At 37.4% G+C, this 112,295-nt stretch overlaps 3 protein-coding genes across 7 annotated transcripts; 2 read left to right on the top strand and 1 right to left on the bottom strand.

Moving 5' to 3' along the window:
- Positions 1-270: 270 nt before the first annotated feature.
- On the bottom strand, positions 271-7,310 carry samm50l (sorting and assembly machinery component 50 homolog, like). 2 transcript variants are annotated; one of them, XM_026227232.1, is made up of 15 exons: positions 7,155-7,310; positions 6,855-6,965; positions 6,393-6,494; positions 6,012-6,099; positions 5,531-5,637; positions 4,570-4,700; positions 4,373-4,460; positions 3,613-3,741; positions 3,448-3,519; positions 3,200-3,286; positions 2,973-3,043; positions 2,180-2,247; positions 1,925-2,071; positions 1,286-1,427; positions 271-973 (listed from the first exon to the last, which is right to left on the bottom strand). In XM_026227232.1, exons 1-15 carry the CDS (start codon positions 7,173-7,175, stop codon positions 928-930), a joined length of 1,410 nt encoding a protein of 469 aa, XP_026083017.1. In that variant the 5' UTR covers positions 7,176-7,310; the 3' UTR covers positions 271-927. The 2 variants fall into 2 exon arrangements, with proteins under 2 accessions (XP_026083017.1, XP_026083023.1); XM_026227238.1 differs by having other exon boundaries at positions 7,129-7,264.
- Positions 7,311-8,502: 1,192 nt separating this feature from the next.
- scube1 (signal peptide, CUB domain, EGF-like 1) lies at positions 8,503-76,891 on the top strand. Of its 4 annotated transcripts, none has more exons than XM_026227214.1 (23): positions 8,503-8,701; positions 10,310-10,432; positions 16,055-16,180; positions 30,924-31,058; positions 41,193-41,318; positions 42,170-42,286; positions 49,127-49,216; positions 54,849-54,965; positions 62,882-63,004; positions 65,452-65,568; positions 65,655-65,777; positions 65,861-65,980; positions 67,920-68,030; positions 70,197-70,313; positions 71,064-71,222; positions 71,339-71,542; positions 71,648-71,809; positions 72,623-72,790; positions 72,880-73,041; positions 73,127-73,324; positions 73,408-73,560; positions 74,274-74,353; positions 74,441-76,891. In XM_026227214.1, exons 1-23 carry the CDS (start codon positions 8,614-8,616, stop codon positions 74,591-74,593), a joined length of 3,072 nt encoding a protein of 1,023 aa, XP_026082999.1. In that variant the 5' UTR covers positions 8,503-8,613; the 3' UTR covers positions 74,594-76,891. The 4 variants fall into 4 exon arrangements, with proteins under 4 accessions (XP_026082999.1, XP_026082993.1, XP_026083010.1 ...); XM_026227208.1 differs by having other exon boundaries at positions 71,061-71,222; XM_026227225.1 differs by lacking the exon at positions 49,127-49,216 and having other exon boundaries at positions 8,504-8,701.
- A 658-nt stretch (positions 76,892-77,549) lies between these two features.
- On the top strand, positions 77,550-111,471 carry mpped1 (metallophosphoesterase domain containing 1). Its single transcript, XM_026227201.1, has 7 exons — positions 77,550-78,054; positions 79,136-79,519; positions 80,236-80,417; positions 90,383-90,608; positions 107,135-107,250; positions 108,446-108,559; positions 109,813-111,471. Exons 2-7 carry the CDS (start codon positions 79,353-79,355, stop codon positions 109,929-109,931), a joined length of 924 nt encoding a protein of 307 aa, XP_026082986.1. The 5' UTR covers positions 77,550-78,054; positions 79,136-79,352; the 3' UTR covers positions 109,932-111,471.
- Positions 111,472-112,295: the final 824 nt, after the last annotated feature.

The raw sequence follows: 112,295 nt of genomic DNA, 5'->3' as shown, positions 1-112,295 counted from the left end.
CTGTTCATGATCTTCCAGTTACCTTTGACAGACAGAAAACAGCTCTAATGTGTGTGTTTTGCCACTCGAGAGTCTAAAATTACAGTTATTTTTTAAACAAGATGAAAATATAGTTCAATATGAGCTACTGACATTTTTGTTTTTCAATCTCATATATTTTATCCTTCATTCTGTATGGTCCTGTAATTCTCTTTCGATTAGTGATTCATGTACACCATTCCCATGTAAACATTTTTTTTTTAAATGATCACAAAATAAGAAACAAATACATCAGGGAACCAAATAGTTTATTTTGGTGCACAATAAATTTTAAGTTCACACAATAATAAAAAGTGTCCTAATTATAAAGCACTGCTGATGGATCTCACAAAGGAGACTTATGGCTGGAAGAAACTCGACTCACTAATCATTCAGTGAGGTCCTAGTTTGGCATTAGAGGAGAAAACTGACTGAAACATTAAACAAAAAGATTTAAAAGGAAAAAAGTTGCTTTGTTCAAGTCAAATAGCTACAGGATAAATGCATCATTTAATAATCCATTCTTCATTCTCATTATTCATCCAAGGGTTTCATCGCAATAGCAGGGGCTACTTAAATTATAGCACATATTTGAGCGGACGGAGGTGTGGGTTTGAATTAAAACTCTGGTTTATCAGCTTGATCATGAATATTCTCTAATGCTCTCCTCATTGGAAAAAACTAACTATTTCAGCACCTGCAGTCTCCTTGCAGACTGGATATGGTTATATTGTCCTTGACTAAACCCTGGACTCTTATTCAAACAGTGAGAGGTATGCAGGAAAACTAAGTATTTTTTCTCTTACAGGTACAAAAACGAAGTGCATTCTCAAGAGTGTGCATGCAGGAGGGATCCCTCACAGTTCAAAATCCAAAAATTGCTAACAGTAGGAAAGCAGTTTTACAAGCTCACAGGAAACGGATGCCTGCTCCAAACTGCACACCATCACATATCCTGTCAAGGAACAAAAAATCATATAGGATTCAAATCCTTGGTTACATTGCTTTGCAAAGAGGTAGCTATTAAAGGTTGAAGAATTTTTAAAACTCGATTCAATTTGACAGAGAACCAATCGAAAAAGTCAATCGAAAGCAGATCAAACAGTTTTTTTGTCAAGGCTATCATTGTAAATTCAAAACATCAGACTAAAAAGGTAGAAAATTAGTGGTTTGGCTAAACAAAAGAGCTTATCATTAATAATTCAAAACTGCCTTTATTTGGCCAGTGATTCAGTATGAATGTGGTTGAGTGGATGTGTATGTGTACCTGTCTCCGCTTTGAACACCCATGGGGAAGCAGTAATTGAGTTCAAGCCTAGCAATGTTTCCCAGTCGCAGAATTATTCCTGCGCCGTAAGACCATCGGATACACTCCGCTAGCTTCTGCAGATGTGCATGTGGACCCTCTCCTGCACAAACACGATGCATACGGTCAAGCTTAAACTACTGTAAATCGAAGAACAGGGTGATTTAAACAAATAGTTTTCATAATACTCAGCCAACAGTAGTCTCGAAATCGAAAGAGTCATACTAAGGTTTCACTGCAACAACGGCATCCCCATGTGGACAAAAGGCTTCGTTGCATATATACAGTCAAGAACTAGAGACTAGTGTGATTTTAGTATCAAAAGACATTATTTTAGTTTTTTTATTTTCCATTTTAATTGAAGTTAAAATTTCTGTTATTTTGTTTTATCTTCTATCTTAATGTATATAATTTTTCATGTATTTTTTGTTTTACTGATTGAAATTTATTATAAAGTTAAACTAAAATGAGAAATTGCATGATTTAATTTGGTTTAATACATTTTTCAAGTAACGGGATTTTAGTTTTAAATAACAACAAACTGCATTTCCTTTTTTTTCTAGACTAACAAATGACAAGTTTTGGATAATGACTACTGACCGTAGTTGAGGTTGCAAAGGTTTCCAGCATTAAGGAAGAAGTGTGTTCTGAAGAGGTCAGCCAGGCCGCGTTTGTTTGAGCGGAAGGGGAGGGGCGTATACAGGTGAAGCCCACCGGCCCAATACGCTTCCCCACCCAGATAATCACCTGATCAGGTAAGATTTCAAATTAGAAACAAACATTAAGAAAACTATCATTAAGAGAAAAAAAAATGACAAAGAAATAGTACATTGAAATTTTTTAGTACACCTTTACCTTCACTCTGAGGGCCTATACTGTACATGCCAAAACCTCTCACACTGGTTGGGCCGCCCAGGTAGAACCTGGCATAAAAACACATCCACAATGCAATTTGTAAAATGCTATAAACATGTTCAGGCTGGTTCACGTTTTTCTGAGAAGGGGAGGATTTAAGGGATGAGAGCATCTAATTCACGTCTAAATTAGCAAAATTGCTTACATGTCTTCAGTGAATGGCTTTTTATTTGAGCAGAGAGTGATTTTGTCATTAATATCATCATTCTTTAGAACCGTGCTGATACAAGATGGCTTATATTAAACCAAATAATCCGTTACCTAATTTCATATTCCCAGTCAAAAATGATGTGGCTTTTAAAAAATTGCTTATAAATCTCACAGTATAACAAAATCTTGGAATTAATTTTATTTTCTTTCAATTAGCACAGATTTTTAACTGACTTGTCTTAGATTTCTGGGATCTAAATTGATGCACCTTGGTTTTTTAGTAAAAAAAAAAATAAAAACATAAAAATTCATTTAAAAACAGGAACACCACAAGTGTAAGAAGATGGGGAAAGTATAAAATATGTTTAAAACATTTCTGAGAAGTTGCTGTACCTCGTGTAATCTAAATAAGTTTTAATCTTACTTAATAATAACACTAACTAACATTTTCTGGGTCAAACTGACTAGAACACAACATGAGACATATGAGATAACATGAGATAATTATAAGTGTGTGTATCTTTATAAAACTTAAAAAAAAACAATAAAGCATCCACTGAAAAGCAAACAAACAAATGCACACCTGTCAGCAATGGAGGTCGGCTGACCCCCAAGAGGATAGATCATCCCTCCCCATAAAGATGCAGATAACACCTATAAGAGAAAATCAATACACTTACTTAATATTAATCTCCAAATACCACAAATGTCCTTTAAACCACCTGCTGTCTTTAAAGGCAGTTAAAGCATGACAGACAATGCCAAAACCAGAAAAATCTCTAACATCATGCATTAATCAAGACCACTCACCGACCCCCAGATAAATTCTTTGTTAAGCTGCAGCTCAACGTCTTCTTTGAGAAAACTGGCATCTCCACCGGTGTATCCTGCCAGCTCCTAAACCAACAGAGCGACCACAGGTATTGTTTAACAGTGATGCTAAACCTTCTCCAGACAGTTTAAATCAATGATGGACATCGAGAGGCAAAAGTGATGGTGAGCGAAGGAATACAAAACAGCTACTGATATGTTCTGGGCTGATGTTCAAGTCAACACACCTGGCTGATCCGCAGTAAGGCACCTCTTCGAGGCAAGATAGCAGAGTTTCTGGTGTCTATTATCATGGTGTGCTAGCGTGAGACAAGAAATCAGTCAAATCAGTCATTAGTGCAAAACCAGGCAGCCAAAGCACTTGGTGATTAAGGCAGCGTGGAGCATCTTACGGAAAGAGCGGATTTAAGAGTGTGGCCACTCTCCTCTCTCACAGCAAAGGAGGCGCTGCGGGCCAGACATCCCAGTTCACGCCACACGCCCTCCCATTTCAGAGTGTGATCCGTCATCCACAGAGGGAACTGCAAAACACATATTGCATTATATCTTTAATTACTGAAGAAACAGTTCACCCAAAAATTTCCTGAAAATGTACTCATCCTCAGCAGGCCATCCAAGATTTGGAGAAATTTTGCATTATCTCACTTTCTCACCAATGGATCCTCTGCAGTGAATGGGTGCCGTCAGAATGAGAGTCCAAACAGCTGATGAAAACATCACAATAATCCACACAACTCGGTTCCGATAATTCCGATAATTAAAATCCGATAAGGACAACAGGGAAATTACTTTTTCATTGATGCAATAATGCTTAGAAAGCAGTATTATGGATTAAGCACTTGTAATCTGGCCTGAAGCGAAGGTTTAAAGTTAAACGTTTTGTTTCTTACAAACCGCTTTTCACTTCCCAAGATGTTAACTGATGGACTGGAGTCGTGTGGAATACTTATGGATTATTGTGAAGTTTTTATCAGCTGTTTGGACTCTCATTCTGACGGCACCCATTCACTGCAGAGGATCCACTGGTGAGCAAGTGATGTAATGCTAAATTAATCCAAATAAGTTGTGACCAAAAACTAAATCATCTACATCTTTGATGGCCTGAGGGTGAGTAAAATTTCAGCAACTTTTTACTTTTTGTTCATTTCTTACATTGAGCTCTGTAGAAACTCCCCTGTCCGTCTCTTTAAGAGAGCTCCACGGGAACTGCCCGGTGACTTTGTAGAGGTTTAGAGTGAAGCTACACAAAGCAAAGACGTCAAGTTGTTAAATATCTATTCAACATCACTCTTATTTTTATAGTTCAAAAGTGAACACACTTCACATAATTCTGTTTATAGAAATCATACTTGCGTTCATAAAAGCCCGTCTGTGGTTTAAACAAGGACAGGCCATATGATGTCTCCTTAGTTCCATAGGAGAACTGAAAGGTGAGCTTCTCTCCACGTCCTAACATATTTGGAAGTTTAATGCCCAAAACCTTCAGAGGAACGAACACACAAATGCAGTTACACAAATTGACACATTATGTAGAAACTACACACAAAAACTGAGAGTGGATGATAATAAAACAATACTCCATACTGACTGAAAATGTTATTAGAAATATTATTAATATCGGTATTATTATTATTCATAATAAATATTCTATTTATTAATTTTTTTTAATAGTCTGAATGGAGATCTCATTTGAGAGTAACTGTGTCTTAACCAGAGCGTTTTTAGTATTATTTATATATAATACATATTTTAAATGAGCTCTTATTCTTATATGTGACCATGGACCACAAAACCAGTCATAAGTAGCATGGGTATATTTGTAGAAATAGCAAAAAAATTATTTTATGCCAAAAATCATTAGGATATTGAGTAAAGATCATGTTCCATGAAGATATTTTGTGAATTTCCTACCGTAAATATAAAAAAACTTAATGTTTGAGTAGTATGCATTGCTTAGAACTTCATTTGGACAACTTTAAAGGTGATTTTCTCAATATTTTGATTTTTTTGCACCCTCAGATTCCAGATTTTAAAATAGTTGCATCTCAGCCAAATTTTGTCCCATCATAAAAAACCATACATCAATGGGAAGCATACTTATTCAGACTTCAGATGATGTATAAAGCTCAATTTCTAAAAATCAACCCTTATGACTGGTTTTGTGCTCCAGGGTCACATATTTCCAGCTTTCATTTTTATTTCAGTTTTAGTAATTTTAGCACTGCAACTTAAAGTTATTTTAGTTAGTTGGCAAGGCAACATAGCAAGGGTAGGATGCAAAGCAATATATGTGTGTATTATGGTTCTTACCATACTCCCTTCATTGTTTCCAACCATGGTATTATAACTGCCAGTAAGTCGTTTAAGCTCAGTCACCTCAAATGTAACATCGAGTCCATTTGGCAGCGCATCTGCTCCTAAAGAGGACATCAAAGAGACATTGTACAATGAACACAATAGCTGAATTTTAAGGCATAGTGGACTCCTCTATGAAGTTAACAGAAAAATCCTGCAAATATATTTATTATGAGCACGGGTTGAATTTCTAAACTTGTCTCTCCTATATACAGTATTTGCTACATATCTAATACTGACAATAAAAAGGCTGACCTTTAGACCTATTGCTCTTCTTTATGAGTATGTAAATGAACTGATGTAGGTTAGCATGCTGAAAGTCAGGGCTAGACAGCCTGTCTGACGGGAATGCAACAACTCAGTCCAGAAAAACTGGAAACTTTCCACTGGACGGTCTATAACTGAATCGAGCATGAAGATGTTTTGGATGTAATACCTTCTGAAATGTCAATCACCACCTCCACATCTCTGAATATTCCTAGACGGAGCAACCTCTGTCTGGCCTCGTGGGATTTTCTCATCACCTGTGGAAACACTGAGCTTGTTACCTCATTTCATAATTAGTGATCGAGCAATATGTTTTTTTTTTGTTGCTGTTTTTTTTTTAATGGCTGGTATCTTTAGCTAATATAATGCTTATATGTTTCATACAATTAAATCACATACGTAAGATGTGCTTATTGAGTGTTTTACATTTACATTTAGCAGATACTTTTATTTGAAGGGAAGTTATATCCAATGGATGATTTGGGTCTATCACCGCTCATATTAACTTAACCAGACCAGACAAACACTTGGACCTTGACAGCTCACTTACTTCAACCAGGTTCCTGGCAGTGAAGACATCAGAGATTTCATAGCCCAAGTAATCCTCTTTAGTTCTGCCCAGCCCTTCAATGTTGACATTCTGGACAACAACCTAAAAGAGAACAATCATGAGACTGCAGATTTTGGACATGGTACCACAGTAATACCATGTTTTTGGACATGTACCATAGTATTATTGTAAATACTTGATGCAAATACAGTACTACTGTATACTGGAAAATACTATCGTATTATTACCATCAGATACTATCACTGTTTTATTGTGCTTTATTTTAGGTTGGTATAGACTGATATAAAAATTGTTATATTCATGTTCACCAAATTCATGCACTATGAATTCTAACATGGCATGATGACTGCAGTACATATCCAAAAAGCATGACAGCTAAAAGTATAGTATAAAAGTATAAAGATTTTAAAAATACCTCAGTACGAGTTTAACACAACTTACATCTTTATTTTCTAAAACCTCTTGTTTAGTTTCTTGTACCGCCTCCATCACTTCCAAATCATCTGGGTTCACGCCCAAGTCTCGCCCATGCATGGGGTAAGAATCCATACTCTACAAAACAAACATGACCAGTTTGGGATTTTGCACATATACAGTCAAATCCAGTGGCACTTCCAAAAAAAAAAGCATTGGACAGCTTTCTGTAACAATACAACACGGAAAGCAAGCAATACACCTGAACACAAGAGGTCACAGACAAACAAGTATATTTCACCCCGAGTCTTTAGGTAAACGTTTTACCCGTGCGTGCACAGTCCCCATTTCTAGTGTAATAATATCCTAAACGTATTGAGGCCGCTCAGCTGACCGTGGGAATGTAAAATATCGCACTATAATAAAGCAGTGAACCCAGCCCCCTTGAAGGAGGACGCCATGACACGCAACTGCTAGGCGAAACTGGACGTCGATTGGCTAGAATGATGTGACGTCGCACACAGTGGGCGTGTTCTTGTTCTGTGCGCCGTTTGCGTGCCTTTGCGTTGCGCGCTTTCAAATGTGGAACACTTAAAATTGGAGTGCGTTTTACTGACCATAGACATATTTTATGGTGCATATATCAGATAGCCACAACTAGGAGGACTAACGTTACGAAAGTTTGTTTTGTAAACTTACTATCAAAGAAAGCTGTTTTGCTGATACCTTTTTAGTGTCCTACCTATGAATATGCTAAGCATTCGGTACTGTTGTATTTACATGGCTTTTATGGTCATGGAAAAATTGAATATTTCACGGATTTAAATTTGTGATTTACAGGCCGGGAAAAATAATGTAATTAGTGTAATCTTATCATTAAAAAAACAAAAATCTAATCAGTTGTACATTCTCTCAAAGTCAGAGAAATTAGAATTTTTTTGTTTTAGTTTTTCTATTAAATCTAGAAACTGTTCATTTTAAATGCAAAATGCAGTCTCTATACAATTATATTTTAAAACCATCACCATTATTAATAATACATTATCAGGCACAGTACTCTTTGTAATGATGTCATTCCATTTCTCCGGGAGAGGGCAGTATATCATCTTTAGTGTTTGGTATTTTTATTGATTAACATGACTTTTAACAAGTCGCTACTTTTAGAGAAGCAAGTTGGGAATTTTTATTTATTTATTTATTTTTAAGCTAAATCTACAACTATCATGCTATGATGATTAGATTAATCCAACTGAGAAGCCCTTCCAGTTTTTTTTTTTTTTTTTTAATATGTCAGTTCAACATTTTATTGCAAACGATTACTGGGGAATGCTTTAGATATCAGGAACGTTTGTATTTGCTGTTACACATTATTTATTGCTCCACTCAGTTTTACAGCAAGCTGTCAGTCACAATTGCGCAATTTATTAAATGTGAATTATTACAAAATCTACATTTTATATAATGACATCATGTGTGTATAAAGTTATCTATTTCCTTAATATAGACTACTTATTTATGTTTTAACGTATTTTATTGCTTAATGTGTATCGATAATCTATCTATCTATCTATCTATCTATCTATCTATCTATCTAGGCACTCTCTCTCTCTCTCTCTCTCTCTGCCCCCTTCCTTCCACCTCCCATCTCCTCCTCAAATGTGCGCAAACCAATCAGCAGGCGTCTCGAGGCTCGGGCTCTCGTGCTGTTTCTGCCAGCAGCAGCAGAAACGCTTCTTATCAAAGAAACGCACAACTGGAGAAGTCCATTCACTCAGAGCCTCTAACCATGGGTCCTGCCTGCTTCTCTTGGGACGTCTGTTTGTTTTTCCTCCTCATAAATACTTTGGATGTCATGGGAAATGTTGGAGTCGCAGGTAAGTGCCCCCCCCATACCTTTCACATCATTTATTTGGTGAAACTACTAATACATGATATAGGATGTAAGTCAGTGGTTGCATGACTCTGCAAATGATTTCCATGTAATTGCATTACATTCTTTAATCTATTATTAAACCTGAAATGGCATTCATCTAGAACAATCATTAAGTCAAACTTTGTATGACTACATACTTTTGTCTTTTCATTAAATAAATAAAGTAGACTATATGCGTATGTGAACGCGCCCGTCTTGTTTTACGCGTGTTATTCCTTAAGGAGAGCTTTTGCCGGGGTCTCTTCGGACTCCCTTGGGGTCTATAGGAGCATGAGCCGCCCTGATGGGGTTGGTTCGGGGGCTTATCGACCCCTCACTCCTCCACTATCATCAATACGCATTGTGTCTCTCCATAATGAATGCCTTGAAAAGTCAATAAAGAGACAAACGATAAAAACAGATCGTCGGTTCTTTTTAACCACGACACTACTTGATTTAATGGTGTTTTATATTTACATCTGTGTATTTTAAGTCGAACGCATGCGTTTTGAAATAAACAGCGAGATGAATTGCCTAACTCATCTCCAAATGAGTTTGACGATTGCGCATAGACGACTTTTAGCTTTTTATGTATTGCAGCTTTTCAAATAGACATTATTTTATGACATTAAGTGCCGAAATGCACAAAGAGTACTCTGATTTTCTCTCTCCGTGGTTTGGATGTTGGATAAAAAGAGCGCAACATTGCGCAAAAGGTGCTCCGTTTGCGTACAGTTTAAAGAAACACTTAATTTAGTTCATACAAATGATAAAAAGCCAGAGGAGAGGTTGAAGGACCAGTGGTGTTGTACTGTTAAGGTTACACATCAATACCCAACCAAACCACCTCATTTACCTCTTCAAAAGTACACTTTCTCTTAAATTAGCTTTCCAGGAGTCTGCTTATTCATACATTCATTTCTTTATTCACTTCTGTATTTAGAGCTTGAATAAGCATAATTTCTGCTTTTTAGGTGAATCAATATATCACTTTATTGGACACTCTGTTGGTTTTTCTTGGCTGAAAAACTAAACGTCTTCTTTCTGGACTGCTTTTGTCCTGTCTGAGTAGATTTGGTTATTTTTGCTCTGTTCTGTTTTCTTCAACTTCACCTGTCTAAACCAGCAATAAGATCCTCAGAAGAAAAAGCCAACTACTTTCACATCAGTGACAAAGAGTAAAGTACCACACCCCAAACTCCCTGTCAGAGATACGTAAAAACATCGATTTTTCATAAAAGACAATGTATATTGAATTCAGTTTGACTAGTTTCTCTTTAGGTACATTGATGTGCTACACTTGGATGGATTTAGGTGTTTCTGGAACTCATTCTTGCTCTTCTGTTTGAACGTGTTTGGTTTGCAAAAAATAGATATTAACAAAAAGATATAAAAGCTTTTATCGAATTTAAATAGAAAGGTTGTCATGTATTTAGAAACGGACATCAGCTGACTGGAAATCTTCAGCTATCTATTAGACCAAAAAAGTGTCACTTTCTGTCTAATGTGACACTGTAATCTTTTCACAATTGCATTTAGCTAAATCTTTGCCCATGTGATTACTCCACAGATGCTGATGAGTGCTCCGAATCCACAGACGACTGTCACATCGATGCTCTCTGCCAAAACACTCCAAAGTCCTTCAAGTGCATCTGCAAGACTGGTTACAAGGGAGATGGCAAGCACTGCGAAGGTGAGGCAGACAGATCTCTCGCCCTCTGTTTTGCTCATTCCATCCCCTGTCCGCCTGTCTGTCACACACACTCTCAGTCAGGTCATCCAGCTGTTCTCTAGCTCCTGCTGTGGGTCTTAATTAGTGAGGAGGAAGTGCAATGTGAGGGTGAGAGGTGCTGGGAGGGTAAAACCTGCTCCAGTCTTTACACTTCCCTCTCCCATTCTGCTTGAGAGCACAGCACAGCTGGAGCCAACATACACACGGTCAGAGCGGATCACAGTCACACACTCACTGAAACACTCGCAGATAAATGAACATCATGTAATTTCTTTACACACTCACATAGATCTATTAAACAGGTATAGTGGACATGCATACTCTGATAAATGTCGGAGGAAAGTGCTGAAAAGGTCTGTACCTGTGCTCATATTTGCCAAGATGCCAATCTCAGAGACCTCTCTCCCCGTTTCACTCACATGTGTGGAGCTTGTGTTTCAGAAAAAGCATGAAGTGTGCTCTCGACCTATTATGACACCCGACACCCATTCGTAACTGCATTAATGAATTAGGTGGATGTGAAATGGCATTGCACCAGACTGCTCCACGGTTAGCGCTTAATACTCCTGTCTGAGGCCAGACAGCGTGGGCTAGAACAGCATCTTTTTATTTCTCTAAGGATACATTGGGGATGTTCTGGACTTTACAGAAGCCTTTTCCTCCCACCTTTAAACCGCAGTGTACGGTTGCAGGGCAATGAGGCTGTCAGTTACGCTGAATCCAACCGGGCCGCTTCGCTCTTAGCATGTTAACTATGCGTGCATGTGTGCGTCTCCTCTCAGTTTTGGCTCTTATGCTGTCTGAGCGGACATTCCGTCCACAGTGTAATGTGGTGTATTGTGGGAAGTGGGGGGGCTGTTTTGTCTGAAGCAAAAAGCCCATTAACACACCCCATACCCACCCTTTAATTAAAGCCCTGCATGTTTGGCTTTGAAGAAAATTAAGAAAACACTTTCTAACACTCTAATGCAGTCATGTTGTCTGTCTACACATCAGTGCGTTTGTAGCTAGTAAAGTCTGTTGAGCATGAGGAGATTCATAACCAATAAATGTAACTTTAAACTGTTACAGATACAGAGAAAAAAATCTGTAATTAAATCACAGTTACTTATGAAAATATTAATGATTGCATCTGAATATTGTCTGTAAAAAGCTTTATATATGTTTCATATGAATAATTGTTTTATGTGCATGATGCATTCTGCCATTTAAAGGCCTTTTAGTAAAAAATGCTATTCTGATGCTTTTGATTGGTTCTCGATATCTCAGCCTGTTCTCATATTTACCAAGATGCAACCCAGAGTAAAATTGTATTGCTTGGAGGTTCCTCTTTTAAAGGTGATCTCAGATACATTTAATTTATGTATGACCATTGTCTCAGATCTTTCTCCTGAAACACCTCAATTGCAGACAATTCATTAGAAAAAAGAAAAATCTCCTTAAAGGAATCGTTCACCTAATGTTTGCTGAAAATGTGCTTGCATTCAGGCCATCTAATATTTAGATGAGTTTGCTTCTTTTGAAAACAAACGTTTTAAATATGGATTTGTTTCTTACAAACATGCAGGTTATCGCTTCATGATCTTTAAATTGATGAACTGAACTCATGTGGATTATTTGTGTATTATTATGATGTTTTTATCAGCTGTTTGGACTCTCATTCTGACGGCACCCATTCACTGCAGACAGTCCATTAGGTGAGCAAGTGATTTAATGTTAAATTTCTCCAAATCTGGTCCGATGGACAAACAAATTAAGACTGTGTAAGTTTTCAGTAAATTTAAATTTTCGGATTTGTACTATAAGATCAATCTTTTTGTTTTTGGTCATTCCAAATAAATAGTGCTTTCCCTTACGAAAGGAAAATATATTTACCGATATATTTCTTAAAATATATTGTGATATATTGTAATATATAATTTTCCCTTTTTATTTTCTAAAATATGATATATTTGAATAAATTTAATAATATATTGATGATACATATATTATATAATATATTGCAAAATATACAAATGATTGCCGCTTTCAATATATTGCAATATATTGGAAAAAATAAATATTAAATCCCATATATAAGAATATATGCCTAATATATTACATGATATTTTCCAGTATACTGCAATATATTTTTGTTTCGTAAGGGTTAGATGGTGAGAAGTACATGGACAACAAAAACAGGTTTTTGAGCTGTTTCGAGGTGCATCTGCTTGTAATTGTGAGTTTGTAACTGCAGCTTCTCTGTATTATCGTGAATGATGCTGTGGCTGACACTGCTGAAAGATTTGGATTCGGATTGTGCCAGAAACAAAGCCGATGAAACAGAAAAATGTGTGAGCCGATGAAACGGGAAGAGAGGAATGTGTATTTGCTTGTTTCTGTCAGTGTAAGGTTAAGTGATGTGTGAGCTGTGATTTGTAAACCTGCTTTACATTATGTAGCTGATGTTTTTTGAGGGCTGGTGGACATATATACGCATGCTTTAAAATGCTTCTGATGGTGTTTCCTACAGCTGATGCTATAATGCAATTAAAATGCTCTTACAGCAGAAGTGTGTCTATTTTTCAGAGTTAAAATACTTTTTCCTGTCTAGCTTAATATGCAGAGACTATAAGCAGCCATTTGTAGGTTGATTCCCCTAAAAAATGTAAACGCTGTGGCTCTGTGGCGCTATCAAAACATTGCTATGTTTGTTTGAGCATCCCGACCAGCATGACACAGCAGCACTGGCTCAACCAATGGCTTGAGTTGGGGGTGTGGCTATCAGAAATTAAAAGCATTACACGCTTTCAATACTTTAAAGTCAAAGTAGAGAATTATATAACATGCAGTGACATAGTTGTGACACAAAGCTTCATTCCACCCCCTTTTGGGCTTTATTGATTATGCAAATTGATTAATTAATGAGATTCATCAGGGGGCGGAGCTCACAAGGGAATCCACACAGATCACAAATCCCCCATGATGCAAGGGTTTATTTGCAGGGGTGGAGAGATTAAACAAAGCCTTAACATGACTCAGCATTAGGTCAGTGAGTTTACCTGGGAGAGAACTGTCTTGTCTGCCTTTTTTTTTTCTCTCTCTCTTTTTCCCTCCATTCCTTTTTTATCTCTGTGTGTGAAAGAGGTCAGGTAATTGTCGCCTCTGAAGAAGTGCCCTAGTCTCTGAGTCGGTGTGTGTGTGTAGTTGTGCTTCTAAGTGTGTGTTCATATGTTTCAATGAGAAAATGTTAGAAAAGGGGATGGGGGGTGGTGAGGAGGAGACAGATAAATGTAATGAGAGATGGAGGTGTCGACCCATTACTAGGCCATTGTCTGCCTGGTGTCTGCGGACTCGTCACAGAGCTCCCGATGCTCTGATTGGCTGTTTGAGTGTGCCCACCCTTCATCCCTGACCCTCCCCTCACAGGACACATCAGTCTCTTTGCTGCTTTATGTGCCACCACACACACTAAAAAGCTTAAAATGTAGTTGACATGAAATTTCAAGCCGTGTCATGTGGAGTGACATGATATAATTCATCTAAAACTTTTTTTGATCAGCATTTTAAATTCTTTTGTAAGTATTATTATACTCTACTATTTGGTCAGTAACATATTTTAAAGAAATGGATACTTTTATTCAGCAAGGATTAAACTAACAGTAAAGACATTTATAATTATATATAGTTATTTTGAACTTTACATTCATAAAATAATCCTGAAAAAACTGTATTGTAGTTTCCACAAAAATATTAAGCAGCACAACTGTTATACTACACTACTCAACATTTATACTAATAAGAGACAGCACTTTAATAAATGAATTATGAAACTTTGGAAGATGGCTTCAAAAATCTAAGAGGTTGCATGCTTCGGTTTAGTGACGTTTTACACTTCATTACTGCTTTCTGCTCATTTACCTGCACTAAACACCAGTAGTGGAAACTTTGCAGAAACACACATTATCCAGGCGTCATCATTTGTCTCTGTCCTAGTCAATCAAAAAGTTTTTTTTTTTTTGCTGAACCCTCAATTTTGGTGCTCTCTGCATGGCACGTTTTTCAGCAGTTAGGATTTGGACGTGTTGTGTTGGGCCGAGGGGTGTTGAGGTTTTGCCTCCCGCGGGCTCCACCCCTGCTGAGGTGTTAGCGGAGGTGCTTAATTTGCTCGATGGGATGTTGAGCATAAACACTTCTCCTTCGATTAGAGATCTGTGCGTGCTGACAGCGGAAACCTCAGCAAGCATCAACCCAAACTGTCGGCTCACTGCCGGGTCAAATCAACAACAGCGCAGAAACAGGAAGTATGTCAGCTTGAAGCTAACTAGCCGTCCACCTCTTTAACAAGCCCGTCCCCCTCACACCTTCACTGACACACTATATACACCCTGTTAGCTTTGCAACGGCTGCAACACACACCTAAAAATATTATCACCTCAAATCAAACTCGTTTTCTTACTGTTCTTGGATGGTTTGCCTTTATAATGCTACTGACGGATACATTGAGTCTCAATTACTAATAATTGTGTGGATTATTTCATGAAAATGTTTATATGAGACCCACTTTATTGTTTTAAAGTGGCCTTTCATATGGTGAGATCTAAACTTTAACCTTTGAATCTGTCATTCTTCCATATTATTTACCTTCAGGGGTCTCCCTCCGTCCATCTGTCTCTCTTTTCTCTAATTTGACCCCTTCCTGCAGATGCAGTGGTTTTCATGTTCACTAGATAAAACGGTAGTGAAACATGAACTTTTTGTTTGCTCCAGAGTGTTTATGGATGTTTTCATGATGAGTTGGCTCCATGCTTGTCTACTGTGATGGCCCTTTTCTTCACAGTAAGCCAAAACCGACACTCTTTGATAGAAAAGAGAAACAAACAGTGAATAAAATGCTAGTGAAGTATTTATGCCTCTATAATTTTGGTGTATATCTGCATGTGTGTGTGATTTGTGTTTGTGGCATGAGTATGTGCGCTAGAAAGTGTTCACTCAATATTTTACTGTCTGGATAGATTTTTAGTTTTGAGGAGATGTAGAGAAAGAAAACCGAGACATTCTTAAACGCAGTTCTCACTGTCCTCATAGCCGCAGTTGCACAATGTGGCTTGTGTGTTTTTTTGTGGGAAATAACGTGGATATTTTTAGTTTGTGCTGTATGTCTCCAAGAGCACAAGCCAGGTTTATTAAATCAAACACTCCAAGGTAGCGCAAAACACAAAGCAGATACCAACGATCATCGTCTGGCAGAGAACAGTCACTTGCTGTCTATCTGATTTCAATGCATTCAAGTGTGTGTGAGTGAAAGAGAGAAATATTGTGTTTATTTAAGTGTCCCTACTTACGTCTGTCTCCTGTACAAACTCATAGCAGCAATGAAAGCTTGTTTCATAAGCCTGCTCTTCTTAAACCTCCTTATTTAACCTCTGCTTAGTATCATTAACAGATTTTTTTTTTTTTGCCATTTGAACAACTCTTAACCTATGTATTAATCTTCAATGTGTAACTCATCTGCACCATTTGTACAAAAAACGATTGATGGATTTCATATTTGTCTGATCTCTACGAACTGAGTTCATTATGTGTGTACATTATCTTTTTCAGATATGGACGAGTGTGAAAATGACTACAATGGTGGATGTGTTCACGACTGCATCAATATACCCGGGAACTACAGGTGCACATGCTACGACGGATTCATGCTGGCAGATGATGGGCACAACTGTCTCGGTAAGATGCTAGAAAGAAATATACGCTCTCAGTTGCCTCTCCTGACAGATTTACAGATGAGGTAGTCCCTCGTCATCTCTTTCCCTTGCTAACGACCTCTGTAACGACCCCCCTTTGTAAACGTAAACAAATCTGCCTCAGCGATCTCCACGCAGCGCCTCGGAAAAGGCCAGCCGAGCTGCGTCTCGCTCCAGTATTCCATCCCCATTGTGACAGGAGCGCGCCAACAGGAACCTCGTGATTATTTTCATCTCTTAAAAATGTCACCCAAATGTCACCAGTGGCGCAATCGCGTCCAATTCCCAGAAATCGGCAGTCAGGTCCGATGTTTATGTTAGCGTTTAAAAATGGAAGTAGGGGAAGAAAAGGCTGAGAGAAAATTAATAACTTGCCATCTCGTATTTATTGGAATAGTTCAAAGATGAAATTCCATGACCCGGAGAGTTAGGGCCGGGTCTCATGGTTTTGCTGGATTGCAGTGGGGATTCAGGAATTCGTTAAAAAGTGTGTTTTTTGTAGCGAGTCTGTCTTTGTTACCCCTCTAAGTGATTGCAGATGTGTCTTTGGTTGAAAGTGACCTATCAACCTGAAGTGTGGTGGCTTTATGGTGTCATGGTGACTACATATTACAGTCCAAACATCAATGTCACAAGAGATAAAGAGAGAGATGACAGCACTGATGTGCCTCTGAGCAGCTGGATGAAGAACTTGAGCCGCTCTCATCTCATCTCCTCTCTGCTCTCATAATCCAAAACAAATTTGTGCACCGATCCGAGTTTCAGGATGCTGAAGTCATAATTTTTCATTAGCCGCTGTAATGATAATGGATACCAGAGCAGGACATCAGGGCTCAGACCTTCAGAGACCTTTAGCACCTCCTCCGTCTTTAGCAGCATTCCTTTATATGGTTTCCCTAATTTGTGTCTCTTTCAAAACAAATGAGGCGGTACAGTGGTGACATCAGATAATAGTAAAACCATGGTAATTACTTAGATATCACAAAGTACTTAAAGGTGAAGTGTGTCATTTCCAATCCGATCTTGTGAGAATTTGTAAACACTGCAAGTTGGAAATTCCAAAATAATTTGTATGAACTGACTGGCACAAAAACGTATGATTTAAAACGTCACCATGGAGGGCCACCCCTAGTTGGCGATTTTGTATGAATTGGCGCGATTTGACAGTATGATTTGTAAGTAAACCATGACCCCACTCCTATAGCTGGCAATTTCATATAGATTTGTATGATCCAACTAGTCTAAAAATGGATGATTTGAAGATAAAACCAACCCTACCCATAGTTGGAGTTAATATGAATTTGCACAATCTGACCGGTAAGAAAACGTCCCCCCAATCCCAACCCTAATTGATGATTTCATATTATTTTATGTGGCCTGACTGGCACAAAAACATACAATGTGCAGGTAAAACATCACCATAAAGGTCCACCCGTAATTGGCAATATCATGAATCTGTATGACCTGACTGGTATGAAGCATACAGACAAATTATAAAAAAATAAATAAATCACAACCAATTTACTGAAATACTTACAAATTGTCATGAGACCGTTGGTAATTTCTGTACCAATAGAAGCACCAAACAACTGAGAAAGTAATGATTTTTTCACTACCTCAGTTGTCCTCCATTGCTGAAACAAACAAACAGTCCTGCCTCTAAATCATGCAATTGAATAAGACAACGTTGCGAACATTTGCTTTTAATTTTATCACAGTAGCACTAATAAAGTCTGTCTTTGTTAAGCAGTCTAATGCATCGTTGTTATTCTGATCAAAACCACTTGTTGAACTAAATGCTTTCATACTGTTGAACTATTGGCCTAAAACAAGCAATTAGGCGCTCTTAAGTTATTTCTTTGAATATTATGATACAACCATGAAATCCATGCCTATAGAACCAAGGTATTAGTACAATTTCTTAAAACTCTTATAATACTGATCTATCTCTATACTTCTTTCTTTCAAAATCAGCCCTTCATTTTTCACTTTCTCAAACTTTTCTTTTTTATCCTCCTCCTTAAAATCTCTCTTTCTCTCTTTCTCTCTTTCTCCCATCATGTCTTTGCGCTCTCCCTCGCTCTGTATTTTCTTGGTTATCTTGGCTGTGGGTCTCTTTGGAGTAACTCCAGGCTGTTTCCCTAGAGGCGATAGACTTGCCTTCTATTTGACATCTTTATTGTGGAATGTCTCAAATACAAGTCTAAATGATGGCTCTGGGAACTAAGACAAGGCCGTAGAGGGCCATCAGCAGCACTGAGGGGGCTCTCCTGTTCGAAACCCCCTTCTTCTACCACTCTTGTTATGTCTTTCCCTCCGCTTCCAGTTTTCTGTGTCTGACTCGCCACATTTCTCTTCATTTCTTTCCGTCTTGTCTTCTCTCCTGGATTTTTTGTCTCAGCCCTCTCTCCTCCACCTCTATCTAGAAATAGATTGACACAGAAAAAGTCAACCATTTTAGAGGTTTTTCTCTCCTCGTCCTCTTCTTTGCTTTGCATGCAGTCTTTTTTTAGTTAGTTTTCCTAATCTTCAGTCGAGAGTTTCTATATAGCATTTTTGGCATAAAGTTTATTACCACATAAAATGATTCCAGTAAGTCTCTGTTTTTATACAAGGGCTAAAATTGTCTTTCGGTAGATGAAACACTTAGTTGGTCAAAGAGTTGTCGTCATATGGTGCTTCGTCATGTTTCCTGTTACTCTCTCCTGTCTGCTTAATGCTGATGCTTCTCATTCACACATCATCTGTGTGTGTGTGTGTGTGTGTGTGTGTGTGTGTGTTTGTTTGCTCTTTCGAAATCTTATTCATTCTCATTGGCGCTTTAACGTCATATGATATGTTCTAATAGCACCCTCATTGGCATCTGTGCACATTATGGAAAGTTAGATGGAAGTGAAACTATTGAACTATTGACTTTCTTGAAAAGGTTAAATGAATCATGTTTATGATGACCTTTTCCTGTAATCTATTTTTTTTGTGTGTTTTTGACATTCTATTACATTTTCTCCTTGTAACCTTTTCTGAGATAATGAATTACGTCTTTTAACTAGATTTTTTACATTTCCTGATGGAAATGTGATTAGTTCATACAAAGCTCTCCATCACATGTGTGTTGTGGGTGATTTGTGTTTGTTTATGTTTTCAGGTACCAGTAAAAGTAGTATTCAATTCAGTTTTAAATCCATTCCACAGATACCCAATCCGCCCAAGCAAGAGTAAAGCACATGAGCAATAGCAATAGTGATGCTTGCCTTAGTGTGGCTTGTGCCACTGATTATATTCGGCATAAACACACACACGCACACACTCACAGAGTGTGTTCAAACAAACCTACTGAGCGCTAACCAAACCGCGAGCTCTTTGAAACAGTACGGAAATCAGTTCTGTGGCTTGTTTGCCTGGCTGATCTTGTGTAGGAAGTCATTTTAGATCTCCACATGTTAACAAGTTAAAGCTTTAATTGATTTAAGATTGGCTAATGGGGAGCTGATTAAAGAGCAATTTACTGCAGTTCCTCTGTCTTTTTCATTTCCATTCTTATTTGTTTTTCTCTCCATGTAGGGCAGCTGGACTCAATGTGTAGATCATTTGGCTCTTTTTTTTTTTTTTATGAATGTCTGCACTGCTGCTGCTGTTTATTTATCTTTTGGCTGCTTTTCCCTTCTCGCTCCAACATCAGAATTGGAGGAGAAAACTCATGTAGTTACAATTACAACAGGGTTGATGTTGTAACAGAGGTCACTTTAAACAAGAGAAATCTCAGTCCCGTTCTGTTGTACCACTTCTGGACACTTCTGTTGAATTATTTCTCTTCGCTTCTGTTTTTTTTCTTCTGTTCTTTGTGTCTTCATTTGAATTCTCTTCTAGTCACTTTTTTTTACTTCATTTCACATTCATTTGTTTGTGCTTTTTTTCTCCACATTTCTTTGCTTCACTTCTGTTCTCTTCTAATGTCAGATCTGTTTTGTTCTGTTTGCTTCATTTCACTTATGTTTACATTGCTTCTTTTATCTTAAAGGGGGGGTGAAATGCTATTTCATGCATACTGAGTTTTTTACACTGTTAAAGAGTTGGATTCCCATGCTAAACATGGACAAAGTTTCAAAAATTAAGTTGTACGTTTGAAGGAGTATTTTTGTTCCAAAAATACTCCTTCCGGTTTGTCACAAGTTTCGGAAAGTGTTTTTTGAGTATGGCTCTGTGTGACGTTAGATGGAGCGGAATTTCCTTATATGGGTCCTAAGGGCACGGCTGCCGGAAGAGCGCGCGCTCCCGTATAGCAGCGCACTGAGAGCACAACAGACATTCACTTATCAGAGCGAGAGCGAAATGTCACAAAAGTGTGTTTTTGGTTGCCAGGGCAAGACAACCCTGCACAGATTACCCCCCCCCCCCCCCCCCCCCCAAAAAAAAAAAACAGCATTAAGGGACCAGTGGATGGAGTTTATTTTTACAGAGCAAGTGTTTTTGTTTGTTCCCTGCATTTCGAAGATGCTCGTTTTACAAACAAGGCCCAGTTTGACGACGGATTTGCACATCGTTTATTTCTTAAGGATAATGCAGTCCCAACGAAAAAGGGTCACGATCGTGTGTTGGAACCGCATGCGGTGAGTAAAACTGCTTCAAATATCTCTGTGTTGTTAACTTAGCTATCGGCGCGTAAGCACATCAAGTAAACAACATGCGATGTTGGCATAAAACTGCACTTTCCGAATGTACACCTTAAAAAAAAAAAAAAAAAAAAAAAGACGACATAAAGTGGAACTTAGTCATTTTCCAGAACCGCTAAGCAAATATATACAGTTTCAATACATACCACATAGAGACGTCCTGCTGTAGTCGTTGCTGCTGCTGCTCTTGTTCAATTTCAGCCTCTGGATCTGATTCTGGATCATAAATATACGCTGAATCTGACTGTTAGCCATGGTTTGTTTTGGATGATCTTTTTTTCCTCACGGTAATGTCACAGCTTCCAAACGCTCTCAACGCAAAAGCCTACTCGCGCTCGTGATTCTTTAGCTCCGCCCACACGTCACACCTCCAGGCGCTCGTGTTTTTCCGGGAAAAAACGGTACAGACTATCTTTCTCTTATAAATATAATAAAACTAAAGACTTTTTGGAGTTATGAAGGATGCAGTACTACTTAATAGGTACTCAAGATTAACAGGAGATTGAGTGAAAACGAGCATTTCACCCCCCCCTTTAAGTTTCTATTCACTTCACTTCTATTCTGTTCACACCTATTGAGTTCTTTTCACTTCACTTCACTTCTGTCCAATTCTTTACGGTTCTTTTCAGTTTTTTTTTTTTTTTTTTGTTCACATCCCAGAATTCATCATGGGTTGGCAACCTAGTAACATTTCCTCCTCACTATCCGCACTGAACCTGAGATCGTTCATCAGCTTACTGGAAATGTATGCGATGCGTTAGTGTATGATCATTACATATCACATCCTGATGTCACGTGTCTTTACAGGATGTGTTTGAACGCATGCACATATTCCAGAAATTCACTGGCAGTGTGAACAAACCAACATATTATCAGTGTATTTTCCCCGAACATCTGTGTGCAAGGGGCTTATTTTGCTCTTCTATTTACCTTACTTCACTTTTTTTCTGTTGTCTTCTATTCTGATCTTTTCTGTCCCAGTTTGTATAGTCCTGTTTACTGCTGAACTTCTATTGTTTCTGTTCTGTTCCATTCAGTTTATTTCTCTTCAACTCACTTCAGTTCAGTCCTCTCCTCTTACTCTTTGATTCTTATGCCTTCTCTTTTATTCTGCCCTGAATTTCTCTGTTTCCTCCTCCCTCATCTTCTCTCTCTCCCTTTCTTTTTCTCCCTGTTGTATCATGTCATCTTAGATCTCCTCCAAATTAAAGTTTACATAAGAGCAATCAAACAAAACAAAAGCATTCTAGTTTAAACTCGCAGACCGGGATGCCAGGGCTCTTGTTTAAATTTTGGCAGAGAGGGCCTTAATTGAGAGATGACAGCTGAAATGTTATTTTTTTCCCTCCTTTTAAAGCAAGAGAGGGCTGTCACACTGATGATATCTGTTTCCATTCCCACATTAAACACGACGCACATTACGCTCGCAGCTATAGAGTCACTCGAGAGAGACAGAGGCAGCCAGCATGTCTTCTCCAAACCCTCCTATCAAATATTTCCCTCGTCCGTGAACTGACAAATGAGAAGCAAGCCACCATGACTGGATTGTTACATGTGGCAATAAAGAGATAAAGCTTGTGATCTGGGTGGCCTCATATGTGATGGTATTATTCTAAGGAGAAGAAATGTGTTTCAGGGAGGAAAGAACAATAGTAAAGGGAAAATGGAAAGAAAGACACGACAACCTACAAAAAAGCAACATGGCATTTATTTTGGAAGGCGCAAGGTTTCAACCACAAAGTTTCATTAATTCTTTAAACACTTGTAAATGAAGATTGCAAATTATTTAGAATGTGCTTGGGGGTAAAATCTAATTACAAAAAGCTTGTGTATTTAGGGTGTTACATGGCAACACTTTCCCAAAGGAAAATTTTATTGCTCAAAGTTTGCTCTTTTATAGCTTAGGAGACCTGGAGTTTTTGATTATCCTTCGGTTATCATTTTTATCATTTTTATTTGGTTTTTCTCATATACTACTCCTTAAAATCCTTTGGAAATGCAGTCACAAATTACACTGGTGTCAACATACACCACTGTTGAAATGTTTGGGGTCAGTAAGGAATTCCATAAATAGAAGCATTTGATGACAGATTTTTCAGACTTTGAGAATCCTTTAAAATAGCACTGCAATTTTTTTGGAAATAGGCTCAATTTCCAACTCCCGTTAAGTTAAACAGTTGAGTTTTAACATTTTCGAATCTCCGGATTTGGTGGTAGCACTTTTTGCTTAGCTTAGCATAGACCATTGAATCTGATTAAACCGTTAGCATCTCGCTAGTTTCTATTATTCTACTATAGTTCCTAGCCACATCGGCCTAGAAAATTGCAACGTTTCATTTTCCGTCGGTCTTAGTACACAATGTAACTACAGAGGAGTCAAGTTTTAAATAGGAAAAATATAGAAACTTTGGTCATTTTTGAACGAGATGCTAACGGTCTAATCAGATTCAATGATCTATGCTAAGCTAAGCTAAAAGTGCTACCACCGACCCAGAGATTGGCTGAATTAATTCTAAAACGGTAAAACTCAACTCTTTAACTCTAGGGGAGTTAAATTGAGCCTATTTAAAAAAAAAGTGGAGTGTTCCTTTAATACGTTATATATTAAATCAATGCAAAATAGAAGCAATTTCACAGGTAATCTCATACTTTTAAACCCTGCCACGTAGTACAAAAAACTTTTGGTTCCTGGGACAGACAGGGATGCCTCTGTGGACAAGGGCAAAAAGACCCCCTCTCTTGATAGGTACAGTAGCTAAAAGGACAGTAAAGGCCTTGCTGTCTTGGCTGTGTTAATGAGACGCACCGCAGATGCTAAAATAAGAGTTATGTCACCAGGTAATGCCGGAGCCACATAATAAACCACTGTGACCAATTTAAACTGTGGTTGTGTCTGCATGTTGTGGATAAGATTACGTGTGTGTGTATGTCCTACATTCATACATGTCTTTCAGCTGATGCGTATTATTGTAATTTATTCAAAGAAAATAGAATAAATAGCATGTCCAGACTTTAGCAAAGAAATTAGCCCTAATAATGTGTACACACCAACAACATCCACTCAGGACACAAAGCCCGAGTTCATTAGACAGTTAGTCTCCTTTAGCTCAGTAGTCTTAGCTCGTAAGCTACACGGGAGATGATAGTGAAGTCATTTGGCTGGATAATGTGCTTTTGTGCCACCACGTACAGGCGCTAACGGCTGTAAAGGCTGGCTCTCTACGCACTCCAAACAGACAGGGCAGTATAAACATAAACACACGTCCACATTAGCTGTCACACAGTGCCATTATCAAAAGACGTGGAAACAGTCACTGCAGTCTCTATCTATAGAAAACAGTGACTTTAGCGTGTTTGTGAGTGCAGTGCTGATAATTCACCTATGACAGTGGAGGAAACTGGCATGTTGTTTCCACACCTCATTTACATAAGCTTTGATGCTCATTCAGCCTTCCAGTTTATAACATTCAATGTGAGTGGCTTGTAAACAATAGAACCAGATTATTCTAAAACAAGACAGATGGAAGCATACCTACAAAAATTTGCCATGTATCTGTTCATAAATGTCAGACTATTATTATGTTGGCTTGGCAACAAGCCAACATACTGTTATGCTATTTAAACTTATTTTTATTATTTTTTTTATTATTATTCTTCTGAGAAAAAAAATTCTGAACGCTACTCCTCCTAGGGCTTTAAAGCCACAAGCCCCAAACTCGGCAGACACCTGCGGGATAGAGGGGTGGTGTGTGCTATATCTTTTCAGAGTGATCAGACTTCAAGTTTTTTTTTTATTAATTTTTAAATGTAAAAATTGTCTGAGAAAAATTGCGCCCCTACAGTTGCAATGAGATTTATGGGAGGAGCAGTCAGACGAGAGAAGAATCGCTGCTGCTCAGCTCAGGCTGTCTACACGGAGCCGACAACAAGCGAATTCATTCCTATTTAAGACATTTTAAAAACGCTATTGCACGCAATCCACACGTTAGAACACACCAAGAGCTAAATTGAGATGTTTCTGAACTGTTTAAAGTAATAACATGATATATTCGCGGCAGCCAACTGCTCGCGAGCTGGCGATGTATTTCTCTGAACACTTGAAGTCCACATTTACAGCCTTTCACATTAAAACACTGCAGCGAAACGGCACAAAACAATTAGAAGAATATATTACACACATGAAAATGAGTGTTTATATGTGCTTGTGAGATTTCTCTGTCAGTCTGAACGTCGCAGCGATTGCTCAGCGTTGCATAACATGGTAAAGCAGGGAGCTACACTGAGACCAAAAGGGTCGCAGGCATCACTGATTATTTTTGTACCTACTTATGTGTTATGCTATGATTTAATATGACCATTTATTAAAACAGAAATGTGTATTTTAAGAATACGTTTTATAACGTGCTCCGAGCATTCAACACATCAAGTTGGCTTCAGCCCAGCGCTGCGGGAAACTGAACTGAGCAGCTGATGGCGCGTGTGCACGAGAGAGAGCCGAGAGAGAGCCGCGCGTATCGCGGACAGGGACAGCAACACACTGACAAGCTAAACCAACATATGTTATTATTACCCGATCTGATCTCATTAATACATTATGTCTCAGGCCAAAGAACCGAGAGAAAGACGAGAGAAATGAGCACTTCATCAGCAGCCCATATGACAGCGTAATACAGTTTATGAATACTGGAAGGAAAAAAAGTCACGACAGCCTTTTAAATTAAAACAGTGCAGCGAATCAACACAAAACAATTATAAGAATATATTATAGAGATCAAAATGAGTGCTTGTGTGATTTTTTTTTTTTTGTCTTAGGTGAAAATAACATCCATCTCTCCAGCTTCAGAGGACAGTGGTCGGTAGATCGGTCAAATCAAGTACACGATTACTTCAAAATTCATAATAGCTTGGCGAACATAAACTGTTGAAAAATAAATTGAAAATGGGTAGTATTAATGCTGGATTGAATATTAAAACCCCTTTACTGTCAAACATCGCCGACGGCCCCAGTTTATTATCGTTTCACTTTCACAGCACACTAGGCTACTTTATCTAGACAAACTGTGCATCAATTGAAAGTTTAAAGACTCAAGCTTCGATATTTGACGAATATTTTGATAAAACGTTGTTGCAGTGAGAGTTATTTAGTACTTATTTGATTAGTACAGGTGTTAGGGCTCATTAATAATTTATTTCTGGGCAGAGAGCAGTAAAAAGGACGAGACAAGAATCACGGCTGGTCAGCTCAGTCATTGTCTAAATGGAGCTCACAACGAGCGAATTTATTCTTCTTTAAGACCTTTTTAAAACATGTTATTACTTTAAACAGTTCAGAAACATCTGAATTTAGCTCTTGGTGTGTTCTAATGGGTAGATTGCGTGCAATCGCCGATATAATTTAATTTGAAAAGGTCTTAAATAAGAATAAATTCGCTCCCTTGGTCGCAGCCTTGGTCTGCGCTGATCTTCATTTACAAACACGTCATTACAATGAACTGTAACTCCATGAATACACAACGAAGAGACATGAGAGATATATCTATAGAAAGCTTGACATGTTTACTTTTAAACCAAACAAGTGCTGCCGAACAAATATTCTGTGATAAAGTAATCCATATCAAAACAACGCAATGTCGTTTTTTCACGTCTAATGTGTATGGAAGGCCAAGAGGGTCAAATATACGTGAAAAATCAGCGGGTATTTATATTAAATACACGTGAAGTAAACCTTAAAAATCAGTTTGAAGAGGTCAATGTCATTGGCTGCTGAGGACTTGGGTCAAACCACTTCTGTGAGCTTAGAGGGCTGTAGGCTGCCATTCATAGACAGGCAACCACCATTTAACATGCTATAGATCAGCTTATTCAGCCTTATTATTTAGTCTTTTTTCTTTTCTGTTTTGTATAGCCTATAGAAATAATATATTTAAGTTTCAGTTTTATGAAATATTTATTTTATAATAAATATTAATAAACATTTTGTGGTGATAGTATAAAGTTTATAAAAGTTACAGTATTTTGTAATGAAACAGTACTTTTTGTTTAGCTCTTGACACGCCTAAGTATACTATAAATAGTGTCCCTTCTTAAATTTTTCAGTAATGTGTGATAACTTAAAATATGTTGTCAGTACTATTAAAATAAGATTAAATTGAATGGTATTTAGGAGATTATGGTTTTTGCATGACTTTTTTTGCATTCAGCTAGACAACCCTGTCTTAGCTGTTATCATAGCTTAGGCTTTTTATTAAAAAAGAAAACAGCAATGGACCATGGAAAAAGACTGTTGCAGGTGTATTTTTTTATTTACATTACACTTACATTTATTCATTTAGCTGACGCTTTTATCCAAAGCGACTTACAATTGTTATATATGTCAGAGGTCGCACGCCTCTGGAGCAACTAGAGGTTAAGTGTCTTGCTCAGGGACACATTGGTATTTTATGGTATTATTATTTTATTTTTTTGCAGCGGGGCAACTCAAGAATGTTGGGCACACAAGTACTGTGGCTCTTTTGCCCCATGGCCAAGATGGCCAAGCCAACATCAAAGTTAGTTCACTAACTTTTAATTCTAGTTTTCTATATTCTTTCTAAATGTAACTCTTAATGAAGCTATTACTATATATTTTTTTTTTCTATAATGCATTTTATAAAAATATGCAGAAGTTGTCTTTGTTTCTCACTTGTTAAACAATATTGTTGTGCTGCATCATTTCTCCTCTTAAAGGGTTAGTTCGCCCAAAAATGAAAATTATGTCATTAATAACTCACCCTTATGCTGTTCCAAACATGTAAGGCCTCCTTTTATCTTCGGAACACAGTTTAAGATATTTTAGATTTAGTCTGAGAGCTCTCAGTCCCTCCATTGAAGCTGTGTGTACGGTATACTGTCCATGTCCAGAAAGGTAAGAAAAACATCATCAAAGTAGTCCATGTGACATCAGAGGGTCAGTTGGAATTTTTTGAAGCATCGAAAATAAATTTTGGTCCAAAAATAGCAAAAACGACGACTTTATTCAGCATTGTCTTCTCTTCCGTGTCTGTGTGAGAAAGAGTTCAAATCAAAGCAGTCTGGATATCCGGTTCGCGAACGAATCATTCAGTTCACCAAATCGAACTGAATCGTTTTAAACGGTTCGCATCTCTAATATGCATTAATCCACAAATTACTTAAGCTGTTAACTTTTTTAATGTGGCTGACACTCCCTCTAAGTTCAAACAAACCAATATCCCGGAGTAATTCATGTACTCAAACAGTACATTGACTGAACTGCTGTGAAGAGAGAACTGAAGATGAACACCGAGCCTAGCCAGATAACGAACAAAACATTGACTCGTTCAGGAGTCAAGAACCGTTTCTGTCAGACGCGTCCGATTTGTGAACCGAGGAGCCGATGATACTGCGCATGTGTGATTCAGCGTGAAGCAGACCGACACACAGAGCGTCTGAACTGAACTGATTCTTTTGGTGATTGATACTGAACTGATTCTGTGCTATTGTTATGAGCGCGGGTAAACCGAAGGCTTGAATCAAGGGCAATCATCGCCAATGACGCCATTATGTCGAGCGCAAAAGAACTGGTGAACCGTTTTCTTCAACCGGTTTATTGAATCGAACTGTCCGAATGAACTACTGGTGATCTGAACACCGATGCAAACGGTTCTTCACTCGTGAACGAGTCAGTCTATTGTTCGTTATCTGGCTCGGCTCGGTGTTCATCTTCACAGCAGTTCAGTCAGTGTACTGTTTGAGTGCATGCATTACTCCGGGATATTGGTTTGTTTGAACTCAGAGGGAGTGTCAGCCACATTAAAAAAGTTAACATCTTAAGTCATTTGTGGATTAATGCGTATTAGAGATGCGAACCGTTTAAAACGATTCAGTTCGATTTGTTGAACTGAATGATTCGTTCGCGAACCGGATATCCAGACTGCTTTGATTTGAACTCTTTCTCACAACAGACACGGAAGAGAAGACAATGCTGAATAAAGTCGTCGTTTTTGCTATTTTTGGACCAAAATGTATTTTCGATGCTTCAAAAAATTCTAACTGACCCTCTGATGTCACATGGACTACTTTGATGATGTTTTTCTTACCTTTCTGGACATGGACAGTATACCGTACACACAGCTTCAATGGAGGGACTGAGAGCTCTCGGACTAAATCTAAAATATCTTAAACTGTGTTCCGAAGATAAAAGGAGGTCTTACATGTTTGGAACAGCATAAGGGTGAGTTATTAATGACATAATTTTCATTTTTGAGCGAACTAACCCTTTAAAGTTTAGGGCATGCCTAAACGTTTAGGGTTATTAATGACTTAATGACCGTATGACAACATGGAAGCTCAATAGTAAAAAATTAAACAGTTATTTATAGGTATTTTTAGGTAAAGTATTTTTGGCTCAGATAATATTGTGTTTTGATATCTATTAGTAATTAAAATTTTATGAGAATGCTACCAGAATTTACTGTTGTCTATTCAAATTATAAGCATAAATGTTTTAGTTCTTTTTGGTTTAATTTGGGTTTTGCATTTTGTTTATTTTGTTTCACTTCAATTTAGTTTTTCGTTTGTTTTTTGTTGTTTTTGTTTGATCAGATTTGTTTTGCTGTGTTTTATTTAGTTTAATTTAGATTTAGTTTTTGTTTTTTGGGGGAGGGCGGTTGATTTGGGTTTGTTTTGTTTCATTTTGCTTTTATTTATTTCTTTGTTATTTTGGTTTTGTTTTGTTTCATTTGGTTTTGCTTGGTTTCATTTTGTTTTTTGTTTTGTTTGTTTTTTTATTTAATTGTTTGTGTTTGGTTTCATTTGGTCTTTGTTTGTTTTTTTGAGGGGAGGAGGGTGATTTGGGTTTGTTGTTTTAATTTTTCAGGAAAATTGACCTGTTTTGTGGTGTTTTCTCTCATATGCTTCCCATGACCCAGTTATTCCCCTTTCGTTGAGTTAGTCATTTGATTCACCTGTGTCCCGTTAAATACCCCTCGTTAAGCCCTGCATTTAAAGTGTTGTCTGGTGTCGTCCATATTATGTACTATGTGTATGTTCCTGCCAAGTCTTGTGTTACCCCTTGTTTTGGACTATTAAAGGCTGTTATCCTGATACTCCTTCATCTCTGCGCTTCTTTGCATCTCACATTAGCAACGTGACATAATTTGATTTTGTTTGCTTTTGTTTGGGGCATTTTTGTTTGTTTGGTTTAGTTTTGTTTGGGGTTTTGCTTCTTTTTGTTTTGCTTTGCTTTTTTTTTGTCTTGTTTAACAAAATACCAGAGTAATACGACCAGCATGTGCATGTTGTCTATTCAAATTACAGCTATGTGAATTCCAAGCACGATCCCCTTTAGTGGTCTTGAAGTATCTATGGTGATTACGGACCTGTAACCTCTAGCCTGGGTGGGAAAATATGTTGTCATGAACATTCAGCAGTGACGAGTGACAGAAGAGTGGCAGTGGTGTTACTCTGAGACATAATAGCACCCCTGAGAGAGAGTTATGGGCTGCCGACTCCACAGAGGCAGGTTGCTGTGTTAAGGCTGCATAAAACTCACTCATGTGTGTTACTGGTCTCCAGTGTCACGCTGTTACTCAAACCAGCAAACCCACAATGCCATTTATAGAGCTGTCAAACACACATACAGATTGAACTTATAAGATACTCTCATGCAAACAGATTTTAGTTTAGCCAGAGTATTTAAAAAGTAGCCACTACTGAAGGTCTTGATGTCGGATATTGCTTTAAATTTCTTATTTAAGATGGAATGATAGGATGTCTGTTTTCTGGTTTATTTGTCTGGTAGATGGTTTGGAAACTCATTTATCAAACTACTCATTTAATCAACATTCTTCAGTAGCTGCATTCTTCAGTAACCGATAGTCTCTGAGAGGAAATCAAGGAAAATCATCTCCGGATAAACAAACACTGTTGCAAATACCTGAGCTGAGCCGGCTCTGGTTAAGCAGAGAGACAAAGCATGGTGGTTTTGCCCAGATCCTTGTACTTGAATGACTGTGTTTGTGTGCTTTGTAATGACCGTGTGTGTTTGTGTCTCTTTAGATGTGGATGAATGTCTGGACAACAATGGCGGCTGTCAGCAGATCTGTGTGAACACCATGGGCAGCTATGAGTGCCAGTGCAAAGATGGCTTCTTCCTGAGTGACAACCAGCACACCTGCATCCACCGATCGGATGGTGAGTCTCATCCTGTTAATACTGTATTTTTGTCCTACTTAGATGAGCCAGTAATTTCATTGTAAGCTTGTTTGTGTAGTTTTGCCATGTTGGTCTAAATTCCCACTCTATTATGTAAATAAATTTGTGCCAACATTTTTGAATGTAGTATGTGGAGTACTGATCAAATATTTTAATATATATATACTTATATATATAAGTTTTAAGCTGCAAATTTAGGTATAAATACATTAAAATCTAACTGCATTTCAAATTTGTGTAATTTACAGAATTTTTAAAGAATGAAAAGACGATAACAAAAAAGAAAATTAACTTATGATGTTGGTTTCTCATTATTAATAATCTGAATTATCATAAAAAATATTATTATTTTGTAATAATAATAAATTAATTATCTTATTATAAAAATGAAATTATACACGCTTTAAGATGCAAGTCAGGTATGAATGCATAAAAATATAGCACTGCATAATAAAACTCTTCCAAGGTATATCATAGGTATATTATCATGCATTTTGAGATGTGCAGTTCAGTGTTTTGTTCTAATTATAATAAACACTATTTTTGGACTGTTTGTGGCATATTTATGAAAAGTAATGTGATAGTCTGTTACTTTCACTGTTATTGATGATATTACTCGCTGGTGAAAGATTGTCATGTCCCACTGGGCTATTTTCATATTCTTTCATGTGTCCTTGTGTGCTCTGTAATTCTCACTGTGGCTTCAGAACAGCCAATTCAGCGACATCTCACTTCTTTACTTGTCTTGAACCATGGACAGAGCTGAAGGTCAGAGGTGGAAGTTGAAGGCATGAACGCGCAGGCGGCCAGTAGGCATGTCTTTGTGTTTGCATGGTGCATTCGGTTCAAATGCTTGGTAAAGTCAGTTGTGTCGTGTGACTTCATGACGTGTGCATGTGCAGATCATGCGACCCTCTTGTGCTTTCTCATTCCGCCTGTCAGATTTAACTAATGATGCTTCTCCACGTTGAGGCGGATGCATTCCCACACACTACGCAAATCTAAACGGTTCGCACACATAGTCATGAATGAGAGTGGGTTGCTTCGTTATCGCATCTTTGATGTCTCTCACAATCATGTGTGGAATGTGGAGAGGAGTGTACGACCCTCTTCTTTTCATCCTCTCCTAGTTTTAAGGCTTTGTTCAGAATATATATATATATATATATGGGAGAAGATTGGAGAGGGAGGAGAATGATAGAGCCAGCCAGTAGCTGGACAGAAAAATATAGAATATTAGAAGTGGGATAGAGAACCAGAAATGCTCCATATTTGCTTTTTGGGAAGCTCATAACTCTTTTGCTGAATATCTGCCCCTGCAAGTAGTATTTTTACTTGAAAAGCAAAACTTTGGTAAATACTGTAGTAGTGTGTGTTTTTTTATGTGAGTGCGTGGTACGTTTGTGTACTTGTCTGTAAACAAGCTAAAGGGTTGTTTTTGTGGATAGCTAACTGATGTGCTGTGGCAGTCCTGGATGGCTCTGCACGCTACATGCGCACACACACACACACACACACACACACACACACACAGCTCTATGTGTCCACTGTAAACAGAAGAGGAATCAGAAACTCTCTACTGGAAAGACTGGACATCTTTTACATTTACTAATTGTAATTGTATGAGGAATGCAGTTTTGCTCAAAGTCAACAAGAACCTTAATATAATATAAATAAATAAAATAAAAAAGAGCCAATGATTATCCTTGAAATTCATGCTTTTTTAAATAATTTTGAAAAATTTACACTTAAGCCTGGTTTTGTGGTCTGTTATTTTGATTTGGTACTATTTAAATATAAGCTATTTGACATACAAATCTTTAAATAATTTACAGATGTCAATAATTATTACTGTTAATAATAATAATAATAATAAATGTATCATTTGTTTATTATTTTAGATTATTTAAAAACTATAAAATGACATAAAATGATTATTTAAACTGCATAACAAAAATGAATGAATAATAATTTAAAATAGAGTTTATGATGATGGATAGAAACAATTTGGTTTGGTGCTGTTAGTAGTGCAGAAATGGCAAACTGCACCTTTAAGCCCGCGTACAGTCTTCCTCATCTGCCTTGGTCAGACACACTGATTACAAACAGGCAAGCTTTCACAAGTTTAATCTCACCCTAAATGAACCTCTCACCTTCTTTCATCACCCTCACTCATCAATAGTGTGTGTTTGGGAATCTGTGTGTTGAATGTGTGTATGTTTCTTGTTTACAGTTCGTCTGTCACCAGTATGGCCCATTGGCTCGTGTCTAAGACTTATGTATATGTGTGTGAGAGTGTGTGAGAGAGACATGTGTGGTGTTGTGTGTTTACAATTCTTCATTCACCAGTGTGTCCTACTGGCCTGAGTCTAGCGCAGTGTCATATGAGTGTGTGTGTGTGTGTGTGTGACATTGGCGCCGTCTGTCTGCTGTGGAAAACTCGAGCTCTATAAGAGGCCATGTTCTTTTGACTAAGGCTTCTGTCAGTTCTGTTGACCTGTGTGGGTCACCGTTTTACTGTATGTCCACTTCTGCAACACCTCATGTAGTTTATGAAAGAATGTGGTTTACAGCAGTTGTTGTGGGCTATTTATGAAAATGCATAAAGGAAAAATCATATGCAATAAGCTGTCTGAATAGACAGATGGATAGACAGACAAAGGTGCAAAGACAGTTTGAGGGATGAAAAGACAGACATATAGATAGATTAAGATTAAGACAGATCTTATCTAACAATCTATTTATCTCTCTCTCTCTCTCTCTGTCTATCAATCTCTCAGTCTGTGTATATCCATCCATTCCTCAATCAATCCATTCATCAGTCTGTCTTTCCATCTGTGTATCGTAGCGAGTTGAAATAGTAAGACACATGTACACAAGTACACACACAGAAGGAAACGATAAAGCCTGATAGCTGTGAGTTGTCTGTGATTTTTTTTTTCTTTCATTATTCTTTTTTATAGTTGTGTCTCAAACATTCCTGGGAAAGGGTGACTATTGTTTTGTTGGATCCCTCTAGTTTACACAGTTATAAACTGAGTTTATGCTCCAACCTAGTGAATGTAAACCCTTCACTTTTTGTCATCTCTATTCCCGCTCTGGATAGAAACAGATTGTAGATTATTTTTTATTGCCGTATCAGTTCCCCTCATTTGCTTGCATTTTTTTTTCTCTCTGTAATGGAGAGCAGGTTGAAGATTAATATTTATGCATCTATAAGGAGACATATTACCTATATAATATAATATATATAATTTTATTTATTACTTTGTTGCATGCCATTTCGGACCTGGTCAAACTTTATCTGACTTTAAATGAATATCCTTAAAGAGCCAGTAAAATGAAAATTCTAAGCTTCCTATCACTGTTTATAAGTCCTGTACATTAGGTTTAAATCCATCCAAGGTTAAAAAAACATTGTCATTTTGTCAAAATATAATTTTAAAATTACCTCAATTCTCAGAGATCCCCAAACGGTTCGCGCGAAGCTGTTCAAAAGATTCAGTTCAGAGTTCCGTTTCTCCCCAGACGGTAGGCGGAGATTATTATGCAAAGTGTTCCTAGTGACGTACATAGAAATGGGCAAAAGATTTGAAATCTATAACGACTCGTTTCAGCGATTCAGAGTCAACTCCTTACTTTAGAAGCCAATAACTTTATAAATCGTGTACTTTTTGGTTTAATTTCTTTGCACATTCTTTACACTGATGGACAGCTACATCATACACTGTAATACAGGTCATTTTTGGTTTCCCATCTGTGTGGCTCTTTAAGACCTGATCATGCTGCTGTTTATCCGAGCGGTCCAGTTTGAAAAACGAATCCCTGGCTCCTAATGGGATTTTAAATATGGCACAAGATGTCCCCACATGTTGTGAAAATAATAACCTTGTAAATTCTTCTCGACCGCAGAAATCCTGGCACTCTTGGTGGGTTGTAAATTAGGACTTTACTTTTTTTTTGTGTGCTGCCAAACGCCCGTCGGCTTCATCGGACTCAGAATGGTAGAGGTAACCAATTGGTTTGGCAGTGTGGTGTGAATGAATCAGAACCTTTCCTAAATATTTAAAGGAATATTTCACCTAAAAAGGAAAATCCTGCCATTATTACTCACCCCCGTGTCATTCCAAACTTGTATTCTGTTATTTTTCATTTGAAACAAGAAGATACATTTTTAAACTGACCTGTATATAGTGACCAAGCTCCCAAATTGACAAAAAAGCACTATACACAATGCATGCTCTAAAGTGATGTTCCTGGCTGTGTACTATTACATGACAAGCTTCAGGCCTATCTACGTGTCTCTCTCTCTTTTCTCTGTCTGAGAAAAATCATTAATGCGTTGGCTCACCCCAGCGCCACCCCTACTGCTCAGACGCTGGCGGAGAAATGCAGGCTGATGATTTATGAGCATATGAGAGGAATACGACCCAAACACATGTACACACACTCACACACACACACACACACACTGCAGTCCTTTTCACACCTTCCATAACCTGATAGAGACACATTATCACATCTGCACATGAACATTTGTTTATTGTAAGATCCTTCCTAAAGCAGACTTATCCTACACTTTTCCTACATAAAACTGGGAACCGTCTCAATAAGACTGACATTGGAAGGTGCTGGAAATTTCTGAGTTAAAACCCTTGCAGATAGAATATATATTAGATGTTTGGGGTCACTAAAATATGTATATATATATATATATATTATTATTCAGCAAGAATGCATTAAATTGATCAAAAGTGATGGCAAAACAAAAACATATATAATGTCACAAAATAGATATTCCTTTAAAGCTTCTCTTCATCAAAAAAGCCTGAAAATAAAACTGTATCATGGTTACCATAAATATATTAAAGGGGTCATGACATGAGAAACCAAATTTCCCTTTATTTTTAATAGGATAATATTTCAAATTGTAGAGTTTATTTTTAATGCCATCCTGGATCGTGTCAGAGGATTGTTCGGAGCGTTTTGTTAACGTGGCACAGTGAGAGTTCACAAAGAAACATTTTTTTTTTTGATAGATGAAATTGTAAGTGCGTAAATGGTAAACCTTAAGTAAATTATTTAATAATGCTTTGTCTGGAAATTACCGTTTTATTTTGATCATGTTGTCAAAACACTCACATGCAAAAGCTAGGGGGTGGGGGGGTGGGCTTGGCGTTGATATGGCTTTTCGCCCTCTTTTCCTTTTATTTTCCAACTTTCTTTTCTCACTCCTGAGGAGGATAATATCAGAAAAGGTGGGATGAAACATTAGGATAAACAGTAGAAGGCAATGTGTTTAGTTGGAGGGTGTGAGGAGAGGAAGTGGGCAAAATGAAGCCACTGTTAACACACACACACCTAGAAAAAATGTTTAGTAATAATAGATTTTATGCTGTTTTCATTAAAATACCAGCATTAAACTCGAATGGTCTTGGGAGGAAAGCCATTAAGTATGTGTGTGTGTGTGTGTGTGTGTGTGTGTTTTAAACCTTTCACTCAAACACTGCCACTCACTCTTGTCCCGAGTCGCCAGCAAACATCCTGCTCTGATGGTGGAATCCTGCAGGGTCACGGCAGAGGTCAAAGGGCACGAGCATAGCTGTGCTTGTAGTCGTAGTGATGCTGTTTTTTTTTTTTTTACATTAAATGGGGAATGATTTAGGACTCTTTAAGTGAAGTGTTTTAAGTGGTGTGCTAAGAAAACTATTTCAGTCCTCTCACGGTCCAAACTTGGGCCAGTTTTAGGGTGGAAGAACTTTGATTGAACTGTACCAAACACACACACTGGCTTACAAACACAGCACATATACTCTGAGGTGCTGACAGCGAGTGGGCACTGAAGGTCTTGCCCACCGTCTTCCGCTGGTTATAAATACCGTGATTAAATATTAGCTTTTGAGGTAAAGTAACCTTCATAAGCTTCTGCGTTTCCGCTTTTGCTCTGTTTTTATAGTTTTCTCTCTGTCTTTTCCCTAATAGTTTTTTTTTTCCAGAGCGATGTACTTTGACTGTCGCAGGTGGGGTCATGTTGGTCGGAGGGATGGACTGGCTATAAGGAGCATCGGAACTTTTCCCTTGACTTGAGGGCCAGCTGTCGAAACCTGTTTAAATATACAAAGCAAATATACTTAGATTTAAAAGAAGAAAATATTCTCTGGCTGGATAATATAAAGGGACTTCTCACCCAAAAAGGAGAATTCTGTCTGAATTTTTTTTATCATACGACTAAACTACTAAAAACTAAAAAAGTAAACAAGCTAAAATTTATATTAAAATGGAATATAAAAATAAAATGTATTCAATATGTTAATAAAAATTATAAATGTATCTTGATGCTAAAATAACACTGTTTATATAGTATTATCTTTTTAGTTGTAATATTTAGTAATTAAATTATTGTATAACTGTTTATTTGTTTTAATAAATCGAAATGGTTCCAATAGTATAGTATGCAATAAAATATGTCTGAAATGTGGGTATATTATAAATGTAAATTATAAATGTGTATTTTAAAATGCTCTAAAATTATTATATCAAGAATTTCATAAAATTCACAGTTTATATTAAATATATGTGGTAGTTAATATATATAAAAAAAATAAAAAAAATTAGCAGACATTTTTATCCAAAGCGACAAAGGCTATCAATTTTTACATATCATGTAATATAGTGGGGAATTATCTGCTGTGGGTTGCAATTACAGATACAGATCACTGGTTGTGTTTTTAACTCCAGTCCATCGCTTTTTGGAAGAGGTGTGCAGGAAAGGTGGTGGTGTTTTTTTCTTTAGATTCTCTTTCTCTCTCTTTTGCTATATCTGTCTCTTTCCTCGCTGAAGAAAACAGCTGCACCATGTCAGGACTGAGGCTAAAAGTGTGTGTTAGCTTATGATCACACTAAAGTCACCAGGTCTTTGTAAACTTTCAGTACAGAGAAAATAGAATCGCACATAGACACCGGAATACTGTCTCTTTCTCCAGTCACTGTGACATCATTAAGGGTCACTGGGTTAGCTGGGGAACGTTCCAGAAAAAGGTCCACTTTAATGTTAAACGTAATTAATAAGCTTGTGTGTGTGTGTGTGAGAGAGAGAACTTGTGACGAGCTGTTAAGAAAGCTTGTGTTTGAAGAAGAGATTGGGGAGGGTTTTTGGAAAGGGCTGTTTTCAGTTGAAGGACATCAATGGTTGCTGGTGAAAAAAGAGCCTCATTGAAATTCATGGCTTAGTACCTATAGCATTGTGCATTTGGAGAGAGATTGAAAGTCTGACAGATTTCAATTAAAATGGCATTTGCAAGAGATGGGAAAAAGGGGGCCTGTGGATATTTTTGTGTGTACGCGCTTGCGTATAGGTAACTGATTTTTAAAGTTGATTTGTTATTTAAAGACAGAAAAGATTTATCCCTTCAAACTTGATATTAACCAGGGTTACTGTGGAAAATGGTTGCATCACTTCCTGTTAGCCAAGGGGTCATATTGTAATTTTCATAGATTTCATCATTTCTGTATGTGTGTGTGTGAGTTAAAACAGTCATAATTTAGTTTTTAATGACCCTTTTAACCATTTCTATGGTCTTTAGAATTAAGCATGCTACTGTGTCTTTAAGATAAAATTGCATTTATGCATATGAAATGAGTAAGATTGGTTTTCCGCTCCAGTTTACTTCAAAATGTGCCAAACAATCATGATGATAAAAAATAATTAAAGAAAAATAAGCTTTTTATATGTCTCGTAAGAACCTGCAGAGTAGTAGGTGCTACACTGCCAGAAACAGCACAAAGTTGAGCAGGTTTTCATATTTGTTTCCTTCTCAGAAAGTTCTGAATTTTTTTTATTTCTAAAGATTATAGAATATTTATTTTACACTGACATCTTGAATGCATCTAACAATTTTACAAGCCGGCCAAATCACATGGACTCCTCCTAAATATTTCTGTGTTCGCCTCACCTGCTAAAACAAAAGTTTTCCACCCTTATAAAGAGTCGTCGGATGTGGGGCCGCCTTCAGAGGTGTTTTACTTCAAATTTATCAACATTACGTTGATGTTCAGAGCTACAAAGACAGATTCCATTCCATTCTGTCCATCTATGGACATCTGAGAGCGTGTCTTCATGCCAGAAGAAACACTGGGTTAAGCTGTACTGTAATTGGTGTATAAATTATTATACGTTAGACTTTAAAAGGTGGCTTCTCTTTTGACATTGCATTTGGGGCTTTTAGAGCACTTATTTAAAGTGGTGGGTTCATGGGTAACAGAGCACACGGACACACAGAGTGCATACTGATATTAAACACATATGTGCATGAGCCGGCTGTCTTTTTCTCTCAAGCGCTCATTTAAAATTTCCTGTAATTGACTTTTTTTTTCTCACATTTTTTTGCGTGCTGCTGTGGATATACACAGATGGAGGAATGACAGTCTAAGGTGAAAGGGGTCAATATTTCGTTTTCTTTCCTGTCTGTGTTCTTCTGACAGCCGTGTGGCATGTTTAAAACTTTAGCCGGGCCGACGGTCTTATTTGATCTCCAACACCTCCAGTTAAAACACGCCAAAACTTATGCAGCCTAATGAAGTCTCAAAGTAGAATTAGTCTGCCAGTCGCAGGCCTAGAGTAAAGGTTGCTAGTAAAAATGCTTCATAGTAGGACACATTCCCACTCTCTTACTCTTGGGTGAGAAATGTGGCAGATCTCTTTGTCGTTTAAAGGTTTGACGACCTCTTCAAAGTCCACGGTAATTGGGCACATCAAGGTATCCTCCAGAACGCAGAGAGAAAAGCGGCCCACTTTAGGCTCTGTCCTGAGAGCACTTAGCACTTCTGAAGAGGCTACAGAGGGGGCAGAGATGCAAGAACCCGCCATGTTTCCACGGAGACTTGCTTTTGTGTACACACACATTCTTTTCTCATTGTTTGACCTGAATATGAGGAGGATGCTCATTAGAGAAGCCCAACAGTTCCTCTCTGTCACCCCTTGTCTGTGTCTTTTATTCAGGGCTTTCATGTTATCATTTTGTTTAGGAAATTAGGAGGATCCACTCAGAAGGGTGAGGTGCTATGTTAGAGAATGGCGCTAAACTCTATGTACAAGATCAGAGGGAAAGAAAAAGCGAATTGAAATGTATGGCCTTTTTTGAATCGCAAATGGTCAATTTGTATATATCTAAAAATACACACTGCCGTTCAAAAGTTAGGATCAGTAAGACATTTAATGTTTGTCAATATGCTCATTTTCTTATGCTCATCAAAGCTGTATTTATTTGATCAAAAATACAAAAAGAACAGTAATATTGTGAAATTGTTTCCTAGTTTAATATACTTTAAAATATAATTTATTTCTGGGACGCAGTGCTGAATTTTCATCAGCTGTTACTCCAGTCTTCAGTGTCACATGATCCTTCAGAAATCATTATTATATGCTGATTAATTATCAGGGTTGAGACTGGTGTGCTGCTTAATATTTTTTGAAACGTGATACTTTTTTCTTTGATGAATCTATTTTTTGAAACGTGATACTTTTTAATTTGATTCTTTGATTTGATTCTCCTTTCTAACAATATAAGTGTTTACCTTTTGAAGCATCATGGCTCTATTTTATTTTTTTATTATTAAAAAACATTATTTAATAATAAATACAATTAGAAAGCCAATAATTGCTTGGAAAAAAATCACCAAGTATGTTCTTCATAATTTCTCTTTTTGTCTTCTCTGGAAGAAATGAAGTCACACGGGTTTGGAATGATATGAGGGTGAGTGAATGATGACCGAATATTAATTCATGGGTGAATTATTCCTGTGGGTGAAACAGGAGGAGAGATTTTGCAATCTCAGAATAAAATAGGGAAAAATGAAAGAGGAAAAAAGGAGTGTAGATGTTTGCTGAGCATGTTGTCCGTGTAGAGAGTCTTTGTGTGTGCTTCCACGGGTCAGCCGGTGTCAGTGTTGTTCTGTGCGTGGAAAAAGGTCCCGTGGCAGGAACATTAAAGTAATTTACACCACTCATGAAAATCACACGCTCATCTCCAGGAGCCTGTCAGAGGAGTGTTTGTAATGGGAAGATTACACGACTGTAACTCAGGTTTCTCTCTCTGTCTTTCTTTCTTTCGGCAGATGGGATGAACTGTATGAATAAAGACCATGGCTGTGCCCATATCTGCAGAGAGACTCCCAAAGGTGGAGTGGCGTGTGAGTGCCGCCCAGGATTTGAGCTAGCCGAAAATCAGCATGACTGCAAATGTATGTATCAATTCCCGAAATTACTGATCTTACAAATATCAATTTGCTGCCTCTCTCAGAATTCAAAAAATATACTTAAATTATGCAATCCCTGGCTAGAAATATATATATTATAATTTCATTGTATTATTTAGTTTATTTGTTTCAGGTATAAAATCTTTAATAAATGGGGGAAAAAATACTTGATTTAAAATGGCCACATAATTATAATAGATGTAGCTACAAATTATAACGTCTTCATGGATGCATTGATCTCATCCAAGTTAATGACACTTGTTTAGATTCTTTTCAAGTGGTATGAAAACCCCCCTTCGTTTTTTCTTCTGGCCACAAGTTGGCTTCTCAATATACATCTCAAAGGAAAATGGCTGGTGGCATCAAAGCTAAACAACAGGTTTACGGATTGATTTTAGTCTGTCCTCTAATACTGATCTCTCCTTAAACAAACCACCTCAGCCACTGATCTGTCAAGGACGTATTAGTTATAGTGCTGTGGCTCTGGCCTGAACATCTGGAGAGCTTTCATCTATAATTCGTCATTCTTCTTTTTTTAATGCTAGTGGGAAAACCGTGGACCGAAGTCCTTAAAATTCTTGTTCATCCAAGTGTTGCACAATGTATTAGATGTGAAATATCTGGTCAGTCTCTTTGTCCAGCCAAAGCACTTTGACAACAACAAAAGATACTGGACATAAGTTTATTTTTCTATCCTAAATATTCCAGATTATATACATTTTTATTTAGCATTTTTCTCCATCTGTCCATGACTAGATATGTACCTTGATTAAAAGGCTGTCCATGGCGGTACACTTTTCTTTTTAGCCCTCCTCACAGTTCTTGTGTGTTACCAGTGACATGTAACTATGGAAATGGTGGTTGCCAACACACATGCGATGACACCGACGTGGGGCCCGTGTGTGGATGTCATCAGAAATATGCCCTGCATTCGGACAGCAAGACCTGCATTGGTAAGTGGCTCACTCTCATACGCACACACACACACACACACACACACACACACTGCCGTTTAGCTCTTCTAGCAAAGTTCTTCATGGAAACCTTGGCCCCGTCATATTTACACAATGAGCACAGGGGAGAGAGTGAGGCGAGTGAGCTTTACCAGGGTTATAAGTGCAAGGCTGTTTCTGACAGATTGGACAGAATGTTTGTTGAAGGAGATTTTGTAGGCCGGCCGAATGGTCCATATCACAGTTTCCGCACTGAGGGTCCCAGTACGCTGTGGTGAGAGAGTGCATTGGGTACGGCTAACCCCAAAGATTGGCGTCACGTCTCAAAGACGACCACCCCACATCCCAGCCCATGTGGCATCCAGGAACGAACTGCTTCCTTGTGGTTCAAGACTGTATAAACATATGCATTGTAGCATCCTCCAGTCATGAAGCAAAGACATAGTTCACCCAAAGATGAAAAATCTGCCATTATTTACTCACCCTCATAATATGCCAGACCTGTATGACTTTTTGTCTCCCGCAGAATATGAAAGGAGATTCACACATCTCGTTTCATACTGGAGGTTGTTTAGCTACAAAATTAATAGAAAAGCACCATAAAATGTACAAATCATCAAAGTCTCAGATCTCATTTTTGTTCACAAATAAATCAAGTGTGGTTTTAATGCACTTTGTTTAATGTGCACATCATTTTATAGTGTTTTTTTTTTGTAGGGATGCATGATAAATGGGATTGCTTTTTATATTTGTGCATGCTCATTGTAGCATATTTCTACATTTAGTTTGCCTAAGGTTTAAAGTTAAACATTAATCATTTATGTATAGTTTCATAACACTATTATATATAATATTTAATTCAGAAGGACTATTCATTTTTGCACTGTAGATTATAATGTTATAATGACTAAATTTACTTGTACCATTTAAAGCAACTTTAACAGGGTTATATATAAATATTCATATTTTTGTAACATATGTAGTAAAATCATCAGTAACAGACACAATTTTAATATCAGTGCATATGGCGTATATACCTTTTTTGTAGTTTCACAGCCAGTTTTCATTTGCTTTTACAGGTACTGGTCATATAATTAGAATAACATCAAAAGTTGATTTATTTCACTAATTCCATTCAAAAAGTGAAACTTGTATATTATATTCATTCATTACATACAGACTGATATATTTCACATTTGTATTTCTTTTCATTTTGATGATTATTACTGACAACCAAGGAAAATCCAAGATTCAGTATCTCAGAAAAGTAGAATATTGTGAAAAGGTTCAATATTGAAGACACCTGGTGCCAGACTCTAATCACCCGATTAACTCAAAATACCTGCAAAGCCTTTAAATGGTCTCTCAGTCTAGTTCTGTAGGCTACACAATCATGGGGAAGACTGACACCTTGCACAAGGAGGGCAAGACACAAAAGGCCATTGCAAAAGAGGCTGGCTGTTCACAGAGCTCTGTGTCCAAGCACATTAATAGAGAGCCGAAGGGAAGGAGAAGATGTGGTAGAAACAAGTGTACAAGCAATAGGGATAACCGCACCCTGGAGAGGATTGTGAAATAAAACCCATTCAAAAATGTGGGGGAGTTTCACAAAGTGTGGACTGCAGCTTGAGTCAGTGCTTCAAGAACCACTACGCACAGACATATGCAGAACATGGGTTACAGCTGACACATTCCTTGTGTCAAGCCACTCTTGAACAACAGACAGCGTCAGAAGCGTCTCACTTCAAAAAGGACTGGAACTGCTGCTGAGTGGTCCAAAGCTATGTTCTCTGATGAAAGTAAATTCCTTTGGATATCAGGGTCCCAGAGTCTGGAGGAAGAGAGGATAGGCACTTAATCCACATTTCTTGAGGTCCAGTGTAAAGTTTCCACAGTCAGTGATGGTTTGGAGTACCATGTCATCTGCTGGTGTTGGTCCACTGTGTTCTCTGAGGTCCAAGGTCAACGCAGCTGTATACCAGGAAGTTTTAGAGCACTTCATGCTTCATGCTACTGAACTTTATGGAGATGCAGATTTCATTTTTTTCAACAGGACTTGACACCTGCATACAGTGCCAAAGCTACCAGTACCTGGTTTAAGGACCATGGTATCCCTGTTCTTAATTGGCCAGCAAACTCAGAAAATCTATGGTGTATTGTGAAGAGGAAGATGCTATATGCCAGACCCAACAATGTAGAAGAGCTGAAGGCCACTATGGGCTCTCATAACACCTGAGCAGTGCCACAGAATGATCGACTCCTTGCCACGCCGCATTGCTACAGTAATCCATGCAAAAGGAGCCCTAACTAAGTATTGAGTTCTGTACATGCTCATACTTTTCATGTTCATACTTTTTAGTTGGATTCTTTCTACCTTTCTTTGTATTGGTCTTAAGTAATATTCTAATTTTCTGCTATACTGAATTTGGGATTTTCCTTAGTTTCATTTATAATCATCAAAATTAAAACAAATAAACATTTGAAATATATGAGTCTGTTTGTAAGTAATGAATATAATATACAAGTTTCGCTTTTTGAATGAAATTAGTGAAATAAATCAACTTTTTGATGATATTCTAATTATATGACCAGCACCTGTATAAGATGTTTAAGAGAAGTGGACCTATTTTGTCTAATAAAGCTACCAAAAAACACTTCAAATTCCATTAAAAATGCTCTGTAATTAAATGTGCATAGATTTAAATATGACTTGACAGGTTTGTCGTTAGTAAGAGAAAACTTAGAGATTGACCTCATGTTTACTGTTTCTTCTGCAAATCCCAAATGCTTGCTTTAGTGGTTAACGGCTAATTCAATGATGGAAAAGCCTATTCGTTTTGACACTCAGGGAGGGACACCGCTAATTTGGTCATTCATCTTCTTGCCTGGCTTTCATGCTCTCATTGTCTCAAGCACACCGCTCCACGCAACTATTAGAGCAGAAAGACTTCTGAAGTACCTTTGCTCTAACGAAAGTATGGAAGGATGGTTTGGGTGAGAGAGAGATGTGTGTACTTGACTCGGTTTGGGAAGATGAGCTTGATGATGGAAATTTCATCGCTGAGCTCTCTATGTGCAAAACACATTCATCATCCTGATAATGGTGGAAAAGCCAACCAGCCGGCCCATGGAGTTCTGCCACATTTGCAGAAAGGGAAAACTTTACACGCCATGCGGGTGCGGCTGCATCCAGGGGCAATACTTCAGAAATGAAGAGGAAAAGGGGTTCTCTTTCGTTTTCAGTTCTCTCTCTTTTGGAATTCAGAAAGACAAATGACCCGCTGCAGGTAAGTTAATTCTCATGCTTGTTTTCTTAGGGTGAACCTCATGTCGTCTGCGATGTTTGACTGGCTTTTATGAGTTGTTGTGCCAGCGTGTGTGCATGAGTTCCAAAGAGCATCTTTTATGTCATTTGGATCTCACATGTCTTTGCTGTCTCCTCAATGAACTCACTGAAAAGGCCAGCTACCACATCATTAGCTGATGAAAGTTTCTTTCTGATATGAGACTACATACGCCCCAAGTTTAACATTTAGATCAGTCGTTATCATTACTCAAGGTGTGCGTAAGCATAAAACCTTCCAGAAAGTATGTGTGCACATGAGCTGGGACTAAAATGCTGGATAGTTTACCCCCAAATGAAAATGTTATTGCAAACCTGTATGATTTTCTTTCTTCTGTGAAAGTATAAAATTAAATATTTAAAAGAAAAAATGTAAATAGGGTCCACTGCTGTTTTGGACACCTTAAAGGTTCATCTTAGTATCTTTAAGTATTAGTGTGTGGGGGGAAATTAGATTTTTCAAAATATCTTCATTAGTTTCCTGAAGAAAGTATGGGTGGTGAGAAAATGACTGAATATTGATTTTTGAGTGAACTATGGCTTTATAGTTAGCTTTTTAGCAATGAATATGAATCTGTTAAACAGCTATTTTTTATGGTTGTACACACACACACACACACACACACACTTCAATTGGCCACAGGATCAGAAGCACAAAATTGTGTTTTGTTGTACCTGCTGATTGCCATACACTGGATTGGTTCTTCTCTCTCTGGCAGCTTATAGCCCGGAGCAAGCTCTCTCCCATCAAACTCAATTAACTTTTCCTTTCCAGCCTTCACGGAGTGACACCGAACTGCCGCAGGGACCAGAAGAGGAGTGTAGAGACTTCTCCCACCCCATCCCTGTCTCCCTTCTCCTCTTTTCTTCCTCCTCCTCCTCTAGCTCTCTCTCCGTCTCTCTGGACCCTTGCTGTGGTCTGTGTGTTTAGCTGTGCTGTGTGGATCTGGTCTTTCCCTATGTTTAGCCTTCCTTTAGGATCCCCCTTTCACTCCCGTGTGTGCCGTGTCTCATGGGCTCCCTGCTCTTCCTCCTGCCTCTCTGGTGAAAGTTACTGATTGCCTGTCTTGTCTGCAATTTAAAGGGTGATTCTGACTGGAATAAAGAGGTTTATAAGCAAATCTACTAACGAATGCAAGAAAGAAAGGGTAAAACGGTTAAAACGCACCTCTCAATTGCAGCCTGATCAACTGTAGCGCCCCCACCAATCAGAAACCAGCATCCCCTCTGACCAGCCGATCTGTACACCAGTCCCGCCCCCCTGCCTGACCCTCTGAAATCAGCCAGCCAATGGCATCTCCTCGTCCTTGACCCCCTCACAACACAAGCATGAACCAACCCCATCTGCAACCTTGAATAAAAAGTCACTAAACAATGCAAAACTGGCCTCCACTCCACTTTCAACTCTTTTTTTCATTTAGAGCATTGCCAGCATGTTTTCCTTCTCCCTGCTCTCTCGCTTTCTTCTTATCGGCTCACTTCCTGTCCTCTCACACTAACGCACAAGCTGTCTTTCACCTGCATGGTTTTGTCCATGTGAAATTTCTTTCTATTCTGTAGTTTTTTTCCTTCTTTATTGGTAAAAAAACATTGTAACCCCTCTGTGCTTTTTATGGTTACTGTAGTCACATTAGAGGTAGCGGACTATTGATAAGTTTGTCTTTTGCTTATTTATTTTTTCTGTGACATCACACTCACTCCAACCTCTGATTGGTGGAGTCCTTTAAATGGGGCCAGTCAGAGCCAAGTCTGTATACACACAAATCATAAACACAAATAGTACAGAGAGATTTCTATAAACATGCACACTCAACGTTATTTTAGTGTCCTCCAGTCTGACTGAAGACGGGAAGACAAACAGACTTTCAGTGCCTGATATTAAAGGGAGTGTTCACCTAAAGACATTTACTCTTCCTCATGTTGTTCCAGACCTTTATGATTTAATTTCTTCTGTGCAATGCAATAGAAGATGTGAAAAAAGGAAGAATGTTCATGCTGCTTTTCTTGCGTACAATGAAAGTAAATGGGGACAAATGCTGTCAAGCTTCAAAAACAACAAAAAAGCTAGTCTCAATTTTGATGTGTCATTTTTTAATTTATGCAAATGCAAATAACATAACTTTCAACAAATAAAGATTTAACATTTGGTCTGTTCTTTACACAAAGTTATCATATGGTATCAAAAAACTCTGAACTCATACATTCAAATTTGGCACATCAAGACGTATGTCTTTGAAATTAAACCTAGCATGACACATCTTGATGCACCATATTTGAAGCTATGTTAACAAAAATAAGATGATTTTCAGCAAACACAAAAACTTGTTTTCAGAAGCCTACAAATTTCATCAGACGGGCTGTATTTATGGTGCATTTTGACAGCATCTGTCCCCTTTCGTTTAACAGAAAAGAGCAGTGTGAATATATTATTTAGTATCTAATATTGGGTTCTACCAAAAATAGAAAGTCAGACTTGGTTTGGAACAGAGAAATAATGAAAGATCTGTCATTTTGGGGTGAACTGTCCCTTTAAGGCCGATGTCCACATCCTGATTGGCCCTTTCTTGCCTCCATCCATTCAGGATTGGCTCCCTGCAGCCCAGAACCCCGCCCCCTAACACTCTAACACCAATCCTGTGCTTGTATCTGCATGCTCAGAATCCATTACCGTCCTCACGACACACACCTGGCCATTCCCTACACTCGGAAAAGGGTTTTCTGCATTGACTTTACTGTCAAAGCCAGTTGTAATATGTGTTCCATAGACAAACAGGCAACCAGCGCTGCCCCAGACTCTTTCATTCATCCACCTCTCAGCATGCCACACCTTCCTCTCATGGATCCCACCATGAGGCATCCATCCTTCTCATGTCATCCTCCTTTCAGCTTTCCCTCTGTCACTGAGTGTGTCCTTTCTGTGTCCTGATTTGTCATCATCTCATGATCATGCGGTTTGACTTGTATCCATCCTTCCCCTTCCCCTGTTTCTGTATCTCTATCTCTATCTCTATCTCTATCTCTCTCTCTCTCTCTCTCTCTCTCTCTCTCTCCCTCCTTCACTGCTCGTCCTCTCTGTTGCTGAGGTAAACAAGTGGCCTTTTGATATGGAAGACGAACTACAATGGAAACAGCATCTTACTGTCAATCTCAGTCCCTCCCGTCCAATCCTTGTCCCACTTTTGTTAAGCTCCTCCCACATTCCCATGTTAGTTTTTTCCCTCATTTCGGGAGATCTTGATATTCTTTTATTTGTTCATGTGATTAACACTCTAACAGGGTTATTTGCACTTCTTCATGGCTTTACGCCTCTTGGCTTTGTCTGGTCTCAAACGCCAAGATGGTCAGGCAGCCCGTGTCCCGGCGTCTACGTCCACGTCAGCGGGGGCGTGTCGCCAGAGGCGGGTCGGCCTGTAGCGGGGCTGTCTGTGCGGGCGATGGACATTGGGCTTCTCATTAACCTACTCCTCCCTGTTTGTCCCCTGTCACTTGTGTTTTAGAGAAAGATGAGGCTGCAATTGAGAGCTCTGAATTCAATTCCACGTCAGTAGCTGATGTGGACAAGCGGGTGAAACGTCGTCTACTTATGGGTAACTCTTTTCTTCCTCTTTCTATGTGTTGCCATGGCGCTTGTGCTTCTACCCCCTGGTTTCTTTCTGTCCTTTAGTTTGTTTGAGTTGCTTTCCTTTGCCCCTCCCCCGAGGTCACTCGTTCAATATTTCTGTCTCTGACCCTACTACAAATTAGAGAAATGTCCCTTCAAACATGACAAGGTTCCTTTTGCACTCTCCTTAAACTGTCTTCGATGCCGTCGCCTCTTCTCTTTGACAAAACAACACGACTAACAACTGACCGCTTCCATCCACTCCCATTTCCAAAGACGCCAAAACAAATATGACACTGGATTGCCTCTACACTGGATAGTAAACCAATCTTCGCTTTTCCAGTTGAGCGTTTCACTGTATGACTGCAACATTAGGCCCGTTTTAGACAGTGATTAGTTGAACTGAAGGAACATTTGTGGGCTGAATACTGAAAATAATGGCAGGATAATTTTATGGAAGAAGAATGACATGAGGGTTGGTTCAGACCGTTCCACATCATAGGATGCTGTGGGCTGTGGTGAACCGCAGCGGAAGATGCCTGACATCATTTTTTACGCTCTATTAATAGTATGTGTTCAAAAAAATTAAACATTGGCATTTATCATCTGCCCGCATTTACTCTCTGTCATCTGCGCTCCATAAACTTAGTGTCTGTAAATTTGTTCACCATTAAGAGTGTTTCTATTCTTCATGCTCTCCCTATTTTAAAGTCAACATGAAATGCCAACCCCATTTTACTTTCATACTTACGCTTTTCTAATTGAGCCATGCTTCAATTAGAAAAGTGTAGGGTTTGATTTTATCAGTTGAGCATTAATGGGTCATGAAAAATGGGTGTTAAATACCAAAATGCACTAATAAATGCTACATTTTTTGTCATTAATTTTTTTTAATGCACCACTTCTTCGAAGTGACTGTAAAAAAATTATTTTTACCTGTGTAATGGTAGAATTCGTGACCCTTTAACAGAAAAAGAAAGCCATACTGCCAAAGCAAGTTATTCTATTGGATGCCTTTTGCTAACTGTAATACTGTGCGCTGATGAATTGCTCACATTAAGACCAAGAACGTATTAAGAAAGCAAATCGTTCAACTTTGGTTTCATGTTGACTGTAATGTGTCTTTAATAGAAGAATGATCATTTCCAGGGTGCCGAACAGAAATGCAGAATAAAGTTTAAGTTTCCAGTCCATTTGCTACCGATAGCTCTCCTAAGAGAGAGAAGATAACTCACACAGACTCAATCCCCAGAAATAAATCAGCCATTTAGCCATTTGTCCTTGAATTCATGAACCAAGGCCAAGATGTTGTCAGACAGACAACAGATCTGCCTTTGCATGGCAGAAAAATTGTTTGTAAAGTATTTGGGAGGACAGACCAGACACCTTTTTAATACAATGAGGTCGTAGAGGGCTCATTTGTTATATATATATGTATATGTATATATATATATATATATATATATATATATATATATATATATATATATATATATATATATATATATATATAAAGCATAGATTCATCATATCCGTGGCAAAAATTGTATTATAATTTTAAAAACAAAAAATACAATGATTTGAGGAAATTACATTCAGTCCATTTTTCGGTTCACACATTTCTTACTACCGATTTGCTTTTGACAATTTTAGGTACACCCAGGAACCTGATGATGCTGAAATTTCTTTCTTACAATCTTTATCACCTTCCCTCTTTCTTTGATAATTTCTGAAATAATGTCTTTGGTTTATGACATTACTTTCTCCTCCCTGTAGTACTGTAGCTGCATTGAAGAAAGACAAAAGTTTAACCCTAATTTGCTTCTCCCTCATTTCAGTTTGCTGCCCCCCTTGAGCTGTTATTTAATTATTTTCTTCCCTGTAATGTGTTTCTCTTCCTTTTTAAAATCCTATAATGCGTAGAAATGTTTTATGGATGGGCTGGAGCTTTTTTTAGTTATTTTATTATTTTTGTATATGATATCTATGCTCTTTTTTAATATATATACAGTGCCTTGTGAAAGTATTCATACCCCTTTATTTTTTCATGTTTTGTTGTGTTGCAGCCTTATGTTAAACTGCTTTAAATTACTTTTTTTTTCAAAAATCAATCTACACTCCATACTCCTTAATGACAAAGCACAAAACAGGTTTGTAACAGCTTTGGACATTTTTCAGAAAAAAAAAAAAAAAACAATTCCTTTGCATAAGTATTCATAACCTTTTCTGGGACTCTTGTAATTTAGCTCAGGAGCATTCATATCACTTGTAGATGTTACTACACTTTGAGTGGAGTTAACCTGTGGCAAATTAATTTGAATGAGTCTGATTTGGAAGGCCACACACCTCTCAATAAAGGTATAACAGCTGAAAATGCATAGCATCATATATGCAGATGGGAGAAACCTACAGAAGGACAAATATCACTGCAACACTCCATTGATCTGGGCTTTATGGCATTGTGGCAAGACTCAATCCTCTCCTCAGTGAAGGCACATGAAAACACACATGGAATATGCAACAAAACCTCTAAAGAGGATTGTGAAGAACAAGATTCTCGGGTCTGAAGAACCTCAGTTCTAAGCATCATGTTTGGATGAAAGCAGGCACCGCTTATCACCTGCAGAGTTGCATCCCGAAAGTAAAGTGTGCTGGTAGCAGCCTCATGCTGTGGCTGTTCTTCAGTGGCAGGGACTGAGGGACTCGTCAGTGTAGAAGGAAAGTTCAGCACAGCAAAATATAGAAATAGCCCTGTCCAGAGCATTCAGAACCTCAGACTGGGCAGAAGGTTCATCTTCCAACAGGACAATGACCCTAAACACAGAGCAAGAGTGGCTTATAGACAACTCTCAATGCCCTTGAGTGGCCCAGCCATAAGCCTTTGTATTGAACCCAATCAAACATTTCTGGAGAAACCTGAAAATGTCTGCCAGCACCCATCCAACCTGATAGAGCTTGAAGATGGCAGATAATTGCCAAATGCTGATGTGCAATGCTTGTCGCATCGTACCCTAAAAGACTTAAGTAGTAAGTACTGGGTTAAGGGTATAAATACTTAAGCAATGTACCTATTTCAGTGTTGTATTGTCAATAAATTTGCAGTTGTCACAAATCTGTTTTGTGCTTTGTCATTATGGTGTATGAATGTATTATGATCTGGGAAAAAAGTAATTTAAAGCAGTTTAACATAAGGCTGCAACAACGAATTGTGGAGAAGAAAAAATGAAGGGTATGAATACTTTCACAAAACACTATATATATACTGTATTATATAATGATTTAAAAAATATATAATATATAATTATGTTATGAGATATATTCTGACAAATGTTTCATTATTTTTATTACATAGTCAAAAGTTGTGAAGAGTTTTAAAAACTTGTCGACAAGTCACGTGTGATGTCATCATCGTTTAACTCACTGACCTCGCTATTTCACCAGTCTAATATCATATTCCAAGTTTCATGATACACAAATGGGCTCGTTATGACAGATTCACACGAATAGCTTGGCTTTGCATGTGAGTGTTTGTGCAAGTGTGTGCGTGTGTGTGTTCTATCACACAGGAGCCACAGGAGAATGCTAGATTTGACACTCGGAGTTCCCGCTTCATCCTGCCCTCCTGTCACAGCTGGGGCCAACAGCACCAGGATGTGACCGATCCTGACAAATTAAACTGGAAAGTCAGTGTCAGAAAGAAAGCTGCTATTGTACCCAGGCATGATGGGAAACCCAGAGACTGGAGAGGAGGAGAAGAAGAAGAAGAAAAGAACGTGAGACACTGACCACAAGGAGGTGTTTTTAAAAGGTGGTCACTTAGCAGCAGGGGGGAATTTGATCTAAATATACTGCCATGTGTCCGGCACATGTGGAAAGGGGCTGATTCTGATGCGTTGACCTCCAGAGTGTGATCCAAATAAACGTCACACACCTCTGGCCAGCTGTCTCTCGGCACCGACCATTCAAGATGGTGCACAGCCCGGATTTATCACCTCATCTGAAAGTTGTTGAAGGCAATGAAGCCCTCGATGTGAGGAAGGCCTGTGTGGTTTCCTCCACCTCCCAAAGAAGGGCCGCTTTTCAGCAGTGGGACGTTCAAGCAAATTCTCTCAAGTCATCTGTGGACTTCTAGTTTTATCTGGCCATGTGCCAACAGGAGCGGCGGACAAGAACATGATGGTTGAGGAATCTTCATCTTTCGTTGTGGAGATATATATATAAATCCATCAAGCGGAATACCGCACCCATTTAGAGTTAGCCACACCTCTTTGGTAAATGGTAAATGGACTGCATTTATATAGCGCTTTCAACAGACCACATGGCCATCCAAAGCGCTTTTTAAGAACTTTTGGAGCAGACATTCACAGATAACTTAATCAAACATTGTTTGCATGTCCCATGTACATGTCCTTGGGCAAAATACAGTCCAGCTGTTCTTGGAGCAGTTAAATTGCCCATAGCATTAGACACTAATAACAGGGTCTTTTGACATGCTTAATAAATCATTAACAGATAGCTACTTCATCCACTCCCCCATCCCACAAAAAAAAAGTCCTATTTTGGACGGAGATCTTCTACGCCTAGACTCTTTTGTGTCATTAGCCAAATTTCCTGTGGGTCTTTGTCTTGGACTGTGTGGTCAACAAAAAGCAAACATGATGGCTTAAAGCAAAGATCCCAAATGGACATATTGGCTCCCAACCTGACAGTAAATCATCTGACCTGGAAAATCAGACTTCGTTGTAGTTAACCTTGCACCGTGTGCTAACCAGGTGTGATTATGGGCATAAAATCTGGTCCAATCAGAACACATCTGTCTGATGTGTAATGTGGAGTGAGTTTGGACCAATGAGATTTCAAAGTGGGTGGAGCTACTGACAAATCTCATGCAAATTTGTGGCTGTTTTTTTGCATAAAATGCTTTTTTTAAATATATGAACATGATTGTGTGATGACATCACATTATACGTAAGACAAGTTAGCAGCTGGAACTTTAGTCGCATATTAAGATTAATCAATTAAATTTCATAATTGAGTAAAGCAATTTTATATGCATTCAAATGCAAGTAAAAAACAGTTTAACTGCTTATTTTGACCTTCTCTCCACAGTCATTCATGTGACAAGACTAACTCTCTGCTTTCCACCCTCAACCCAAACACTATCCATTTCTGGTTCCCCCTCTGTTAACTTTAACCTCAGGATAAAGCACTCTTTCCTTTTTTTATTTCACATTTTGATTGACAAAGTTGCCAAGGAAGTCTTTATCTTTGGCTTTAGGAGGGCTAAGGGACGGTTCTGATTTCATGCAGTATGTGTTTTATGTCTGTCACGAACCTTGTCATCTTCTGAGTTCAAGTGCCGTATTAGTTTCTTGATTCCTAATAAACCACCAGCTGCACCAATTGAGATTCATTTTTTACATGCACTCTTCCAAAAAACAAATAAAGAATAAAAATAGTTGTGGTCAAGCCTAGCTCTCAAAACAACTGCACATCCTCACTTAGTTCTTAGTTAACCGTGTCTAATGCTGTCAACAGCTGTTGAAAAGTGATTTCTAATTGTGTTTATGCTTCCTTACTTCCTCTGCCTGTCCCGTCCTGTGTGTTTGTTTACCCAGAGACCTGTGCGGTGAACAACGGCGGTTGCGATCGCACTTGCAAGGACACGGCCACCGGGGTGCGCTGCAGTTGTCCGGTGGGCTTCACCCTTCAACCCGACGGCAAGACCTGCAAAGGTCAGTGTAGATGCATGTTGTTTGTGCGACTTGTGTTTAAAGTTGCATGGAGCATGTCCTGATTTCCTCTCTCCGTGTGCTTCTGAATGTCAGGGAACAATTTGAGATTTCCTGTATTTAGACTGCAAGGCTCGGATTAAATTGGAGGCACGTTATTAGATGAATTCTTTTGCTCGAAATGGTCAGGTATTGGCGGATGTGTGAGGGTGTGTGATCCCAAGCCAAGACCAACTGGCTTTACGTCCGTTTGTCCTGTCGTGTGGAATGGGTCGGTGATGGCCGTGTTGTTGTTGCTTTGGCTGCGAAGCATTTCTTCTTCCGAAATTCCAGCTTTGACGTCAATGACCAGGGGTTTCAAAGTAAAACTACCGCGGAGCGATCTTGGCATGGGATGATGGTGGGTTCTCTCTAAACAAACACACTCAAGAACTCACTGACCATACTATGGTCCAAGAGACTGACACACTTCAAAATTAATCACTTCCTGTTCTACCTAAATTGGTGATAGCGAACACGTATCACTTTACCTGTGGGTCACTTCAGGAGAATGTTTCTGGAATTGGCTGCTTTTTCTTTTTTATTTTCCTGAGTGGTTGCTGTAGTGACGAGACGTGGTCATGTGACCATTTCTTCAAGAAGGAAGAGAATGTAGCACATATGTGCATAAAACAGCCCAGTCTGCGCCATACAGTGAGACGCCTCTGCAAACCAACCGCTGTTTGATTAGTGAGGCTGTCATACAAAACCACACATACATATAAACACACAATCATAGCGCCGTCCTGAGGTTAGAAGGCCTTTAAAGACCTTTCTTTTGTGTGCCGATGTATTTCCTGTTGAAACAGGAAGTTTGGGCAAGACCCTTTTTTAGTAAATCTAGTTTTCATCACATCCGCTAGAATGATTGGCTACTGAAACCAAGTGTTTAATTGGGAGATAAAAAAAAATTAAGTGCAAGATGATTCATCAATGTGTCTGCTGGGAATATATAGTTAATCCAGCCTAAACTGATTTGCATGTTTTTAAGATGGTTTAGGATGGCTGTTAAGTGGCTGTTAAAACCAGCCAATCATTAAGGCTTTAGGTTTAAACTGTTTAAATAAACATTGAAAGGTTAATGTTGTCAACTTTTAGGCCTTTAAAGGTATATTTCACCCAAAAATGAAAATTACAGCACGATTCACTTACCCTCAAGCCATACTAGTTGTGTAAGACTTAGTTATATTATTTATATAAAAAATGTCCTGGCTCTTTTTATAATGGTAGGGAATGGCTGCTGATTTTTTGAAGTAGAATAAAGTGCATCCCTATATCATAAAAAGTACTCCACATGGCTCTGAGGGTTAATAATGGATTTCTGAAATGATTTGATGTTTAAGAAAAATATGCATATTTAAAAGTTTATGAACCATAAAGTCGTACGCTCGTGCATAAGAGAGTGGTGTTCCAGTGTATAGGACGTAGTTAGCAGAAGCTAGAGATTATGGTTTTTAAAGTTTTAAATATGGATAATTTTTTTTTTACATGAATGCATCGCTTCGCTTCAGAAGGCCTTCATTAACCACCGTGTGGAGTACTTTTTATGATGGATGGGTGCACTTTATTAGACTTCAAAAAATCAATAGCCATTCACTGCCATTGTAAAGGACTATTTTAATGTAACTGAAAGAAGAAAGTCATATACACCAAGAATGGCTTGAAGGTGAGTAAATCATGAGGTCATTTTCATTTTTGGGTAAACTATCCCTTTAAGGCATAATACCACAAAAATACCACAAAATTTCAATTTTATGGGGTCTTTAAAATTTTCCAGCTGTTTTAATAATGGCATTAGTGTATTGTGTTAGCATGTTCTTTGATTGGACAAAAAATGAGTGCAAGATGAGTCAATATTTTACAGTACAGTAGAAATACTATAAATGTATGTAATTATGTAGAAATATATGGTAAAGATGTAAAAAAAGACAATCAAATACTATAAATCCACACTTAAATCATCTTAAGCTAGTTTGCATGTTTTTAATCTGGTTTAAAATGGCATCCCAAACTGGACAAGCTGTTTGGCTGAAACCTTTTAAAACCATCTGACAGACCCGGTGAGACCAGCGTACCATTTTAGGCTGGTTTAAACATTTTTCAGCATGGATTATTTCATTTTGTCACTTTTTAGGAGCACGCCAGCATAAAAATGTTTAAAGTTAATAGAAATGAACTTCATTGAATTTCCATTTCATAAGATTTTTTAGTTTTTTTTTTTTTCAATTTTATGTGAGTTTGAATGTGATGGCATTACAGAGGTGTATTGTGTTACTGTGAGGTGTTTTGTGAATCTCTGTGTTTGTACTGTAAGATGGATGTTGGTCTGGTTTGACTGTGACCCGCCCTAATAATTAGGTCCGCCTGAGGGTCTGCCTTCATAAATCCAGCACAAGGCCTTAGATCTACTCACTGACACAACATTTATCACACACACACACACACACACACACACACACATACGATCATGCACTCACACACATACTTTTGGGTCAATTATCACAGGTGTGCTGTGCCAGTGACCACTTATTACTGCCTGTTAGTGAACTCTGTAAAAATAGCATGTAATCAAGCTCTTTAGTAAATAAGAACAAGGGTGCAAAAACAGGGCTGAGATCCACCTAAGGGATGTTACATTGGACTGTGAACGTTAGATCTGATTAGACCTTATTTTAAATAAGGTAAATTTATATTATTAAATAATTATTAATATTAATCAACTTTTTATATTTTAGAAATTGGCTTTTTTCCTAATTTTTAAATATATATATATATATATATTTTGTTAAATCTAGAGTCAGTCAAGCTGTGTGTAGGAATGTACAACCTTGTGGTTTATTTATTTATTAAATAAATAAATAAATAAACCACACTTTTTTATTTTTTTAGTAAAATGTGTATTTTAAAATCATACTCTTTAAAATATTTTTTTATAATATAATATTGTTGTAACATTTTTTAATAATATTTATGATATTTTTCATTACTGTTAACTTTATTTTAACCTATCTAGAGTGAATCAAGCTGTCTATGTGTGTTGCCTTAAGGAACATAAAATATCCAGTTTATTTCCATATATATTATATATTATAATATATATTCTTATATGATATATATATATATATATATATATATATATATATATATATATAATAACAGAAATATAGAGTAAATGACTGAATGTTACATCTTTAACATTTATTTAGCTGACGGTAAGTGGGTTAGATTTAAGTCTGTGGAGGCTGAGACAGATGAAAGCACAATAATGATAGGTGTTCAGCCCTCATATGTAATTGGGATGTAAATGTTGCACATAACAGAAAAGACACAAGTGCCACTTACATAATAACCCAGGCGACTCTACACTTATACCAACGTTAACCACAGACTAAACAGAAAAGTGCATCACATAGAGATCACTCTGCTATAATAAGTGTGTGTGGGTCGTGCAAATGTCTCCGAGTGACCTTTCCTTATTTTTCCACTGTCCTCTTCACTTTATTTCTCTCACACTTTCTTTCTGAGTTGTCTCGCAGGGAGCTGCCCCATCTTGTCTCTGTAACATAATCATTTCAATATAAACTATTTAGGGCATGTTTAAATGCCTGAATTTGATAAAAGGCCCTTCGTTGGCAATGACAGACAGGAGAGCCCAGCCAGCGCGCTGACAGACGCACACTCGATCGCAGATAGTGAGTGAGAGGGAGAGCGAGGGAGGAGAGGGAGAGTGATTGAAACGACTGCGAACAGTTTCCAGATGTTTGATTAGAAGGTGTGTGTGTTACGGTGTCATCAGGGGAAATGAATTATGGGAACGAACAGTTTGTCTTGTGTGCGTGTGCTCTCATATCTGTGTGTTTCTTCTGTCCGGCTGATGGTACCCCAGGCACGTCTCCGCTGGCCTGCATACTTGCGTGTTTGGGGCTGAAATGGTTTGAAAGGAGAGTTTAACTTTAGTCAATTATGCTGCTCATTGCTGTTCTGCTACTAGACTAGAAAATAACTGTGCTGGTCTGTCTATCATTGTCTTTATCACTTTAACTTTGAGTCTCATTTAATTACTCTAACCAGAGTTTAGACTACAAAAGCAGTTTGAAACAATACCTAAATATATATATATATATATATATATATATATATATATATATATATATATATATATATATATATAATAATGACAATAGCAATATAAAGAACAATAATTTTTTTTATCATTATTGTTATACACTATTATTAATAAAACAAAAGATTTAATTATTATTTAATTATTATTATTATTAAATGTAGATTAATAATGTAATACGTTTCCAATTTTACACAAATATTTGGAAAATGTAATTTGGAAAATATAGTTTGGATTTTACCTGCACTACAATTATTTAATTTTAGGTTAGTTAGTCCAGATTGGTAGAATTTAAATAGACATTCAGAATTAAAAATATATTCTGTTTCGTTTGAGGAACTCAGATGCAAATTAATTAGATACCCGTGAGCAAAACTGAATGTGCAGTGTTTGTTCTGACCAGATCTTATGCTGTTGGGGTCTTCAGAAATCTCATCTGTCCTCACGGTGTAAAGACTAGAGCTGGTAAGGGTCATAGCAGGCCTGTTTTCTCCATCACTTCTCCAGTTCTCTCTCTGATCGGGACAGTGAGCTCTGGCACAGAGGAACCATTTGTATTAATACACGCTGAGGCCAGTAATCCGCACAATAGCAGCCAGTCGGCATCACCTCGGATGACACCGGCCCCGACGGACCCCTGCGCGCTCTGAAGAGTTTTAGTGTCGGGGGCGAAATCACGCTGGTTTTTCCTGGCGGCTCTGGACAAGCAGCGCCTGTGTTATTACATGGCAAAATCCCTTTATGAACAAAGCAAATAAAACAGGCCATTTAAATCTCCAAAAAATACACTGGCGTGCTCAACGGCACATTTCTCAGAGATTAACTAGCCTGAGGTGAGCAGCCTGAAAACGATCTGCAAAAACACTCCTTTTGTTGAAAACGCTGTCCTAACTTATTTGTAGAGGTTCATGTTTCCACAAATGTATTCATTTTAATTGCTTTTTTTCTCTAAATATTTGGTAAGGCTACACACATCCCTGAGTACAGACAAGCTCATGGGGATTGCACATTCTTCTTGCAAGCTTGCTTGCTTGCTTTCGAATCAGATCAGGTTAGCGTAGCACTTGTTTTTTAAGGACGTTTCTGAGTGCCGTGTGTGTTTGCTCTCCTCGTTTCCGATCGAAAATCGATGTAGATGAATCCTCGCAAGCCTCTCGGTCTCGCCCCTGCAGTTGTTTATCATTTACAGATGTGAAAAATGTCCAGTGTTTGCTTAAACTCAAAGCTTATTTAGTCTCATTAAACTTCATTATGTGGAATATCATTAGCCCCCTGCCTGCGCTAAGGAGCCATTGGAATAAAGTGCATGTGTGTGTGTTTGTGTGTGTGTGTGTGTGTGTGAGTGTGTATTAGGGAAATGTGAATCCTAAATCACTGTTAAATATTCCATTATGTCATTTGCTCTCTATAGTTTTTACTCTGTTAATGAATCAGCGTAATGTTATAATAGTTATTAATCTCAGACAACATCTTTTCAGTATTGAAATTCTGATGTTATATTAATATGACTGTAGAACATCTTAACCTGAACAGGTTGGTATAACATAGACTGATTTGTCCTGTTAAATTAAATTAAATTAAATTAAATTAAATTAAATTAAATTAAATTAAATTAAATTAAATTAAATTAAATTAAATTTTATTTTATTTCATTTTATTTTATTTTATTTTATGCCTAAAGGTTTTCACACATTTATACAAAAATATTCAACCACGTATCACAAGTAATATGCCATGCATTTTCATGTCTGTACTCTCCACCAATCTTATAATGGGAATATAGAGCAAATGACTGAACTTTGCATCTTTAACTGACAGGTAGACAGGAAATAAGCTGACAGAGATGATAAAGCACTTCCTTTAGGTCATGGAGAGCGACTGACCTCATGGCACAGGCTCAAACTTGCTTTTATCAGCTACTGTAGCTTGAGTCCTCTGATGCTGCCGACATCTGAACCATTCAACCCTGAGGATGTCTAATATGTCAAGACACACAGACTGAGACAAGAAAAGCAGACTATATTAAGTGTTATGTTTTATATTTATTTCAATATTAGCTTAACATTAGGAGGCCCTTGAGCTGTTTGTCCTATAACTTCCATCGTTTAACACATCAGTCAAAAGACGTTGTAGCGAGGTTATTCTCCTGTCTTACTGCTCTCTTTCTGTTAATCTGCCTTCTGGAGGAATAGAGCAGCAGAGATGAATGATTTAGGCATTGTAAAATGGTTAAGATTATGTGGATTTTAAAGCCAGCAGGGTAAGTTGTGGTCACAGCTCCAGTCTGAGTGATGGACACTGAAACAGGAAGGATATAATCATATAAATCAAACACTGTATATTTCCAGTCTCTGTGTTAAAAAGAAAGTGATTCATATTTTTCATTCTAGCTGGCTCAGAGTAACTTTTTAGCACACTGGTGTACAACTATTTGACATTTAATACCTAAGGTTACCTGTTTAAATCTATTTTGTACTGCGGGATCCAAACATCTGAGACCACACTGAACATCTGCTATTCGAATTCTAATTTTAACCTGGCAAATCAGGATGTTTTACAATTTTGATGAGTTTAAAACAAAGAAAGTTTATGATATCAAATTAAATGTTGTTATTCTTTTGTTAGATTTTTTTCATATAAAAAGTTTATGCATCATTAAAAATTATAATTGTATTTTATGTAATAAATCATGTTTTTATCTTTATGCAATTCTATAATATAATAATTATTATTTGAAACAAGTGTTGTGGGGGAAATTTAAATATGCTAATTAACACCATTTTCTCAGACTTTTGCACTACATTTCAGATTATGTATTTATTTTTCTCTTTGGTTATGTTGTTCAAAAGTTTGGGTTGCTAGGAATTTGTTATGTTTTTGAACGAAGTGCTCGTCAAGGCTGCATTTATTATTTATTTATTAAACAAACAGTAATATTGTGTCATTTAATTACAATTTTAAAATAACTTTTGTTGTTTATTTTAATGTATTTTAAAATATAATAAATGTTTTTGTTATGGCAAAGCTGAATTAGCAGCAATTACTCCAGTGTTCATTTTCATGAATCTTCAGGAATCGCTCAAATATTCTGATTTGTTATTTAAGAAGCATTATTATTATTAATGTATATCAAGTGTCAAATCTGATAAAAATTTTACGCATGCTCACAGTACAAAATAATTATTTTTTTCATTAAAAAATAAAACAATTGAACTGATCCCAGACTTTTAAATGGTAATGTATTTAGTTAAAAACGCAGTTACTTGATATTAAAAAGTGAATCTGTGTAAAATAAAACTATAATGATTAGGAATGTTTGTTGATTTGTGTAAATTGACGCATGTTACCCGCCTTGTGTAACGGTGCCGCCCCATGTTCAGTTAGCATGTTTATCTGTGGTCTTAAGCTTGGTGGAAACTTTCTGTCCCACCTCAGTTCAGTTAATATTAGTGCAAACCTGAGCCAGCGTGTGTTTGCTGCAGCTACTGAAATAACTGCAGAGGAAACCCCAAACTCCACACACACACAGTTTCCTACACACTTGTTGATGGGATTAGCTTTTATTGGGTTTGTGGATGGTGTGCCAGCATTGGCTGATATATTTAAGATGATGTTGTGGAGCTGTGTATGTGGCCGCCTGTTTAGGAAAACTGTTTATATATCCAAAAAGCTGTTTATGAGAATACTTGTACTGGTTTTACACCTCCCATATCAGTGTTATTCACCATTATTATCATTATCTCTCTCTTCCTTGCAGACATTGACGAATGTTTGGAGAATAACGGAGGTTGTGATCATTTCTGCCGGAACACAGTGGGCAGTTTTGAGTGCAGCTGTCAGAAAGGACACAAACTCCTGACTAACGAACGCACCTGTCAAGGTGAGTCACTTTTCACACTACATTGTTTCTGCTTTCTGGGTGGATTTTCAAATTAATGTTTTAGATGTTCATGGGTCTATGACTATGACACTTTATGATTCATCTTAAAGGGATTGTTGACACCAAGGTAAAAATTCTAACATAGGCTTGCTTTCTTCTATGGAACAAAAAAGGAGATATTTAGCAAAATGTTCAGACTACTCTTATATTTCGTTATACAACTTCACGCTCAGGTATCAATCAAAAGAATCAAAAAGTATCAGAATGGACCTAAATGTTATTTATTGAGTGAGAATATTCCTCTTTACTGTAGTTTTATTATGTTAAACAAAAAAGGAGATATTTAGCAAAATGTTCAGACTACTCTTATATTTCGTTATACAACTTCACGCTCAGGTATCAATCAAAAGAATCAAAAAGTATCAGAATGGACCTAAATGTTATTTATTGAGTGAGAATATTCCTCTTTACTGTAGTTTTATTCTGTTAAACAAAAAAGGAGATATTTAGCAAAATGTTCAGGCTGCTCTTTTAGTTCGTTATGCAACTTCAAGCTCAAATATCAGACAGGAGTATCAAAAAGTATCAGAATGGACCTAAATGTTATTTATTGAGTGAGAATCTTCCTCTTTACTGTAGTTTTATTCTGTTAAACAAAAAAGGAGATATTTAGCAAAATGTTCAGGCTGCTCTTATACTTCGTTATGCAACTTCAAGCTCAAATATCAATCACAAGTATCAAAAAGTATTAAAATGGACTTAATTTTTTTTTATTGAGTGAGAATCTTCCTCATTACTGTAGTTTTATTCTGTTAAACAAAAAAGGAGATGTTTAGCAAAAATAACAATGAACGTATCATACATAAATTTTATATTTTTATTTACTAAACATCTTCCTTTCCACTGTAGCTCTCAAATTGCACTCATACTTGCACAACAACAGCTTGACGTTTCTCTGAATAGCGAGTTGAAAATATAAATATCTGTACAACTTAAAGATCTCCTAGATTTGGAAAATAGTGCAAGTACACTTTTATTGTACTTTTTTAAATGCTTTTTTCAAATTCAGAGCTGGGCGCTCACCGTTGACTGCCTGCTGTTTTTGTTTGGAAAAGAGCAGCATTGACTTTCTGCAAAATATCTTCATTTTCATTTGAAGAATATTCATTTTGGGTGGAGAAGTGTTTCAAATCTACTGATACCTACATTGGTCGCCATGTGGATAGAGAAGCTATCTACACACACTGTCCCATCAGAAGCACCTCATGGGCTGGCTGTTGTTTGGGTGGGATGCTGGCAGGCGTTTTGCGTTGGATGAGGTGTGTGTGTGTGTTTAGTTGAGTTTACTGGAGGTGAATGGTGGCGGATTCCTGAAAGCATGTCGGAGCACGAGTAGGAGTACAAACAAAATTTATTTTATTAAGCTAAACATAAAACCTCCCTATTCCTGACTATCAATGTGTGGGGTTTGTATGTTTTTATTGAGGGTTGTGTTGGTGAAGCGCTATGTTTTGGCTATGCCAGCTCTGCTAAGATGGTCTTTCTTTTTGTCATTCTTATGTTTTTTTGTATATTATCCCTTGCTCTATTTTTATAGCTACACTTTTAGTTTGGTATTATTTATATGCTTTTCTTTTCTCTTGATGCCGGACTATCTATCTATCTTCTCAGATCGGTTTTCAGGCCTCATTCATCTGTGGAAATAAATCAGAAATGAATTGGATGTGCATTTGTGTTAGCCATGTAAGCGGACAGATTGGATATTCCCTTGTTAATGAGTCGTACGCCACTGGGAAAAAAAGACGGTGGTGTTTGACGTCAACTCCGGTGGACGCTTGTTGCCAAGTCTATGGTTTTCCTGCAGAATGTTCTGGTTCACTGTTCCTGCAGGTGGCTTTTTGGTTTGTGGGTTATAGTGATCACCTCCCCCCGGAATGTGATTTTGATGGAGGATGTAAAAAAAAAAAAAAGACATGACTGGGATTTTTTTTTTATTAATAGCATTTGGGCTGGTTTTGTTTCACAGACCTGGCAACCCTGTTCCCCGGTCAGTATGTCTACACTGGGTTGTTTCAGCAAGTGTATAGTGTAAGTATAGATATAAGATATAGGTAACTTTTAACAGAAGATGTAAGCTGATTGTCAAAAAAAAAAAAAAAAAATTCAGATGTGCCAAATCATCATGATGTGCAATTTATGCATGCCAAAAATTACTTTTGTTTGGAATTATAAATGGTTGTTATTGTGGCTTTGAATATAACCCCCATATATTAAAAAAAGTCAAAAGAGTGGGGGCTGTTTTTTGTATTTTAGGATACTGATGGTGAGTATCCAAGGATCCTGATGAAATCACTATTTTTGGTGGTCATTTTTACTGCAAGCCAGGAAAGTATTACACACTTGTGATTTGCTTTAATGGTGTTGTGTTCTTTGGTTGTTCTCTGCAGATATTGACGAGTGCTCCTTTGAGAGGACATGTGACCACATCTGCATCAACTACCCAGGAAGCTTTGAGTGTGTGTGTCACAAAGGTTACAGTCTGTATGGCCTCACACACTGTGGCGGTGAGTTCACAATCTCAGAACCAGCCAATGGTTCTCACTCTTGTGAATATGAAAAATCACAGTCTGATATGCAAACTGTGTGACAGATATTGACGAGTGCAGCATTAATAATGGGAGCTGTGAATACGGCTGCGTTAACACACCGGGCAGTTATGAGTGTGTGTGTCCCCCTGGCAAAAAGCTCCACTGGAACAAGAAAGACTGTGTTGGTGAGTCCTCCCTTCGTTCCTCGTCTCGAAATATCCCATGATGTTTGCCGTTTCCATGGTAACACACCTCGCTTGTCCCTCAGAGGTGGTAAAATGCCTCCCGAATGGAAAGCCGACACCTCGTGCTCAGCTCAGCTGCACCAAGACAGGTGGAGGGGAGGCGTGTTCACTGTCCTGTCCGTCAAATGCACTTTTCCTGGCAGGTCAGTACCTCACTTTTTGGGATTTCTGTGGAGGTTAGTTGAACATCATGTGATTCTGCATTGTTTTCGGAGACATTTAGAGCAGTTTGATTTGTTGAACATGAAAAATGCAGATGACATACATCTGAAAGGAAATTATTTATTTAGATTAAACACTCCATTTTATGGTTATTGGCTTAAACAGTTGTTGCCCTCTGCTGCCCTCTAGTGGTTTAAAACGTATATCACATGTGCAATAGGCTCGGTCTATTCACAGAACAAAGCAAATCTTAATCATTAATAAAGGATGATGAAGAGTCTGATGGAATGAGCAAAAACTAGCCAGAAATGACAAACTGTATGAGAATTAAGCTTGCTACAACTTGTAAAGACATCGAACTGTCATAACTCTAAATGTTGGAGGACCAAACAAACCAAAAAAGGGCAAAATACGTATACCTGGCTCATGTGAATGTGATTTTTGACTTTCTGTGAGAAAGTGACTAGAAAGGAATGTTGCAGCGATATTTCCTAAGTACATCTATCATCTCTGTGGACTGATTTGGTAAAGGTATTATGGTGTTAGATGCCCAAAACTTGTCTCTGACTGTCAAATGTTATGCAAGGACCATCAGTTTAGAGGAATGTGCATAAACATATTAACACCCAGAAGTAACTTTCAGACAAGTCTTGATTCATTAAACCATGATTCATCTGTGCAGCTCTTACACAAGGGCTACATTCTCACCCGCCACAATCTAAAAACTTTATTTTGCACTACAAAACATGTATTCAAAATATATCTAAACATCTTTTAAGTAAACTAGTTTCCGAAAATGTTTTTTTCTTGCTTGTTTGAAGCACAGATGTACTAAAATACAGCTATTTTTATTCTTAAAACAAGATTTTTTTTTAATTATTCTAAATTAGAATTTCAACCCTTTTTGAGTAGGAAAAAAAAAGAAAGAAATAGTGTGCATTATAACAGCTAAATATAAAATATGTTATGCGCTACAAAAATAAGTATTCAAAGTATCCTAATAGTTTCAATACATTTTTCTTTTTCTTTTTTTTCTTTTAACTCCATTGGTAATTTTTTCTTTCTTTCTTTTAAAGCACAGATCTACTGAATTTTATGCTAAAAACTGTTTTTAATGCAGTGGATGTAATTCAAAAAGTATAAAAAGTTATAAAATTTCATGAGCCCAATGAAGTATGCACCAAAAAAAAAAAAAAAAAAAACTATTATTAATTTTTTAAATAAATAGCTTTCTTAAAATTATTTAACAGTGTGTGTGTGTGTGTGTGTTTCCATTATTAGCATAGAATTACTAAAAATAAAATTATATGTATAATTGTTTGAAAAAATGTTAATGTTGAAATAAACAATGCAGTATGTACATGGAAAGTAGTGTACATTATAAAAGCATAAAATCTATTATGCTAAAAAAAAAAATATATGCACTGATCTGAAGTGAGTTCTAATAGTATGTGTAAGAATAAATCAAATGAATAAAATCTAAATTTCATCTTTAAATAAGATCCATGTGAATCTGAGTATATGAGTATTTATCTTTGTGAGTGTGTGTGTGTGTTTAGAACTTTTGGATTCTCTGTACGTGTGTGTTAATGGTCTCCCCGGGTTCACACAGTGAGCACTAAAGCTGTATAAAACCTCTTTTAATCCTCCTTCACCCGGGGTCTGTAGCCTCATGCCAACAGAAATATTCAGCCTGCCATTGGACGATTTGTGGCAAGGCCAAAGTCAGGCCAATGACTCTCTAGACAACTTCTCAGTACTCTGTCATCCTGACAGCCAATCCTCTCCACACAAACACACACACACACAAATACATCATACACACACACTACAAAACATTACTCAGGCACATGCAGCACCTGGACCTGGAGCATCTGTTTAAAAGCTTTCTGTGTGTGTGTGTGTGTGTGTGTGATTTAGACTCTGAGAACAGTTACACTCTGAGCTGCGGTGTACCTGTCCAGCCAGGTAAAGTTCCAGTAAAGAGGAACGTCACTACTTCCAGCAGTAGCTCCCTGCAAACCTGCACAGGTACATCTTTCATCTGTCTACGTCCTGTACTCATTTGTTAAACTGTGGGTTATCTGCTCAGCTCTGAGACAAAGGCTACATTCTCTCTCATGAACATGTATGTCCAGTGCTACAGTTAAGTATGCACTACAAACACTAGTCCAGCATGCATTACAGAGCTAGCTTGCACAATAGGTCCTGTCCCAAATGGAACACTTCATGTGCACTTGCGGTCTTATGAACTTACAATGGCCACCACGTGTCCGTTAAGTCCACGAGACTGTAGAGTGCCCCATTTGTCATTTTAGTGTTCAGAAAGGTACTTGCGAGCGCCCCCTTTCGCGGCCCTCGATCCACACTTCTGCTTCTACCTGTCAGTCAAAGTGGATTCAGAGGAAGACCGCGAGGGTTTAGGGTGCTATTTGGAACAGGGCCATAAAGTATAGTATGCACTGCAAAATATAGTGCACTACATCATTCAATCAAAACACTTATTAGACCAAACACTTGCTTTTCATGTTTCCTTCCATTCTTTTTTCTATTTCCTTTCCTTTTATCTTCTCTTTCCTCTTGTTTTCTTCTTCAGCTGCTTGTTGTTTCCTTTATTTTTCTGTTCTTCCATTTCTGTTTCTTTCCATAACATTACTTTCCTTATTATCTTTTCTTTAAATCCTGTTTTCTTAATTTTCTTGTTTTCTTTCCAAAAATATTTCTGTTCCTTGTTTTTCCTGTTTCTCCTGTTCTTTTTCCTGATTTCTTTTCCTTTTTCCCCATTTAAGTTTTTTCCTTTTTCTTTTTCTTCCCTTCCCTTTGCTTTTCTTTTTCTTTTGATCCTTTTCTCTTTTTCTTTTTCTGTTTCTTTCCAGTTATCTCCATTTTCCTCTTCACTATTTTCTTGTTTCTCTTTCCTGTTTCCTTTTCCTTGCTTTCCCTTTCATCTTTTCCTTTTTCCTTAGTTTCCTCTCCATTTTTCTTTCTCATTTCCTCTTTTCCTTTTTTCCTCTTTTTGTTTCCTTTACCTTTTCCTGTTTCCTTTTTTTAATTTCCAGTTCCTTTATTTTTCTTTATCTCTTATTCAGTTTCCTTTCCTTTCCTTTCCTTTCCTTCCCTTCCCTTTTTCTAAGAGGCTCAGGTGTTTCTCTTTTCTTCATCTCTTCTTCATATTATCTCTTTTCTTGTTTCCTCTCTATTCTATTCCATACAGAGTAATTCTAATGTGCCTTACATCTCAGCCTGTCGGTTCACTCAGTGCAATGGCATCGCCGACATTCACATGCCTTTGCCTTGTCCCAGAATACCTATCTGGCTTTTGTAGCCCCTCCAGCGGAGATCAGACAGGACAAATGTAAAGTTATGTGGCAAGACCTGTTCCACTCCATTACATTGCATTACAGACATTAGATCACTAAAAAAAGAGCTCAAACGCAGATCCGTGAGGAGAATTAGGACAGGTCCTATCATTCAGCCCCGCTGAGGTCACAAGCACGCTACTATTATCCCCAGTACTCTCTCTTTCCCAGCTCTCAGAATTCGACATTCCCCATGTGGTTCGTTGTGTAGATTTTGGACGGCAAAGCAAGGCACAGACAGACAGAAAGACTGCTTAGAAATACTCTCGCATACACACACGCCGATTCTTGTTTTGGACGGCATACATAGGAATGCTGTGAACCTGAGTAAATGACTCTGTGCTGGCTGCACATCTACATGCTGACAGATTTGAAATACACAGATGGGATTCTGCCACAGCGGCTCCTGAGGGCCTCTACACACGGGGCCCAGGGAGAACGAGTAAACAGACGGTTCACACTCGATTCACACATTCTAGAAAAAAAAAAAAAAAAAACATCGCTTAAAAGTTCACTACCAAACTCCTACCACCACGTCCAAAACCGCCACACGCTCACTATGGTTCTAGGAGACCAGCTGAAGTCCTCAACCGCAGTGTGTTCTCTCTTCAACTCCTGACCCTTTGTCTCCCATCATTCTCTCACTGACTTTGGACTTGTTGTGCTAAACTAGATACTCACATTTCTAATACTTTGGAATGGGCCGCTCAGCCCACAGGACAGATTTAGTGTGTTTGAATGTTGGATTTCTAAAAGGCCTCATATTTTGTTGTTTTCCATGATTATTATCCAAACCGTGCGAGTGAAAGTGAGACTTTGCCGATTTCCTGTCCATCAGAGATGCTGGCCCAGCCTGTGAAGCAGAAAGCGCGCTTTAAGATCAAAGACGCCAAGTGCCACCTGAGACCCCGCAATAAGGAGAAACACAGGGATATGGGAAAGCAGGGCCTGCAGGGTGAGAAATAACATGCCAAACACTGCACATTTAAAAACTGTTCTCATAAAATGATAAATACTGAATGCATTCTCTATATTCTCCTTTCTTCTTGTTTTCGGCTTTCCTCCTCTTCTGTTTCCTGTTACTTTTATATTTTTCCTGTTTCTTTTCTTTTTCTGGTATTCATATCCCCTTCTCATTTTCTTTCTCTCCCTTTTCTCTTCTTCTTTGTCCTGTTTCTTTTCCTTTCAATTTTCATGTTTTGTTTTTCTTTTCCTGTTTCCTTTACATTTTTACATTCAACATTGTCTTTTATTCTTTCCTTGCAATTGTCCTGCTTCCCTTACATTTATTTCCTTTTTCTTTTCCTTTACATTTTCTGCTCCTTTTTCCCTTTTTTCTTCTCCCTTGTTTCCCTCTCTCCTTTTCTCTTCATGTTCCCATTACCTATTATCTTCTCCTTTTCATCTTTTCCCTTTCACAATTTTTTGCTTCTGATTTCCATTTCCTCTTCCTGTTTACTATACATTTTTCTTCTCCATTTCATAATCATTTTCTTGTTTTGTTTGCGTTATCTCTTCAACCTTTCCCTTCTCTTCCTTTCTCTTTTTTTCTTCCTCCTTTATTTCTCTCACCTTTTTACCCATTACTATTTTCTGTCTCTATTTTATTTCCTATCCCATACCCTTTCTTCCTCTTTTTTGTTTCATTTATTTGTTTTGCTTTTCCTTTTCTTGGTCCCTTTTATCTTTTCTTTTCTTTCAGCAGCTGGTCAGTTCCCCTGCACAGATGACTGTCAGGTGACATTTGTGAATCTGAAGTGCGACTCGTCCAAAAAGCGCCGTCGTGGCCGCAAATCTCCATCCAAGGAAGTCTCCCACATCACAGCAGAGTTTGAGATGGAAATGAAAGAAGAGGAAGCCTCAGGTAACATTGCCTTCATGCGTCTACAGTAGATCTCTCTGTGTACACAACTTCCATGTGGTCCCATCTGTGCCTTTAGAATGTGAATCTGATCGTTTTCATCTTCATGTGTGTGTCAGAATCATGTAATGTGGACTGTGTGCGTGAGAAGACCAAACAGAGGCTGCAGAATGCCATGCGCACACTAAGGAAGTCCATCAGTAAGCAGCAGTTCTACATTCAGTTCTCCGGCACGGCGTACGAGGTGGCCCAGCGTGCCGTGCGGCAGACAGAGGGAGATGAGACCTGCAGTATAGGACAAGTCCTCACCGACGGGAAGTGTGGTGAGTATTCTAGGAAACGCTTTTATTTTCTGATCTGGTGTATTGAAGACGGTTTGATAAGTCTGTGTGTCTGGGTGCGCTTCTGTGGGTTCATGTGTCTCCCAGTCAGCTGCAGTGTGGGAACATTCTACAGCGGAGAACAGGAACAGTGTGTGATATGTCCACCAGGAACCTATCAGGACAGAGAGGGCCAGCTGTCCTGCGAGCCCTGCCCCAGCACCGAGGGACAGGGCATCGCAGGGGCCAAGAACGTCTCCGAGTGCGGAGGTGTGTGTGGATACATGTTATCATACACTCAATCAATGAATAGCTTTGTGATGGTAATGAAACACCTATTGATTATTGGAAATGTTTCATGCGAGACCATCCCCTTTGTTAGAATTAATCAATACATTTTAAAATTCGGGGTCAATATAGCCTGAATTGAAGTTGCAGAATTGCTCATTATCATGCAAATGTGAGATTTCTACTGAAAGGCTGAGCAACGTCTAGATCAATTGGTTGGTAGAAGCTTAATTTGACCATTTAAGTTGCTCAAGCACAACCACAAACCAATTCTAATCCATTTTTAGGTGAGTCTCATTCGTGCCACAGTGCACACAATGCTCATAATACTTCAGTGTTTCAGTTCAATTGACTATTGATCGAGAATTCTTTGCTTTTAGCTCCCCCTGGTGGAATTAAAGTTCCATGACGTACAACTCACTGAACCATGACAGATCACATAAAATAATTAAGACAGTTATTAAAAGAGTTTTTAACGTTGATGATAATGATAAATATTTTTTTCTGAGCAGCAAATCAGCATATAACAATGTTTTCTGAAGAATCCTGTGACCGACAGTAATGATGCTGAAAATTCAGCTTTGCATCACAAGAATAAATTGCATTTTTAAATTGAAAACACTATTTTCATTTGTAACGCCATATCACAATATTGCTATTTTTACAGTTTTTTTTTTAATATAAATTCAGCCTTAAGAGACTTCTTTCAAAAAAAATGTTTTTGAAAAAGTTCTGTTTTTATTTCTTATATGTTTAAAATTGTATAATATAATATAATTCTTTCTCTGGTTGTAGGCCAGTGTCCTGCCGGTCAGTTCTCTGCTGATGGTTTCCGTCCATGTCAGCCTTGCCCTCTGGGATCCTTCCAGCCTGAGCCGGGCCGTGTGTTGTGTTTCTCTTGTGGAGGAGGACTCATGACTAAACACACGGGCAGCACGTCCTTTAGAGACTGTGAAGCCAAAGGTATGCTGGGAAGCAAAGCTAATCCTGGTTAACACTTAAATGTGCTTATTTCTTATATATTTTGCATTCTCTCTTCCCCATATTTCCAGTTCACTGTGCTCTTGGGCATTATTATAATGCCACCACGCACCGATGCATCCGGTGTCCGTCGGGTACTTATCAGTCTGAGTCGGGACAGAACTACTGTATCACCTGCCCTGGAAACACCACTACAGATTTTGACGGCGCTAACAATGTGTCTCACTGCAAAAGTAAGTCAGATACTTGCAAATCCATTTACAGATGACGTAATAAGCAGTGATTTCAAGGATCTGTCTGTTTTTATCCCTTTATTAGATCAGCTATGTGGTGGTGAGCTGGGTGATTTAATGGGCTACATCGAATCTCCCAATTATCCTGGTGACTATCCATCTAATGTGAACTGTGTCTGGACCATTAACCCTCCGAACAAGAGGCGCATCCTTATTGTTGTACCAGAAATCTTCCTCCCTATTGAGGATGAGTGCGGGGACGTTCTCGTCATGAGGAAGAGTGGTATGGTTTACCTATCGTTTTGGTTGCTGGTTAATAATTGCAGCAAGAATCCACATGATTGAGCTCTTCCCCTCTCTTTTTAGCCCAGCCCACTTCCATCACAACTTATGAGACATGCCAAACTTACGAGCGACCGATTGCCTTCACCTCCCGCTCACGCAAGCTGTGGATCCAGTTCAAATCTAATGAGGGAAACAGTGGAAAGGGATTTCAGGTTCCGTATGTCACTTATGATGGTAAGATAAAGTCAGAACACAACAATGTATTCATTTTCATTCACACACAGTAAGGTTACATTAGAAGTGAATGGAATAGTAAATTTAGTCAGTGTTTATTAATAATACACAATTCAAAAGTTTGAGGTCAGATTTATATAAAATATATAAATAAATAATACTTTAATTCGGGCATTAAATTGCTCAAAAGTGACATTTAAGACATTTTTTAATCTTATAAAATGCTTATTTTATTTTATTTTTATTTCTGTCCTGGATTCCTGAGGGGAAAATGTATCATGGCGTCCACAAAAATATTCAACTCTCCACAACATGATGATCAGAAATGTTTATTGAGCATCAAATCAGCATATTAGTATGATTTCTGAGGGATCATGTGGCATTAACAAAATTCTACTTTACCATCACAGGAATAAATAACATAAAAAAATACATTTTTAATATTTAAAATAGATTAAAATAGAAAATAGTTATTTTTAATTGTATTATAATAATATTTCACAATACTACAGTTTTTACTATATTTTTTTATTAAATAAATACAGCCTTTTTACATTCATAAATATTACTAAAATTGGTATATGGTACAAAATAGATTTGAAAATCAGTAGTGACTGTAAAAAAAAAAGTAAAACAAAAATTCCTAAATAATAAATACTACATACTGTATATCAGTTTTTGTTGATGAAAGCAATGCGTGTTTGTCCTTACAGAAGACTACCAGCAACTTATAGAGGACATTGTTCGAGATGGTCGACTGTACGCTTCAGAAAACCACCAGGAGATACTAAAAGTGAGTGTGTGTTTTCATTACCGCAAGCAACTGTCAACAAACTTGACTTAATCTTCCACTTTTAATGATCTGATTCTGTGTTTCCAGGATAAAAAGCTGATTAAAGCTCTGTTCGATGTGCTGGCTCACCCTCACAACTACTTTAAATACACCGTGCAGGAATCAAAGGAGATGTTCCCACGTTCCTTTATCAAACTGCTACGCTCCAAAGTCTCCAGGTTTCTACGGCCGTATAAATAGAAACCCGAACATTTCTTCCTCGACCCCGGCTCTGTCCCCATCTCTCTTCCTGTCTTTTCTCCACTAGCTCCCAGAAGGCCTCACTACTGCAAGAAGATAAAGACGTTTGGCCTTCTTCCTGTCTGAGATTTGTCCATCTGTCCCTTTTTGTCTTTGTTTGTTTCTTGTTTGCTAATATTTATGTGCTTGATTTTGCAAAAAGCCCTCTTTGGATGTTTGATATCTACAGTATATATTTGTATATGTGTGTGTGTGTATGTATATGTGTGTGTGTGTTTGTGAACAAAAAATTATGTGCAAGCTTATGGCGTATTAAGACACAAACAGACACACACAGATATATATTCTTGTTTTGAAAAGGTTATTTTCATGCCCCTAATGTGCACAAGGGGTTTTAATATCCTAGTGCACTTAAAGTTTTATTTTCAAACTGTATGAGAAAGGATTTGCTGTCTGCTCTGACCACAACATGAGAAACAAAGCCAGATAAATGAAAGAAAAAAAACAACAACAACAAAACAAGATAAAAGACAAAGACTACCTGTCGGTACGAGAGTTAGAGATTCATGTACGTTGTTTAACTAGTATTTGGAGCTTCATTTGCACTTGAATTTTATATTGTAGAGAATAAGGAATTGTAAGTGTTTCTTAATGTTTTTGTTGTATAGAGATGTTTTACTTTGGTTGTAGAAACATGAAATGTTCCCCTCTACAGGATGCAGAAAGATATTCCCACCTATCTCTCTCCTGAAACCAGAAACAGATTTCATAATAATCATCTCATGATAAGGTTTTTTTGCAGTTTAACATAAAAAAAGTGTTGAAGTACCATAATGTTTCATTGGGTCTGTACCTAGCCTGACAAGTACTGTATAAGATTGCTTCTATCATGTGTTTTAATTTCACATGATGCAATGAGTTTGTCATTAACCTGGCTGTTATTGTGCATGAAACATTTGGAGGAATTGTAAATATGGTGATTTTTGGCAAGTCAGATTTTTGTCTGAGCTGGTTGTGTCATAAACTCATGGAAATGGGAGAGTTTTGATTCAGAACAACAAAGAATTCCATTTGGATTAAGAATCTTACAGTCTATTACATAGTTATAACACATCTATTACATAGTAATAACATATCACCTTTGTGCTGTGCACAAAGACTCATATTTTGCTCTTCTTATTGAACTGTGGATGAAAATCAGAGGCTGTTTGTTGAATAGATGACATTACCTGAATTATGTGAATGTCAGCTGGCTGAAAAAAATCCAGAGATCAGATTATCTCACCTCATAAATCAGCAGAATACAAAAGCAAACAAACAAAACAAAAAAAAAAAAAAATATATATATAGTGTGAGTGTCTCTAGTTCTGGTACAGTTTTATTCAATATTATTTGCCCATTTTGTGAAAACTGATATAGTGATCTTTTTTCAAGTGTATGGACTGTAGAGGAGTGAGAGAAAAGGCAGAAAAATAAAAACCAAACCACAAACATCTAAATGTGCCATAAAGTCACATAAATACAGATAATATTAACTCATTTTGCAGTATTCTGCGTTGTTTTGCATATATTCCAGTTTGGGAGGGAGGGACGGAGTGATCATTCTAAAGCTGCTTTGTTATATGAGCACTTATTCATGCTTGTATTGCTAATATCCACATATCAACAGGGAAACACATTCACTATTGCATCCAGCATAAATAAACATACCTTCATGCATGCACACACAAATGCATTACCTAATCCGTATTATTATGCTATCACAGTAATTTATGATTTGTGAAATAACCGCAGGTTGTCTATGATTTTTGTTGGTGTTAATCACATGTTATACTCTTATTTGATTACTAAAAAAAGGCATGTGACTATTTGAGGAACTGTTGCCGTTAGAAAAGAAGACGACGAATGTTTGACATGTAATATCAACTTATACACACACCTCCATGGCTTCACACACAGATATAAGTACTTAGCCCCTCAGATGGAGAGAGTGACTCAAGACTGCTGCTGGCGTGATTTGTAAGCTTTATGAATAAAGATGTGTAAATGATGTACAAATGTTAGTTTTTTTTAAAGTTAATATTTACAGTAGAAGGAAACAATATACTGGGGAAGGTGACAGTCTAATATGTACAGGACTGTTCTGGAAGGCTGTGTTTGATATGCTTCTCATCATGATAAATGACCACATTACAGAAGAATGAACAGTTCTGTAGTGTGACATCAACCCCGGAGGATGTGTAGAAGAGAATGGGAACTGTTGTTAAGACCTCACTTTATTAATAAATCATTCAAATCCTATGTTGTGTGTGTTGTGCTGCTCTTCATTTGAAACATGTGTTGATCATATACTAATTATTAGTATATTAGGTAAAATTAATGAAGTGGACGTTAAGAAAATTAGGAAAAATGACCCTAATGTCAACTTACGTCATTTTGAATGGTTTGTCGCCCTCTTTTATTAACATATCCTAAAATATAATGCAGATGTCTCCCCGCAAAGGGGCAGTGTGCACCAAGATTTCGCAATTTCGAATTCATTCTTAATTTATTATTTTTTTTTGCTTGCTTTTTTCTGAATATTTGAACTCGTTTGTAAAGTAAAAAAGGTTGATATTCGTATTTTTTATTTTAAACTAGCAGACAGTTCAAGATCGACTGATGTCCGATTAGTACACTTTTATCTATACGTTTTAAAAAGCTATTGCTACTTGCATGCAAGTCAATGTTTAGACAAAAAATACCATCTTTGGTTAGACTGCACAGATAAGTAATAGATTTATATGGTATTTATTATTAAATATTAAGCTACCCCTCCGACTGAAACAAGTGACTTGACGGGCTAATTAACACATCCTACTACGGGAAAGGAATGTCTCATGAATATTAATTACGTGCGTGACGTTGACACAGCAGACGCCTTACTGATTGGTTGAATGGGAGACGTTGGATTTGATTCCGCTGAGGAAAGATTTCTGTTTGAACACGCTTTCGCGTTTAAGGTGTTTTATATACAACGATAAAAAACGTCCAAAATTACAACTAATTGTGTACAAAACTATCAAATAACACAATAACATGGATTTAGTTAAATTAATATAGATTATTATCGAATATAATATCATACTATGTCTGCGGATGACGTTACATCAACAACAACACCGGTTCTATTAGCAACAACGAAATACTTTTTTATGATTATGAATTAAGTACCATGACTGAAAGCTCTTGGCCGTAGTAGGATTCGCAAGAGGAGGAGAGAAAAATCCAGAGCAGCTCAGGGGGAGTGTCACACACACACACACACACACACACACACACACACCGGGGCACCACGCGACTTCAGTTCAAACAAACCAGCGCGATCCTCTGCAAACAGGAGCTCTTCTCTGTTATGTACTAGGCGTCTTTACCTGCACGTCTCCGAAAACGTTTGGCGTCAGACTCTTGAGTTTGAATAGGTAAGTATATTTCTGGTATGTAAATCAGCACCGCATATCTTTTGAATATGCATGAATATGTGTAAGAGTGCGCTTTTATAAATGATGCTAGTCTGTCTGGAAAGCGGAGACAGTTAACGTTACCATAGATACAGCCGATACCTGAACGCTTGTTAAACGTGCGTGATTGATTTTTGGCAATGATATTCTGTTTTTTGTTTATTTGTTATCTAAACAAATTCCTTAAAAGCATACAGTGTTTGTCTGGCATAGGGCATTTTGTAAAATTAGACTCCGTGAAAAGCAACTTATCATGCAGTCAAGCCAATTAAACTTGTAGTTAATTTAGACTCTTTTTGTGAACCATATTACCCTAAAAAAATTTAAAGTAATAAATAATAAAATAAATAAAGTAAAATGCTAAATAAAATACATGGCAAACATTCAGTCCCATGGTTTATATCTAAGTATCATTCTTTAAACATCTGATTCCTTTAGTTTACCATGCATCGCCACTTTACTTTTTTTGTTATTTTATTTTTTTGTAAGAGTAATGTATGATATTTTTGTTTTGTTTTCACTTAACCATCTACTGCTACTATTATTCAAAGCTTCAGTCCCACATAGTTTTACTTAGTTTGCTTAGTCATCATCCATCTTTTATGTAGAATAGGAAAAAAAAAATAATAATATCACTACATTTTTTTAGGTCTTTCTAAATAGTTTGAGCACTAGTGTATTTCTCAAGGAATGGAGTAGAAAGCTTTCAGCTTCTTTCCTCCTTGTTATTTCAGTTCAAAATAACATTTTAGCTCCCCTTTCTTTCTGAGGGCTTTTGTGTCCTCTGTCTTCCCAAACAATTGTCTCTATTGCGGCGCATTTTTTTTCTTCTTCCGTCTTTAAAGTGCAGGGAACTCTATTGTTAGACACAGAAATCTTGACAGAATGGTTACCATGGCTTTGTGTAAGATCTCAGCACTAACGCACAGGAGAGTGGGACATACCGCCGTCAACCGCATGTCTGATTGTGGGTTTTGATAATATGCCGCTGTCACCGCTCACATCTCCCTTTATCTTGTATCTCATACTTTTTTATCCTCAGGTGTATTGTGGCCGCTGGTGCATTGTGATTGAGGGGAAGCATGCAGGCTCGCTATCCCAGCATCGGAGCTGTACGGTGGGCCAACCACTGAATACGGTCCTGGACTGTCCCAAAAACTTACACAAGACCATCTCACCCCAGTGGAGGCCCTTTAAACAAGCACTTCCGGACAAGTGCGCCTGTGTGAGAGAGAAAGCAATAGTGTGTGTGTATTGCCATGGCTTTCACACTTTCTGAAATCATGGCAGCCCGACGACAGCAACAACAGTCTCAAAGAAGTGGAAGAGGAGTGGTAGAGGTGGACGAGTACAGCTCCAACCCGACTCAAGCCTTCACCTTCTACAACATCAACCAGGGTCGCTTCCAGCCGCCCCACGTCCATATGTAAGAAAACATGCACAATTTGTATGGGTCATATATGGGTGACTTGTTGTCCAAAAACTTCGTCCATTATTATTATTATTTTTTCTCAATTTAGATTTTTAGCAGCAGCACTTTAATTTGCATTCTGACAGCGTGCTTTGCTTTAGCTGACAGTTTGCGCATTCAAATTCTCTCGGGGGATGTTCATCACCTTTAAGACACTGTTGCTACAGCCATGAACATTTAGATAAGTATGTTTGGTTATTGCATCAAAATTTAAGCTGTTTTTTTTAAGCATCTTACGTCTTTAGAGCTGCTTTAACAACATTAACTTGAATTAGTCTCATATTCTAAGAAATTTGCATCATTGTTTAATTTTCAACTGTATTGTATTAACAAAGTGCTGTATAAATAAAAGTGACCTGACTTGACCAAGCGTTCAGGGAGCTAACTAACTAATCGCTTTTGAAAATATGTGATTTTTTTTTTATTCATGCCAATTTACAAAGGAAAACAGGTCACAACTATATATTTGCAAATGTGAATGTGTGTATGAGTTTGTACCTGTGCATGTGGTCGACCCAGTAGGAGATGCTCTAAAGTGGGCCATCCTTATTCAAAACTCTGCCATGTCCCTCAGAGACCCGTTTCTGCAAATACAACTGGGAAGCCATGAGAGAACGATATATAACCTTATGTATTCCCACACCTCTTTCTCTCCCTCTGTCTCTCCACAGGGTAGATCCGTTACCCCACGACTCCCCCAAGCCCCCGGGCTACACGCGGTTTGTCTGTATCTCTGACACACACTCACGCACTGACACTATTCAGATGCCGTACGGTGACGTCTTACTGCACGCTGGAGACTTCACAGAGCTCGGCCTGCCCAGTGAAGTCAAGAAGTTTAACGACTGGCTCGGTGAGAATTGTATTTTTTCTCTCTTCCTTAAGAAGCTTTTGTCAGCAACTTAAATTGAAATCAGATACATTTTTTTTTACAAAATACATTTATGGGATCATTGCATCTCTAAAAGTGTCATAGGGCTAAATCTGCATACATCTGCACTGATTTTTTGGATTTAAATATGATAAAACATATTAAACAGAGCTGAGAGAGCTGCAGTATTATTCATAGCAAACAAGCATAATTATATTAGCCAAAGTATTAAATAAATGAACATGCAAGACATGTGGGATGTGTGTAGATCTGTGAATGTTGCATGTTCAAAATCTGCGGAAGCCTAGATGTTTGAAATAATGAATTATGCACTATGAAAACACAACTCAAAAGCTTTTTATAGATAAATTGTTATTGTTAATTTTATTATTTTATATATTGATAGGCAATGAAACACAGAGGTCTTTTATCAGAAATCCTGAAAAAAAGATATATATTTGAAGTTGCAGCCTTTGATAAAAGTCCTTTTATCACAAGGAGAATATGGAGGTTTAAGATGTTTATCTTATAGACCATCAGAGAGGCATGTAGAGGTCATTGTCCTCTGCATGCCTCTTTTTTTTAATTTATAACGGCTATGTACACATGTGCATGTCCAAAAAGATGAGGATGGCTCAGTAATAAAGAGAATCAGAAGGATGACTGGAGTTGTTTCAGGAGAGGGAATAGAAAGCAGGAGATCTGGATGGATGGATGGATGTATGGAGGTTTGTCAGCGGGGTGCAGGAGACACCAGTCAGATAAAGACTCCCGCTCGTGTGTCTCATCTTCTTTACCACTATTGATTCTCTGCTGTCCTGCCTCTCTCTTTCTTTCTGGCATGCCGTCCCTGTGCCAAAAAGGAAGTTCTCGCGTTTGTTCTTGCGTTTGTCTCTGTATAAATATTTATAACGTTGGTTCTTTTTCTCATCTCTGTATCTTTGCTCCTGTATATCTGAGAGAACTCGCAGCGCACATGCTTCCTTTCTTTATCCAGCAACAATCCTCAGAGATATGATTTACTTTTTACCTCACAATACTTTAAAGTGTGTGCAAATACACACTCACGGCTCTCACGGACCTCCTCATATGGTGATGCTCTTAACTCTAACCTAGTCTCGTGGAAATTTTCCTTGTCAGTTATATATATTTTTTTCATTTTTGCTTACACACTTTAGTGCTTTTGCAAAATCGGTTTCCTCTCTTTTTGCATTGACTCTTCGAGACTGAAATTGTCCGCTTCAATATTTTAGTCAGTTGGGTTACTTTAAAAATAGAGTATCACCTTAGACCTCAAAGTAGGCATGGTGGATGCCACGTGCAATAAAGCAACTCAGAGAAGGTCTGGAAGCATGTGAATTTGTTTGTAGTAGATAACGTGGAACCATCTCTAGTTGTAGGTTAAAACAGAGATTTGTGTAAAAGCTTAGTAAACTGGTGTTATGTGTCATAGTTGTTACTATATTGGGTGTTTTAGCACAGCTGGAATGCTTTAATAAAATGGTGCTCACAGTGTGAAACACTGAAAATAAACAGTAAGATGTGTCAGAGCAATCAAAGATCTCTATCTTGTGTGTGTTTACTACACAAAAACATTGCAGAATACAGTAGATTGCTGTGGACTAAATGACTTATGATCCGTGATATGGAAATACATAATTTATTGTCTTCTAAAGCCGCTTTTTGAAATGTCTATGTAATAATTTACTTATCTGCCAAAATAATTTGGTCTCTTTATCATCAATTATAGGCTTTCCTAAGTAAAAAATTAATATGATATATTAGATTTATTAATTGCCATACAGTACACTAGTGCTCATGATTATATTGTCGTTGTAGCCTGTTGACCATTTGACCACTGTTGTGACCTGGAGATGTCCCATTCTTAACACTTATTGGTCATTTAGTACCTTTTTACATAATTTACTTTTCAATTTTTTATTCGTTATGAAATGAGTGTTTTTGTCTTTTGACAAGATGAACAAGATTGCAAATGTTTCAATTGTGTGAGAAATTATTACAGCGTTGTCTCTTTTGCCCGTTTGTCTGCCCAATCAGTTCATTTGAACTAGACCGAAGAAACCGTGAGGAAGTCCAGATGTTCATGAATTAACAGTGCTAATATATGAATGTGTAGCAGAAGTGTCAAAGCGCAGTTAAAGCGGTGTGATTTTAAGCAAATCTGTATCCTCAGGTCTCCGTTTGTGTTTATCGGCCTTGAATCCTTGAAATGTATTTGCCTGCTGAAGAACTGTTCTAGCACAAGAAACCGTGTTTGTCTTCCTCTTGTATCTTCCGTGCTTACACCGACCGGAGAACATGCTTCAGGATCATTTCTTGGATCTTTCAAGAACTGCATAAAAGGAAAGATCTGACATGACTTCCCAGTAATCACAAGTGATACTACAACCTTTCTGGAGATCATAGAAATGGCTGAAATCTGCTGTACTGGCAGGACGTTTTGCTAAAGAATGCAATCAATAGTTTTAGTAAGTTATGTCAGCGTGGACTCCAATAATCCAGTCCAATTTTTTGGTTTTCTGTAAGTTTAAGACAATTTGCGGCATAGCTAAGGCTGAATTTTGAGTATGAGTCTGTTCTTGCATTGTTTTTCCTACACCTTTTCTGTGTGGAAGTCATTATGTGTAGACAAGGGTTAGAGAAGCGAATTGAAATGGATAATATACTTTTCTTTCTCTCAGGTCAGGAAGGTTCGGAAGTTCTCCCGTCTTGTTCTGTCCTGTCCACACATTATGAATAATAGATTAGCCCAATGGTGATGTGACAGCTGTGTGGGCCGTGTGAGATGTGTATTCGAGTGTGTGGGGTGGAAGAATCTTGGGAGAAAAGTTTACACCTTTCTCACTCCTTTTCTTTTCCCTCTCTCTCCTCTCAACTTTGGAGTTTTCCCTCCGTTCTCCCTCTCTGGTCTGTATCTGGAGAGAAATCCGTCTTGAAACTTTAATGTGCTCTCCCTTTTTCTCCCTTCAAGCTCTACAGCTCTCTTTTTTGCGTTTTTTTCTTTCCCACCCTGCCATGGGTTTACTCAGCTGAAGGTTTAGCTGTGGATTATTAACGAGGAAGCTTGACACTCCTTTACGGTTTCTCTCTTAAAGTGTAAAACAATCTCAGACAAAGATGAAATCTTTGTGTAGTTTTGTGGTTGAATACTTTGTGTCTATGGACCTGTGTGTGTACAGCATATCATCTGTTTAGTACTGTAACATCTTATCTTTTTCTTAAATGCTTTTTTTGCAATTAAAAGAAAATGACAATTAAATTGACAATTAAATGACAATTCATAGTGACCATGACCTGTCAGGATTTAAAATGGAAATAAGAGCACTACAAATGCAGCCCATACAACTCATTCTTCAGGTATTTTGTAGTATAATTAGGAGCAGACTGAAATCTTCTAATGTAAAAACAAGAAAAAAGAAACACACTTTTTTCTTTATAAAGGAAAAGCATTCTGAACAGAAAAAAAAAAAACATAAAGAGAACATTTTCATTTAATTTCTGTATCTCATACATGTAGTTTTTAATATTCAAACATGTATAGTTTTATGTACAGTGTAACAGAAATGAGTCGAACCTAACAAATTAAAGAGTCTATCAAAGCGATGTTTGAAACACGAGAGCCGAATTCCTCAGGAAGTCATAAATCAGTTCTAGTGCCACAAGAACCAAGCAAGATGACCAACCAACTTGTTCACACAACAGCTTTCAACATTAACACCAATTATTTACCATTTCAATTCAAAGAAGAGAAATTTGGTGCCAAATGTGTTGTTCGTAATGGAAATGCAACGCTGGACATCACATGTAAACCCAGGAGATCAAGTTAAACACTTCCATTGACTTCCCCCACCCAGCAGAACCAGACTGAAATTCCTAAGGGGGGGAAGGGCTTTAAACCTCTGTCTCTACAGAACATCCCTATGACATGAGAATGGCAAAGAAACTGCTTTTTTGACCAGAATGAACTCAAAAAGACTTGATGAATCAGTCCATCGCTTCACTCCATATTCATTTATGTGTAACCCACACATTTGACTATCATGTTATAATCACTTATTGTGTATGTTTTTTTTTTTACCTATGGCATAGCTTAACGATTTGTAATTATGTTTGGTATGTCTGTTATCCAATTTTCTTGCTAGATATTGTCCTGACAATCATTTATTTGTAAAATATATCATATTCGTGTTATAGGAATCATGTCCAAAATTAGACCCTGCCAGAGCAGGAAAATTCGGACCACATGCTTGGTAAGATAAACATATGATTTATGATACCCCCGAGCCAAGACAATATCTGATTGGTCAAGACAACATTTGAGGTGTGGCCAACAGGCAAGTTTATATACCTTTGGACACCACAAAATCCGGCTTTTAGTTCTAGCCTTGCTCGTGCTACCAGTCATGCTTTTAGTCTGCTTTTTAGTCTCTGCTATTAGTCATGCCTGCTCTTAGCTTTTAGCTTGTAGCTTTGCTACCTAGCTTTAGCTTTTAGCTTCTAGCCATGCTGTTTAATCATCATTGTTCTTTGAGCGCGATTCTGCGTGCTTCAGCCTGCACGCCTGCTGCTACTTAGCCACGATGAGAAGGAACACAACCTAGTCTCATCAAACTTTATTTCTTTTCTTTTCCGTTTGAGAGTCTCGTGTTCTGAGTTAAGTTTTGTAACGTCGAGTCTCCGACGCCTGACCTCGGTTGCCCGTTCAACTTCAACCAGCGTACACGACTCTGCACTTTCAGCCAACGCCCAACAACCACAGGCTTCCCAAGACGTCACTTCAGCGACTGAACTTCCAGCCAATCAACGACCTCGGGATAGCCCTTTCATCGAGACTCCTTTTTCACAGGAGAAGCAAGTAACTTTACATCCAGACTCTGACATTTGTGCTGGTGTATCTAATATAATTTTAACCCCATCGAGGAACTCAATGCGAGCGTTAATTAAGTGATAGATGGTTGTTCATGTCTATGCAATTTAACGTATTGCTGTAAACTTGGGATTCCATATTTCCATTCTCTTAAACTCATCTTTCCCTAACTTTCGATCTTCCTGCAACTTGTGTGAATGTGTGTGTGCGTGCGTTATGTGTTAGATTAGTTTATATGTCTTAGATTTATCTAATAAAGCCTTATTCATATTGAAAAGAGAAGTATCTTGTGTTTTGTGCTTACAAGTTAATGTCTTAAACTGCCGATCTTGTTACTGTGCTAATTGATAGTGTTTCACTGTAGTTTGGATATTAGTATTCAGCGCAGATTTTATGTTAAACGGCTCGTTCAGTGAATCGCAGGGCGTCTAAGTGACCAGCCGTGAAACAGTGATTCTGTTCAAATTCCCTTTAAAATCTTAAATGATTGAGCTAAATTGACCTGTTTCCCTTACAACAGATCCAGTGTATGTTCTCACCTTGTGCCCTGCCACCTTTGTGTGAGTGTGTGTTGGAGCCTGAATGCTTATGCATGGGTGGATGCTGTGTGTGTGTTCCTCTTATAATACTGTATGTTTACATTTCACATGGGCACATGAAGAAACACAAAGAACACCTACACTGTTTGTGTGTTTGTGCACGTTGGCAGAAAGATTCTTCACTCCACTTCTTCAAAGCGTCACTGTTTTCTGTTGAGCCGGGATTATGAACTGAAAAAAAAAAAGATCTAAAAACAGGGAATAGGGTGAACCGAAGGGTCACAAATATGCTTTAAAGGGGTCACATCATGAGAAATCAAATCTTCCTTGATCTTTTAAAATAAAAGTGTTTGATTCACTATGGAAATGTGAACTCTGTTTTTCAGAACTCAGTCCAAAATGTCCATCTATTGAATCTAAGCTGAAAAAAATTTTTTTAACTTCAGATAACAGATAAACACATGGCCGGCCGCCCACATTTGAACTTTATACTTCAAGTGGTACATTTCACGGATTGTCTTATGAATCTGTTGATACTTTGCAAAGTAGCTGTTATTGAATTATGGGATGGTGCAAACCAAAAAACAGCTCACACAGCAAAGCATTGCTACCCATTTCACATGTGAAGGTGTTTTTATATAGCCATAGACATCTTAAAAGCATGTTAATAGTTAAAAAGGGTCAGAGAGAGGATTAAAATGACCTCTGGGGATAAAAACCTATTTAAAAAACATGCATATGACTGTTTAATAGGCTATTTCTTCTCCAAATTCTCTAAATATAAAGGGGAAATCTATACAGTTTTGCCACTTGCAGTCCGAAAACTTTATTCATATAAAATCAAACAATCAGCACCACCACAGTCACAGTTTTCTGATTCTGTTATAATGTACAGTTTGTTCTTTAGTAAAACAAACTAAACAAAACATTTAATCAATCAACATCACTTCACTTCTTCACTTTTGGATGCAAGGGAAGTAAAAAAAAAAAATCTGTTAAAAACTAAAAATATGAGTATCGAATGATAAACGCTGTGATAAACAGAGAAACTTTATAAAGAGGCATGTACTTTCATATTTTCCTTTTGATGTATTGTAGTGACATTAATTATTTATCTATATTCAATGCACTGCAAATGCAGCATGACAGCATGACAGTTTTAAACTGAACTGCAATGGGTTTTTTTTGTCTTTTGCCTAAATATGACAAAATATTTTAATCTCATGTACTCTCAAGCTCTGTGATTTTCCACTTTATTTTTCACAATATGCCATGATTCAATTCTTTTTGTGGCATATTTGTTAAATGCACAGTTATGATACTTTCTCAGCCAGCCAACTTACAAGAAAGTACACGTATCACGTAGGTGGCAAATGTCTCTGGAACGTCTGCAGCATCACACACAGCGCGAGACAGCACCATAATCCTCTTGAATGAGCTCTGAATTTTGGAGGTTGGAGGATTTGCTCCATCAAAGTCCAAAGACCACCCACCAGAACAGAAATGACAATAGCACTCAAATCCGGACACTTCCTCTGGGCTTATGCACCTCTAAAACCCTGATTCTAATGGTCCACCACACACACACACACACACACAGAAATATGTCAATGTTGCAGCTCAAAAGACATGTTTAAGAGTGAGACGTTTTGTATGGAAAGTGTGTGTGTGTGTGTGTGTCTGAGTTGTTGAACATGCTGTTTTCGCTGCACGTATGTGTCTGTGTGAACACGCACGGGCCTGCATTCATCCTCTTTAATTGCGCTCTTTTTGAAGTGAAAAGAACAGAAGCTGCCTGTCAGATTCATAGTGAAATTTAAGCTATTGCCACCTTGAAAGTGCTTTTGAAATCAAAGACAAAGGGCCCAAGAAGATAGAAACTAATAACAACAAGCAGCACACACTCGTCCGTGTGTCCGGATTAGGCGTTTTGGGCTGAAATCGGCATGCTTTTTTCTTTTCCCGCTCCTTCTCATCACAAAAGCTTTGGGCTCGTCTTTTCCATCCTCCCTCTAGCTGGCGTTTTGTATTTGTGTGATTGATTGCTTCCAAAGACTTTTTTTTTTTTTTTGCTTTGTGTTTCTAAGAGAATGACTCTATTGTAAAATGGTGATTCTCTCTGTAATTCTGCCTTTTGAAGGAGTCGTGCCGTTTGTGGAATCCATATGAGAGAGAAAGGAGAGAAAAGAAAAGCAATGAGTGCATGGAGATGAACATATGCACGGGGAGATTTTCACACTTTTGCAGTGCCTACACATGTATGTGAAACTGATGGTGCACAACATAAACACAATACGGAATACTTATCTTTTTTTGGATGCGAGGATGCACATTAATAAATACTTTATGTGGTGAGAATATAGATGAGCAGAAGGAGAACTGGTCAGTCGTGATCCCAAAAGACAGGGTTGTTGATGGCAGGGAAAGCAATGCTAAATGAAAATAATACAATGCAACTAAGTATATAGTAGTGCATGATTAAGACAGCAAGATAAACAATCAACTTTTAAAATCCAATCCTTGTATCTTTATGTTGACAGGCTGTGCATCTAATTAACCACTTTTTATTTTATAAAATATTTTTTTTATTTTTAATAATTTTTTTTACATTTAATCTTTAGTTTATTTTTACATGCTAGATCATTTTGAATCTAATGTCTGGGACCCTGAAGTAGAGGATCTAGTGTGACTCTGAAGGGATTTTTCTTTTGTAAAAAAATAACAGCTAACTGTATATTGTTCCACTTTGCACATAGATATTTGCCTAATATATATTAAATATTTATTATACTAGCAGAAAACGACTGCATAGTGATACAAGAAATATAAAACTAAGACAGCATGTAGGAAATCTGTTGCCTGGTGCAACAAAATGAACAATCAGAATGGAGTGTTCTATAGACCTGTGCAATATAGACAGTGTATTGACAGCTGTCTGGGAAATTGATGTTGAATTATGGATTTGACATGCATTAGAAGATATGAACTCTCTTAAATCAGCTTGGAAATCAAATCATATCAAGGTAAAGCAAATGACTGAGCTGGAAGGTAGTTCTTTATTAGGTAGTGTATTACAAAAGTGTTGAGCAACCATGAAAGACATCAGAGCTTTGCCTCTGGAAGGAGGCTTTAAATCTCCAAAACTCCTGTGCTGATCCTTGTGAAGCATCTGCCATACACACATAAAACCCTCAAATTTTGCCCATGCCTTACTTTTACGATCATCTTCCAGCGATGGTAAAATTGTGCTTATGGCCGCAGAATTTTAGAGTTGCCGTAGAGTATTGTGCTCGTGTTAAGTGTCAGGCAAATTGCTGTTAAGTCACACGATTTGAGCATAAGCATGTGCGATGGACTGTGTGTGTGCGTTCTGTCATTTTTTTTTTTTTTTTGTAGGTCCTGAAAACCAGCACCCCCCCACATCCTTCCCGCCCACAATTTAATTGCCGCTTTTCAGGGACGCGCTTGGCTGCGTAATTGTCAAAACACAGGCTGACTGAACTCTCCGTCACACCTCAAACCTTACACTTTCTGACGCATCTCATCTCTTTTATGACACTTTTCAAATAAAGGGAACATTTCCAGATGTTTGGCGTAATTTCGCCTCGGATCTGCAGGGCTGCGGGGAGAGCGATTTGGAGAGAGGAGATTTGTGGGGACAGACTGTCTTTGTGTTTGTCAGGCGTGGACAGGTTCGCTTCCAGGTGCAGTGGAAATTTTTATAGAACTGTGAAAAAATGAAGATGGAGATGGAACGAGGAGTAATAATATTTGTGCATTTATTGGTCAGAATTATGAAGTGCCATATTAATTTCCATTGTTTCAGAGAAAAGTCGAAAACAAGCTCTTTAAGAGTCCTGATTTATTGCAAGCCAAAAAACACAAACTCAACCAACTTAATACCTCAAGGAGAATGCTGTAGCCCACCTTATTGGCAGGCCCACTCGGCATCTATGCCTCTAGAAAGCAGCGCAGATTTCTAGTATTTATACGCCTGTCATTCACAGCACTACACATCCCCCTTTCCCTTATCTGTTCAGTTATTAAATATTTTGGTTAATTCAAATATGCTTTCAGCTACCATTAAATGCGTAGTCACTAAGCCCTGTTTAACACTTTTGGTTAAACAGGTATTTATTTTACATTTTTTATTCCCTTTAAATTCAGTGTAGAAAATGCAAAAAGTCTACAGACTTTGTTTTATTGGTGGAAAATGGTTCAAAACTGATCTGTTTGCATTTTTGAGCCATACATGGAGTAATGAAGTCCATAAGTGGTGGTAATAGCTATATTGAATCTTCTAGTTATTCTAGCTATTCTCATAGCTTTTCATTGTCTAGAAAATGATTTATAAAAGTCCTTATCACTACAGATGACATGGGAAGTTATAGACATTTGCTAGTAAAAAGTGTGGGAGACTAACATTTTCTTAACATGCCAACATTACATTAATTAATTAAACCAACGATGCTCTTTTAATCAAGGCATTTTTTCATGATTGCTGTTTTCTCTTTCCTTAGGCACTCTGCCTTATGAGATCAAAATTGTTATAGCCGGGAACCACGAGCTGACGTTCGATCAGGAGTTTATGGCGGACCTGATAAAGCAGGATTTCTACTACTTTCCGTCGGCCTCCAAACTCAAGCCAGAGAACTACGAGAACGTTCAGTCCCTGCTCACCAACTGCATCTACCTGCAGGACTCTGATGTTACCGTCAGGGGCTTCCGCATCTACGGCTCACCGTGGTGAGTCTCTCTCTCTCTCGCACGCTTTCTCAAGTCTTCCTGTCACCATGTTTGTCACCATATGTTGTTGTGTTGTCCCTTCCCCCTCAAGTCTTCCTCCTTTTTTGCTTCTTCTTCCCTCATTCTGTCTATCTCTCTTGTTAATACTTCTTTTGCCACCCCTCCATGTCCTCCGATGTACCTCTGTGCCAGTGTGTGTGAATAAGTATGTGTGTTTGTGTGACTTGTAGGCCCTGAGTTCTATGTATAAACACAGATGTTTTGTAACTGCATGCTAGGTAATTGTTTTCTAAATGAATTTGGCCTGCAAAACAGCGTGTGTGGGTGTATTTTCTAAGCAAAAAATGTCCTTACGAGACTAGTAAAACGCAATGAAAATGAAAAACAAATTCAAAAAGAGTCTAAATTATGTCTTTAGTAATTATATTTGAACATGTTTATATTAAAAGCAATAAAGTGACAGAAATTCATCAAAAAATATTTTAATAATAATTAGAAAGAATTTTAATAATTATTATAGATATTAAGAATTTATTATTTAGTATCACTTATTATTATTATTATTGTTGTTATTATTATTATTATTTATAATAATTATCAATATTTTTAGCATTATGTCTAATAAATAAATTAATAATATTTATATTATTCATGTATTTGTTTGTATTCATTTTTTGAGGTAGTGTAGTGTTTTAAATGATTACAATTATTGTTTTTATTGTTAAATTAGCTATCAATTTATCATTAAATAAATATTATTTTTTTTAGTACAAAAGGTTTTCTTTTTGGGGTTTGGGATTGGTTTGGTAGTGAACAACCGAGATGATCTCATGAAGTCTATGATATTTTCTTATTTTCTAGCTATGTGTAAGAGGTGGAAACTGCGTGTGTCTAAGGTGTATTCACTGACAGACGGCTTCTCCAAATATCTCAGTAAGCTCTAACAACATCAAAGTTGATAAATAAGCGTTTATTTATGTGAGTGTGGCTTGTCAAGCTGATGGTGTTTACAACAGTCATGAACTCATGAGCTAGATTAAAACCATCTAGTATTAATCCACTCCGATATGTCCTGACAGAAATCCTCATCTCGTGCCAGCGTGCTTGTGTGTGTGTGTGTATCTACACCATACGGACCTAATAAAACCACTGAGATCTGTTCTGCCATAGGCGAAGACAGACAGAAAGTGCATCTGTGAGCTTCTCTCTGTCTTTTATCATCATCTCCCTCTGTGTCAGTCCATCAAGTGCTACATTCATTTCTGTCCTCCTGTCACTGAAGACGTTCCACCACACTAGGGCAGAGTGGCAAATCTCTCGTCTCCATGTAGATTTTGAGTCGCTGGATTTATGGGCCGAGTCCAGTGTTGCTGCGGGCGATGGCTGTCTGTGATCTGTGCAGCACTGCATCGCTCAGAGTCGTCCATCTCCTTATTACTTCATCTTGAACTTTCCGGCTTCTTCATTTATTGTTCTGTTCTCAAAGCTGTCCATTGAGGATGTATTTTAAGATACGTTAAGAGTCGAGGCTGTTCCAAATTGTAGGCAACTTATTTTGATACCTTGTTTTGGCCAGATTTCCATCACCACGTGTCCTTCACAGAGAAAGCGAAGTATTCCAGATTCACTTTTTTCAGTTCAGATGTCACCTTAGAAGTCAACTGCCTATGTAGGCAGAAGTTAGAAGGCAGTAGGTTTTGGAACGGAGCATACAGTATGTTGTCCCTCCAACTACTCAGAAGCTCATTAGAGACCACAGCAGCATCAGTTCACTGCTCTTCAGCTCTCTCTTATCTTCTGGATCAAGTTCTGTTTTTGCATTTCAGTTTATCTGCAATTTCAGAAAAAATGTGTACAATTTGAACCTTTAGGAGTATAAAAGCTGGTCACTGGGACAGTACACATGTTGTACTTTATCTGTCATTAAAGGGTGAATATTGGTACTGACATACATCCTTTAGTGGTTCATAATATACAAATGTTTACCTTTTGAGGGTACTGCCTCAGTTACAAGCTTTTGTAACCCTAATTGTACAATATTTGCAGATTGGATTCTAATGGAATAAGTACATTTTTGCACACTGTTTCTGACTGTGGGCTTGTAGAGTCACTTAAAGCAGTTCAAACACAGTTTGGGCATTTTGGATGTATGCTTGAGTTCAAAAACAACTTTGGTACAACTGAATGAAACAAAATGCAGAGGCCTTCTTTTGTACCTACTCTGATTTATTTAGAAAAACTGAAATTGTGGTCATAATATATTTTTTTATTTGATTTAATTTGGCATGCACAACAGTGTGTGTTTTCATCTAGGTAACAAAAGTGACCAGGAAAGCCACTTGTTGGTTTTAAAATATAAATAATTATAAGTATTTAATAAACAACACAAGTCTTGATGCTCTGGCCAAAGACCCTGCAGATGAAATGCTAAATTAACCACCTCTACTAAAGTAGAAAAAAAGTAATAATAAATAAAACGTCTGAGAATAGTCGACCTCTCTAATCAACTAGCCGGTTGTTGGACCCATCCTTACTCGTAATCTGCATGCTTTCACGCACACGCTCTCTCTCTCTGCTGGGCTAAATGAGATCTTGGCACGTTGCATTCTTTCCTAAATCCTGACTATTTGTCATGCGGTGATGCTGGAATGAAAAGAACTGCATGGGGGAAACATGTGGCGTGTTTTTCTGTTCTGCTGACGCTAATGCAAGTTTACAAGTCATTTGTCATCCGCAGATCTGCAAATGCAGAGATGCGTGGTGTGTTTGTGTCTATTTGTGTGCGTGTGTGTGTGAGCCGGTGTGGGTGGATGAAGTATTAAGGATGGCTGTCCCTTTCAGAGAGCGTGAAGCACAAACAATGTGTAGGACCCACAGCACATATCGCTCTGAGCTAAACACACTCGCGCGCACACACAGTTTAAACTTTCCCACATCTCCTGCGTATGCGCTCATATGGATGGTTACTCACAGACGTGGTGACAAGTCACGATGATGCTCGGTGATCACAAACACATCCTGTGTGCCCTGCAGGGGGTTACCGTCAGTGGAAAGCTGCTAGCTGAATGTTTATGCACCGGCAGTAAAAGAGCAGGTAGAAGGTAATTGGGAAAATAAAATGAAGTTGCATTGAAATTAAAAGACTTTTGGCTGTAAATAAGATTGTGATGGTTTGCCTTTTTATATGCACAATGTGCAAAGACAAAAGTGATATTTTGGACTTTTGCTCTTTTATTTAGGCATTTGTCCAGAGAAAAAAAGACCCTAGGAATCTCATGTCTCCTCTAGAGTTCAAAATGATATCTAAACCATGTCACGAATCTGTGCTCTAATTTATATTTTATATATAGAAACGACATTCTATATAATCTGTATTGATTTTATATTTATGCTAATGTGCAATTTCCTTTTTTTCCCTTAATAATAATAATAATTATTATTATTATTATTATTATTATTCCTTCCATTTATATAGCGCTTTTCTAGGCACTTAAAGCGCTTTACATTGTCAGGGGGTATCTCCTCATTCACCACCTTAACAGTGAAAGTGTAGTGACAATGTAAAATATGTATAAAAGGGATGAAACAGGATTTGCAAATGAAAAAAAAGAGAAAAACTGGTGCTACCTGCTAGGTCTTTGCTTTGCTGTCAGTCTTTCTGAATTGTAGACTACATCATTAAAAGCAAAGGAGATTAAGTGTAAAAGATTTTTGTCAATCACTTTCTGTCTGTCTCATTCTTGCTTTGAGGGGCAGCAGGGGGTTTCTTCTGTTGTTATATAGCACAGCAGGGCATCCATAAGCAAAGACAGATGATCACCGACAATGTTCTTGAACACCTGGTTGCAAACATATATGTGTGTAGGTTTGCATCACGGCATGTGCCCAGTGCTGTTATTGTAGACATGTTTCAATCATTAGATATTTTGCTGTAGAATTTAACATTTATGGATTACAAAGTAAGGGTTTAAAATAGTTTTTAGTATTTAATTCAAATAGATTATAGAAAAAATAGTTTAATACATACATTTTGTAGTATATGAACTGTATTCCTAGCGAGATTTCTTGATGACTTCATATGAAGTTATTTTAGTCATACTTTTCATCCCATATGTTTGTATGAATGTGAGATTTATTATGTTTAAGCATTTTTAATGATGTTATTTAAGATCAGTGATCTCCGTTATAGGAGGAGAAGAGTACGGAAAGAGGAGGGGATAAAACATAAAGAAGCAAAAATACTTTTTTCCCCAGTAAAAGTGAAATGAAAATAGGAAAAATGTTCGCTATCCAGTGACTCCACGAGGAATAATTAATGCCAGAGATGCAAAAGACTCCGTAATTAGATTTTTTAATTATTGAGGATTTGCTTCTCCTCTGTAGTGGCCCAATTAAAGAAGCTCATCAAAAAAAAAAAAAAAAAAAGAAAGAAAGTAAAGTGAAAGACAGAGAGGGTGTGCGTTTTTCTCTTCTCTTCTGTTTTGTTGTGCATGCCTCTCTTGTGTTTGATGACTCCTCTTCACTGATGAAGGGGACACGGCACGAGATGCTAATGAACGGCCATTCATTTGGACCTGAGGAACTGAGCCTAATGATGGAGAGGGGAAGAGGCCAGTGTGGTGGTGGATATATATAAAACAGCGCGTTTAACTGCTTGACCTTGTCAGCGCATCTGTGTGAATTAATTAAAGTGACGGCTGATGTGGAGAGTGATTTGAGAAGAGAGGAGAGATTAGTACAGTATCAGTCGTGTCTCCCCACAGGGAAAAGAGCTCACTGCTTCGGCTATGTAGGGCTGGCCACAGGAGGACCTCCTCAATTAACATCTGAGATGCCTGAGGGAGAGCGGCCTAGTCCTGTCATGTAGACCACTCACGCTCTAAACACTGAGAAGTTATTCGACCTTGTCTCTTTCCAGCTGGTTGAGAAGATCTTAGGTTATTTTTAATGCTTTTTCACATGATTCATGTCTCGGACTTCAGACATGAACATTATAGTCATTTATAGTATATATTATATGAGCTTTATAATAGGGAAAAATGTCAAATTTATTTCAGCTTCAAACCGAAAAATAGGGCTGCTTTATTTTCATGACACAAATGTCATTGTACTTGTCAGTGTCAGAAATGCATTTTTTTTTTTACTTCCATATATTACCTTACTATTTTTGTAATCCCAGTTTGTTGTCCAGTCATGTAATTTAATTGATTAATTAGGATTAATTCTTTAGAAAAGCAACTATAATCCTGGTTGTATTTATTTATTCTATTTATTTATTATCTTATTTTATTTAAATTTTTTGCAACATCACCACCAATATAATAGTAATGTTCAGTGTCAGAAATTACGTTTTTTACCTTCTAAAGTTTTTTAAACCTCCATTTATTACCTTTATATATGTAATTATTTGTCTTACTTAAAAAAAAAATGGACCATATTATTGTTACACAGAACACTCAGTTTGTTGTACCTTTATGAGGACATTTTTTAAAACCGTTTCTTGTCCATTAGTCTTCATTTATTAAATAATTAATTTTAACTAAAAATTGAAATATTCACTGTAGTGTTAAAACCTGTAACAAGATTGGCCTAGAATTTAATATTATAATATATTAATTCTTTATATATTGTTATAGCCAAATCTTGATACGTATATGGATCACTGATAAAAATTAATTTTTTTAATATCTGACCCTAATTACAGCAAATTATGCATAATCATTAGCCCTGATTTAAAACATAACCAACAAACTTTTTTTTTTTTAATAAAAAGCAAAAAAAAGTTTGAGCATTATTCCAAGGGTTATTTTGTAGCCTAATGCTTAATTCCATCAAGGAATGTTGACATAAATCAAGGGCCTTTAAGATGTGGACCAAATACTCCAGCACTCCACTTTTTTCAGTCCGATTCCCATGTGTCAGTCATTCTGCTGTGAACACGATAGAAAAATACACTTTTTTTATTAAAAGCAACTGACTGTGGGGCTTCGTGTCTTGACTGAATGTTACCTGTAAATAGGTCTCCAAAGTGAAATTCCTCTCTAACACCGTGCTTGTGTCTTCACACATATGTGAGTGTGTGCAGCTCTGGGGAATTTCTACATTCTCATAAACACTGAATCTGTTTACCTGCAAAACAGACGAGATAATTCAGCTTATCTCTGTACTTCTGCATAACGTCACCCGCTTTATCAGTCGCGTTCTGCATCTGACTGGGACATAAATTGAAAAAAAAAGATGATCCAGAGAATAAATTATACACTGTATTAAGCAAAAGACGGACCATACAATGGTTCGTACCCATCCTGCATTCATCTTGTCCTCCCTCTCTCTTGTCTTGGCGGCTGCTGCCTCTTCAGTGCTGGCTGTGGCGTGTGGTCGGGCGTCAGAATTAGCTGCCCCACAGCGATGGCTAATCAACACACTTTCACACTTCCTGAGGAGGAGGATATGTAACCCTCTCCCTCCCTTTTAATCTTTTTCTCTCCTTCCCTCGCCACTCCTTTCTTTTCCGTGCTCCTCTTTTCTTCTCCGTCTCCCTCCTCCCGGAGAACTTGGAAATAATTTGAGTCTCCTGGGTTTTTACACATTCTAATTTCCAACTAAATGGGACATCTGTTTGAGAAAAGGAAGATTTGCCACGGTTGCTACGGCAACTATCACTCTGTGGGAAAGAGAGGGAAGAGGCAGGAAAAAAATGTCCAGCAGTTACACAGGCGGAATTAGCCGCTGAATTTTCGCAGCACCGTCACAATCCCAGACAAGCACTTCTGTGCTTCCTCACTTTCTACATGTTAACTCCCTCTCCTGCTCATTACACCTCTCTTGCTCTCGATTCGGAACTGGATATTTCTTTTCTCCACACAGCTGTGGAGGAATGAAATGCGGTACCATGTGGCAAAACTTGTGTGGCTAGTATTTTTGCCACCAATTAGAGATGGAGACATTTTATTCCCTTACACAGATGCACATTCACACAAATGTGATTATCTGGGGTAAAAGGGGGTCTAAAAACATTTATTTTTTTATGATCCTCATTTAAAAACGAAATGCATTGCTGTTGTATTAGAAAGAAAATCCTTTCTGATAAAAGAAATGGTATTGTCCAGTGTCAGAAATTGATAAACTTTCTTTCATTCTTTCTTTCTTTTTATTTCTTCCTTCTTTGGAGGGCATTTTGTTTTTCTAAAAAAAAAACTATTTGGTATTCATTTGTGTTTATTTAGCAAGTAAATTGTATGAATGAATAAATGAAAATTATTTTTTACATTTTATGCTGGCATTTTTCTTCAGTAAACCGAGATTATCTAATATACATATCTAGACTCAAAACGCATCTTTTTAGCTGTGCATTTATTGAATGAGCACTGTGCAATGTCCGAACTGATTGCACTATATTTTCAATGTTTTATTATTATTATTTTTTTTTATGTAAAATCATTTTCTAACTGTTTTTAAATGTTTTAATCATTTTAAAAGTTTTAAAATTGCTTGTTTTATTTTTGTTATTATTTTTCTTCATGATTATTTTACTTTCTTTTATGTAAAGCACTTTGAATTACCATTGTGTACGAAATGTGCTATATAAATAAACTTGCCTTGTCTTGCCTTGCCTTGCCTATACAATACTATACTATAGAAAGGCCTACAATACAATATGTTAATATATTTTATAAATCTATATGTTGGTATATCCATAATATATTGATGTGTATATATAAACATTTTATCCACATCCTAAATATGTAGAGCAGGTTGTCTGTGTGTGTTTGCATTGTATTGCATTGCATTGCACTGCAGTTGTTTTAACTTTTTTTATAAACAACATTTTTTTTAAATGCATTGCAATTTTATTGAAACAAGCTAATATGCTGGCGAAAGTTTCATATGGGCAAGCTGAGACAGAAAATCGAGTTGAAATTGCATCAGTGTGTAGACTGAGTCTCTCAGCTGAGCTGAAAGGCCATGCTGGCAAGCCAACACAAAGCGCATTAACACAGCAGGAGTAAGTTTCTATGACCTGACCAGTTCACCTTCCATGTGTGTGTGTGTGTGTGTGTGTGTGTGTGTTCATTACCCAGAAGGCGATAGCTTTGCATCACTCCAAGCTGCTCCAAATGAAAGTCTCATCTCTAACACACACACTCATCGCCATTGACACACGTTCACACTCATTTACATACACACACACACACACACTGGTGCTGCTGTCCTGCACCTGCTCCTCACAGTTCAGACTAGAGGGGTCTGGCGACAGCTCATCTCTCTCTCTCTCTCTCTCTCTCTCTCTCTTTCTCTCTCTCTCTCTCTTTTAAACACACACACACACACACACACACACACACAGCCTTGATATTGCCCTGTTAACTCAGTCATTCTCTTTTAAACTCTCTCCATTTCTAGCCTGCTCTTTCCTCTCTGTCTGCCCAGACACCATGTACAAACTGCTAACACACAACAGAACGTATTGCCAATGCAATTATAACGTATGACGGAGCGTTTGAGGGCTTCCAGAGGGAGCTCATTAGCGCTGCATGCACGGTGTCTGTTTGAGTCGCACATATCTCTCAGCGCTCCTAAAATCCTCCCGGAAGAAGAACGAGAGACAAAGCTAAGGGACCCGATGGAAGAAACAGAAGTAATCGTTCAGTGAAGTATCTCCAGACACCGTGTGCTTTGTAGTTTAAAGACATATTGCGCAAATATTCCGATTTTTTCTTTTTTTGCTCTAGGATACTATACAGCATGTCTTTAGTTTTGTCAAAAACTTCAGCAAAGATGTTTGCAATGCTTTTAAAAAGGTTATTCTGTTTAATGATGGTTTTTATTCTTGTCACTAACATTTAGATATTAAAACTGAATAAAACGTAACAATAAAACAACCAACTAGTTTAAATGATTCTTTAAAAATCCATAGATATCATCATTAGTTAATACTCTCTGTTAACGCTTTCTCCTACAAGCGGATGCCATGAGACTTGTTTTCCGGGTTTGGTCAGGTGACGTTCAACATATACCCAATATCTATGCATCTGTGAAATATTGAGTGATAATAAAGAGTGATGCGTGAGACCAGCATAGGTTTTTGAGAAGAATGAGGTCAGTTTAACGGCACTTTAGAACAATTTTTGATAGAATACTGAAACAGACCAATCAGAATTTTAGTTTTTAGATTTTAGTGTTTGTGCAGGTACTGTTACAGGCATACAGTATGTCATGAAAGAAAAAAACAATTTATGTAAAGCAGACAAAACCAAGACTGTGAGCCTTTGTTTTTGTGTTTAAGAGAAAAACGAATTTGTTATTTTTCTTGGTTTTTCTTCCACTCGATTAACTTTTGTCATCTCTTCTACTCCTCGTTTTTGTGTCTCATCTGTTCTGCTCTTCTTCATCTTTGTGAAGGGCCATGGGGATTCTTTCAGGAAGTTTGAGACCTCTTGCTTGTCTTTCATGGTATAAACGAGAAGTTTAATTTAGTATTGCTCACGATTGTTGAGCATCTTTGTCTCTTCTGCGGACACACATACACCTACACACAGTAGAAAGACAAAAGCTTCTCTGCAGATGTTGTCCATTGAGGCTTTTTTTTCCTTGCGGTAAGCATTTATTAAGCTTGATTTTTCAAAAGGAATACCGAATGTAGCCTTGCAGACGCAGAGCTCTTTATTCATGCAACCACGGATGTTTAAGAACTGTATTTTGAAAGCTTTAAAGGGCTTTTCCTTTAAAGTCAGTCCATGCATTCTGTCATTATTTACTTATCCATGTATTTCAAAACCTGTATGACTTTCTTTCTTCCATGGGAGACAGAGAATTTGCACTTATTCAAATTTGGCATGTAGTGTCATTTTTGACGTGAATAATGTCATACTCCATGGGATCTCGTTTTGTGTGTAATAGCCAATTGCGCTGCGCCAAATCTGAATATGCTAATGTGCTAATGAGATTCTCTTTTTATATTCAGCATGCAATAAGAGAGTCGTACGGGTTTGGAACGACATGACGGCGATTAAACGATGGCAAAATTGCATTTTTTGCGCGATCAGTTCCTTTAAAGCCCTGATTCTGCTATCAAACAATTCTGTGTGTCCCTGCTCTTGGCTCGTTATGTTAATCAGTGCTGTGAATGTTCCTGTTGATGAGTGTGAGTCCACACAGCTGTTCTGAAGTCTGCTGTGTGCCCAGGCCAGTACGTGTGTGTGCGTGTGTATAAGTTTGAGAGACGTGTCAGGCTGTGTGGGCAGATGTCTCTGTGCACCGATGGGTTTGTTACTGCTGGTTTTCAGAGTGTCCGGATCAGATGCGGTGGAGCAGAAACATTCACCCAGGGTCCAAATTCATTATCCACCCCTCAATTTATACTTAAGACTATCATTAATGCTTAATTGTCGGCAGAAACTGTTGCCTGGTGGTTAACACACATGCTCCGACACATGGAGCTGTGGTGCTCATTCAAGTTTTTCATATCTGCTGCGCTTTCTCTACTGTCAGTAATATTACTATAATTCTGTCATAAGATATATTTATTTAATATACATTATTATTTATTACTTTTATATACATTATTATTTATTATTTTTATATAAATTGAAATATTTAATGTAGGCATTTATAGTTAACTTTATTTTCCAATGCGAGTGACCTGTCTTATTATTGTAAAGAATTCATGCATTATTTTATTTTATTCATCAGCCAACCTCGATTGGTTTTCTTATGGATGGATAAATATATATATATATATATATATATATATATATATATATATATATATATATATATATATATATATATATAATTTTTTTTTTACTTATTTTTGGAGGGGGGGGGGCTCTATGATAAATATATATTGCAAATCCTGCATTATTAATTACTGAATCTCCACTGTGTGTGTGTCTGTAGATGCATGTGTGTTTATGAACGTGTGTGTGTGTGCCGTGGCCAGTAGTCTTAGTTTCACTTTTGCATGCTGAGTGTTGCATAAGACACGCTGGGGACCAAATGTCCCATATTTACCACGTTTTAACCCAGAGCCAGACACAGACAGAGTGGGGGACTCAGGCAAACAGTGAAGTTGTGCAGAGCATGTGCAGCTATGTCTGACAGAAACATAAACAGACCCACACACTCCTATCGGCTCAAGCCTGGTCTAATCCCTTTATTGTCAGAGACTGATATACTCTGCCTTCCAGGGTTTCTCTGTTTCTTTCTCTGGTTTTGTGGAGTGTGTCTCTCCTGCTGTGCTGCTCGGACTGGAGCCCCATGTGAATGGACCGCTTGCTTCTCTTAGATTAAACATCAAAGTCCAGCTGGCCCTGTAGTTCAGCATAATACAGCACAGCACACTGTGCTAAATATACAACACGTCCTCAAAAATAAAGCTACACTGTGCTGAATATGCAACACTGCCCGAATATACAACTATAAAACACAGCACACAGCACCAAATATACAGCACTGGCTCACAGTTTAATATTTTTAATATGTTTAATATACCTGTTGAAAGCGTGACGTGCTTGAACCCTTTTGTTAAAGTTAAATCTTTAAAGTAGGCATGAAATGTAAAATTCACCTTTCATACATGCATGTATATTATATAATTTTATTGACTCATGTATTTTCAATTATCCATGATACAATCATTTGAGATATTTATTTTAATTGAATTCAATAACTGACCTAAATTTAATTTATACTTCTTTTTTGATTCTCTGTGATTAAAATAAAATAATAAAATTAAATAAACACATTAAATAGAAACATTAATTGGTAATACTTTTAGTATTTTATTTTAGTATTTTAAATCTACATTTCATTGTTTTTTTCTATGAGTTTTTTAAATATTACCAATTAATGTGTTTTTATTTTTCTTCTTTAACAAGTCATTTCATTCAGAAATAGCATGTTTTCATGCCAGGAAAAGTTTTATTATAGTTCATTCATAGTACAAGTGTGAAAGCGAGCACTTGTGTGATGTTGACAGCACTTCTTATGTGCCGGTAAATCTCAGTGGACTGTTGTGACCTGCAAGCTATTAATTGAAACAGGCTCTCTTAATGAGGTTATGTGTGTGTGTGCACGGTAAAGAGGCTGTCTGATATTGCCTCTCAACTCTTCAGAGATGTAACGGCTTATCCCTGAAGATTCCCAACCTCCTCTTCTCCATACACACATCTGGGTCAGTGTCAGAAACATCACATTACTAATTATTCAGATGCATACCTGCTACTGTGCCATGTGCATACACTTAAATATCTTAAATACACCCACACACACACACACACACACACACACAGAACAATGTGTACACCTCCTCTGTAATTAGGGTCAGGAGACCACCAACATCTGTAATTACAGCAGCCACAGGTGAGGATGTTGAACAAAAGCTCTCTTTATTTGCAGTTGGCTTGTGTTTGTGTATATGTGTATGCATTGCAATGTTCCAAAATATGAAGTCAGCATTTTGAGATCATTGTGAAAACTGTTTCACAAAGTGGACAACTTCAGGGGACAGTTCACCCAAAAATGAAAATTCTCTCATCATATACTAGTTCTCAAGTTGTTCCAAACTTGAATTTCTATGAATTTCTTCTGCGGAACATAGAAGATGTTTTGAAGAATGTTGATAACCAAACTATTCCCCATTGACTTCCACAGTGTTTGTTTCTATACTGTGGAAGTCAGTGGATCCTTTTTGCTTACCAACATTCATCAGAATATCTTATTTTTTTATTCAACAGAAGAAAAACAACTTGAGGGTGAGTAAATGATGACACAATTGTAATTTTTGGGTGAACTATACCTTTAATAAAGCTATCTAGTAAGATATACCACAGTCCCAGAATGCATTGCTCCTAAATCTATGTCCACATTTATCATAATTAAAAAAACATTTTTCCTATGTTTTGGACTTTCATTCACACTGAGATGGCGTTTTTGTCCAGTGATTACAGAGCTTTTTGAAGACGCTTTCCCAAGTGGGTAAATTCATTTTTCAGTATAGACTATGAAAAATGGAGGTATTTGAAAACGATATGTTAAGTCATGTGAAGCATATTGTACCCATATATATTTTTGCTTGTACATGTGTTGATGTGATGGAATATTATGTCTGTCTATGTGTCTCTCTGTATCATCTCAGTCAGCTTTTATGATGTTTACGCACGAGCAACAATGTGTTTTAAACATTTTCAGACTTTTTAGTGTGGATGAGCAACTTTTGGAAAACTTACTTAAAACTTTTAAAAACTTAAATGCGCTAGTATTGACATTTTCAAATGAAAACAGTGGATGCAGTAAGGGAACTGTTGATAACTAAAAACAAATTTCTGTGAGCTTTGAAGAGTATTGTTAAAAATAAACTATTTTATTATTTAATTTGTATATTTTATTTAATAATTGTATTAACTTAGCACCATGCTAACAGCAAATTCTATTGAAATCAGTGGTGCATTAAGTCTTTTGCTGACTTACTCCCTGTTAAGAAACACAGTTCCCACAGTCCTGGAAAACCTTTCAACAGTATTTTTCAGGCTTAAAAAAGGTTAAGAAAATTAATACAATCTTAAAAGGTCATGGAAAATTTGTGGGAGTTATATTGTCAATATATTATTTTTTTCTAGGTATGCTGAGTTCAGAAGTATTTCTTCTTTAGAATGCATCTTTAAAACCGCTGAGTGTATGCACTTGATGTAAGCAGGTCTCTTAGCACAAACTTTACTGATCCTTCAGTGACATTTTTCATATTTCTACTCCATGTTCTCTGCTTATTTCTCCCCAATTTTCATACACAGTTGATCTCTCCACTCAAAGTGCACCACCTTACCAGCAGCATGAATTGATTTAGATTTCACATTGCTGCGAATCATTAATGCATTCTTTTAAAAAAAAAATCTAGATTTTCTTTTAACTCCCATCTTCTTTTCCTTTAAAATCCTTGAAGTTAACCAATTTGATGAAATATTGAAGCACAGCTGCCACACAGCCACCCCCCACCCCCTCCCCACCAGCAACACGTTTAACTATTTATGGCAAAACTGCATCAATATCATTTGGCCAAGAGAGGTTTTGCATGCACTCACTGCTTCAACCCAAACCATTCTTGATTAGTGGTTTCTGCTGAAGTAAAATGGATGATTACAAAAAGAATAAAATGCTCTTTTTTAATTGGTAACATGATACACTATAGACAACACCTTAGCAATGTGGTGATGAGTTTTGTGTGAGCAAACACCCTTAACATTTGCTTCAAAAATTAAAAAATGTTGTCTGCAAAGTTTTTTCTACTTTTGTGCTGATGTGGCATCATGGGAGTAAATGCATGAAAGCAAACAGCTGCCTTTGCTTTCTATTCACCTTGACAAACAAAAAAAAACAACAACATCTGAACTGATAAATACACAGATGGTTTAGTACATCAAGTACACTAGTCACCCGTTGTCTCATTTGAAGGAATTGCACATGTTTGTCTGATCTTCTGGCTTGATGCAATCGCCATAGCTTGTATTTTTAAGACATTTTAATGCCGTTTTCACAGCGTCTGGCTTTCTGTCTGTGTTCACACACAGCCATCTCTCTCATTTTCTTTCTGTTTATTAACCTCTCTGCTAAATTAGAAAAATCTGTTTGGGACTCCAATGATGCATTCTTTCTAGATCCAGTGTAATTGAGACGTCCCTGTAAAGATGAATATGAATATTTAAATAGCACCACCAATATGCAAAGGCCATTTTAAATGATTGAAGATTAGAGATGTGAATCAATCCGACTATGTCTGCGGCCCTTCGGATGTTTGATCATAAATGTTTAAACTGATGATAGAAGTGATTTGAATAATAATCAGGTGAAATCAAATGAAAATAGCATTTGCTTTCCCATGAGTCCCTTCTTTCGTCTTGACCTTCTTGAGATGATGGAACCCAGGGCCGATCTGGATCGCTCCTCAAAGGCTCTGTGTGTGTGTGTGTGTGTGTGTGTGTGTGTGTGTGTGCTGTGCGGGACACTGATGTGTCAGCCAGCTATAAAAGTAAACGTTTCAAGTGACTGCTCTCTATAAATTACAAAATCCACGCAGAGGCAAGGGAACCTTCATGTGTAAACTGACACAAGCACACACACACACACACACACACTCAGAGTCTTTCAACATACTCGCACACATAAATGTGCAAATCCGCTACAGCAGAGGAAGATGGATCTGGGGACAGATTGTTAGTGACATGTTAATTTCTATACCGTCACTCAAGCTTGGTGCATCTGCAATCAAAGTGATGGGGCATAGGCAAAACCATCAACCCCCTCGGTTTCCTTACATACTCTCTGTCTCTACCTGTTTTTTTTCCCTTTCTTCTTGTTTTTCTGTTCCCCCTCCATTTCTCTTTTTCAATCCGCCTTCCCTATATATATATATATATATATATATATATATATATATATATTTAATTAAAATGCAATCAAATATAAAGTTACACTTTATACATATTCACTCTTAAGAAAGAGTTTTCCCTCAGGGAACTCCTATTTGCTGCCTATTGATGGTAAGTAAGGTAGATTTTATAGTAGTTATGTTTGGGTATTGGGTAGGGTTAAGGGATCTAAAATACGGTCATTCATTAATATGTGTTTTATAAGTACTTTATAAGTATAGTCAATATGTTAGTAATCTGCATACTAAAAAGCAACTAGTTAAGAGTGAATAGAGTTCCCTAATCTAAAGTGTTACTAATTTCACAAAATAAAAAATATATTAATATTTATTATATAATAATATAATTATATTAACTTTGATTTGAATTATGTATAATATTTATTTACTCTACAATATTTATTTTAATTGATTTGATATTACTATTTGTAACATCTTCTGATAACTAAATTAATAAAATAAAAAACAAAAATAAATGTTTATTAAATAAATTGTATCTCGTTTTGTTTATATGATGTTCAATTAGAAATCTCTGCCAATGGAGACCATGTGCCGTGGATTGAACAAATGCACAAGTGGTAATCCTCCTATGTGCTGTGCCCACTTACCAGCCTTTATGCTCAGTATGGACTACTGGGCAAACGTTACATCACCTGATTAATATTCATAAGCCAAGCTTTTCAAATTATCTCTACGCCCCTGCTTTTTTGGAAAGTGATGGAAGAAGGATGACAGTAAATGATGGGAGGTGGAAAAAAAAAGATGAGGACATAATTTAAGCTGTCCTTAAACCTGAGACTTTTTCATTCCTGTTTAAACTTTTTTTTCTGTTACATTTTTAAAAGAGAACGATGTCAGATCAAAGCGATTGCTATTTGTGATTTGGGGATTTTTTTATTTTGTCGTTTTATCATCATAGACCCAAGATCTCTCACAGATACTCCATATATACAGATTCTAATGGAAATGTCATCTTGTTTTCCTCAGCGATAGAGCAGTCTGGGTAAAAGATCAGTGAAGCACAGCGTAAGATATCGGCAGTAATGTTCACGGTCACATCAGTAAGCCTTAACTGTGTTTTTTCCTCCTTTATGTATTTTTTCAGGCAGCCATGGTACTATGGCTGGGGTTTTAATCTACCACGAGGACAAGCACTGCTGGACAAATGGAATCAGATCCCAGATTCCACGGATATTCTTCTCACACACTGCCCTCCTCTGGGTGAGACCTAAATCACACACACACACAAAGCATGCGGTAATGGTTATTCCCCATTATGTTGTCTTCATCCTCGCACACGCACACTCTTTTGCTCTGAGGCTTTGGCAGATGGAGTTGCTACAGCAGGCTGCTAAAGCATGCAACACTGAGATGCTGTTCGCAGTGCAGCAAATCCCTTCGCACATAGTAAAACCTTCACACACACAGTCATATGTACCGAGAACGGAAGTTTGTGCATAAAGACAGCTGTGGTTTAAAACTCTAAGCTTTTGGGCTTTGAGATTGTGACAATATGTAATTCTCATGGTAAAGACGTCTCACTATACGTTTGTGCAAATGTGGCTGTTTATCATAGTGTTGCAAATTAGCCCCAGTTGACGTCTCTGAAGATTCACAGCGAGTCTGTGCATTATGTATGTGTTGACATCAGACTACAATTGTAAAATCAACGTAATGATCATTTTGGATTGAGTTTGTTCATATATAAGAGTAAGTCTCTAAACAAGTCTATTTTCATTTGCATATAAAAAAAAACAATTAAAATACAGAGCAGATGAATGGAAGAACATGTCCTGTGTAAACAGCACTTAACTGAGGCCTGAGGAATAAGTTTACTTGCTCTATACGTAATGTAGGTTTGGAAATCAAGAACTGATTTGAAATCTGGACCCCAACTTCTAGAAGTTTAAACACAATTTATTGTGAGACGAAAATAAAATCCAGAATGTGAATTACTAATCCTACTATGGTTTAGGCTTAGCTCATGAATATTAATTAGATCATGAATAAGTTGCTTGGTAACCTTCCTAGAGCGTCCAGTCAGATACTCTAATTAAAATTCAGTGAGTCAAGATTTCACCCTCTTTGGGTTCTCAAAATAGCACCTCGGAAATGCAAGATGTCAGGATGTTTCGTTATGGTGACTTTGTAAAAAAATCCATTATTTCTTCATTAAAATGACTAAAACATCATTCAGAATATGAAACACTAAGTGGAATCAGAACTACGGTCTTTAAACTGGTTATAAATCTCTTCCCCTAACTTGATACGTCTGGTATTTTTTTCAGCTTGTAACTCTAAAAGCATAAATAAACCAAACTGTCCATTCTAACATCATATATTTCTGCATATTCTACATCTTTTCCTTTGCCTTGTGATGTAAATATTAGTCATTATAAAAAAAATTTTTTTGTAGGTTTTTTGGACTGGGTGCCCAGGAAGATGCAACGTGTTGGCTGTATGGAGCTACTGAACACTGTCCAGAGGAGAGTTCAGCCCAAACTACATGTATTTGGACACATTCATGAAGGTAATTACATGAAATGATAACTTTCACAATTGTCTATAAATCACATGCATGAAATGCACACAGCCCTGTGATCTCAAACATATTTGTTCATGCTGTTTTGGGGTTAGCGGGGCAGAGTCTGTCCCATGCTGCTTTGCCTTCTGACAGCTCTATAGCAAAAACTAGATCACATTCATATTCACAGTTTATTTAGCACACACACTCAAAATGCTTTTAATAAAGGATTCTCATCTTAGTCGGTGATTTGATTGCATTTTACACATGCAAGCTTGTGTTTTGTGCTTTGCATGTCTGTGTTTGACTCTGTGCCATGTTTATGTTATGGCACAGAAATGTACAAAAGCATCTTCACAGTCCACACATAGCAAAAACTGCAGCCGTTTGCTTGCTGTTTGCAATTTCGTAGCAGATCTAATAAAATCTTTAAAAATCTTAAAAGTATTTATCCCTCATTAACACTGCATGATTATTTGTACTTACCATTTAGCATTTAACAATTTAAACATCATTTTTTACCTTATTAAAGGAATAGTTTAAAATGAAAATTTGCTGGAAGTTTACTCTCCCTCAAGCCATCCAAAATGTGAGTTTGTTTCTTCATCAGAAGAGATTTAGAGAAATGTAACATTACATCACTTGCTCACCAAAGGATCCTCTGCATTGAATGGGTGCCATCGGAATCTACAATTAATCCATACAAATCCAGACCATCAATTAAAACACTGTTTACAATAACGTGCAAATAAAATGCAAGAGTTCTAGACAAATATGTCTGTGGATTTTGATGTCAGAGGACAACAAGGGATGGACTTTTTCACTAGAGGAAGCATTATTATGGATTTTCAACTCTGGATTATGTTATTTTGGCCAGAAGTCATAGTTGAAAGTTAAAAAAACACAGCTTTTCTCTTCACAAGGCATTCACAGATTAATTGATGGACTGGAGTTGTGTGGATTACTTGTGGATTATTGTAATGTTTTTATCAGCTGTTTGAAACGTCATTCTGATGGCACCCATTCACTGAAGAAGATTTATTAACCAGCAAGTGATGTAATGCTGAAGTTCTCCAAATCCAGCAAACTCATCTATTTTGATGGCCTGAGAAATGTTTATGTTGGGGTGAAGTATTCCTTTAATATTTATATCGTGTTCACCTTTTAAAAAGCATGTCAACATATTTTCATGAAAACATCACATGTATGACATTTTCCAACTTAACAACTCGTAATAACCTTGTGTTTGTGTGAGCTAGGTTACGGTATGATGACCGATGGAACCACCACGTTCGTTAATGCCTCGGCATGCACGGTGAACTTCCAGCCTATGAACCCGCCCATCGTTTTCGACTTGCCCAATCCCAGGAGCTCATGATTGAACTGGGACCCGCCCACTGCCCCCTTCTTTCAATCAGGGTCTCTTTTTGAACGTGTACGGATGCTGCGTAGTGTATATAAAGTGGACGAGAGTTGCTAATTTGAATACTCCCAAGGATATTTCCATCCATTTTTGTGACCTGTGACACTCTCAGACACAAAACGGTGGCGTTCAGCCTCTCTGACACGGACGTTTGAACTGCTTTCTGAATTTGACTCTTGTGTTGCACTTGAATCAGCGTGACAATCGTGTGTACTTAAAGTCATGGAAGCCAATCAGTGCTCGAGATGATGGAAAGCCAAGCTTTCTTCTCATTGGCTGGCACTTATTTAAGGAAATTTGTAACCTTGTAGCCTCAATGGACAGCTGACTCTGGATCCACTCTTGAAAGATACAGGATGTGCCCAGAGGAAACACTGCGCTATGGTGCGAACAAGATTGTTCAGGGTCTTTACCATTTCTATCCTTCTCTCTCTCTCTTTCTCTGGGTCTCAGTCTCTCATCCTACTTTTTCCTATCTGCTGTGTTGCTATATGTTCCTCTTTTGAACTTGGGGCCATGTTGGGTTTCACTGGGGGATGAAATGGCCCTAAACAGGAATGTAAAATTTAAAATATTGATGGTGAAAAAGAAACAAAAATATTTTCCAGTGTTCTCCACATTTTCATGCCTTCTTTATTGTTTGATTTACTGTAAATGTGTAAAACTGTGAGTGTGTTTTCAAGCAAAGGTCCTTTACTAAAGCAGAGTGGACTTTTACAGTAGTTTGAAGTGTTTGTTTAAGTTCAAATATTTAAAAGTTCTTCTAAAGCGCCGCTGTTAATGTCCCTCCTCTGAATATCAAAGACTTGCCATGCACGCAAAGTGTGCTTTTCATAACAAGAATATGTTGCACTTTGATCCACTTGCTCCCCACTATAATTTATTAACATTCCTCCTGGCGATAATTTATTCCCATGTGTTTTACAGCTCTTCAGCATTAACTGTGTCTGGCATTAGGCCTAATATGACGCTTCAGTTAGATGTGCAGAGGGTTTTCATCTCCTCCATATAAATGGATGAATAAAAATGAACAAATCGAACGAATTATTACTCTGCGTGTGTGTGCGTGCGTCTGTGGGCTCCTGTGTGTACGAATACGATCAATTGCTCCTCTTTTATAGCCTGAGGAAAAGAACGAATCAGAGCACTGAGAGATCGAAGAGATAAAAAGAAAAATATTGGAAATGCCAACTAGGAAGGATGAGCTGATGTCTGGCAGATGGATTTCTGTCTCATCTTGCTTTCTTTATTTTTTTCAAGGGTTTTTCTTGCTGTTTGTACACTTGTTTGCATTCGGTCAGAGGTGGCTTTCCTCTTTTTTTCTTTCTTCATTCATTCTTGCCCGTATGAGGCCTTTTCTTTGAAGACGTTGTCGTAAGGTTTACTGCTGTGTTTCAGTAATTTTTTTTCCTAGCATGCTGTTCTGAATTTCCAAACAGATTCTGTGCATTGTTAATTCATTGTGTTGTGAAATTTCAATGATAAAAATACAATTTGGGAGATCCTTTTGTTTTTCGTCACTTAATTTTATGCCATCTAAAGAGTTATTGTGTTGAAAAAGTTCTAGCAGAGATGAAATCTCTTACAAAACTGCTGCTTTTTTTTCTGGAAAACTACACACTAATATTAATGCTCCAAAATTGCATTGAACAACTTCATTGTCTTCAATGTGAAATAAACTGATATAGACAGGTAATGACATCATCAGAATATCTGCCTACAAGAAGTTACATGATTTATAAACATTAGGAAATGGGGTTATTTTACATCAGCAGTATTATTTATACCAGTAAAAATCCACATTATTTTATATATTCTGAGAATAATAGGAATACACCGATATTACATTTTTGAATTTTTATTTACTGATATTTTTTGCTAATTATTAGTAAACTGATAATCCTTTTCTTGTCATGGCCAATAACTTATAAATGGCTGATATTGAAAATCAGTAATATTTTATATTTATATAAATTTAAAACATTTAAAAGAAAATCTGTTATTTATTTAGACATCACATATTTGTTCTCTAGATTATGGAAAACATATAACTTAAGATTTGCTAAAGAGCCTTATTAAATTAGAGCTTGTAAAGAATAACTTACTTTTGACACAATCTGACACTTGCATAAAAGAACCTTTCTTTTATGCAAGAATCAGATGTTGTCGAAAGTAAGAACCCTCCACGATGATATACAGTCTTGTTCAAAATAATAGCAGTACAATGTGACTAACCAGAATAATCAAGGTTTTTAGTATATTTTTTATTGCTACGTGGCAAACAAGTTACCAGTAGGTTCAGTAGATTGTCAGAAAACA

This window comes from Carassius auratus, chromosome 4 (genome assembly GCF_003368295.1).
Source record: "Carassius auratus strain Wakin chromosome 4, ASM336829v1, whole genome shotgun sequence".
In the NCBI taxonomy this organism is placed as follows: domain Eukaryota; kingdom Metazoa; phylum Chordata; class Actinopteri; order Cypriniformes; family Cyprinidae; genus Carassius; species Carassius auratus.
The sequence above is the reverse complement of the archived record's forward strand: the minus strand, read 5'-3'. Positions and strand labels throughout refer to the sequence as shown.

Coding starts and splice junctions, on each gene's coding strand:
- mpped1 (XM_026227201.1), top strand. CDS start 79,353: ATGGCTTTCACACTTTCTGAAATCATGGCAGCCCGACGACAGCAACAA. Junction 79,520..80,235: donor CAGCCGCCCCACGTCCATAT/GTAAGAAAACAT, acceptor GTCTCTCCACAG/GGTAGATCCGTTACCCCACG. Junction 107,251..108,445: donor CACACACTGCCCTCCTCTGG/GTGAGACCTAAA, acceptor ATTTTTTTGTAG/GTTTTTTGGACTGGGTGCCC.
- scube1 (XM_026227208.1), top strand. CDS start 8,614: ATGGGTCCTGCCTGCTTCTCTTGGGACGTCTGTTTGTTTTTCCTCCTC. Junction 16,181..30,923: donor TGATGGGCACAACTGTCTCG/GTAAGATGCTAG, acceptor GTGTCTCTTTAG/ATGTGGATGAATGTCTGGAC. Junction 71,810..72,622: donor GAACGTCTCCGAGTGCGGAG/GTGTGTGTGGAT, acceptor CTCTGGTTGTAG/GCCAGTGTCCTGCCGGTCAG.
- samm50l (XM_026227232.1), bottom strand. CDS start 7,175: ATGGGGACTGTGCACGCACGG. Junction 3,287..3,447: donor CCTTACTGCGGATCAGCCAG/GTGTGTTGACTT, acceptor CTGTTGGTTTAG/GAGCTGGCAGGATACACCGG. Junction 3,044..3,199: donor AAGAATTTATCTGGGGGTCG/GTGAGTGGTCTT, acceptor TTTCTCTTATAG/GTGTTATCTGCATCTTTATG.